This window comes from Pseudopipra pipra, chromosome 8 (genome assembly GCF_036250125.1).
Source record: "Pseudopipra pipra isolate bDixPip1 chromosome 8, bDixPip1.hap1, whole genome shotgun sequence".
NCBI lineage: Eukaryota > Metazoa > Chordata > Aves > Passeriformes > Pipridae > Pseudopipra > Pseudopipra pipra.
Window position 1 is genome coordinate 28,734,658 of NC_087556.1, and position 102,058 is coordinate 28,836,715.

Consider the following 102,058-nt stretch of genomic DNA (forward strand, 5'->3'; position numbering starts at 1 on the left):
TTCATTATCTTAGCACATACAAACAGCAGCCATGAAACAGCCTGAAAATACTGTAGAGGTGAACTCAGCTGCCGTCTCCAGGCAAGCAGCACTGCCAGCGACGACTTGGGGTATATTGTGGTCACCAGGGTTGTGCAGATGTGATTAACGTCCCTGTCACGCATCTCCCACCATCCCACCACACTGGGTCATCCAAGTGGTTCTGCCAGAAGGCAGCTTTGCTCCCCAGCATGCTGCCTGCCTGCTGCCAACCCCGACCTATGTCCTCAACTCCCTAAGCATAAGCCGAGCTGTTGAAACTTAGTATAAGCACAATTCACTTTGGCACAGAGCATCTAAAAAATGTGCCATAAACTCTAGACACAAACAACCTGTCTGTGAAGGTCACACAGAAGGGCAGAGGTGTTTCTGTCTCACCATCCTGGCTTTGGCAGCCAGCTCTTTTGGCAACCCTGGTCCAGGGGAATGGGAGCCACTTTGTTCCAAACCACTTTGTTCCAAACCACTGTTGAGCCCTCTTCACTTACTCATAAATTGAGTGTTTTCACTTGTCTTGGAGGCAGGACCTTTTCTGCCCTATGCACTCCTCTGGACACACACTATTACTGCCCTCTCTCTTTTTCTGGTGTGGACTGTATGAGTCTGTTGCCCTGCCTGCTGCCTGGACAGCATCCTACTGGTTCCTGGCTATGGTATAAACATGCTAACCCACATTTAGCAGTTAGAAAACTGTGCTTGGAGCATCATACTGTGCACTTCCCACAGCCTGTGTATATGATGTGCAAGCCAGCAGCATCATCTGCATCCGCCTTGCATCGTTATCTGGGCCCTTCAGATCCATCACTGCTCATTAGGTATCTTTCTTTAGCACAGCAGTGTCTACTTGGGCACCCACAAAATGTCAGGGACCCTTCTGGCTGATGCTGCCAGGGTGGTGGACACACACAGCAAACTAGTGCTCATCGGAGATGATTTTGGCAGACCACTAGCTGCTAGTACAGCCCCAGTTTGAGGCTGCTCTTGGGAGCAGAGAACAGGGAAACACAAACTCCTCATTACCAGATGCACTAAAGACTCAAACCTGTTTCTCTCCTCTGTCCCCTCTTATGTATGCCCTGTGTTTGAGTGAGTTTGGCTGCTTACTGATCCCTCACAATGCTTTGCATCCTTCACTCCTCCCAGTACTTATGCAGTGAGATTGCTGTTCTGGCCCAGAACAGCAGGGCAAGATGGAGCAGAAGAAACTCCCCTTCAAAGCTCGAGGTTCAAAACCAGACCAGTGTCTCCCACAGCACTTCATTGCCTAGGAAGCCTATTTCAGCTGTGCCTCATCAGCCTGGGATGCTCCAGCACCCAGCCTCCCATGAGTGGGGAGAGGTAGAGGAGATGAACTTCCCATCAGGCATCAGGACAAGGGAAAGAGCAGCAGCATGAGCATCTCCCAGTGATGCTCATTCTTTCACGTGCAGTGAAAGAAAATGCCACAAGTAGGTCAAAGAGTCTAGGCTCTGTTGTCACAGACTGTACCTCAGGCAAAACACAGCTGAAGGAAAAATCAGAAACCTCCCAACCCTATTAACTTGGATCCTAAGCAGAGTGAACAATGTTAGAGCAGAACTATCCATTTCCATGTGATGTCCCTGAATACAACAGTGATCAATTTAGAAAAGAATTTAATATTAAAAATTCAGCCACCTTAATCAGAAATAAGCCCTGATTCAACACAGATGTACAAAAAAATTGTTTTGAATTTTTAGGTCTACACCCCAACCCCAGAGAGCTAAACGCTGAATCGTCACCACTCTGAAATGCATGCTTGGAAAGTTCTGCAAAAGGTGAAATGTGCTGCGGTTTGTTTTGCTTCCAGACCGATCTAACTAACTGTTCAAACTTTCAAAGAAACTGTGTAGGAGTCTGACATTTAAAATAGTGGGGAACAAAAAAAGAACATGGGGGAGGAATTTGAATCTTCCTTGTGAATATGAAAAGAGATTTTTTTTGCCCCCCTCCCCAATGGAGAGTGTGTCTGGAGCACTGCTGGGATGGTGTTTGCTCCCAGCGGGCAGAATATTACTCAGTATATTTCCCAGCGGTGCAAGAGAGAAATGTGTGTAGATGGGGGTGCTGATGTTAGGTTTGCTTCACTGGGTAGTTTGGTGGGAGGAAATCAGTCAAGAGATTAGCTCTACCTGTGTCGTGAGATACTGCAGTTAACACTAGGAAATACTTGCAAGGATTTTATGGGCCATGTGAGATTCAAAGCTGGAAAATACTAAGTGTGCTACAGACTGGTTATCTGCCCAGGAGCCAGACAAATCTTGTACTCTCCTTAATCAATGTAACCAGGAATGTACCAGACTAAACCGGGATGCATTTTCAGTGTGTCATTCCCCCTCTGTGGTATGCAGAATTTCCATGCATGCACACATATACGGATATATAATAGAATCATATAGAATATATACTGCTCTGATATATGCAAGTGTTTTCCCTATCTGTTTATGTACCTCCTCTATATTTTCAGATACATTATGTATGCAAATCTGTTGTTTGGAAGCACAAGAAAAAATTTTCCAGTGCCTATGTTGAAGCCACGAAGACACGTCCCTGATGTCTTTTTACCTTGGTACAGGCTTTCACAGCACAAGACAGGACAAAACCTGTTTTTTCCTTGGAAAGCCATGACCAGGCAATACATATTCTTAGAGAAAGATTGTTTTCTTTTTCCCCCTACCATACTGGCACAGGTACACTCGCATAAGTGATCGGGACTTAGATGTATCAAAACTCCTGAGGTCTAAAGGTTTCACAAACGAATGGCAAAGTTCCCTGTAATCCTGCTGAGTGGGTGACCACGGGTTATTTGGTACTGCTGCGATCCCAGTGCCCTCACAGCTGCTAATGGAAGGTGCAGGTCCACGCTGAGTGCCAGAGTGATGCTGTTACAACCGACGAGAATTTAGCACTCAGAAATTGAAATAAATGCCTCGTTCAGGCTGAATGTGGTGGATGTTACTTAGACTCGAGGTAGTGAGATATGGAAACAAGCTATTAGGTTAAGTCCTGTCCCTTGTCAGCATTGTACGTGAACTGTTGTCCTGCACAAACATAGTCACACTGATTCTTCTCACTTATGTGATGCTTCTTACTGAAGTAAAAACAAACTCTGATGCTATTTCTTCCTCTGAGCTTCCCTCTGTATCCTGTCTCTTTTATTTCTAACAGAGGTTAGAAATGCAGGCTGTTTGGGATTGGGGCTTTCAGCACTAAAATTTATACTTAAACTATAAATAGTGCCATACCAGTGAGATGAGAGACAATGAATATGAAACAGAGATTAAAAAATACGTTTCCAGGGGTTTCAGTAGAAAATGCAATCCTAAGAGAGTATTAATTGATACAACTATCTGCAGAAATTATTTTTAATGAAGTTAATATTTGGATTTATTGGACAAATGTGGTTCAAAATCTCTCTTATTCAAATAATTTCAGTTTTAAGCTTTTTATTTCATACAAGAAACCTGTGAATCTCCTAGTTTCTCTTTCTTTTTTTTTAATATAAGATGAGCTAAGGTTGCTTAAAAAAATTAAAAGAAACTTAATATGCATGAAGTAAAATAAAATATATTGTGTAGAAAAAGACAATAACAGGCTCTCTTTTCATTCCTTTTTTGTTGAGGTTGTCTCCTGGAAAATATAACCTGTAAGGGTATATTTTATTAAAATTGTTTTTGTACTTACACCTTACATAATCCCATTACATTTTAAAATATTTCATACTGTCTTAGTGGCATATTTTCAGCTATCAAGAATGATAGTCATTCAGTTCTGCATGTTTTTAGTGTTGGGGTTTCTTACATCTGGTTTATAGTTAAAAAAAAGGTGTGAACTGATTTGCACCAAATTCCCTCATAACAGCAAGAGTTTATAATAAAAAGGATTGTGAAAGTGAGGGGGAATTAGGGAAGAATTAAAAATAGTGGTAGAATAATTCGTGTAATCACTCAGGATAGGATAAGCATGAAATGCAGCTATTATATGAATGATAATCTGAAGGAGGAAGTAACAGCTGAAAGACTGAAAGAATTTCAATTAAAATATACTAAGCTTAACTGATTGTGCAGATAAAGCCCACCGATACAGTAACGATGGGCACCACATACATGCCAATGGAGATTCCCAGAGCACATCGGTTTAATTAAAAATGAATTTCGATACAATTATCATTTCAGCCTGACAAACAACTGCAACAGAAAGTCCTATTTCATCTTACGAGCTCCCGACGCACGAAGCGTTTCGTTGTCAGGTTTTTACCAACCTCGGTTTTGTTTCAGACCTGGTAAGGGACAGCTGAAACGTGCCGCAATGAACATATCCTTGTGTTGATCCTTTGTTCTGGAATTTTATCTAAAGATATAATGAGAGGGAAGGCGGTGGCACCGCCGGAGACCCCCCGTTTGGCGCAGGAGCCGAGCGCGGTTCATCCCTTCGGTTGTGTTTCAGTGCCCTCTCGTGGCTCGCACGCCGCGGGAACACGGGGGACAGGCGGCCCCACGCGAGGACACCGCCACCCAGGGATGCCCCACGCAACACCCCCGCTGGGGAACCCCTGGCCCCCGACATCGCCTTCCCGTGCTTTAGGCCAAGCCAGCACCCTGAGGACCGTGCATGGGCATTGCCGCCTTGGAGCGTCCCCGTGGGGCCACACAGGCTGATGGGGGTGAGCCGTCACCCCACGCAGATCCGTGTGCCCCGGTCACACCCCTGTGGAGCCAGGGCCACCCACGCCGGACGGCACAAGCCCTCCCGGGAAGAAGCACAGACAATCACCGCGGTCGGTGAGGCTGCTCATCGTTGACCCCATTTCGGGACTGGGTCTGCTCTGTCCGGTCTCTCGCCGTGCGGTGATTCACGCTCTTGTCATGTACCTGGACATCAAAGGATGCTGCAGCCCGAGCGGTACCTGCCTGCGTGGGGTTTCTGTAACAGTCAGGGGTTATGGACTGTATGATGGCTACTTCAATACTTAATCGTGCATTTCAAAGTTCCCCTGTGATCTATACATACGTGCCATTTAAAACACCTTTCATGTCTGTTTTGTTCTTATAACAATTTTTTTTTTTCCCACCAGCTGCTTCTGTCTGCCCCTTCTTCTCTTCCTAAACCGAGCAGTGCTTCTCACAAACTTCAGCGCTCGGAGCTGGTGCAGAGGCTGCAGGCTCAGGAGCAGGCAGGCTGTGGGCAGCTGCCCAGGGAACATTCCACACTCCTCACTGTCTACAACTTTCTTTCTGAAAGTTGAAGGTTTCTTTTTCCCTCCTAGTCCCGAGTGTGCTGCCAGTCACACTGATTTGTACCAAACTGCAGAACATGCACTCTGATACAGAAAATCACGCCTAATTCTAAATCGAAGTCACTTATCTAAGACTGGTTAGGAGTCAAGCTGTGACCATTACATTCACATCACTTATGACACAAACTAGATTTAAACACATATCTCAAGAAGCATAAACCTGTGTCTTCTGACTTTACTACAGTTTTAGATGATGGTAGAAGTCAAAACCACCACCATAATTACCCATCTATTTCTCATTGTGTTTTCTGTAGTGCCCATCACTGTAAAACCTAGGATATGATGTTTGAAAGTTAAATAAATGTGAAACTTAGATCTTTGTTTCAGCTAGGCATTTTTTACAGCATCAGAGCTTGAGTGCAGGCTGTAAGCCTTGTCTGTGCACCATGTCTTTTATTGCTTCCTTGCTTGTACGGTGCAGTTTGGGAATTTTAAGACAGAAGAGGGTGTATAAATTGCACAGCTCTGTGCTGCATGTGCTGTACTGCAGATGGAACTGATCCCTGTTGTATTGTTGCTGAAAGAAGAAGAGCTGTAAATGAGAAGGGCTTTTGCTCAATGTTTGGTATAACCATTTCACCGAGCTGTGTGTTGCCCAGCCCCTGAAGCCTTGTGCTGAGAAAGAGCCAGCAGGTGGTGAGTATTGTGGGTTTTTAGAAAAATTTAACTGAGCAAGAGTCATCTTTCTTCTATTTTTTCAGGTCTCCATGAGACTATGTAGATATCACTTTTCATTTTGAGGGACACAACAAATCAAAGTCGTACCAGGTCTGAGTAGAGTTTTTCCTCTGTTTCTGGTGTCCTCCAAAGGTGTGGTAATTTCCCAGTAAGATGCTGTTCAATCACTGATTTTATGTTCTGCTGATACTGAACTGATGCTCCTAGTGTGGGGAGATTTCTGATAAAGGTGTTTTTGCAAAAAGGAAGAGGAGAGGTACTGGGATTCTCTATGCCTCTGTGGGTTCTTACTGGTTGGGAATTATAATGTGTCAGTGGAACTGAGGCAGGTTTAGAGACATCCTTAGGTGATGCCCTGACAGCAGCAGTGACTTGCAGGTAGTTGTACTTCTGCCTATTTTCCCAGCTTCTCCAACCATGTTAAAAAGAAATGTGTTTGGTCTTTGAAGAGGGTAGAGGGGAGCAGATGGGGCCACAGGAGCAAGTGAAGCTTCTAATGGCACCATCCAACCAGTCTGGTCAGACAGCTCTGCTGCATTATTAATATAACGCTGTGCACACACACTTCTCAGTCCTGTATTTTCTGAATTATAAAACAGGGGGAGATACCCTTCCAGGTACATACTAGGAGATCTTATCAGACTTCAGTATTTCAAACACCTCTAGTGTTTAGTCTGAAGTGGATGTGGCTGGAGAGAGAAGTTACTCCTCTGCTTGTGAATAAAATCCCAAAGGACCAAGGGCTAAAAGATGCTGAGCACCTATTTCAATAGGTCTTCCCACTGCAAACCAGTCAAACTTGTAGTTCATGCCACCCAGATGTTGGGTGCATGCCCAGTGGTGGAAAAAACTAAGGGACTTTGTGGCCACAGCCTGTTCCTATGATGGTGAGCTGAAGTGCAGCTCACTTTGCACAGATCAAGCCAGTGAGAGAGAGTTTCTCTACTTGCCCAGATCAAGGTGAATTCTGTGTTTCTATGACTTTGTTTTTCTGTGACTCCTGTCATATCTTTTTGCTCGCTGACATTTCCTTGAATGCAACTGTTATATACAGAACAAGAGGTGAATGCTCAGAAATGTTTTTGGGAGCCAGCTGCAAAGGCCAGGTTAATGGTTACTTGTGTGCTAACACAAACTCTGACCCACACAGTGCAGCCAGAGTGATGGAGCACATTGCTATCATCTGCTCACACAGCACAGGGTGGCTCAACACAGAGACGACCTGGAGTAGTGCTGTCTCCTCACTTCGCCTCATCTCTCATTAGCAGCAGCCTCTACAGCAAGAGACGCTTCTTTTGAAACTTAAAAAGTGAGCGTGAATGCTGTTCAAAAGCCTGCTTGTTAGAAGACTAGAGACGAATGGCAGCCTGAGCTGTAGAGATATAGAAGACTTAATATATATATATATATATATATGAATCATATATGCCAGCCTAGAAGCCAGGATGTATAGAAACTGACCTTTCTGTTTCATCACTGCAGAGTAAACAAATTGCATAATTTGCGCCATCCCGTGAGTACTTGTCCCCTCCATGCTGTCTCTCCCAATGTCACACGCTGCAGTTGCATTTGGCAGCTTCACTCCCTTCCTCTTCCTTCTATTCCTTCTGTCCTTCTCTTTCAGCCAGCGCAGCAGGACACCCTTTCTTCTATATTTCCTGTTTCTTCACCAAAAATATTCATTCAGGTGCAAGGATGAGCCCTGATCAGTTGGGCAGAGGCAGTGTAGATGGAAAAACACAGAAACACCTTGTGGGAGGACAGTCAAAACAGTCTCAGTTTTATTGTCTCTCTGTCTTAGATACAGAGGTTTACATGGCTGGATGCTTATCTGAAAAGTCAGAGTTCCTGCTGTTGGTGGAGGAAAATAAAGTTGTGTCCAAGGAGAGAGAGAAGAATATAAAGATCTACCACGCAAAAAATGCAAGAAAATGGAGCTCTCAGACCCAGGTTAATACATGTGCAAGTACTAAGATTTGAGATCAGACTCAATATGATCACATTTTCACAGTCTTTTTTGAGAATGTATCTGCTCCAGCTTGAAGAAAGTCCTCAAGAGTAGACATGGTTTTACATTTAGATTCCCCAACGCTGGACACTTTCAAGATTCAGCTGGACAGGGGCATATTGTCTAGACTATGCTTTTTCCAAACAAGGTTGAGATCCCCTTCTAACCTGGTATTTATGATTCTATGATTCTGTGATTTGCTAGCTAAATTCCACAAAAAGTTGATGTTCTCCAAGCTGAAGATCTACGTTCAGTTTGCCCTTGAGATAAGCAATCTCTGTCAGAAAATATATGTTCTTCACTCACAGAAGCAGACAATTATTCTACATGAAACTGATTCATAAAATAAGCTAAGAAAGCACCCTCCTGTGAGTACAGCAGCCTGCTAGAAGTCCTGAGTAAGCAGAGCTAGAATCTACTGCTTCATGGAGGATGGGAAAAAATTGCTTAATATCTTCAACCCAGTTGAAGACTTTTGAACACTTTTCATGTAAATATTTTTCAACAGTAAGTATAGAGAAACAGTGTGGTAAAGGAGCAAGGAAATTTAAGAGGAGCATGTGAAACTGGCAGTGCAGAAACCAATACCTATCATAAAATACCAACTCTGTGGCCTGATCTCCATCTGCTCTCTAGTGGGTTCCCACACAGAAAGACTTCAAAGTTCCCCTGTCTATAAATAAATTTGATCTCCTCTGGGCTGCACACGCATACCTCTCACATAATGACAACACACAGTCCATCTCAATGCATTTAGCCAGGAACCCTGACCCCTAAACATGTCTAAGAGTGGGCTCATGTGTTGCAGACATGCACCTCAGTGGTGTCTCTGAGCACCAGCCCCATGGTGCCTATTGTGGTTGAACTCTGAAGGGCCCAGGTAGGGCTCAGGATAACTGGCTTCATTTCAATGTAACACTGAGATGTAGTCATAAAATAGGAGTATGAGCTTTTCATTTGTTCTTGACTGCTCATTTCAGGCATTCACTGAGGGATAACTATCCTTATTCTTCCCACACATCCCAGAAGCTGATAGGCAGTTATTTATCCAGCCTTTTTCTCGTTGTTCCAAAAGACATTTTTTCATATGTTTCCAGATAAAGGTGAAACCATGGCCACAGAGAATTACAGATTATAGAAAGGTCAGGCTGCAGAAACACTCCCACCTGCATGCCCTGAATCCTATGCAAAGTATTTCCTAAACCGAAAGAGCAGGAGGAATGGTAAAGACTCACTGTAATGGAAATTTTGGACATGTACTTGGGGAAAAGCATCACTTGTGGGGGAATGATATCATAACTGGTAAAATCATTCTTGTCCCTTCCTTTATGCTGAGGTCCAACATTGCAGTGAGATCGATGCTGCAAGGGGTTGTGCCAAGAGGCTGTGATGTCTCCACTGTGCAAGGTCTCTGAGAACTAGCAAGAGGAGATTCCATCAGTGCTAGGGCAGGGGACAGATTGATGAAAATCATGTGAATTTTTGTGATATTTGCTGTTTTCTGACAGATTGGGTTGTTCAATGATTCAGCTGTATGTAAACCTCCACCTCCTCCCTGCTGTAACATCAAATTACCTTCACTTCTCCTCTCTCCCTTCCTGTGCTGCTCATTTGGATGGAGGTTAGGTGACCTGGCATCCTTTATTCATGAAAGGAGCCCTGTAATATATGTACATTTGTTCTATGTTCGTGGGGTTAATTTAGTTTTGGCAGAAAGTGCAGAGAAGCAGCCCTGAAGACAAAAATTCTACATTTTCCTCCTCAGGAACAGACGGTGTTGTCCATGCCACAGTGGTTGTCCTGCAGGATTGTCTCCTGCCTCATCTTGAACAGCACAGGAAATTTCAGATACTTGTATAATCCTTGGCCTTACTAAGATCAGGATAACGGTTCCAGCCCTCAGTTTACAGCTTCCGCTGCCTCCTCCTAGCTATAAATTTGGTTGGGAGAACCAAATTTTTCTCTGGGTAACCACAGAGAATCACTAGTTGGTGTCTGATGTTGTCCTGTTCTCGTTGCCCAGCTGTAACTCGGGGGCAGAAGACTTGCAGTACAATTTGTACTTCAGTACAAATTAAAAGGTGGTTTAAAATTGGATATCTATCCCTCTTATAGCAGAAACTCTCCCCAATTTAATTGTGAACCTTAAAACCAACAGAAAACTCCTGTTCATCCCACTTGAGTTATTATGCAACTTCTCAGAGAGAAACCATATTTGTCACTAGGGAATAATAAGTCTTCTTTATAGAGTAGCCCATGCATGAAATCCTCTGGGTAACTAACAAAATACAATCTGGCTTTTAAAAAAAAATAAAAAGAAAAGTCTGAGAAAACATCTCCATGTAGTCCAATAAATGCCAAGAAGGGTGAAATAGTTTCTTAATGTTTTTAGACCAAACGTGGTCAGCAGTAAATGAGAGTCAAATGGATTTTTAACAGACATTTTCTGGAGTTGCCTGGCTATCCTCCTCCAAACAGTTGGTAGCTGTGTGGGATGATCAGAAAAAGAAGAGAGAATACAGCTGAAAAGGTGATGATGTCTTGACCTTCAGCTCATCAGAGCACCCCTTCCGTCTCTCAGCAGCTTTCATCTAAAACTACTGAAAAAACCTAATATAGAGGTGTCTCCACTGAACACCAAGTGACATTAATTTTAGCCTCAGATGTGCAAAATTAGGAGAAAAGGCCTCCTGTTTAAAATATTTCCTGGTGAAGGCTTGAGGTCCCACCCCAGGGGAGGAAATTTTGGATTGTTCCTTCAGTTCATGTGAGCGGGGCAGTCTCTCTCCCCCGAAGGGGCTGAAGTCATGAGGGGATCTGAGGGGTGGCTGTGCCACCCTTGAAAATCTGCTAGTCCTCTGTGTCAAGGGTGGGTGTCACTGAGCATTAAGCAGGCACAGCATTGGTGAAAAAGTGTGAAAAAGGACAATAATATCCTTTTTACCCCTGCCTAGAATATGTGTGAAGATCCAGGGAAGAGACTGGGGACCAGAGCCAGGGTTGGTCTCCATGCCAGGGTTCTCATCCACACTTACTGTTTAAGGAGAATAAGAGCAAATTCAGGATGCTATTGAAAACCAGATGATAATTTATGCAGGTACAATATATCTTTTAATATCTTCCTTCCAACTACATTTCCTGCATGTTGCAGCTTTTATTTTAATTATTGCATTCCAAATGACTTGCCTTTCAGTCAGCAAGACTGAAAGATCTTGAAAGATCCCAGAAGTAATTTATGAGCAATTATCTGATTTTCATTTTTAGCAGTCTGTACTGTTCTGATTTCTGTCACCTTGGAATATTCTTCGCCACAGTCTAGATAATTTAACTAATAGGAGGGACACCCATTTAAAAGGGGGCTTTCTAATGACAGGCCCTGCTGAGCCTGCTGACACTGGTGCGGGTAGTTGGAACTATTATGGTGATTCTCAGCATTTTCATTAATCTCTTCTGCATTCTCAGGGGTTTCTGAGCTGAAACTTGCCAGGCAAGGTCTTAGCAAAGAAACAATTTTTATTCTCTTTCCTTAGGGTCTTTTTTCCTATTGTGAGAGCCTATTAAATAAGTTAAAAGTAATTCACAAAACTACAAATGAAGACGGTGACAACAGGCTGAAAACATATATATAAGGAGAGCAATAACTGTCTGCTGGAGCAGTGAATTCCCCCTCTCCCATACCCTCCACCTGAACTTCTGGGTCCAGCAGGGAAGGGCAGGGCAGCTTTTGGATGCGAGGCACTCCTTGCTCAGGACGATGGGTTTGCTGAGGATTGCTCTGCTGGTTCCACAGGGAGGTGATGGCCAACAGCAGGTCATTCCAGAGGTGTTCCATGGCCACATGTGGGGCTTTTTGATGCAGTCTGACAGCAACCATGCTCACCCCTGGGCTCTTCCCATGCAGAGGAGGGTGATGGAGTGGCAGTGTGTGGGAAGAGGAATGAAATGCGTGCAAAGAACCCTGTGAGGACTCATCAGCTGTGGGTCCCCCACCCTGCAGGACACAACACAGAGCCCTCCCCCTCTGATTGCCCAGGCACAGCTGAGGTGTCCTCCAACGTGAGTTGGAGAGTGAGACATGATAGACTGCCATGTGGGTCTGCACAGTTTTCTGTCCATTTTTCCTTCTCTGTCTGTCCACCAAGTCCCCAGTGAATTCAGGAAATTGTCCAGTTTGCCTGTGTTTGACCAACCCTGAGAGGACAGGGAGCTCACAGAAGAGCTGGTGGAACCAAAGCTCTTGTATTCCCAAAGCACAAGCTCTCCAAAGGGTTCCCTCTTGCCCACAGAGTGCCACAGAGGTTGCAGAACCCAAATATCTCTTGTCAGCATGTTACCAGCCGGGGAGAGGGTACCTACACCTCTTGCAAACCAAATTAGCCCCAGAGCAGAGATGCCCTGGCAAAATGAGCATTTCCTTACTCTGGTCACTAAGAGAAATCGTCTGTTTTCATCCCACTTGGGTCCAATTTGCCTGTTGAGAATGTTGATGATTCAGAAGACAAGAAAATCCGACCTTTTACCTTTACAGCATTGACTGCAGGAGGTCTCATTTTTGTGTAGAGCATTTGGGAGCTACCACAATCCAAATCTAAATGTCATTTTTGTGTTTATCTTGTCTTCCCTTTGATCTTTCCCACATTCTCATTCCTGATAGATTCAGTTAGCTTAGAAACAAATATTTATTGCAGCTATGCTCTTCCATAAATAGCAATTGTATACTTTTAGTCAGAACAACTTTTAAATTTATTTTTGTAAAGTGTGTATCTGGAAGCTAAAAGGAAGGAAATTACAAGCGTTTAGAAAGGCACAGGATGTGGGCATGTGCATATGTCCCATGTCTGCACTAGAGTGTGCAGAGCTGAGCACAAATATGACTGCTACTCTCAGCAAACATCAGAGTCTTTAGACATTTAAACATTCAGCATGCAGAGGAAGAAAAGGCATGGCAGCTACCAGCTAGCTGGGAGGTTTTGTTTTGTTTCTCTCTCTGTTCCTCTTGAATGCACATAGAGGGGATGGCTCAGAGGATTCAAACTTCCCTGCTTGCTTGTAGAGAAAAAAAATCATTCCTGCTTTGGGAACCCAACTTCTGTACCCAAGTGGGAAGTCACAGATATAGCACATCAGTAGGTGAGAAAAATGCTTTTCTTGCCCCCACCCTGACACATCAGAAGTGAAACCTAGGTCAAATCTTTTCATGTGTTGCTCATAGTTTCTTTAAAATAGTGTTTCCACTGATGCACACCAACATGATGAACATTTTTTCATGTATTATTAATGCATTTCTTTGTACCATGTTCCAAAAAAAAAAAAAAAGTTTTGATTTATTCCACACCTTAAACTCAATGTGATAAACTAGTGAGATGGCAGCGGGCTGTCTCTTTCTTTCTCCAATATTTGAAAACTGAACTTAAAAGTCTGGAATTATACTCAGATGCATTCCACTCTTGTAATATTAACATTTTTTTTATTACCTGAACTATTTTCCCTGTCTCCCTTGACTCCCACAGCAGGGACTCTCATATTATTTCCTGCAGTGTTCCACCCCCACTTTCAGAGACCTGGATTTGAGGAGCTGCCCTACCGTTTATCAAAGCCTTTCCCTTGGTCATCAGAGAGAGTCTTGTCTGGTTTGGGCTCTATGAAATTGTCTGCTTCTACTTTTTTCCTTGCTTTTTCTTCCTCTTCTTTGTATCGAGTTATCTGTTCACAGCTGAGTAATCTCAGTAGAACTGCGGGGATGGAGATCTTCTTGCCTCGCGTCAAAGATATAGAACCTTTTTCAGCTGAGCCAGGGATTGGCAATACGGACAGGTATTTATGAGTGCTCACACAAAGTAGGGATGAGGTGTCCGCTGTGGCAATTCCTGTGCAATATTGTATTGATCATATATACCTCTGACCTCCTTTTCTGCCCTCTAACCGTAGAGTTCACCTCCACCAAGACTAACTACTTTCAGCCTTCTTTACTGCTCAGTGTTTCTCAAGCAACAACCACCTTTCTGGGAAAAACAAAAGAAAAGAAAAGAAAACCCAAACAACACACACACAAATCAGAAACGAAAAGGAAAGTCTTTCTTTCTTTTCTTCAAGATGTAGGATTTTCTCCCCAAACAGAGGTGTAAAATATATAATATCCATTCTTAGATGAGCTGACATATTTAAAGCTCAATAGGTTGTAAAACAGGTTAAATCGTCAGTATATTTATCCAGCAGAGATTTGGGAAGCATTTGTTTGAGAAGAGAGAAAAAATAATTTTTAAGATAGAGGTAGGTTGTGAGATAATAAGTTTGAAATTGTCAGTGGTAGAGTGTAGATAAAAATCACAGATCATTTCTCAGTGAAACCACGACTACAAAATTTGTAGATAGACTCTATCATCAGGAAATATTTTAAGGATATGCTATTAGAGATCCAACTGCAGAGTGATGTGATATGACTCTAAGCAAATGTTTTGGTTGGACTTGCTTGGGGGTTAAATTCTTCATGAGGTTTCAGTTGTCCTGTTGGTGCTCTTTTTGTCACAGTGTAAAGCCTCTATCCTACCTGTGCTTTACTTCTGAAGGTCTTTAAAAACATTTCTCCCTGCAAGTCTTTCTGTTGTGCATTGAGTTCACATAGGTAGAAATTGCCAGTTGTTCCTAATCTCTGTCCATTTGTGTGATGGTCCTCTGAGCAGCAGCTTTTCAGAATAGAAATGAGTGTCTCCTTCCTGAGAGTTTGGAAATCATGTAGCCCAAATCAGCATCTGCAATAAAGATGCTGACACCAGTGTTGCGGATGGCTATTATTTATTTATGTTCTTATAACAGGGTAATGGAGGTCTCTCACCTAATATTAATAGAAATATCTTTTTACAGCAACTATATATATATATATATATATATGAGTGCAGATAATGAGAACATCATAAACTATACTAATCAGTTCCACGAATATTTGCTTAAGCTGAAATCTAAATCTACTTTCTCTGTATTTCTTTTTCAGTTATTTGAGGAAAAAAATACACCCCCCCCCCCAAAAACACCATTGCCACATTTTCCTCTGAAAAAAAAAAACCAGCAAGAGAGAAAAGATCCCTAGCCTAGGCACTTGTGGAGAAGCTAATCACTTTCTGTGGCTGCTCTAGCTGACAACTGTAATCACATAACATTGATGTTTGCTTGAGATCCTGAGATACATGCAGAAAGCAGATTTTGAATGCTAAAGAGAATGTAAGGAAACAAAATCTCATTCTAAGAGTAACATTTGACAATCTGCTAATCAGGAAGTGAAAAGGAAATCCATACAGGCTAGATACACCAAACCAAGATTTACCAGCCTTGCTTGATGCACCCTTACCAGAGGTTTGTAGGAGACTGTTTTGCTAATGGTTACAGAATACAAAAGCTGTAAGTTATGAATGCACATTTTGTAAACAGATAAAGTGGGCAAATCTACAGAATAAATTATACATACTTTTCTCCTGCTTCTTTAGCCTGCCAGCATAACTCTGCCCATACTGTGCTGAAAAAAGGGTTTTCACAGATTTGTGATGTTAACTGTTGAATCTATATTTATGAGTTGCCATGATGTTTCTGTAATAATAAGATTATTAATGTCCTTTTTACTTAGTATGAGGCACTAAGGCAATCAATGCATAAAACTCACCTGCCTGTAACAATAGCTGGTTCATTAGCCAGTGATTGGGTAAAGACTGGGGTGAACATTAAGGAGTATGCATTTATTTTTAGCAGGTACTCTATATTCTGTGCAAATCCAGCATGAGAAAGGGGAATAAAATTCTCATTGGCAAGGAATCCTTCCCAGAATGAAATCATTCAAACATTTTACACCTTTCCTTTCTAGTCCCATACCTTCAGGTGCTGGTGAAAAAACTTGAAAAGCACGGAGAAGAGTTTTTGGTGAAACTGGTCCTCCATTTTGAGTGTTGTCCCCTGTGTGGTTCTACCAAAAGCTGTGCCCACGTAATGTTTTGTCTTGTTCCCATTTTTGTTAATTAGCTCATGAGAACATCAAGTTGGGCTCTTTCAAAAGCCTCATGCTGTCTTCAAACATACCTTGCTCATGTTGAATTCTACTCTGTCCTTTGTATCTCTTTTTCTTTCAAGTGAGATTGGGATAGATGGGGAGGCAGTCCTTGATGTGACAGACAGAACCTGGATTTTTCATGCTTTTGAGAATCCTCAATTTTGGTGACACCCAGATCCTTCAGTGGACATTGAGTGTATGGTCAAAGAGGGCAACTTTAACACTCGAATCACACCTTGTCACTGTGAGGAATAGTTGCACACTGATGGCATGGTGCTGAATGTGTCGTTTTAGCTAGGACAGGTTATGAACATACTCAATTCTTGAACTTTATTTAATCAGATTGGAAGTCTGCTTGCTCAACCAAAGAGCTTGCAACAGCATGTGAAAGTGACAGCTGGGGAAAATGCCATCATTAGGAGTATTTCCATAGTGTCTGTGGCTCTCAATCAGTAGGTAGACATCCCAAAGCAACACACATAGCATTTTCAAATTAATATAAAGTGTATATGAGTGGCCTTTGTAAACTTGCTGCATATTCAGGGAAAGCTCAAGCTGAGGCTCTGGCCTGTATTTGGAATTGAGTGGTCCTTTCAGTTAAGTAAAAGCTCATTTTTCATGACAAGAATGCATTTATTAGGTGAACCAAAAACCCCACAAGTAGACAGTTTTAGGATTTCAAAGTGCCTTCATACAGGTTCTACGAAACAACTTGCAAAACATGCAGGAATTTATACAGAGATGTTTAATAAATCAAAGAGACACTTACAACAATGAACATCACTCAGTTTAGGTGATTAGTTCTTTACAGTCATTAGGATTGGAGACCAGAGTGTGTGGACTAGTCTCTTTTTATAGATGATTGATGGGATGAGAGAGATCAGAAACAATATTGTAGACAACAGATGAACAGAGAATATTAAAAAAGCAATGGGGGGAGGATTGAAGCCCTGCTGAAAGATTAAAGAATAGAAAGAAGTACAAATGAGCAAATCAATTATTGTGTGAAGATTTCTAGGATGTTGTTTAATTCATATTGGCCTGTTCTATATTTAGTTTCCTCACAGTTTCTTTTTTTATTGATGTTTCTTTTAGTTCCCTCTCTGGAATCTGATTCTAAGATGCATCATTGAATGATCCTTTGAGGGGAAATGTTACAAAATAAGACCCAATCTAGCAAACATTTTCTGACATGAGCTGTCTTACCTTAACTAAGCAAAATTCAATGATGCTGTTTCAGAGTACAGAAATCACTCAAAGAAGCAAAAAGTTTGCAAATATGGGGCATGGAGCAGGTACATCTGCTTGGGGAGGGAAGGGCAGAGAAGGAAAGGGAAGGGGTAATTTCAGACGTGCTTTTTCTTTCACCTGGAATTTATTTGAGCACCGAATATATGTGGCAGGTTGCTGGAAGGACAGACCCAAAGATGTACAGAGCAAAGTGGATGTATTTGCAGTGTCTGTCTGTCAGATTCCTTGCTGGATGCAATGTTAGGAACTGGGCAGCCCTCTCATGGGAACAGAAGCAGTTTCACGGGCCAGGGCAAATGGGTTTTCCAGTTCATTCTCCTCCCTGGAGCCTTCTCTTCCAAAGCATCCTGTACATGATGAGAAAGCTCCTTTCCTCAAGGTGATTTTTGCTTCATTTTTTTTGGGTCCCACTCAGTTAGGTGCACAAGTGAGAGCACTAGCTCAGGCAAGGACAATATGTGACAGGTTTCCTCTGGGAGCTGGAGATGGGAACTGAAGGCCTGCACTGAGCCCTTCCTTGAGCTGGTCCCAGCAAACAGGGCAACTCTGGGTCTGTGTGTGAGGAGTAGCAAGAAGAGGAGCACAGAAGAGAGGGACTAAGATGTATTGCTGTAGGCTGGATTGTGAGAGCTGTGCAGAGAGGTTGTTAGGGGAGAGGAGGAGAGAGGAGAGAAAGTCTGGGAATGTGTGTGAGAGAGGAGAAACCTCTGTGCTACTGGCAGGCACCATGGTAAAGTGAAAAGAGGAAATAAATACACATTTAAAAAATCATGTACTCCAAGAACAGACCACAGACTTTAGAACAGTGTAACTGTATTGCTTTGCTGACTTCAGGATGTCACTACAGAGCCAAGATTAGGCTGTTCAGGAATCAGTTCTACTTTGAAGCAGATTTCCATTAAGTTTAACAATAAATTATTCAGTTTTGCAATGCCTGGCTTAGGAATGATTATAACATCACTGTAATTACTTTTAATGTAAACACTGGTATATGCTGCCACCCATACCAGCACCTAAACATTGAAAATTTGCAGTGAAAGCTTAGGGGTCTGTCTAAACTTACTGTATGAAAAGTGCTGCTTTACACATAAAATATCAACTCTTTCCCAAAAAGTTCTTTTTAACAGCTGAAAGGATTCACTGATATCCTTTTAATTAAGCATTTCATAGAAGCATAGTAACTCTTACCTCTTTCCTTCTTTTTAGGAGGCTATGATGCATCACAGAAAGATTGTCAACAAGGATGTTCTTGTTACTACCAAGATTTAGGAGAGGAGGCAGTAGACTACTGTACCAGGAAACATTGTGATGGTAGGCTCATATAAAAGTTTCTCAACCTTAAAAATACTCAATTTTTGGTTTAGGACTCTGAAACAAGAAAAGGACACTGACTTTCTGGTGAGTTGATACAGCTGTTGGCTGTTAACAGGGGAAGTCTCAGTGGACACTGTCTGCATTTCCCTTTATGAACCCCAGTTTCTGATTTTTCGTTGTGCTGGGTCTGTCCATTCCCAGTCTGGCCCTCTGGAGACTGTGCTGGTGGGCACAGAAACCCACTGGGCTGGAAACATCTTTCTCCCATCACTTTCACTGGGCTTGGCTCTTGGTACCTTCCATCAGTGTATCTTTAAAACCTGCAAGGTTTGATTGCAATGAGAAGAACAGAGTGGAAAAGCGAAAAAAAGATATTTGAGAGCCACTTAGTTAAAAAGGGTCAGTTAAAGAGGATCAGAAGGAAGCAGGCAAATAGTGCTGAATGCAGTGAACAAGGGGGAGGAACAGCGGTTGAGGATTTCAAAGGAAGGTAAGGGGGAATTCAGTGGGAATAGGACACAAAATCCCTTAGGATCTGCTCACAATTCCAGTGACTAATTTACAAGCTATTAGTCCTGCAGTTATCAATCTGGAGCTCACGTTTAGTACTGCTGCTCAAGAGATAACATTCTTATCCCAGACAGTCTTATAAAAACTATAATCAATTTTACTTGTGGTTGCCACTGACACATGGAGAGAAGTGCAAACAGTGGTGTGCTGCTTCTGTTACAAGTTTCAGAAACTTAAATTAAAAAAAATACCTGTTTGACTCCAACTATGTGAAAAATGAGCCTGAATACTGGATCAGTGTCCATAGAAAAATAGCTTTACAGAAAGAAAATCCAGGTCAAAGTATAGATCTGAGATGGTGGAACAAAAAGAGGAATTGTAACCTGGGAAAGCTAGGCTTGAAATGTAATCAACATCTTTATGCTCAACTAAATTGACCCTGCTCATCACACTAGGCTAGCCAAGTTAAACACAAAGCCAAGATAAACATGACATAAGTACTACAGTTGTTATACATGTCATCACATCCATGTATGAGAAAAAGGAACTAAGGCAGGGTTTACAACAGTGTGCATCCTTTTGGCTGGCCCTTCAGATGAGTAACTGTCAATGTCTAGTGATGACCATTAGAAAATAAATGAAAATTTAAAAACTGCTGTATATTCTTATTCAGAGTGATGCACAAGGAAAATTAAACACTTAAAGAGAATAAAATATTTGTAAAGTTCTTACTCAAGATTTGTTGGCTCTATCAGAACAGCACAGCTGCACTCATAAGACTTGTACATCACTGCATCTAAAGTTATTTGTCTCTGTTATTTCAGTCATTAAGACAACTCATTGAACAGCATACTAAATTATTCTGCTGAAGAATTCCCAGATATTTAGTGTATGTATTACTGTATGACCTCCTGTTGAATTCCTTTACTGAAAACAAATCATGTCCCAATGAAAAATGTGTGACTCTTCTTTAAAGTAATAACACTACAGTGAGGGGGGAGGGATAATTAAAAAAAATTGCAATAATTACTTTTTAATTATGTATTTTGGAGGCATGTCTTGGGTTTGGGTGTTTTTTTTTTGGTTGTTTTTTCTGTTTGTTTGGGGGTTTTTTTAACCTAAATATTTCTTAATTTGTGCTTGCCTCTAAATGCATGCAAAATAGCATGGGGGTCATACTTCATTGTGGCTTTTCTTGTATGAGTTCCCTTGGATTAATGTTCCTGCTCTTTGTCTGGAGAATGACCAATGCAGCCTGTGGAGGAGACGTTTGGTAACTGGAGCAGAGAGACTATGTTAGCTCTACCTTTGCAGTCTAAAAATATCTCTGTTTTAGGATGGTTGGACAAAACTTGACTCTTGGGATTTATAACCTAGGCAGGTTAAGTGAGAGCTGTGCACATTAAATTCAGACTTTGAGGTAGGCCATCGCATCTTTCCTAAAATGATGTTACCCTACGGTCAGATTTTGTTTGTTTTTAATACTCTGTAAATTTACTACAGGGGCTTTGATGCATGTTTTTCAGCTTGAAAGCAAAACTGTCTTCCTTCATCCACCACTTTACAATTTTAATGCTTTTAGCAGGCAGCTGCAAGACACAGAAATGGGCTCAGAAAGTAGCACAGCTAACAAGAATATCTGGAGCTGTTACAGGAAAGATTTAAAAGAACACCCAAGAGGCCATAAGAGGACAGAAAACCTTTTGGCCAGGCATACATCAGTCTTTGACTGAGGACACGGACAAAGCTTGAAACCCTTCTTCAAGGGCTTGGTGGTGTTTATGTACCTTTACTGGGGGGAGAGTTTGGTACCAAATCAGTGTCAGAGAGAGAGAAGTTGCTGGTCCTGGCGTGGGATTGCCTCTCTCTCTAACTGGCTGAGCCTCTTGCACTGGCTTTGAGCTTGCATAAAGCCTTTGATAACACAGCTACTTCTGTGTCACAGCAGCGTGGGTGAGGGAAGAGTCCTCTTGCATGTCCAACAGAACGTTCTGCTGCCTGCACTTATTCTGTTTTTTGTTTGTTTGCGTGTCTTTAAATTTTTTACTATGCTTTTGATCTGAGCCCAAGAATTGAAACCATCACTGGGAATGTGCTGCTAGAGAGAATTATGAAACAAAATGCAACCGCAACACTTTAAATGTTGTTATAAGTGATGTCTAGACCTCATGCTGGCTTTCTGCACCAAGATGAATTTCACATAGTGAATACCCCTCCTCCCCTTTCCAGATTTTATATTAAGAGTCAGTTCCCTATACTCTCACTCAACTCTGGTCCTTCTGTATAAAGAGTAATAATAGGGCTTCTGATTTCTCATTTTCATTTGCAGTTTGAAAAGGGCTTGTATTTAAGAGAAGTGGAGAGAACGCTAAAAAGGAAACACAAACATATAGGGCTTTTGACTTACTAGGTTAATAATTAAAGAAAGCCATAGAATAGTAGCAGTGGAAAAGACTAAAGTCAAAGCATCCATGCATATTCCATCACATTGCTGTTGACTCTGAAGAAAGATGTCCTTACCTTTGTAAACCCTGGCTTATGCCAGCAAGTATTTCTATAACTTCTACTTTTATTAAAGTCACATAGTAGATGTTTTTATTTTGCTTTTATCTTAGAAATTTTCTCTCTTCACTCACAGCTGTGGTGATTTGTTTATTCTGGTGTTAATAACTAGAGCTGCAGTTAGCGTGTCTAACAGCGCAATAGTCCACACACACCAGACACATGTAGGTACATCCAGCACAGAATATTCATTTGTATTGGAGGATGGAGAAGAGTTATCAGCCAGAAAGGGCTTGAAATGCTTTCCAGGTTCAGAATTCAAGTGTTTTGTGCAGTGGCAGAATAATATCCAAGAGAAATATTTTTCTGTGGAAATTCCCATTTCAGGGGAAAAAAAAAAAAGAAAATGACAAAGTACTGTTTCTGCTGTTTATTCTGGCAACCAAAGCTTCTCAAGCATTATAGAGTATAATACTTAGTAGTAATTCCAAATGAATCATTTGAGACTACAGTCTTTTAGGTTATTCTTTCCCTTCTTTTATACTAGCCATCACAGCCAAGACAGGGCACCTCTTCTGCCTGGAGCTGGTCATTAATATAGGGAAAAATACTGAGCCAGAAGAGTTTACTATCTAAACAGACAGCACACAGTGAAACAAGTTACTACCCACACTCTTCTGATGGGAATGAAGGAATATTAAGAGTAAATTATTTATTCAAGGCAGTATCGACAGCTATGCACAAAATCCCCAGTCCACCACAGTTCTGATCAAGCACTTAAAATGTTTTTTTTATCTATTTATTCTCAATATAAAAGGATTTGATGGTTCTTATCTATTTTTTTTCTCTTCATTTATTGTTTGAAGACACCTAAACTGTCACAGAGAAGTTCTTCGTGTCTAATGTGCAAGCTGTGATCACTATGATGGGCTTGGAGATGTAGGGAAAGGGCCCATTACCAAAAAAAGAGAACATCTGCACCCAAATCCTGCACCAACATTGAAGCCTTTTGCCATGCACAGCAAGAGACTTTATGCATTCCCTTGCCCTGAAAGGGCTGACCATGTCCTGATGGACAAAGAAACCAAGATGATGTATACGGGCTCACAACTTTGAAGTATTAAAATGGCTCCAAAGTTTCTTTTCAGTTCCTGGAAGCTCCTTGCTGACAAAATATTTCCACATATAGGAAAGTGAAAGAAGGACTTTCACCTGTTTGAACTTTTTGTTTGAACTTTGGTCCCTCTCATAAGATCAGCAGAAGTTGCAGAGAGGTTTGCCTTTCCATTGGGTCTGACATGAGGGCCACTTTGCCACAAACAGAGGGCAGAATGAAATGGATCCGTCTGACATTCTCACTGGTCAAAATCCCCAGGGGAACAGAGACCAGCAACCTTGTTGCTTACATCTTAATTGTGTAGACTTGTGTGGCACAAAAAGATGTGAGTGTTGCATTAACTCTCTATACATGCTTAGATTTCACTCAGCAGCTTGAGAAGGTCAATTAAGTATTAAAAAGCACCCAGGATAACAGGGTAAGATCACTATGTGCCATGTAACATTTTTTTACTTATCATGAGCTGCGCACAAGGGCATATCTAAATAAAATGCATAGGAAATAGCATCACACAAATATGATCTACATTTTTTCATGATCAAAGAGGCTGAGAGAAAAAATAATTAAAAAGTAAAAGCCTTATGCAATGAGATTTAAAAGAAAACTTTGGAGGCTGACAAGACACATCTGGCACAACTTCAAAGTCCATCAAAGTACATATAATCAATGTTTGTCAATAGCAGTTTTGCATCCTTTAATTTATCTTTCATGGATATAAAGCATGATGTTATTAGGATCCAGTCCATACCTTAATTCTGTTTGAGATTTGATGAATCAGGGCTCTATTAAAATTCAGTGCAAATCAGCTTACTCAAGGACACATTACATAAAGTCGTGCGTTATCTAACTCCTTTTATCTTGTTGTCTTTCTAACTAGTTAAAGAATCTGAAATCTCATAAACTTAAATGTGTTGGCTGGCCACCAACACAATAAATCTCAAACACATATTGATTGCTTGTAGGCACCTTCTTAAGGTATGCACATGTGACGTAATCAGCAAACCTTAATTCTTTGTGTATTTTTTGATATATGAAATCTCCTTTAGGATTGTTCATGCTTCATAGTAAGGAATCATCAGAAACAAGGTTCTCTGGCATCAGAATTTCAGCACTCATCACAAAGTCTGTAATCAAGTGCTAGCAACTGATCTTTTTCACCAGAAAATCACATTCGGGATGGGAAACGGTGAAGTGCTTGGGATTTCACTGTTTTCTTCCTCATATTCCAACATGTGGGCACCCCTCCCATCCATTTTATTTACTGTACTATATTCAGGTCCTCCTGAGTAGACAAGCACATTCATTTTTCCCCTGGTGCAGTGTAATGTGCTCAGCATTAGCTTATTTAACTGTTTTATCACAACAGAGAAAACATTGATAGGGAATTCCTAGTGAATTGGGGCTGTGATGTAAAAACACTATTTCTTTTGCTTCCTTCCTTTTCAGGCTCTAAGCTGCCGGAGAGAAAGAATTGTCTTTTCATCTGTTCTTGTAAGTCATAGCACAAACAGTATCTGTTGAGCAAAAGTTTTTCAGCATTTCCACAATAGTGGATTATTCTTTCAGTAATACAGTAATTTCCTCAGTTGCTGCTGTTGCTACAAATGCTTCAGCCTCAGGAGACTGGGGTTTACTCAAGAATTTCAATTTTTATTTAAAAAAAATGATTACAGGTTCTCACATTAGTGGACAAATGCTGGACAACATGGTCTGTGTATGTCTGAAATTTAGAAAATAATAAAAAAGTACACTTTTATATTTTTTAAAATTGTATATTAGATCTCACTGTCTAGATCTATACTAGATCTCACTATTTTTCAGGTGGGAGAGAAGTTAAGTCTGATTAACACTTTTTTTTCCAACTGATAATAATAGTTGAAAGATTATTCTAAAACAAGGAAAATGTATCTTTTCGTTGTTAATTTCTACCATTCCCATCTGACACTTACTGATTTGAAACATTTGCCAGCAATCAATGCGGTGATTATCTGGACAGGACGCATTTATTTGATCAGGACAATCTGTTGAACATTAAACAATATTTGAAGCACGGTTAATTATTTGCACTGAATTAGCTCACCCTCAAGATTGTACCTTGTCTGAAAAAACTTAGGCAAGAAGAAGAAGCTAATTTCAAGAAAAAAACGAGCATAAGGATGGTTAACAGTGCTTTGGCCCTTCAGGTTCTCCCATTGGTCATTCTCCTTGGGACCACATGTTTGTGCGTGAGTATGTTTTTACACTGCTTTTCTTTCCATGTGCCAGCTCTGCTCCGTGCTGAGCCCTGGCCGGGCAGTTGCAGGGCAACTTAGTGGAGTATCCACATTTCAGGACACTGAGGTGCCCAAGTAAATGCAGCATAACAGGGAAGCCCTATGGTTTTTTGGAGCAGACGTCTACAGTGTCAAGGAATGGCTCATCTGGGTACAATCAGCTCAGTGGCCACCCCACTCCCAGGGGTGTGCAGTGGGGAGTGCAGTCACTCCCCCAGCCCTGGGCACTAAGAAATGCTCCAAAACCCTGGGCTGCAGCATGGGCAGCTCAGCTTAGAATCACAGAATGTTTTGGGTTGGAAGGGACCTTAAAGATCGTCTAGTTCCAACCCCCCCATACTGTGGGCAGGGACATCTTCCACTAGGTTAGGTTGCACAGAGCCACTTCCAGCCCAGCTTTGAATGTTTCTGTGTGTAGGGCATCCAGCATCTCCCTGGGTAACCTGCGCCAGTGTTTCACCACCCTCACCATAAAAATTTTCTTCCTTGTATCTAGTCTTCATGGTAAAGGGACTAAATATTAGATTATTGCCTTGGCAGTTTTGCAAACTCTTCTGTCAAAGGTGAAATTTCCCCCAGCCGTATGTTTTGAATGATTGAATTATCATTGCCACTAATGTGGGAGAAAGGCTAGTGGCAAAATATTCAACACAGCTAGACATGACCAGAGCTCTACTCAGGCAAAGCTTGATATACTTCCCCAAATCTATTCATCTCCTCTTAAAAGAAGACTGGAAGAATGACTTGTAACCAAAGGAAAGTTAAAAGTTGGTTTTTAAAAAATTGTTTTGTTCTTCCAAGCATGGGGATCAAGTAAATTTTCTCATGAAGGAATCTGAAGTTCTTTAAAACAACTACTTTCTTAGTGATATTTCCCATGTGTGCAGGTTCACATCTACTGAAATATGTTGCAAAAATTCAGATGTTAACAGGTTAAGATTGAGTTCTTTGGGGAAAACACATAGTGAGGGGCTTTAATGGGTTGTAGATCTTTTTGAAGAGATCGGTGAATTGGAGAGCAGTGATTTTAGTAACACAACAGAGTAATTATTAATTAGTGTCTACTCTGTCAGCACTTGGTCCAGCAGAACATGAAGCAGCTTACTGAGGGATCAGTTCTAGGGTAGTTCAGTGCCAGTTTTACAGACATTGTCAGAACCCAATCTAATATAAATAAGCTCATAATGAATTGGCTGTGTTAATTCATGCTCAGGGAAGAAGATGTACGGACAGTCTTAGACAACATGAAGTCTTGCACAGATTTTTCCTAACTAGTCCTAAGTGTTAGGTTGATTCATTAGTTTTTAACAATCCTAATCTAACTTTGCCCTAAATATTGCTGTAGAAAATGTAGTGTATATCTCCCCCCAACCCTGAAAATTCATTAACATTGCTAAAATGCATAAGCAATTCTGCTGTCACTGAAAAGCAGCACGACAGAATATTCAGCAGGCTAGTTTTTAATAAAACATGCTTTTTCTTCATAATTAATATAACAAGGTTTTCTGGCTTAGCACTTGGCATGGATCCCAGGAAAAAAAAAAAAAAGAGGGGAATGAGTTGCCATGATGTGACCATTGCATGACAAACAAGTTATGAGAGGATATTTTTGCTTTAATGATTTGTCCCAAAGAAAAAGTTGCACTGAAATAGTTTGAATGAAAAAATAATAGATTTTGCACTTTGCTGAAACCATGGAAAACAGTCTCAATTACTATTTCCATCTTATCCCAAAACTATCTATCTTCATCATTTTTATTTGAATCAGGCTTTAGGAGTTTTTATGCACACTGATTAACAAATATTATTGGTGAAATATAGCAGAAGTCAAACAAAGGTTTAAGCAGTAACTCATGTTGAGTCAGTCAAAACACTCAGACATTCAAGGATCTGGTGGGTTTGGAGCAGAACCCTAAGGCAAAAATTTCCATTCAGTTCTTTCATATTACCTGAGGATAAACTGATTTCACCTGTGCGAATCCAAATTATTTCCATAAAGGGCATAAAGCTGCATGGTGAGTGCAAGTGAGAACAAATTTAGTCCTTTATTTTAGCATATATGATGCAAGCACACCAAAGACTGTCTTCAGACATGGCAGGTCTTCTCTGATGGTTGTTTTTTCTCCTGTTTTTCCTTTCACTTCTGCTCAGCAAGACACTGTAGTAGAAATGTTCCTACTTGGGCTAGAGAAATCTGGAACAGGACAAGACCAAGCTGGATCCCCCAACGCTCCAGTGTAAATCAACAGGTGTTCAGATCAGGCTTTTTCCTTGTAACAGAGTTCTCCGCAAACTCAAACACCCCTGGCAGCAAGAAGGAAGACTTGCAAGGGACAGAGTAGAATTGTTTGAAACTTCAAAAAATTGTTGTTGGCTTAGTCTTGATGGAAAGTGTTTTGAAGTCACCAGCCATGCCCAGTGCAATAACCAAGAGCACTTAGCAGTGAAAACAGATGAAAGTATCACATTAAGACCAAACAATTGCCAAAAAACTTATCAATAGTGCCCATCTCTTACCTGGCCCATAGCAAGCAGGAAACTGTTACCAGCAGTGCAGGTCCTTCCTTGCCTCAGGTCCTTGGAGACCAACGTTTTAGGGTGTCCCAAAGTCAGCACTGTCTGATATCTTTTCCTACCCCCCAGTGGATCTAGTCCTGTAGAAAACTCCCACTTCTGCTCCCCTCACCCTCACTCCAGGACTGCATTTTCACACAAGGCCTCCACTGTGTTGAGAACCGATCACTGTGAAGAGAAGTGAATGCTGTCAGGCCCGTCTCGGTTTGTGGCCCATCAGGTGTGATACCCTTCTGCAGCACTCGCCTAAATTTGCCTGATGCAGCAGGAAAGCAACAAAGCCCTGGGAGCGCCCCCAGCTAATTTTGCACCGTGCTCTCAGAGAGGGAAGCGTTCAGCGCTGACCCCCGAAGGCAATCAGCTTATGCCCTGCAGCATGCAGGTTGATATCCCGTGTAACTAAAGGGACTTAATGACTTTGCATAAGCTTTAAGTCTAGCAGTATAACCTGCATTTCCAGCACTGGCTGCAGAAGCGTTTGATAGCGCAGCACACTCGTGTTAGTGTGACAGGCTGGCTCCTGCAGCCCCCTGACACAGATTTTGTAACTTCCCCTTTCTGTGGCATCCAAGGCTGACTCCATTTCTCACGCGGGAGCACGAGCACACCTCACCCACCAGTGAGCAGGTTTAAAAACAACCCGCTGCTACCAGACCACCTCTCACAGTGCAAAGATTCATTTGAAAACTTTGATCTCTTGGAAAACAGGAGCAGGTAACTCCTGAGCGGAGAACCAAGCTGGTTTCAGCAGCACCTCTGAGGGATCTTGCTTTTTTTCCTGTATCCCTGTGGTTTTTTGTATCAGGTGCTACCATGGGAAAGGTTCACAAATAATCAGCAAAATAAAGGCTTTAAATGTGAACCTCTCTGGGTACCCTGGGACCAGTTGATAAGGACACATCATTTACTCTGAGGCACACAATGCAGCTCAATGTGGAGGTAGGAGATGTCTTGTTAGCAGAGAGGTGAAGAAGTCAGAGGTTTTGGTGGAATCCTTTCAGAGAACGGTTTCCCAGGCTAAAACTACAACATATGTTGCATGTGTGCTCCAGATGATAGTATACCCTGCTTTCATTATACTGCAACCATGGCCTTGGCTGAGAAACACAATGTCATTGCTGGAAAGCCACTTTCCCTTGAAGTTCAAAGACAGTCACTACCCAAGATGGTTGCAGGCAAAAATCTGGCCGATTGTAAGAGCATCAGAACTGTCGATTCCCTCCTCCTTTGGCAAGCAGCCCAGACAAAGGTTCTTACTGAGAGCTGTCAGTGGGATCAAGGGGTTCACTACGAGAAGGCAGTAGTTGTGTTTGCCCTCGTGGCTCCTTCATGCCTGATGTCAGTTCTGGATGGAAGTTGAACAAATATACATCTTCATTCTCCAGTTCAACCCCATCCCACCTCCTTCTTGGCTACAAAGCTGTGACTGCACAAGTGAACAAATGAAAGTGTAATCTTTGTTCTTCTGCCATGGAGGCCACTTCATGACAAGTTGCAGGAGAATTTGCAGGATTTAATGCAATTAAGCAAATAGGCCAATTCCTACTAATGTAGTTTAATGTTTGAACTTCTGTAGTGCTTTGTTGCAAAGTGTGTGCATGTGTAGAGGTAGTTGTCACCTCTCTTCCTAGTCTGTCATGCCAGCTTGAGTAGCTACACTGTTTTCTCTGGAATTCTGTTTTGCACACATGTAAATTCACAACCTAACCCTGGGCTGTCATCTTTTTGCTCTCTTTCTCCACCTGCTTTTTTTTTTTTAGTTTTTCCTTTTTATTGTAATAAGAGGTAGCAGTGTACTCAAGACACAGCAAACAGTTTAACTGCAGAATGCCCTTGGCAGCTGTAAATAATTTCCCTTGAATTTGAGGTCAAAACTTCCTGGGTTTATTCACAAAGAATTACCAGAGATTAACTGGGCATTTTTGTCTGAGAAAGAAACATAGAATTCTGTCCTGAGATGAAGAAAGCTCATGGTTCTGGCATCTCTGTTTGAAATCTATTACATTTCATTAGTCTCTCTTTCTTGAGGAGTTGAAATGGAAAAATTGAGAACATCATATATCTGCAATATTTAATCTTAGTACAAAGTCTCTTTAGCAAAATTTTGATGGTTCCTTGGAAAAATTAAGTTTTAGTGAAGTGCTAATCATTACAATGATGACAGACAACAAAGATCAGGTGATATTAGGTTATTTTTAATTTCAGCCATTTTTTCACTATTTTTTCTTGAAGCCCCATAAATGTAATTGGTTTCACAGTCAGCAATGCACTGATACCCATATAAAATGTTTCTCCTTGCCTTTTTTTTCTCAGGGTTTCTTTTTTATGAGCCTAAAGTAATAAAATTTAAAATTGCTCTCTGCAAATTCTTCCAGCTTTGTCCCTCATCTCTGCAGACCTGCTACGAACAGGATCCAGTGAATTTATTCCATCTTGAGAGAGCACACAAAGTATCAGTGTCGAGCTGCAGCAAGGAGACTGTGGTGAAACCAGCTCCACAGTCTAATTTCTTGCCCTCCCTTCACTCCTTTTGTTTGAATCTTGCTACATGTTGGGCTTAGTGTTGCACCTCGTCAGAAGGACAAGATCCTCCTCTGCTGGCCATGAGCAATACGGCACTGCAGGCAGCAGGCCCTGCCTTCACTGCCCCTGCCTGCACCCCCTCCTGCAGCCCCCTCCTGCCCCCGCGCCGTGCACCTCTCTTAACAATCTCCTTCTGCATCCCATATCCAACACCTTGCATTGCAAATCCTACATCCCGCATCCCCTCATGGTGCAGAGGAAGGGGGTAGCTCCAGCAGACAGGAGGGAAGGAAATGGGCTCTGCACACCACCATGGCATGCTTTGTGCCAGGAGCCAAAAGGATAAAATTTGGCCCTGTGTTGGCTAGTGGGGGCAAAAATGCTTGAAAACCAGCATGGTCCGGTAAGTGGTCCACTGGACCTCAGGAAGGAGGAGAAAACTCTCCATGCTGAGAAGTCAGCTCTGCCCAAGGTTTTGTCCTCTGCTGCAGCTTGTGACAGGCACACAAGGAGGGAAAGCTGCAGCATTGTATTTAACTCTTTCACACTCCATGCTGGGTGCTCCAGGAGCTTTTGTTCCCAGTAACATTTGTGCTGTGTCAGCAGATAGAGACTTTCATCCAAAAGCAGGAACCAAAATCTTGGACTGAGCCACCCTAGAGTCCAAGCCACTGCCTGCTCTGACAGATGTTATCGGAAACCTGCACATTGTCTCGGGTACTGCAAGAGTTTAGGGTATCTGCCCTTTTGCAGTCAGCTGTGCTCGTGCTTGGACAGGAGGGGCAGGTGTGTCACCTGGAAAAGAAAGTAGTGTAGCAAAGGGCTATGTCTTTCATCTTTCTTATTTCCTTGGGGTGTGAGCATTGTGAGACTCTTATCTTATAAGATACATAATATATCTTATATATTAACTACTTATCTCTGCTCTTCAGCTGGGGAAACTGAGGCAAAGAAAAGTGTGATGTAGTCATGTCCTGCATTTCTCTCAGCCTGGGCTGAAATCCTCTGACATTCCCCTGGGGTGCCAAGGGCTGCCCCGACTGCAGGGACAAGCTCACTAAAGTCAAGCCCTTCAGATCCAAAGCCTTTCCAACCCCATCAGGCAAACAGCACAACAGGGCAGCACAGAGAGCTGGGGGAGGGAGATGAAATGTTTCTTGCTTTATCCTGCTTCCTTGTTCTTTGTTTCATCTATTCCTCCAAAAGAAAGGAGTACACTTGCAGGGTTTTTTTGGTCTGTTTATGGATGAACGCTACCACTAATTGTAAATGGAGCAATTAGACCTTTGCTTTATATAGTCTCCGTCGGGGTCTGGCAAAGGATCTGACGAACGCTGTACCTGCACTCAAGAAACATATACACCAAGGACAGAGCTTTTACAGCCTTCTCATTTACCATCATCTCTGCACTCATTCGGGGTGGGGGGGGGGGGGGCGATTGTGTGAGGATGTGTCCTTCCAGCTGCAAAGGATTTAGTTCTGTATGTGTGTGGCTCACTTAAATGCACCTGGGAAGGGGCTCAGCTGAGTGGTTCAGGGGACATTGCTCTCATTAAAGTCAGTGGGAAGGGGGGAGCTGGAGTGTCTGTTCTTCCTGCCTCAAACACAAGAGGGATACAAACGTGCCTGAAGCAAAAACTCATTTATATATTCCAGATAATATTCACAAATGTGAATTCTGAGCTTTTTTTTGTTCTGTTCCTTATTCATTGCTTTTGATTCATTTGTTCTTAGTCACAACCAGTGTTATCTGAGAATATCTTTCTTCTAGATATAATGTACAACTAAACAGGGCATATATTTACAGTTAATTGTATCTGTAGCAATGCATAGGTGCACATAACAATTGTGTATGTATGCTGTCTTTATTATGGCTGCTAAATTGTTTGGAAATATGTTTTCTTCAAAAAAATCATGTGAAGGATGAAGAATAGCAGCTCCAAATCTCCTTCTTTACACCACTGTTAGGATGTGTATCCTCTTTGCAGGCAGGTAATCCTGTCTGCAGCTGGGATTTAAAACAAGAAGGAAAGCAAATGGAAATCATCATGCTGGGGATACACTGACTCTGCACCAGGATGTATCTCCTTTCAGACAAACCTCACTCGCACTCTTGAAAGGCTGAGAGCTGTTTTCCGTCATCTTCTGTTCCCTTTTGTTGCTTGCCCTTGACGATGAGCCAAACCGGAAAGGCTGGAGCCCCGTGTCCAAGGTTTGACACATGGCATTTCCTAATGGAAAGCACCAGAAATATTCTCCTGCATCCAAAAATCCAAAAGTCTGTAGGCATCAGCCTGTAGACAGCCTTCCAGCTCAGGGGTCCAGATCCTGCTGGTTGCACCAGGCATAGGCTCCTGGGCTGTGCTGCAGTGCCTGACCTCCACTCAGGTCATGCCACGTACCCTGGCATGTCCCAGACTCCAGCTTTGTCAGCCAGCTGGAGTGTGGCCCCTGTCAGCATTTCAGAGAAGCTGGACAAACAGCCCATGTGCTATCACTTCAGAAGCTAAGAGGCAATTTAACTCGCTCAGGACAGGTTTGCCCTCAAACAGACCAGCCCAGCAGCTTGGGCTGTGTGCTTAGAAAGTCAGACATCCCACATTGATTGTTGGCATTTTGTTAATCTTTTGAAAGAGCTCTTAAAACCCAGTCCAGTTAGCTCTAAAGTGGGGAACAACCTTGTCTGGATGTCCAGCACTAGGGGCAAACAGAAACTTTGCACTGTAAGCAAAGCTCTGCATTGGCTTTTGTTTTTCTTCAGAAACTTTTGGGTTTTTTTCAGAAACAAAAACTTTTAGTTTTTTTACCCTTTATTATCTCATGCAGGCTTCCCAAGTTTCCCTCTGGGTCCACCAAATGCAAGGTAAGTGGTTTCAGTTTCTTCTTTATAACTTCTGAGTACAAAACTTAAAGAGCCTCCACTAGTGCCCAGTGCTGAATTTTTCTAATTTCATCCAGAGCCTTGCTGAGCTTAAAGTAAGGCCTGTGTAGAAAATATGTTTACCTTTGGACAAGTAATATGGTGAGCACTTTCAGACCTGCACAGGTGCTCTATGTGCAGGAGACAACGCTGCATTGTGTCCCCGCTAGGAGTGTGTCTGGCACACTGGAGCCCAAAATAGAGGTACAGCAGCAGTACCAATGAGCAGCTGATCATGGGGTTCTCCTAGATCACATCTGCAACTCTCAGTTCTGTTCCAAGCCAGGACTTTTCTGCAACTCTGTGCCTTCATGTGCTTTGGGGACCTGTGGGTGACACGGTGGGTGACGGACTGGAGGAGAAGTCATGGTGCTGGGATGCAAACCTCACAGAAGGATAAGCAAAGAGCCCAGCTGTGAATGAAAACCGAAGGTCAAATAAATGAAAGCTGACTTTCCCTTGCAGCTTACAACTAACTGTGGAACTTATTTCTGCAAGGCTCTGTCCAAAGTGCAGGAAGGTTCAAAAAGTGTTTACAAGCCCATGCAAGTAAAAAAATCATTAAAGGCTAATATTTAAAAATCATTAAATAGCATTAAGATGTTGATAAGGGAAAAGTTGTGATGATTGTTGTGTGAGGATGCGTAAATTGTGTAAGGATTTGTACATCCTTTTGCAGCCTATTTGGTCTACGTAGAAGAACTATGTTTTATAGATAAGTTTAGTATTTTTGCAGGTAAGCCCAGCTCCTCTTTTTCTTGATTACAGTGGATCTTACATCTGAGTTTATAATGTATACCTGATGATGTATTACATTAATTTTGTTCATTATTCTGCAAAAAAAGAGTGTGGGTTTTACTATGCACTCGTTATCCATCTGTATTCCTGTTCATTCCAGTGTCATTTTGGCTTTCAGATCAAACTTGGAAGTCCAGAAACCTTGTAGCTCATACAGCAGTGCTTCTTTCCCCATATCAAGGCTGCTGTTCTAACATGTGTGTAGAAAACAAATTTCCGAATCATTTGTGTGTCTGAGCTCAATATTTGACTTCTGCAAATATTTGGCCCTAGAGTCATACACTTGACTTCAGGGTTTGCACACCTGTTTACACACAAGTTTGCAGCCTTGTGCAAACTGTTTGATTCGCTTTTTAATGGTAGAGTATCCCTTTCACCATCTCTCAGTTCATTCCCTCTCTTGTGGTGTACAGTCCTTACATTTGTCCCTCCACTGTACCTACTCTCTCACACTCTCCATCCCCCTGCAAGTCTCCACTCCTTCAGCCATCATGGTCCACCTTCACCCATCATCTATCCCTCTGAGCGAAAAGGTGCTGCAAAACTCCTTTTAAGTAACAACCACAAAACTATTTGAAAGGCTTTTTGGCTTTGTTCTTAGCTGGTCTCCCTTCTTTCTGAAGCTGCAAATACTCCCAGCCACAGCCTGCTTAGAAGGGAGGAAATACCATGAGGTCTCATCTCTGCAGAAGTAAATGGGGAATATCTCATTATTTAAAATATAGTCAGGATTTCAGCCTCATAAAAATAACACTACAATAACCTCAGAGCTGGAGACAAAAAGTATTTAGAGAGGTGATAGGAAAAGTCATCCTGCTTAAATTAGGCCAGATTTCAGTCAGTCCCCAGAGGTTCAGAGAGCTTGAATAAATGGTGGGTACTTTCTGGTGCTCTTGATGTGTGTTGGCAATAGGCTTTAACTCTGCACATCACTCATCTTGACAACTGCAGTCCAACAAAGTTACCTCACAATTCAGGTCACCCGATGGCATCCTAATGCATCACTTTCCCACTTGGAACATTAGTCATGACTTGATCCAGTGAAGGTTTTGAAAACAGTGTGACTGCCGACGTTGAGATATCTGTTCTCTCAGTAACAGAGAGCTTGTGTAAGCTAATGAACAAGGGGATATTGATCAGAAATCCATTGCTTGATTGACAGCTCTTGGCAATATGAAAAACTGCAGATGAAAGCTTGAGCAGTTTAAAAGATCACCCAGACCTCAAAGCTGATTTGAAGCTTTAAAAGTCAATCTCTGTCTATCAATTATGGGGGGATTTTTTGTACTACACAGAGGAAAGTTATTCTTTGAAAATTTGCATGCAGGATGTCTAATTTAATTTCATGTAATAGTCACATTGCAGTGACAAATGTCAGATCACTGCTTTTTTAAAGCATGTTAAGGTTTTCCAGCACTTACAAAGAATGAGCACTCTGATTTAGTAATACGTTTAAATCAACCAGTGTATCAGACTTTGTGCTTTAATTATGTGCTCAGATAAAAAAAAGTGTTGTTTTTACTTTACTAAACCTATGGCTTGTTATGAATAATTAAAGAAATGGGAGCACTTCTTAAATAAGAGATGTGGAAGCCAAATAGTTATTTAATGTCAGAGCAGTGATAAATAAGAAGACATCTTTTAGTTTGGTGTCATATACCCAAGTTAGGGGTTTCTGGTCTTTGTTTTTCATTGCTTTGTGGAGCTGGAGAGGACACAGAGTAGCTGGGAGATGGGAAGCATCACTCATGTGACCTCTAGAAGCTCTGTACTAATGGTTTAAAAAAACTAATGGTTTAAAAACGAATGGTTTAAAAAACAGAGTAGATGATTCTACAGCGGCTTAGCAATTTGAGCTCATTTGAGGCACTTATTTTTCCTCTGTTGATTTAAGACAGTCCTCTCCAGCCTCTGTAAAGCACACTGGCATATTTGCAGTCTGCTTTTGGCAGCCATAGCTCCCCTCTTCATCCTTCATAACTTCTAGCAGGTATATTTTTCCATAAAAAGGGCTACCCCATCCTTCAGAATACTTCTTTAAAGCTTTCGTGGAATAAAAGTCAACATGCCCCACTAAGATTCTGAAAATAAACAGGAGAAACAAAATCAGACTCCTTCAGACACTTCCCTCAAACTCCAGTCGTTTGCAAAATCTCCTCTCCAACAAAGTGAACTTGCAGGCTGTATTTCAGGCAAAACTTCCTTTTTGTTTTTCTTTCTTAACTACAATACATTAAATTTAATTTTGTTCACTGTAGACAATGTCCTTATCTTCCAGCAAGATCCTTCTGTTCCTCAGCAAGGCATACACTTCTGCAACACTTGCACATAGTCAAGACTCAGCTCCTGTGGAAATAATGAGCTGAGGAAAAGGAGTCTTGACTTGACATAGCAATAAATGAGGTGAAACTTTCCCCCTTTTTTTTTTTTTTGGTGAGAAATGAGAGTTGGCATGTAGGAAAAAAAAAAAAAAAGAAGAAAAAAGACAGTTCTATTTTAATATGAAATATAAAACACCCATTGTACAAATGTGGAATTTCTTTCTTTTTTTCAGAAGCAAAGAAAGAATAAAGATAAAGGCTGCAAGTGAATGAATGAGGAGAGAAAACTAAGATAATGCAGTTGATAATCAGTTCAAGGCAGAGCATTATCCATGGGGCCATCGGTCCAGCCCTAGGGAAGAGCTTTTTAAAATGTCTCTGTACGTAGCTTAGCTTTGCTCATTACCATACCTTGTCTTTGAAACACTGGAGTGGCTTCCATCGACAACAGTTGTACCTGTGCAAGGAGCTGCCAGCCCACTTTAATCAAACAATCCCCCCAGCGCAGCTGGCAAAGCTGCAGGTCCCAGCAGGCTCCTGTGAGGACACTGGCTTCTGGTGGCTCTGGGCTGGTGGGCGAGGATGGGCTCCTCAGCACGTCTGCTGCACCAGGCCCTCGCTCCTTGAAGGGTGTTTTGTGGGCAAGGAGTCACACAGACGTGCAGGTGCATCAGGCTCTCCATGCCCCCCGCTGCCCTTGGAATGGGACTGTGTGTCCCCACACACAGCAGGCACCTCTGTGCAGGGGAGGGTCTTGCCTCATGCTGCAGCAACGATGTGCTGGTGATCAAAGCATCTGGACAAAGAAAACCCCTTCTTCTTGTAGAAATCTGAATCTCCTTCCCTCACTGCACTGGTACCAGCCTCAGCATCTTCTCTGGCTGTGCTGTCACATGAGGTGCTCCTTAAGCCTGTGCTTGCAGAGCCCAGGCCTGCATCCCATCTGGGGCATCCCAGGTGCCACCACAGGAGACAGCTGAGCAGCCAGGGACCCAGTGCCCTTCCGGAGGGTCAGGGAGGGCAGCACTGGGGCCAGTGGTGCTCAGGGTGCCCATGCTGGGCTCTAGGTGAGCTCTGCCTATGCCAAAGAAGAGCTGAATGGCACTTTTGGTTCTCAAGATGATGTAGTCTCTAGACCCACCAACATCCCAAATGAGCTGAAAGAGATAAGGACTGTCCATCTCAGGGAATAACTTCTTTTATACCTTGTCTCCTTCGAACAGTTTTGATTCCTCTGTTCTTTCACCCTCTTCTCACCCCTCCCTGCAGACAAGGATGATGACTTTGAATACTATGACTCCACGGAACAGGAGCAGGACCCCAGCCTCCAGCACCAGTCCTGGGAGCAAGTGAGCTTTATTGAGACATCTATAGGTGACTTCTATACCATGCCAGGTACCTCTGAGGGGTGGGCAGGGAGGCAAGGAAGGGGTAAAATCCCAACCCTGAGCTTGCAGTGTGAGTGTGGCAGGTCTTGGCTGCCAGCCTGCTCTTGAAATGCCTGCATCAAAGGGATGAGTTAGGAGGATCATTTGCAGTGTTCTTCTTTGTATTTCTCTTGTAAGGAGGCTGTGTTTTATCTCCAGGTTTCACAGGATGGATTGTGATCATGCAGAACATTTCTGATTGCTACTACAAAAAAGCACAGGCTTATTTGTCTATAGACACTGTAAGATGTAATTGCTGTTTTCATGGGATATATGTTCTGTATTTATGCTGGGAATCAAATGTAGAGCAGGTTTGTTTTTTTTTTTTCTTTTATCAGTTGCAGGGTTTTTTTCTTTTCTTTTTCTGTTTTGCCAAACTTCAGGAGAACAGGAAAGGATCCTCAAGATTGCTCAGGAAACACAAAAGGCAAGACAGGGAAGTTGCCTGTAACATTCCCTGAGTTATCCCCCCGTACAAAGAAAGCAGAGCTTATATTTGACCGGCCCCAGTATCAATTACTCCTGGCAGCCTGGACTGCAGTGGGGAGGTTGAGCATGGTGCAAGGAGCAGTGTGCAAGTGACTCTCAGCAGGCACCTGCTCCCTTGAAGCAATAGCCACCCAGGGGTATTGTAGAGTCTAACAGTGATGGATGGCTTTTCCACGGGAAATTCAGCACCGTGTTCCAAACAGAACAATGCCGAATACAGATACCTCCAGACTAAGCGCATGAAAGCAGACAGCCAGAGGCAATGCCAAAGAGGCAAATGTATCCCTGAGCAAAGAAAGGGGCTTGCCCCATTACAGCTCCATAACAGACATGGCAAAGGCAGCACAGGAGCTGCAGACCCAAAGCCATGAGCTGTTACAGCTTGCAATAAACTCTGCAGCAATTCACACCACTCCTGTGGCTGCTGAACTGATGCATAAGCACAGCACATGTTATACCAGATGCTGTGCCCAGGAAGGCAGCCTTCTGCAGTCAGAAAATGTGAGAAGAAAAAGCAGGTGATGAAGGCTGAGAAGCTGAAAGATCTTCATCCTTACCTCTGCAGACCCATGCCTCTCTGACCCCTGTAAGAACGGTGGTAGGTGTGCATCCAGTGGAAGGGACTTCAGCTGTACCTGTCCCAAGCCATATGGTGGGACCACATGTGAAAAAGGTAATGGCTCTTTGGCTAACCTACACTCTTTATTTTGGCAGTTAATGTTGCTGTTACAGCTTTATAAACCCACTGTTTGCTGGGCTGAAGGTTCTGACAGCCCACAGCAGTCATGTTCATAGATCTTATGCTTAGTGCCTTATCCAGACCAAAGTCTGTCTGAATAGCATCCAGTAAAATAGACTTCAGAAGTGCAGAGTCTACTTGTCTATACCCTGCCATGTAGGCAGTGGGGAGCTGCTTATTGGTACCACAGATATTTTGCCATAAATACCATGAACATGAAGAGAAATCGCAAGTCCACACCTGTTAAATGAAAGCTTCCTTGGGGTATCAGGAGAAAGCATCTTCCTGTGATCCCTGCAAGGGCACAGCTCCTGCGTACACACAAATGCTGATGAAGTACCTTGTGTCTCTGTTTTCCACAGTGGAGGACATGTGCCTGGACATGAACTGCCGCGTTGGTGACTGCCTGGTTCTATTAAGCCCGCCTTATTTTCGGTGCAGCTGTAAGCCTCCGTACAAGGGATCATTCTGCCAACGCTGTGAGCACTCAACAGGACAGTGAGAGAATTGTGTTAGGGACAGCACCGTGGCCAGTCTGCAGCAGGAAATCCCTTGCAGCCCACTGCAGAGGGTGGTGCTGCCCTAGTCATGCAACCTGAGTCTTCTGCAGCTCCCACCTGTGGGGCTGGCCAGTGATGAATTATGCTTGGTTTGCAGAGTGGTGGTTCAGTCACTGGTAGAACACCCAGTGCTGGGCATTTTGCAAGACTTCATAAGAACTCAAAGTCAACAGGCTAAATGGGAACTCTCTCCAGTTTCCATTGGGCATGCGAATGGCTGCATAGTGTTCAGCAGATTAACAAGGCTGTTCTGTGTTTTCCACATTGACAGCATCTAAGCAGTGCAGTCCCAACCCCTGCAAAAATGGAGGTACCTGCATACGGAACAGAAAGATATCAAAATTCACCTGTGAGTGCCCTGAACCTTTCAGAGGGAGATTCTGTGAGATCGGTATGTCACGGCTCCGGGGAAGGGGGTAGGGGAGAAGCCTCCAGACAGCCAGGGCTGGCTTCACCCTGCAGCCAGACTGACTGATGCTGTCACTGCTCCAAGTGCCTGGCTACACCTGGGCACTGACGTCCTTGGGGAGAGGGTAGGAGGAAGAGGCTGACTTGGCAAAGGGGCTTGAAACAGTTCCTGTACCGGTGTTTTCCAGATGTGCTTTGGCAAGGCACATAATGAGTGAGAGTGCATTTCCCAGAGGTTGCACATGTCACATGGAGAAGAAATATCAGGTTTTCCTTAAACACTTGAAATCTGATGTAGTGAAGATTAATGCCTGTGATTCCACAGGCTGAGGGAACTGCTTCTGATGGGTGGCCAAGGGTATGGGATTACCCCAGTTTGCTGCACAGAGAGCCTTCTGCCTCTGCAACATCACTGTGGGTACCACACCCCACACAGGTTTCCAAGGAAAAGGATCTTTTTCTTTCTCTTTTAAAAGTTGATTGCACTTCAAACTCCATCAAACCCCATGTACCACTAAATACTCCACATTGCAGGTGACTTTTCCTTCTCCTTACCTACAGGTTAGGTACACAGCCCTATAACCTTCCTTTTGGCACATAATTTGCCCTGGCATGATAGCAGCAGTGTACCCACTTCCGTGGGATCTGCCTAGTCCTACTTAGAACCAGTTCCTGCACAGGCCACTTGTGGAGAGATTCTGATTTGAAATTAAGATATCTCTTAACTGCTCAGTCTTTACCAAGCAAAGAGATTTTAGGCATTTGAAGTAAATCAAGCTAAAAGGTGGACAAATGCTGGGACATTGGTCTTATTTCTGGACTGTTTACAATAAGGAACATCATTACTTGGCCCAGTAGGTTCTTCTGATCCTCCATAAAATTAATGTAGGACAAAGAAGGCAAGGAAGAGAGACCACTTTGGGCAAGGAACAACACAAAAGTCATTTTCATATGAGTATTGTCTTCCTACAGGACCAGATGATTGTTATAAAGAGGACTCCTCTAACTACAGGGGAAGAGTGAATCAAGCAGTAGATGGTAGGACCTGCCTGAACTGGAATTCCCATCATATCTTGGACTTCCCTTTTAATGCCTTTATGGAGAATGCTGACTTTTATGGCATTGGTGATCATAATTTCTGCAGGTAATATTTTGAAGAAGTAGCTGTAGAGGTCTGTATCAAAGAGAGCACTGAGGGCAAACTGCTCATGAGTTTGACAAACTGATTATATTAGGATCTCATATCTTTCTAGACACTGCCTGTCTATAAAACACCAGAACGTTAGAGATGTCTTAGAATCATAGAATCATAGAATCGATTGGGTTGGAAAAGACCTCTGAGATCATCGACTCCAACCCTTGGTCCAAATCCAGTCCATTTACTAGATCATGGCACTCAGTGCCACGTCCAATCTGTGTTTAAAAATCTCCAGGGATGGTGAATCCACCACCTCTCTGGGCAGCCCATTCCAATGTCTTCTCTAACTATGCTGATGTGCGGCTTCCAGAAGCAGCCCTTTTTTCTTTGAACCAGTCCCACAGTTTTCTTATGGTTAAGACAGGTATGGGGATAGTAATATGGAAGAAGGCCCCCCTTTATCTCAAGCATCTTTGTCAAATCTTATGAAAGAGTATCTTTGGAAGTCCAGATCCTATGGGAGCATGAGGCTGCTCCCCTAAGCATCCTCAGCTCCTTCACTGGTTTCATGGAGATTTCCCCACTCCTGCTGGCTGATTCTCTCACCTATTCCCTTCAGGAATCCTGATGAAGATGAAAAACCCTGGTGCTATGTCAGAAAAAATAAGGAAATTGATTGGGAATTCTGTGATGTTTCACCCTGTTCAGGTAAAGAATTAAGAGTGAGCCACTCAGCAGTGTGTAGGTGGTCCAGAGCAGTGGGCACTGCTACTTAACTCCCCCAGTCTAATATTATCTCTGCATTATACATCTGCTGTCACTTCCAACACAGATGTAGAGCCAACAGACCCACCTGAATCAAATGAAATATTCGAAACATGTGGACAACCAGAAGTTCGTGGAACACTCAAGAGGATCTATGGTGGATCCAAGGCTACAGCTGGCAAACATCCCTGGATGGCATCTGTGCAGACAAAGACTCCAGATGGGAGTGAACATTTCTGTGGTGGAGTGCTAATTAAATCATGCTGGGTTCTTACTGCTGGGCACTGCTTTGAGTAGGTGCATGCCCTACAATTGGGGTAGATAAGTGTATAAAAATTAGAATGGTTAGTAAAGACAGCTTAGTATCCAAATCACTTGCAATCAAAATGATTACTGGCAATCAAATTGAAAGGAAAACGTGTATGTGAAAGAAATGGACACATACATAAAAATGCTTATATAGTTGAAAATGGTTCTTGTTGAATAAGAAATCTATGCCCCACTCCCCTAAAATGAGCTAAAATAGTCACATGAGAGGAGAAAAGGAGGAAAGTAACAAGATTTTGCAGTGTATAAAGGAAGAACTCCATGAAAAATTCAGAGGATATTGGGATACTAAAAGTGATATCACATATTACATCAGAATTAAGTTCTTCAAAACAGTCAAAACACGCATTTTGCTTTCAATTGTTACTGTGTCAGCTAGCTTTAAATATTTCTTTCAATATTTGCATTGAATTAGTTGGAAGCCACCTAGGAAATAGATAAATTACATTCTGGAGATCATTCCAACACAGATAATTTTAAATACGCCCAGACAACATCAAGCAATTGTACTCCCGTGGCTCCAGTGCACCACTACTCTGCCCTAAAATGCAAAGAAAAGCATGTATGTGCAGCTTTAAATCTCTTTATTTCAACAATTTATTGCAACAATTAAGAGCACATGTATTTTCCAACACCACTGCTTTCCTAACTAAGCCTTCCTATAATGATCTTAGGAAATCTTCTGGCCATACTCGACAAAAGGAAGCAATATCTTGACTTCCTGGTACTGAAAGTGCAGGTTTTCACCACAACTGATAGACAATGTCTGTATGTAATTTACTTTTTTTCTTTTTTTTTTTTTTCAGAAATGGGAAAGGAAATATCCAAGTAGCCCTTGGAAAGCAAAACCTCAAGAAGAAAGAGCATCATGAGCAAAGATTTGATGTGGAGAAAATCATTGTACATGACGAATACAGCGACAGAGGTGGCATCCCATACAATGATATTGGTAAATCCCTTTCACTGAATACTCATGTGTCTCATCTCCAACCTCAGTTGTTTGAAGCTGTTTGTCTCCAACTAAAATTCTCATTGAGACTATTCTCTGGAAATAAGTAGGATGAATTGTGATCTAGGCCCATTTGAATCTTTGAGATGTAAATTGTAACGGGCAGGCAGAAGTGACTCTGTAGGAGGAGCAGAACAACTGGGACAGGTCTGACATGGAGTGCAAATGGCACGTGGGGTACACACAGCTTTCCACGGGGGTGTGTCACGGGCTGGTAACGGTGGTCAGGTGTTAAATGTCACCCCAAATACTTTTTGCTGTTGTTTATCTCCCCTCCAGCACTACTTAAATTGAAGCCAGTTGATGGTTACTGTGCAGTGGAAACAAAATATGTGAAAACAGCCTGTCTCCCTAACTTCTTCTTTCCTGCTGGGACTGACTGCTTCATTTCTGGATGGGGCGAGACAGAGACAGGTATTTGTGGGCTACCTGGATTTTGGTGGGCACTTTGGTGCCAAGGTGGGCTGGTACTTTCAGTAGCGATTGCCAGAACCAAATGTGAACTTAGGCCCTAGTGAAACCATGTCATGGAATTCAAAAGCTAAAACAAGCCACAGAAATTACTCGTTAGCAGAAATCTCTGCTAAACCAACAAATCTTTCAGAGGCCTGAAAAAATTCCTGACGCATCTTTTTGCTTGCCAAATGACTCACTGTGTCATGGTTTCATCTGAAGCCAGCAACAGAAGCAAGAAGGTATCAAGAGAGGCTATTGTATAGCTTGTGTGTTTCAAGATTGGACGAGGAAATACTTTCACATGGTTTTCCAGCCCATTGTGTCAGATAAAGCTTTTCAGAAGCAGCATCTGGATCTTCAGATGTACTGAAAAATTAAAAAAAAACCAAAAAACAAAAAATCCAGAGCTTTTCAAGTTCAACCAGCTCTATCCAAAACCTTTCTTGCCTGCAGTAAATCCTAAAGGGAGAAATTACTGTTCTTAAAACAAAAGATAATGGCAATTTTCTAAAAAATGCATTTTCTCATGTTCTGATTGATGTGCTACTGTAAAGCAGCAGAAGGCAAACGTGTCACTGAGGCTGCAGTAGGTGTTCTAGTGCTTTGTGACTCTGATATGATACATAGGACCAAATTCTCCCTTCTGCTGTAACTCTCATTGAAGTCCACAAGAGACAAGTGTGTTCATTTGATCAGAATGCACCAACAGAATTTAATGGACATTTTTTAGAAGTTCCAAATAAAAAGTCTTTCTTAAAAAGGGTATAGGGAAATTTATTTCTTTTCCCCCAACAAAAAGTATCAAGTACCCTGTACGTGTTCAGACTAGATGGCTCCTTCTTTGAGCACAGCTATTATTAGCATTTCAGGAAATCACTGCAGAAATGGAATATTTCCTGAAACTCAAGCAGAACCAAACTTATAAACTACCTTTAATTATCTACAGATGTAGTGCTTTGAAACTCTGGCTACTGCCTTTAGATGTCAAGTTATGTCTTTAGATTCACTGTAATTAATCATTGCCCTTAAATATTGTATGATTTTCAGTTTTCATCTGTTTCATTAGCTTGCATGTTAAAACATCTAATGACACCAGTCTGAGAAGTGCTGAGCAGCTCAAAGTCCCATGGGGACCTGTGGGAGCTGCAGACAACCAGTACCTTGGAAAAGCAGGATTGCACGGGTAGAGCTGATTGGAGCTAAATTCTGAATACATGACTTTGCTTTTATTCAGGCAACAACTCGGTTTCCTGAGGGAAGCTTCCAGACCCCAAGTCTAACCCTCATCACTCCTGACAGACAGTTCTTTTCTTCCCAGGCTAGCACATGCATCCCCCCTGCTCTTCCCCATCCCATCTATATGGCAAGCAACCTCCTATTTTGAATAAAGACAAAACATGCAGTATTGGAAGGAAAGTGACTACTTTTTTGGTGCACATCCCATAGGTGAATCATCTGATCAGCTGTTAGATGCCAGGGTCAAGCTAATTTCACAGAGGAAATGCAATGAACGTGAACTACATAATAACTCACTGGATGAGAGCATGTTTTGTGCAGGAAAACTTCGAAAACCCGGAATTGACTCTTGTCAGGTTTGTTGCCTTTTCTGTATTAGAACACTAATTTTCTGTGTGAAGAGTCAGGCTGTGCACAGTAATAGCTTTGGCAGGGTGCTGCATGTGTGTCTGTTTCTCACATCAATGTACATCAACAGCCTTTCTTCAGTACACTTTCAGATGTACATCCCCAGAGCTGATATTGTCGCCGTCACCAACAGGCAGATCTATGGAAGCTAGATACCAGCCTGGAAAGTTTGGCTTCTGAGACACTTCATCATAATAATCTGAAAACTCACCTTTTTTTCCTCAAGTTCATTATGGGTTCTGCCATAAGCACCAATTTTAATCTGATTTTCACTATCAGAGCTAAGACTTGCAGGGAGTCAGTATTGATGTTTCTTCTCATTACAGCTGGCACAAATGGGAAGCAAGTTCATACTTATACCATTGAAAGGTAGGGAAGAGCTTGAACAACACTTCCTAAGGTGCAAACTACCACTGTAAAGCATATATTGCAATAGAAATCACAAATAAACGAAAAATTAGACCAACCAACCAACTCAGAATAAGTCTATTTGAGGGATATGAGACAGATTAAGGTTTCATTTATGCCAGAGATCACATCTTTATCGTTCTGAGTTCAGGCTCTGAATGCCTGGTACTTTCATGCCTGGGAAATTTCATGTGACCTTGTCAGATACATGTCACAGACTGGAACAAACAAAAACTTACATCCAAAAAGTCTGGTATCATTTGACCTAGTTCCAGAACTGCAAGTCTACTCAGGGACTAAGCAGCACCTGATGATAAATCCAGTAGGTAAATAACATCATTGTAGCTTCAAAATTTTATGATGAGAGAGAAGAATTCTGATATTGCTTCATGTTTTGAACATGTGCTTTCCTTCATCAGGGGGACTCTGGAGGCCCATTGACTTGTGTGGAAAACAGCTCCCACTACGTATATGGCCTTGTGAGCTGGGGTGATGGCTGTGGGTTAAAAAACAAGCCAGGAGTTTATACCCAGGTGACAACATTTCTCAGTTGGATTAAATCTACAATTCAGGCTGAGTCGAGGTTACGTCATTAGGAGAGAATGACAAACGGTAAGCTTGAGGTATTTACTATTTTTATCAATTCCCCAAATACCTCCTCTTTGACCAAAGATATTTCTGATATTTTCTCATGGCCTACACAAGGCATCCTTCACCACCTCTGTTGTGGGCTTTGAAATAAGCCCACATTTTGTAACAAAAGAGATCAGAAAGTAAAGCTGCTCCAGTTCTTCCTCAAATAAATCAGAGCCCCTAATATCAAACTTTCTAGTTCTGCTTTTCAAGCCATGAAAATTCTGCAGGCTCAGCTGCTGCCAGCCATTCTCTCTTTCCCTTATGCTCCAGTTGAAGATGTGTTTTTTCTACACTCATTGGACTCTTACACTCCAAAGCTATTCGTGTGTGCTCTTAAAATCAGTGCAGTTTTTCACAAACATAAAAATCACCGTGTTCATGAATGCAGCCACTGGACTTATCTGAGGAGAGAGGACTAGAGAGAATTATTTTTAAAAGTACTTCGGTATGCAAATAACCACAAATTCCACCAGTGACGCCTTCCAGATTGAAAAAAGAAAAAACAGTTTTCAATTATCCACTTTATTCCAGATTAAAGGATAATTACTTACTAGGCTTCAGATCTACAATGGTATATGTGCTTAACAATATCGGTGAGACCTAGTGAGAACTAAATGACATTAGAAAAATCTGGTTCAAAAGCTATTGGACAATATTGAGGTTTTCATAAGTTTTGCGTGTCAAAACTGTGTAATTTGTGCCCAATGATTCTGCACAGATGTATGAAAAACAAGGGATTGGTATTAAATCAGTATGTAAAGAACATACATGTTTGTGAAGAGCCAATTCCTTAAAATAGTAATGTCCATCTCATTTGAATTCCAGATTTTACAACCTTCTCTAAGCAGCTGCCTAATCTATCAATAGCTACCCCTATGGTGATAATTTCTAAAATAGTAATTTTGATTTTTTTGCTTTGGAAGGTTTGAAAAAGACTGAAGAACTAATTGTGATCTGAATACATCCTGCTAATCTAGAGCAAATTCCCTGATGTCTGCTAGAAGACCTGACCTTGGCTAGTCAGTGATAACTCTGCTCCCACTGGACTTTGACTCGTTCATATTTTTGTATTCTCTTAGGTCAATGGTGCCAATAATCCAGGAACATAAAATTCTCCAAAAATTATAAGTATGGAATAAGATTCACACAATTTATTCATTACAAATTATTTTGTATTCTACCATCCATGGTACAAAGCTGAGCCTGCCAGTCACCTAGTACTAATTTCATTTACAGCTTCAAATAAATAGCAGAATCTGTAATACATACAGTGATAAATCATAAACTATCCACACAAAATAAAATTATCACTTATAAATTGCAGCATTTGGGTTGCATTTTAAAACAAAAAGTTTTTAAATGCCATCTATTGTGTTTTCCAGAAAACTGGAAAACCTACAGGATTTTCAGGACAAGATGAAAATCTATTTATGTTATGTCATGTTTCCATTTACTTCTGATACAGCTGCATCTGCCTTCTCTTGAATTGTAGAATTTCTGAAGCATCAGGGTTGACTGCGACTTGCTGAGATCTTTCTGTCTCCAACTGGTCCTGTAAAATCATATCCAAACAGATTGTGAAACCAGCCAGTGGACAGAAGAGGTCTTTAACTATAATTCTATAAAAATATTTGCATATTAAAAATTGCCACAACTGGCAAATGAACAAAATCTAAATCACTGCTCTGCACTGAGCGAATTTCTACAGTGGAGAAGTGCAAAAAGTGGATCTGTTCATGTAAGTTAGATACCACACATACCAAAGGACTAAATGTGCTCCTAATTTCTAATTTGAGCCTAAATAAAAAGCAAACCAGAAAACACCTGAGTTCCACATGGACTACACACCTGTAGGTTTCCCTTGGACCATCAAATCATTATCATACCCAGAACTTAAGAAGATACTGCCTGTAGTTCCCTCTGCTTGCATTACTCAACCATAGTTTTCATTTATTTCTTGAGTAACTTTTCAGATGGAAATGCAAAGCATGGATATCCACTGTTTCTCTTGAGCACGATTATTGTTTGACTTGTTTCCAAAGTTAAAAATTAAATGAAACAAGTATTTGAAATGCAGCGCTTCTCTTTTATTGTAACTTAATGCTTTCTAACTCCAAGGGCTACAAGGTCCCCCTGTATGGACTTCTGCTCTCTAGTGCTGGGGCACTGCAGACTGGGAGTCATCCCTGTGGAGGTAGGGAGAAAGAAGCCTGGAAGATCCCAGTCTGTAATTTCTTTAATCTTGAGCTGGACAGAGGTGGAGGAGGGGAGCATTCCCTCTTTGCAAAAAGCCTCCCACAGCACACATTATGCTGTTAGGAATCTACACTCAGCCTGTCAATATGGTTGCCAGTGGAGATTACATGGCATCACATAATTATATTGCAACACATGGTGTCCTGCTTAAATTAGGAAAAGAGAAGGGGACTTGCACAGGGAGTTCCTTCCACCTCTACTTCTGCTTTCCACAGAGGTACCAGGACACTCGGAGCTCTGACAACATCCACAAGTCAAGGGAAACACATCCCATCACATAAGTAAATCCCATTCCATGGCATTTCCTAGTCCCTACAGTAATTTCTCAGCCATGACACTGCTGAATTCCCTTGAGAGGTTCCTTCAAATTAATATGTACACTAAGCCACAAAGCATCATGAGGGAAGTGTACACATCTTGTTCAAACAACAGAGAGAACTGTAGACTCCGGGGAACACTCAAAAGTATTAAGCAGGATGTGTGCCCATAAAGAACAGAGCTCTTGGGATTTGTGGGATTTACTCACAACTCCAGGTCTGTACCGAGCAGCAGCACCCTGCAATCCCATCTCCCGAAGGTAGGCCAGCTCAGCAGCTCTTCTTGCCATTTCCACCTTGTGAGAACCTGGGGGAGTCCAGCCAATGCCTCTGAGCCAGTTTAAGTCAGACTTGTATTTCACCTGAGAGAATGAAACATACCCCAGTGTGTATTCGTTTTGTTGGGCTCTAATCAAATCACATGCCCTAGGTATTCAAGAGAGAGCATATAAAGAACAACAGAGTTGGTAATAAACCGATTATTCATTTTTAGCAAGCAGACTGTAGTTTTTTCAAGAGCTCGATGTTGTTGATAGGTAAGGTCTGCAAAGCATACTGCCACAGACAGTCCCTAGCACATGGAAGGACCATGTCACTCAGCTGTACTTACATCACTCTGCAGCTTGTAGGCCTGCTTTGCATGTTTCACATTTAGCTGCTCAGGATCACAAGTGTAGTGGTGCAAAGGCTGCCTGTAGTTAAGGTTGCTTGCAAGCTGCTGGCTTCTTTTGGCATGGAGGAATCCTGGCTGGTTGAGGTGACTCTGGAACTGTCCTCTGTTTTGGGCATAATCACTCCTGTATTGGATGTCACTCTGGAGTTTCCCCACTCTGAGGACATGTCTGATTTTGGGATCATCATTTGCACTGAGGAACCCAATTTGCTGGCCTCTGTCTCTCAGGAAGGCTTCTCTGTATTTGTACTGCAGGAAGTGCAGAGGAAAATCTTGTCTCACATTCAGATTACCTTCAAATTCCATTACTGTCCCCTAGCTATCAATCATGCTTCCTGCAGTGCACAAAGACCAGGGGTTTGATATCAAACTATAACTCCTAATCTTACAAGATGCTTTAGAAGAATGACCTTTTTTGCTCATTTTTAAAACAGTGGAAAGACTTAGGGGGGGCAAAATGCTCAAAAGCAATCACTGTTGCACTCTTGGGCACACCCAATACACAGCTCAAGCAATGAAGCTCCTTCATCTTTAGCTTTCTTGCCTACTGTGATCTTCCATATTCAAAGATGACCCACTTTATTCTAGACCACGTTTTAACTATTCATAACCTAGTACCTATTTTATTTGACTACATCATAATATGGCTCCTTCCCAAGAAAAAGTCTTAGGACATGAAAGAGGGTAGCCTGGTATTGGACATTATTAACGGTAGCCTTTAGTTGGAAATCTTTACACTTAACCCTAACCAGCAAACAGTTTCACTGGATCACCAATTTTCCACACCAGAGCAAAGTTCACTTATGTCAGAATTCACCTATGGGATGGCATAGGAAGAGGGTTGGGAAGTGTTTGAAGCAGAACAATTCTTACATCACTGGCAATCTCTCTCGAAGCCTTTGCTGTCTGGAATGGGATGGCATCAATTCTAAAATCATAGCCAGATGCCCTTGTCTGTTCCCAAGATGTTTTATACAATTTCTGTGTTGAAAAGAAAAGAACAAAACAGTCATTTCCCCCTGCAGTTTCTTAAACACAGTCCCATAACTGCAATAATAAATGTTTTATCCTACTGGGCTTATTTGTATCAAGAGTCATCAGTGCCATCTCCAAGGTTTTGATCCAGTTCTATAGTACTTCAACTTCTTTTCTATTCACCATAATGATAAAATGCCTCATCTGAAAAGTGCCACCAGGGTTTCCTTTTGTACTTGAATGTGGTTGGTTTTGATGTGATTTAATTTCTATTAGAAACTGTGATGCATCAGTCACATCAATATTGCATTGATATTGCCCTTATTCTCTCTTTTGATGCATCCACTCGCAGTGTCTTGGGTTTCCTGGCATCATAATTTCAATACCAGTTATTTCAAGCTTTTCAAATGATCCCTGTCTCTATCCCCAGCCACATGTGGCTTCATTAACTCATACAGAATAACAGCCAGTTCTAACATATTTAATGTGACTTTGAGGATGTGTAGCACATTTACATCCTGAAGAGAAATTGCTCTAGATTTGGTTCCTCTTCCATTAGTAGCTTTCTTAAAATAGCTTCAGGTCTGCAGGTCCTGCTACACGGTCATGATATCTTAGCTGACACTTTCGTCTGTCCCTTTGTGATTTTATTCCTTTGCTTTCTGTAAATCTTTGATTCATCCTTTCTGGATTTTGTGACTATATGAAAACAAGCACAAAATCCACTCCACATCTAAAAAGATAACCTTCTGTTTCACTGGTGAAAGGAGTGCTAGGTGGTGTTAAATTTGAAGATACATTGAGATGCTAGAAATCCTGCAAGACAGCCTGGATAGAAGCAACGCAAGCATCACTGTACACCCCACTAACAGCCTGACCTTTCCTTTGTGTGCAGTCTTTGCACACAGTATTTGCCTTTTTACCCTCTCCTATATCACTTCAAAAACTGTGAGTTCTACTTGCTTCTTTCACCTATATAGCATCTATCACCAAACAAACTTCTTACAAACTAAGGTCATTCTGACCCTACAGGTAAAGACAACAGCTATTTAATCAGGGAACAGGACATCAGGAACAGACTGAGTTCCTCTGTATGAGATAATGGAAACAAATTCTCTTTACACCAACTCCACTCACAGATTCAGTTACATCCATATTGATGACAACTATGACTATGTTCAACACAGTGATGCAGCTTCAGAAAAGCAGATTATATAGTCAAGGAAAGAGGATTCTCCCTCCTTCCTCACCCAAACAAAAGCAAAAATATTTTAATTTGTAATTAACCATAACTATACTGAAGGTCTGAAATCCTTAATAATAGCTTACTGCCCTGGAAAGTTAAATGAATTCTCAAAAGAAAAATGAACAGACTTTTCCTGATTCCTCCAGCCCAAAACTACAAACGGGTTGGCTGTTCACAGCCTCTGGCTTTCTTTAGATTTGGTCAGGCTCAGAGAACCTGGCTTCTACATACATGAAGGTTTTTATTCCTGAGCAAGCTTACCAAGTGACCTCCTCAAAGGAAAAGGTTTACTTACATCACTGATTTGAAGTGCGTTCTGTCGGGCTCGGATAAAATCCAGATGATCAGGAGGCAGAGTGTACCTGTGCCTGTCTTCAGAGCCTCCAGCCTTGTACAATCTCTGTGGGGCCAAAATCATTGAATGAAACAGATACTGGAAGCAATGTCAAGATCACTTCTTTTATGCATTATAGTACAACAAAAGTTAAGATCACTTTTACATTAAAATGAAACCTACATCACTGCACTGGAGGTAGCTGTTTTTGGCATGAATCAAATTTGGAGAGTCAACCACGGCAGTGAACTTCAAACTTTCTGGCTTCTGACGGTACTTTATCTGAGAGGTGGAGGAGGAAACAAACACAAACAAAGGAAAAAAACACGAGATGCTTCTGTTAATGATATATGACAATTCTGAGTGTGTGATAACTGGAGTAAAACATAAAAGACACTTTCTTGAAGCTACTGTTCTGCTTAAGTCTCAGTTGCTCTTTCAGCTAGGGACTGGGGATGCCTCTGTATCATTCCTGTGGTGCCCAGGCACCAAACTTCTTTTTGTGTGTATGTGCAAGAAGGACTTCCCACTGAAAATTCACACGCAAAAAGCTTTTGAACACTACACTTTTGACAGCGCATAATTTTTCTCCATTAATACATGATACTGAGCAGGCAAATGCCCTTTCACTGTGGTTGTCAGTGCTGTAACTTTCTATATAACTTCCATAACCACCTGCTTAGAATTTCACAATGGAATTTACTGCATTTATTTATTGCTACATGTTTTGCTTATACTCTTGTGTTTCATTTGGAATGGAAAATATTCAGCAGGTGTCACACAGTGGACTTGCGTCTCCCGTACTGCTTCTTGGTAACTTACACCTTGTATAAACAGGCTCCCACATCAAAAGGAAATGATAAGCTACATTCGTAAGTGTCATGTAACGAGGAGTCTTGATGGTAAACAATTCCTACAGACTTGCTATCCCATGAAAGATTTATCAGTTACCTCGCTGATGAGCTCTCCAGCCTTCTTTACACTTTCTATCTGAGGAGATCTCAGAGCCATCCAACCAACTCCTTTCATGAAGTTCAGGTCTGATTTATAGCGAAGCTGTTAAAAATGAAAATTGTTAACTATCAGTTTTGTATCCACAGCTATTAAGGTTTTTTAAAAAACTCCCTGATTCATATTCACATTTTGAGGTTTTTCATTTGCCATGCACATATCAGATCGTAAAGCCAAACTGTTTGCATTTGTTCATTCCACCAGGAATTAAATAATGTATCATATGCAAGTTACAAGAGAAGGCCCCACGAGTGAATTAGTATGACTCAAAGCAGTAAGTAATAACCTGTTTGTACTGGGCGTAAAAGAACCTCTTTTGAAATAATTTTCTGAGGTGAGTTCAAGTCAGGAATACTAATTATTTTATCTGGTTCATGCTTCCTCATTAACCCCATTTCTAGGAGGACACATTACTCCTTCTCTACTCACATTAAAGGCTTGCTTTTACCTCCTAATCTAGTAAAGAAAATCAGGCAGACCCAATAAAAAGTGGAAGTCAGTAAAGTATCCACAATCCCAACAATCCTGACTTCACTTCAGAGTGATGGTGGCTCACTGTGCGACTTTAATCCAATCATCCATTTTTTCAGGTTTTTTCCCCCCTATATGTAAAAGGACATGACAACCAACTCACTCATGTATATTGTACATTACTTTACTAGATAGTGAGGGTATCAGACAAAATCATCTTCATATTTCACTGGATTCCTGACCTGGGGGCTCTAAAGGCAAAGAGCCAAGTGCTGAGGTTCTGACTTATCCTGTCCCTCTGAAGGCAAGCTCTGAAATATGTGTTGTTTGGGTCCAAGGACTAGTTTTCTGGAAATTGCCACTAGCATATCATGTGAGCCCCCACCACACATCAGTAAATAGTAAAAAATCTTGCCTTCCTGGATCTAACTACCTGCATGCCGTCTGTGAACCATTACAGGAGAAGGTAGGAATGAGAATTGGAAAAGCAAAGAACTACATTCAGCAATAGCTTTTGTACCATCCAAAGAGTATCCCAAAAATTCTGCCAATGAAAAATACATTTGGGATACTAGATAGTAGTACACTAAGTAAGAAAGAAGGTTACAATATCCCCAGTGCTTTGAAGGCGAATTGAGTATGGATGTGGCCCATGCTGAGATTTCGTCACTTTCGTCATTAAAGTTGTCTCAACTTACATTTTTGTGTGAGCAACTTCTGCAAACACATCTGGGGAACTGGCTATTTGATATGACCATTTTGGTTTGAAAAATTACCTTCTTAATATCTCTTCTTATGTATCTCAAATCAGCATTTAACCTCCTGCTCAAAGAGTTCTGCATGTAGAACAGTGACTGTCAAACCCCTGACTGGCTGTGATCCAAACAGCTGAGAGACAAGTGTGTTTATCCCTCAGCTCTAGAATAAGTAACATGGACCACTGTGATTTTCCATCAGGTTCATAACACAAGAACCTCTGATTCACATATATTCCATGTGTGGGGAGCAATAAGAAATCTTGCTCCTGCACATACATAAATTTACAGTCTTTCTAAAAACACCTCCCGATGTCAATATACAATTTGTGCCAGTCACTCAAAGCTTTGGTATATTTTTGCTAAATTCAATTTGCTGTTAACAGAAAGAAAGACTTTACCTCACTCTGTAGCATGTGGGCTTTTTTGGCCCACTTCATTTTCATGTCTTCTGGGAGTGCTGTAAATTCATGCAGTCTCTTCCTGTAATCTTGATCACTCACTAAGGCCTGGGCTTTCCTGGCATGGACAAGATTCACCATATCCATGGGTAGATGATACTGAGACCACACTTCTTGGGATCCCTTCTTATACTCTTGTTCACTCTGCAGTTTGGCAGCATGCAAGCAATGCAGCAACCTGGTGTCATCCAGAACACTTCTGGCACCGATGTGTTTTCCTCTCTCCATCACAAAGTCGTGTTTATATTTGTACTAAAAATAAAAAAAATAAGGCAAAAGTGAAAATGTGCCAAACTTCGACTGGATACTCTAGCTAACTAACTTAAGTTACTGAAACATCTATGTTTTCTGTAAAACCAGTCAAGGTATGTAGCACAAGAAAGCAACAGTTTGAATATCTCATTGATGTCAAATTTAAATACCACAGTAGTTGCAACATTAAAGTTAAGCACATCTCAATACATTTTCTGAATATGCCCAAAGCATTGATCATATTTAACCTCAAATCATGTACTTTTATTATCTGTCTGAGAATTTTATTCCCATCACTAGGGATGAGAACATAAGAGTAACAAAGAAAAGACCGAAGGAAAAAAATCTACACAAAAGCAAAACACTGTGCACTCTGTAGCCTTCAGATTTGCAAATACCACCCAGCTATTTTAAAGAGTAAATTCAGTTTTCATGGAAAGAGTAACAACCAGCAACCCCTCATTCTCATCTTAGCTGGGACTATGACTCTCTCTATGATCTTGCATTTATCCTCTCTGTGAAATAGTGATGATGATGATAATGCTTATTTATATAGCATCAACAGGGTGCTTAGAACTTTAAAGGGAAGGCCTGGGCCCTGAAGAGTTCATAATGTAGTTGAAATGGGATAATAACACTTATCTACCACACAAGAGAGTTGTGGGGATTAAATTACAGCAGCTAATGTTTATAAAGTGCTTCCAAGATGAAGGGCCAAATTCAGATTTGTTGTAAGTGGATGTAATTCTATTATGGACTTGTACCCTCTAGAGCAGATCTGAAGCTGTAACCAAAAGCACTCTGTAAAATATGGTTAAGTAAACATTATAAATAAGAGCTAGAAATGGTTGCTTAATAAAACAAACACATGTGAAATATACTCATATTTAATCACATTAGATATAAAATATGCCACTAAATACTACACAAAATGAGGATTTTTTTTTATTAAATTTAGCTTAATCATCAGCTTTTCATAGAATTTATTAAATTTCTCGTGAAGAAGAGGTGAACTCAGGGTTTCTAACAAATGGATATCACCATGTCTGAGTGTTTTGCAAACAACAATCCAAAAGATAGGATATTTTTGAAGATAAGATGATTTGTTTCCTCTATTTCAGAACTTAAGGATACATATTTACAGGAACTTCCACTGATTTCTACTTCCTAAATAGAGAGGTAACTCCTGATTTTCAGAGATTCAAAGAAGCCTCAGCTTTTTCTGACTTCATTTCAATTTGGAATAACTAAGCCAAAAGTCAGCTCAAAACAGAATGGACAGAGTTAGTGGGCACTTTATCATATGAGGAGTTGAAAGCCTGAAAAGGAACAGATTCCTTGTTTTTTCTGTTTGCAAATACTGTAATTCATTAGCTATTTCCCACTGGAAGATGTTTAACCTGGCTTGGTTCCCGATTAGCAGCGATTCTTCCTCTTCCTTTTTTTTCTAATTCACACAAAGAATCTCATTCATAAGTAATATATTCTGTCCCACACTTGTCTCACATGGTTATGGAGTTGCTTTAATTCAGTAAAATCTGCTTTAGACATTGTTTTACATGAAGTTAACAGAAATTAGGCAAGAAGGGAGGTTGAATCATTCAACTCACATCACTGGCAATTTCTCTGGAGGCCCTGGCAGTCTGGAACGGGAGTGCTTCCATTGTCAGCTTGTAGCCTTGAGCACGTAGATTATGCCAAGATTCTCTGTATTTTGCCTAAAGTAGGAAAGGCACATGTAGACTGCTGTTCCACTTTTAAATGCACAAAGGAACAAACAAAGGAACCCTCTTTCATTTGTTATTCTGTGTTACAGTCTCATTCTTTATAATCAAAGGATTTTTTTAAACTATCTTTGGGAAATCCTACTAACTCAGACAAAACATGTCTCGTTCTTTATGTAGATTTAAATTACTCACAACCGCATGTGTACTAATTGAGATAAATATCATTATAATCAAATCAGGGAAAGCATAGATAGAAAAGACCTAAAATGTTCTCTACATATCCATCTTCTTTGCCACTGCATAGTTCATATTCCATCCTAGATAAGTACAAGAAATACAGGACAAATTCTTACATCACTGAGGTTGGCTGCATTTATTCTTGCCCGTGTGAACTCAGGCAGACCCAGTGTTGGTGTATAGTGATGCTGAATGTCCTCTCCTGCTGCTTTATACAGGCGCTAGGAAAGAGATCAAAACCACAATTGCAGTTAATTTTCTCTGTTGTTTCAATAATATAACAGCAGTACTTAAGCTGTTAATGATTATGACAACTATAGTCAGCCATCATTAAAAACAGCTAAGATTTTACCATTGCAATTGCAAAGTTTTTCTTGGGCATAAAGATGTGGGGCTTTTGCTGGGCATAAAATCCAGTTACGTTAATTTTTATAAATATATTATGATGATGCCAACCCACTGCATTCTTATCCTTGCATTCTTATGTTCCCAGCAGGCCAAAAGTAGACCTAAGAATGTTAAGAGCATCATGAATGTGTGTTAAATAAAAGGGCAGCTGTTTCTGGTAGACTGGCTGTATTTTCTAGTTTGAATTTTTTCCTCATATATGATTTTGATAATTTTTCTATGAGTTTTCTCTTGTTTTTTTCAGAATTTAGAAAAGTGATTCTTTATTACGCAATCCTCAAAAGTGGACCACACTATGCAAATGAGCTCCCTCGAGTCCTGATTTTTGAGTCTGTTTCATGCAAAAAACTTGATAATGGGACTCTATTGCATGGATACTATTTAAGCTTTTTCAAAGAGATTGAACTGAAAATGTATTAAATGTCTGGAAATAATAAAATGTGATCTAACTGTGAAAAAGCACAGACAAGTAATGCTTGCTTTTGTTTGATGCATTTTGCTTTCAGAACAGGGTTGTCTCTTTCCCACTTCTCCATCCCCAGCTTGCTGCATTTTGAAAAGCATATTTTCTGATTCACGTTACGAGAGCCTACCTCATTAGCAATCATATTGCTGAATTTTGCATGAAGGAGGCCAGGAGAGTCTGTCACCGATGTGTACTTGAAGGAATGTGGCTGCTGACGATATTTACTCTGAGTTCACACACAAAGAAAAATGAACAGAATAACTAAATTGTCTTGTCAGACAAGGGACTTTTTCCAATACCAGTGGTCTAGTACTACTTCTTGTGCTTAAAACTCTAGTTTGTCTATTAATCCTCAGACTAATTTACTTTTTGCTATTCTGAATTTGGTGCATTCAAGTCTCACAGGGGAAATAAAAAGTAAATAAGGAATAAGGTGTAAAAAAAAAAAATAAATAATGCCGCTGTGCTAAATATGCTGAAAACAGTAATGAGGTTATTTCATCCCCTGGGGTCATTAACCTGGGCTAGTGGAATTACAGTAAAGGCAATCTAACCCAGAGAGAGACAGAAATGCATAAGCCCACTGAACTTTTTTGTAAGAAAATCAGGGTTTCACCTGGCCTGTGGTCCTATGTAAGAACCATTAACAAAACAACTGCAAGATCACTGCAAGCAGGGATCTGTTCACTAGAAGAAAACTCCTATTTTTTCTCATTTCACATCTATGTGAATATAGGCAAAAGATCCAGGATTTGAAACCAGGAGAGACTGTACAAAGAGAACATGACAGAGGAAATAAAAGAAAAACAATAACACACAAAAGCAGCAAGTGAAAAACAGAATAAGATTGTAAAGCAGGAGCAGAGCTGAGGACAGTGGAATATACTGGGTAGTCCACAACACAGTCTAATTTTGGAGAAACAATACAAGGCAGTTATTATAGATAGGCAGAGCCTCATGTTTAGTCAAAAAAGTGCGTTTTAATTCTAAAATAAATAACATAAAATAACTACCTCCTGGGTCTGAAACACAGGAGAAAAGATTTGCAAAAAAAGTTAGCAAAGTTTGCAAAGCCTTGAACTCCATCAGGTTCACCCATTTGCAGTTAGGACACAAATGGAATGATCAAAGTAAGGGGAGGGAATCTTGCATTATCCAGTGAGTCACTTTGCCAGCCCAGTTTAATAGAAAGACATCTGGCAAACTCTTGTTCATAGTGGAGAAATCAAAACCCTCTTTTGTTACCTCACTGATGAGTTCAGAAGCTTTCTTCTTTCCCTCAATCTCTAGAGCCCCTGGAGTAATACATCCGATTCCTCGCATAAAGTTCATGTCAGAGCGGTATAAATTCTAAGGAAAACCAAGCAGAAGTAATTACATGTTTTCATTTGAGATGCCCTATATTTATTCACCCAAAAATACACAATAACCATATTCAAACAAATCCATTAAAATTAGTATCTACCACAGAGAGTTCATATGCATTACCCTACGACATACGATGTATGTCGGTGTGCACACAGCTCTGACAGATCTACAGTAGAGATGCAAGATTCTGAGGACTATTGAGTCTCAGTAACATATAAATAGTATATATATATATATATATAGTATATACTCTATATAGTAGATATATAGTATAAAAATAATACTTCAACTCCTAGCTTCCATTTGTAACCTTTAAAAAACGTTTTCTAGGTACAGGAATCTTTTTCATATATAATATGTAAATCACACCTAGATATTATTTATTTATAAATATATCTATCAAATAAGAAAATATATTTAAATAAAAGCTATTAACTTTTAAATAAGAGAAACTACAGACAAAATAGCCTTGATTTTTTTAATGGTTCTGAATGGTCATAATATAAGTAATGAACACTAAGGAAAATTGCACTAAGCCACTGTACAATCTTTGTTAAAATATTTTCCAGACCAACAAATCTAGCAGTGACTCACTGTAAATATTAATTTTTCAAAAGTTTTAAATCCATTACTGATACATATATTAAAACAATGTTATTTGATTTGATAACAAGAAGGAGGGGGAGGATCATCTTATTTTCTGCTTCAAAAGATCTATAAAGACCAAATAACTAGTAAAGAGCAGATTTGCCTACTTGATGGATATGTGGAAACTGCTACTGCTTACTGAGGGCAGAACCAGCTTTAGTTAATGAGGTGTTTTGGTTCAGTCAACCACTTATAATGGAAATAGACTATGCCTTTATTTTATTTAGCTACCTAGGAGAATAGAACTACTTCCTATTCCATCCAGGTCTGTCCAGTGCTAATCCGTAGACTCAAAGGCACCATGATGCTGTGTATGGGAAATATCCTTCATGAATCAGAAAAAAAAGAGAGCACAAAGCTAGAGCGTGGTCCTCACCTCTTGTCAGCTATTAGCACCAGCTGGTAAGAGAGTAAATTCTGCAACTCTAAAATGTGTTGCTGCCAATTAGCATTTCATATTCAACTCAAAGACAGGCATGGATGGAAACCTTCCTCAGAATCTCTGATTATATGTGTTTTCACTCAAGTTAGGGCAGCTCAACTGGCAGCTGATATTTACACTTGTTTGAACATAGTCTGCCATCTTTAAGTCTGTTGGCTGAAAGTTTTAAACTGATATACAATAGCATGTTCTGCCCAAACAAGTTTTTAAGATACATCCCCTTCTGAGGTCTCTAGAGACAATATGATCTATGAAAAGGCCTTTGCTCATGGCTCTGCTTACTAATTCATAAGGCAATATCCAGCTAATTTTACTAAGACTACATAGGGAGTTAAGCTCATATTTCCTAGAATTTCAATGAATATGTGGGCCAGAGTTTGTAAGTCTCTTACAAATCATATTTTTAACAACAGGCATCTTTCTTGTGGAAGCACACATGAATTTCACCCAGATGAAAACCAAGTTGTAAAATACCAGTTGGTAAACAGTTTGCATTGTTAACAAGACCTTAAAAAGAGTATTTCGCCAACAGTGCAATCACTCTCACTTGCAAACACTCTTCTACGAATCATCAAAGACTACTACACTTTATCTCTCAGTATAGTGTGATCACACATGTTGTACAACTGCCCAATAAGGCAAATGTCTCGTTCCTACATGTAATCAAGGGGGAACAGCCATTGTTTATCTCTCAGCTGCTGCTCAAACACATGTTGTCAGCTGTTATGATTTGCAATAGAACTATCTTGCATCAGAACCAAGCGGGAAATATCACTTTTTGCAATTACCTCACTCTGTAGTTTGTAGGCATTCTTGGCACACCTCAGCCTCACATCATCAGTCAAAGAGGTGTACTGGTGTAGCAGCTGCCTGTATTCTTGTTCACTGACCAAAGACTGGGCCTTCTTGGCATGTACCAAGTTTATCATATCCAGTGGCAGGTGGAAGTGAGACTTCGTATCCTCAAAACCTTGCTTATATTTCACCTATTAAATTAAAAACAGACTACATAAATATCCCAGCATGATAAAGAGAATTCAGGTTTTGATCAGAAGAGATATTCTCCATATTTCCTCCATTTTCAAGTATAAATTATTCTTTTTAAAAGTAAGTTCCCTAACGTGTTTAACTATACTGTGAAAGATCAACAGTTATAATTAGAATATGTGGCAGCCTATTCTTCATCAAAAAAGTAGCCATCTACATTATGTTCAATTAAGCTGAGATTTTTTTTCTTTTTTTGTTAAAACTGGATACATCAAATCTATAGAATTAACCAAACTGGTAAATGAAATCTTAATTCATTTCTAGAAAGCACAACAAAAAGAGGAAGGTACTACCTGAAGATAACATACAAACAGCCTTATTTATATTAGAATTAGTACAAATCCTCACTCAAAATATTTGTTGATTTGGCCAGTTTCATTTCACAGTTTTAAATGTAATTTTTAGTGGTGGGGTTTTTTTTTCACTTATTGTCTCTGTCCAGGAAAAGAAAGGCATAGAAATCTTCAAAGAACTTTTTTCACATGACATTTCCCTATTAGATTATGCAAATTCAAGATGTTCAAACTGTTCATTGGAATAATGAACATACAGAGTTATTGATGATCATCAAACTGACTTAAAGTAACCTGATGGATAAATTTTTCAGACACTTACTGTTACCTGTGTGTCTAAGCATACCATCACACAAAAAAGACTGCCAGTACAAGACCAACACTCCTGAAAACCATGAACACACTCCCATATATCCTTCTGGATCAAGCCACAGTGTTCAAAATGCACTGAACAGTTGCAATTCTTATAGACAATGAACAAATTATGTGACTCTTAGTGTATCTCAAGACCAAGTAGAAACCATTCCCCAACCAAAAAAGTCCAATTTGATATTTCATAAATTCATTCATCCTTTGGTCTTTCCGGAAAACAGTAAATTGAAAATAAACACTGAAAAACTTTGTATCTCTACCAAATTTAATTTACTTCTGTACAAAGACCACTGCTAATTCCCAAATAGACCTACCTCTGAGTGGTAGTTTTACAGAGTAAAATATTCTGTGCTAGGAAACAGTGGCATGCAGCAGGGGGTAGTGCAAGAACACAGCCTTTTTTTATTGTCAAATTATTGTTACTCCAAATGACATAAAAGAATGGCAAGAATATCATGATTATATTAAAATATCTGGAAAGTGGAAGAGAAAGCCCTAAGTTTTAAATAAATAGCTAGTCCACAGCTAAATGCATCTTCCATGAGGAACTGCTTATAGTTAGGAAATCAATCAAAAAAATGCCCCCACCTCATTTCTCCTACTTACATCACTCTGCAGAGATGTTGCATGGACTGAATGAGCAATATGAATATCACCATCCAGGCCACATGACCCAGCCATCTGTCCTTTCATTTTCTGAAATGCCTCTTTATACTTGTGCTAAAAAGGAAATAAGAATACAAATGTGGATAGGAGTGAAGAGAAGCATTAGTCTGATTGTTGAAACCTGAATAAAAAAGCACTATGGACAATAAATTCTGATGATACTCATTGCAATAACAAATCTGAATCAACCTTTAGCAGATGCTTAGAAGACTTCACCTGACAGCTTCTGAACAATCCCTGTGACTGCCCAGTCACTACAGCAGGTAAACTGGTCAGCTTTGCTCATGGATGTTTGCTTTCACAAACCTTCCTTTGCTTAGTTACCAATAACACTTCATTATGGCTGCGCCTCCGAAAGCACAACTAACTAGTCCAAGGCCAGATGTCTCCCAGATGTAGAGTTGGCTGGACATGCTGCTTCCATCAAGAGTCACTCAACAGAGCAGATACAGTCTGGAGTGACTGACATATCCTACTGGACAACATCAGCAATAAGTTCACATACATCGCTTATGATTTCACCCGAAGCCTTTGCTGCCTGGAAGGGGATGGCATCTAGTTTCAGTTGATAACCACCATCTTTCATCTTTCCCCAGGACTCCTTGTAACGAATCTAGGAAGTATGGAACAGGAATAAAGCAGAGTTGCTGTTCAGAGGGTTGACAGTGCAGCATTATTGAGATCCTAGAAATGTTACTACATTAGTTTCATTCTATTCTAAACCAAAGGCTTGAAGTAAACAAAACTATCAGTGCACAACAGGAATTATCACATGACAAATGTCCATTATGAAAATATATTTGTTTGTTCATTCTTAATCTTTCTAATGTAGGAGAAGTTTGATAAGAAATTTGATTTCTCATATTACTTCAGAAATATTTAGACCATAGAATGATCAAATAGGAGGGATAGGAAAGAAATTTACTATGATTTCCTATGTAGGACAAACAGCAAAGCACTATCAACCTTCCTTTAAAATATTAAAACTTAGATTTATACCTCACTGATATTCATAGCATTTAATTTGGCCTGAAGGATTTCAGGAAGATCTGTCGTTGGTGTATACTGATGCTTTATACTCTCTGCATGCTCCTTGTACAGCCTCTGCAAATAGAGATGAATTTCAGTAGCAAATACTAACTACACATTCAATCATTACTTACACTAAAACATTAACAGATAGGTTAATGAAAAGCAAACACTACAGAAAAGTGACAGTAGCATTAATAAATACAGGCAGTTGTATCAGTCAAAATGTACTCAAAAAGCTTTGGGAGTCTGATACACCTATCAGCTAGAGTATGCTAGAGAGGAACTCCTTCTAGTTTTGAGCATGTAAGTCAAGGTATATGAAAATTCAGATATTTGAATATTAATTTGATAAGACTTCCAACATATGTGAGTAGGGAGAAGAAGAATAAACAGCAGTTATTGAGGATGTGCAGCCACGAGAGGCCCACCAATGCTCTGAAATTCCACAGAAATTTGGAGAGTTGAAGTTCCCCAAACACATCTCTCCAAAGATGTTTTTTTTTAGCAGATAAATGTGATGGTAATTATCTGTGTAATTACTCCAAATTTATTCCAAAGCTAGTTGCAAGGGGATGTTCAATAGGCAATGGCAAGAGATTTAAAAAACATCAAAAGGTGACTGATCCCATCATAAAACAGCTGTATGTCTCAGACCTCTAAGGCTATTTGTATCAACCTTTGAAGGAACAATATAGGGCTGGCCCAGGACTATCTAACTTTCAGATGTCTGCAGACAGGTGAGTTCTGTGCAATTAACTGGATCATTGCCTGCAATGACTATGCAGAGTTCTCATCTTTCATATTAATTTTAATTAAATGTAATTCATATTAATGTAAGAAGAAACTAGCTTAGTTTCTTCTTACATTGACACCATAACTTTCAGATGAGTACAGACAGACACCATTTTTTTGGCCTTAGATATGACCTCTGTCTCGACCACCTGACTTGCCTTTCCCAAGCTATTATTTCTGCAGGAGAGTTCGAGACTCTCTAGATTAGAATGAAGCATTTCACCCTGCTGCCACTTTCTTACAACTGGGCCCACTTGTATTGCAGCTCCTTAAGAGGAAAACTAATAAGAACTAGACATGTGAAGAAGTAGAGCACCAGACTGATTTTGACTGAGGCTCAGTGGAACAAAATGACTTATATTTATCCTGTCTGAGATGTAAGCCTTTTGGATCTTATTAATTAAACCAAAGGCACAGACACTATAAGTATTACAATAGCATATGTTTTACACAAAGTCTTTCATCTTCTCCTTCACTTTAAAAATATCTATTTTCACAATAAAACATCCTCTCATGTTTGAAACTTGTCTTTTTTGAGTGACTTTTGCTTATTATTCACTTCTGCATTATCCCAGTTAAGTCTACAATATTTTTAAATCGCTCTTCTATTAAAAATAAACATGTTTAAACACCAAACAGCCTCAATTCTTTCTTTAAGGTTTCCCCTCCTGGATTTCTCTCTCAGCAGGATGACAGCTTGAAATAATTTATTTTTTCTTCCTTGTCATGCTGCCTTACATTTTGTTTGTGAAGAATATGCAGAAACTAAAATTTGAAAGATTTGTTTGAAAAGGGGAAGAAACCCCAAATGTGTTCTTCCTCAATGAATCTCAAAAGGCCAGAAGTCTCTGAAGGTCAAAGGTCAGTCTTACTCCTAAGTTTTGCTTCTGAAAAAGAATTGGACAGAAAGCTATCTCTATTTGAAAATCCCATTCACTTCAGTGGGATGACTTCCCATTCCAAGTTAGAAACATGCTCTTTGTGGGATGCACCACACCAGAACACAAAAGTTTCATGGTTCCCAAGGATAATCTCAGAGAAAGAAAGAGAGAGAAAGCCAGTGCTTCAATCAGGTCGTTCAAAGAGGATACCACTCTTATAATCATAATGTATATACATTATAACTTACATCCACAGCCTGGTTATAACTAATTCTAGCCTGGATCATCTCAGGAGTGTCTTTAATACTGGTAAACTTCAAAGCATATGGATGCTGACGGTACTTCTTCTGTTGAGCAGAAAAAGATCAAAGCTGTGAATTTTGTGCTGCTCTTTCATGCTATTTGAAAGAGAAAAATCATAGGTTGCTGGAGATTAGAGTGAATTTGTGAACATAATTATTATTCCTCTTTCCTCATCTTTATGTCCTAGGTACTTTCAGATTAATATTTGTTTCAATTTAACAATAACCTTTTGCCAATTAATATTGAAGTATTTCTCTCTAAATATAAGGAAAACATTTCAAAATCAGATTCTGCCTACTCAAATACTCCAGAACCTAGGATTTTAAAATCTTATTAGGTTAGTTCAAATAGAGTATGACTGATTATATTTTTCATCCATACCTTCTTTAAGCAAGAAATTATGTACAGTTGAAGTGTGTTAATAATGTCAATTATTTAACTTACTGTTTGGTGATTCAGGTTTCCTTCTAAGACCTACATCAAATCTGTGCAGCCATTGGCACTGTACCTTATTGTTATGGCATATCTTCTAGATAATGATATTAATTTTGCTTGCTGTAAAGGACACATAGTAGCTTCTAAGACATCTTTTTTTATATACATAATTAAGATTAAGGCTGTTCGATGGCAAAATGACATTTTTTTCACATGACCAGGTCACTAACAGTTTCCCTTACTGCAGGAGTTTCCTTAAACACATCAATACTCTTATAACTTCTCCAAATAGCACATACTAAATATTCCAAATGCCTGTGATGAACTCATGGCATGTCATTTTCCTTTAAACTGAGCTGTCATCTACAGAAGTTTATTTGAGGCAACATCTTGACCCTTTGGTGACTCAAAATACTAATGTAAAACACATAAACACTTTTAAGGTATTATAAGCTTATAAGCAATGTTTTGGTTTCAGAAAGAAATCCCTTTAAAAGGAGCAGTAAGTATAACTGGGGACAAAAGTGGTTTATGCTTTGTCTTGATTAGATTTAGAGACAAAGCAGAGTTGACCAGAACATCTCTACATAAAATTCCTAGAAATTGTATTCTGGCAATTGCCTTCTAGCAGTTTTAGAAGTGTGTATGTAAGAAAGGACATGGCTCATAGCAACCCAACATTGTGTAGCACTCACAAAAAGGTCAAGATGAACAACTCAGCAGGTGAAATTTCTACTCAGCAGTTTTCACTACTATAACATCAAAATGGAATACATATCCAGATTCACTGTTACTATTCCAGCCAGCCTTACTGTACTAGCTTTAATGAAGCTGCCTTGCTTTACACTACCTGAGGATCTCGTTTATTTTGTGTAAAAAAATCATCCTTCTTCATTATAGATGATTACATGGGGGAAAAGTAGTGTTAGCAATCAGTCAGTTGTGAAAGAATGACTATTTTTCTGAGACAGGGCACCCATGGTTATGCTGTTCTTCTCACTGAGTGAATGGACAGATGATTCCTGCATCATGGGTATCTAAAAATCACAGGATTCAGTCTCCTATGGCAACAGATTTGGCCAGTAGGACTCCCTGCGAAATAACAGAATATTTTAACCATTTCCACCAAAACTTCACTTGAAGACCTCATGGGATGGGCACAAAGGATTCTAGACTTTGCCTTCTCCTGTAAGTTATAGGTTATAGGGAGAAATAAGAATGAAAACTACTTGGGCTGATAGGTTGCTACAGACAGAGATATCTATATGAATTTCAATAGCTGACATGAATATATATGGAAAAGGAGCAAGAAGGATCATGTATCTCTTACAAAAGAAGGTTCTGGGTCCAATGACTCCATCTTTTCATCATCTCTCCTGTTTTGCTTCATTAAAAAGGTAGGCTAGTGGGTAGCAATTGAGCACTGTTTGATTGCCATTATTATTCATAATATCATTTGTCACCTACGTTGTTTTTGCAAAGGCTATATGGACTCCTACTGCTATGTGTTTGGTATCTAGTTTCCCTCTAATTACCAGTCCTATCCCTGGTTTTGAGGCCTTTCATGTGGTACGCCTTTTTCTTTCCCCTTTGAGTGGAAATTATTTTAATTTTATACAGACATTTTGCAGGCATTATGCAGCAAATTCTGATACATGCTGTCATGAAATCTCACCTCACTAATGAGTTCTCCTGCCTTCTTAGCCTGTTCCACATTTAATGACCCAGTGGCTATCCATCCTGCTCCTTTCATCCAGTTCAAATCTGCTCTGTATCGGTTCTGACAAAGAAAAAAAAATCCTATTGTTGATGCTCATACACTTAAAATGCCATTAAAAGATTCAGACATCTCAGGAACAACAACCAAGTCAAATTAGTGCCTGGTTTGGTTTTGTTCACTATTGTTGTAAGGAAAGCAAAAAAAATACAGAATGAAATAAAAGTATCAGGACTCACCAACACTTGCAAGGTAATTTTTAGAAGTAGTCTACACCTTACTGTTGCTTGCAATTTTTACTCTAACTTCAGTTTTATGGTAAAGAGAGCATTGCTTAAAAGATAATTCAAGATTTGCAATTACAAGAAAATGATCCTTAGCATTTCCCAAACCCTACCACTTTGTTTTACTGGAGGGAAAGCGTTTTGTTTGGTTTGGTTTTCCGTGTGTCTTTAAGGAGGAAGAGTACAGGAGTACTTCTCACTTTCCTCACAAAATCTCTCCTACCAACAGTACTGAACTTCAAAAGCTTGACTATAAGTCAGGTTTCTCAAAGGTGTCAAAAGGGTTTTAGCAGCCATATCTCAACAAGACCTGTACACATTTCTATCTCAGTCTTGAAAAGTTCTGACTTAAAACCTCAGAATGGAAAATCTAACATAGTAACTGTTTACAGTATCACACAGTTCATCTGATGGTTACAGCTGAACATATTGTCTCTATATGGAATTTTATCACCAATTTTATCACTATACATTATTTAACTGCCCTGCACATTAGGAAAAAAATAAATGTACATCACATAAAAATCCTAGTGTGTTATTAACATTTGAAGTAGGTATTGAAGAAGCCATGTTCATAAACAGAATCGTAACTCTTCTCAAAGACGATCTCTTGAGAAAATAAGTGGTTAATGTTTACTGTTTTAATATTAACTGTTCAATAGCTGAAAAATTAGGTGCATGAACATGTCATGGTATTACAACCATAAATTTCTGAAGAAATTCAGCCCTAACTGGGTCTGAGAATGGGCTGAATGAAAGGGTATTGAAAGACATCAAGCTCTGGACTTACATCACTTTGCAATCCATAGGCCCACTTTGCCCACGCCACTTTCCTGTCAGTAGGCAGGACTGTGTAGTGATGGAGAGATGTCTTGTATCCTCTGTCTGTGGCCAAATTCTGAGCCTTTTTGGCATGGACAAGGTTAACCATATCCATGGAAACCTGGAACTTATTCTTTGTGTCCTCAAAGGCCTTCTTGTACTCCAGATCACTCTGCAACTTTGACATTTGCAGGGAATGAGCCATCTTCGAATCTTCCTCCACAGCTTTTACTCCAATGAGCTTACCCTTCATCTTCTCATACCCTTCCTTGTATTTAATCTGTGAAGAAAAATAGAGACTGAGAGTAAATTATCTAAGCTGCCAAACTGACAGCTCTACCAGTGTAAAACAATAGTCTGTCACCGTTATGACATGCTGGGTCCTCAATAAAGTAAGAAGATCATTTGCAAAGGAGAACTGGAATACCTTAGAAATTAGTGTTTATAAAGAATAAATGCTTTCTCAATAATAATATGTTCACAAAAAGCTGTAAGAAATCTTTTCTTTTTGGTTCTCTTTAGGAAAAACAACATTCTTCAAGCTCTGAGGTCAGAAGGCTCTTGCAGGAATTTTCTGGCCAGGCATAGACGTATTAAGTTATGATGTTTCACAGGAGATTTCTGCTTCATTTTGAGTTCTAAAATTCACCCTCTGGTCAAAATGAGAATAGGAAAACATAGTCAGCATGTGGGGAAAAGCTCTGAATTGCTCAGAGCAAGCCTTCTGACTAATTATGGAATGCCAATCACCCAGACAACTCCTCCATTGCTCCTTAGCGTGAATCGAGTGAGGGTGGCTCAGGGCACTGAGACATATGTGACAGATCCCCAACACTAGCAGCAACCAGGACTGTCAGCTGTCCTAAGAATAAAGAAGGATGATGGACTCCATACTCACATCACTTGCCAGATCCCTCTTTGCCTTTGCTGTCAAGAATGACAAAGCATCCAGACGAAGCACAAACCCTTTTTCCTTCTGCTTCTCCCAGCTACTTTTGTAGAGTTTCTAAAGGATGACAATAACACAGTCTCTTTATCACTATAAAGATATTCTATTTGTTCCATATTCACAGTGAAAGCTCTCAAGTAGCATGAGTCCCTTGTACATTCCATGCCCACCAACCATATGACTAGGGATCAGATCCTGGTGTCTCCACTTACATACTGTAACTGTGGATATTATGGTTACTGTAACCTCATTATCTCACTGGTTCCAGTGAAACTGTCAATGTGCCACTTCTCTGGAAGCATGTGAAAAATACACGGCTTCAAACTCTAAAAGTGGCAAGTCTTCAGAACAGCAGATGTGACTGGTATTTACTAAGAGCAAGTAATTAAATTTAGATATAAAGTTTTTACATCTAAAACACATGGACCTTCTCAGAGAAAGAACCTAACTTTTACCTACAGAACAAATATTTCAACAGCAGCTGTAACTATTCACAGGAGTGAAGGAATCCAAATCTCTCTTACACAGTACCTCACTGATATTGGCAGCATTTGCTTTGGCCAGTATGAAGACAGGGTCATCTTTGCTGATGGTGTACTGATGAAGAAACTGCTCTTTTCCCGACCTGTAGGCAACCTGTCCACAGAAAGCAAAGCATGGTCAGCAAGCAGCAGCCCACATTTAATGTTGAAGGAATACTGATTAAAACACCCCAAATATTCAGGGATTTTTTAGGGTTAATTTATTTGGTTATTCTTTAACATCTTGAATTTTTTTTTTGTAAAATATTAATTTAAAAGCTGACCTAAAGAGTCAGGTTGACCAAACTACTCATGGTTAAATTTCAGGGAAACTGGAAGAAGATACATAACTTAGCTGGCTATAAAGCTGGCAGTAATTTATACTCTGTATGAAATGTATGCAAGAGCATATTTCATCCAATGTTAAACTGCAGCTACTTTTTAAGTACAATGAAAGTCTTTAATAGGACACAGAAACAGAGAATTTTAGGCATGAAATGAAGAATACTAAGTAATTGAATCTGCAGAGAACATTTGTGACCTAAATGTAATCGCTAACATAATACTCCAGTGAGGACTAATGTTCCAACTTTGAATGAAAATATCAAGGACCTTTTATGATCCAAGTAGCAATCATCTCCATCTCCAATCACCTCCCAGGGCTACGACAACAGAGAAATGAATTGCTCTGTTTTAGCCCACAAAGCTGTTGGAGGAGCTGTTGAAAAACTATGAAAAGATGTCCCGTTTCACAGAGTATTACATTTCTTACATCTCACAGAAAAGAAAAAAAAAAATGTCCCTACTATAAACCTCTAAATCCATGGTTACTGTTCTGACTTCAAAACACGTGCAGAAAGGTAGCATGTCCGGTACACAAGAGATAAGTAACAGGAGTCAGGAAACCAGTGCTCTCTTCTTATTCAGTCTGGTGTCATGTTTGACACAACATTCATTCAAGAAAGTGCCAGGTTTTTATTGACACAGAGGAGTCAGAAAAGGAAAATAATAACAGCTGAAGAATGAGTGGTCTAACAGGGCTGATACAACTTTAAGTAGTCTGACAGGGCCCTCAGTGGAGGGAAACACAGAACCTGGGATGGATGTATATCAGTTCCTGTGCTAATGTCTACTGTCAGCTGGGAATACTGTGTTTTCCCTCCATCTTCCTTCCTTGCTTTATTACCCCATGGATAAACAATTTTTGTGCAGATGACATTAATGACTCTGGAATACTCAGGTATCCTGTCAAGAATACATTTCAGCCATACTTGAATCCAGTCTACACCACCCACAAGTTTGTCACCAAGACTGTCTGTAGAGATATCCCCTCCTTTTCTGGTCTGTAACATCATTTATGAGAAGCCTCTGTTTCCATTCCGATTGGTGTTTGGTTTTTGTCATTGTTGCTCTAGTTCAAAGAACTCCATGAGAGTATTAAATATAAACAATAAATATTAATATTATTAATAAATATTAGAAATAAATCTGAAGAAATTTTATACGTTGAAAGGCTTCGTGACTGGGTTCTCTTCCGTGATCACTTCGGTGTGTACCTATATCAGGAATGGCCACATTATGAGTAAACTACTTGCAAAGAGACAAATTCAGTTAAAGACTCACATCACTTTGAAGTTCCTGGCTTTTCTTGGCATGCTTGATCTGAGAACTGTCAGCCACACTGGTGAACTTCAGAGCATCAGCCTTCTGCCTGTACTTTTTCTGCAGCAAATTAAAGCAAGTTACATACAATTTTCTACACTACTTGCCCTCCCCCCAGAATGTAGCACTTTCAAAAAGTACATGACTGATAGAGCCAAAAGTACCCTGTAAATTCAGAACAGGTGTCAACAAAATAAGCTGCCAAATACTACCCAGTGCTGGCATTTTGAGGTGAGAAGGGTAGTACAAGAGCATGCCAAATGCATTGTTGCTGACACTCCAAGCATGGATACTCTTCGGTGCCAGATGTACTATCTACATATCTTGTAAGACCTAGGTTGCACACCAGCCAATAACTGGGGTTCACAAACTGGGTATGACTAAGTCAGGACCCAAGAGAGCTCATAAGCCACATAGTCTGTATTAGTATCTCATTTTCTTCCATGAGGCTTTCCAAGCATGTTCATGTGTGGTTCAAATCACTGAACATATGCTACTGAGATATTTTTAAATTATTAAGAAAAAAATTAAATTAGAGCAAGCAATTTCAGAGTCCTGAAAGTAATTTGAATTCAAAATCTTCCCCATCATGTCACAGTTCTTTTCAAAGCAGAGCTCAGCATAGACACTGCAGTCAAGCCTTTCTGTGGCCAACAGCTATGAGAGGCCTCCTTAAGGCTCAAGTCTTGGCTATGGGAAAAAACATTTTCCTATATTCTTCTTCTGGTACCAGCACTTATATAAAATCTGTTTGAATGGACAAATGTGTGTAGAGACTAAGAGTTTTAGTTTGGTAAGTGAGACTAACCTTACTTTTATTCCTTTTTAATTTTTGTTTTACATCTGAAACATACCAAAGGGAACAGAAAACTTCAACAGCCTTCATCAGGCTTTAGATCAAACCTGTTTGTAATCAATGTCTTTGCCTCAGCATTCTGCATCACTCGTGAGAGTGAGATAAGCATCTCTTTCTATCTTTGTCATAGTACAAGGAAATGCAGCACTATATTTCAAGATCACGGCATGATAGGGGAGACCAAGCAAACACTTTTTGTATAGTTTAGTCAAATTCTTATTCTAACCATGAAGTGGGGCATTTCATCTAGAAAGGGTTTAAATGCATTTTTTTTTCATTATTCAGCATTTCAGGAGAGAAATTCTTCTGTTTGAACTGATGGGTGAACAGATCAGTTTACACTGTGTCTCTGCTAGGGGAACACAAAACAGAAGTTAAAAAAGCATGCATCACCTCAAAGAGGTGCTCATAGCTTTATTTTAGGAACCTGGAAGGGAGGGAGGCAGATTAAAACCAGCATGTTTTGTCACATTGCATGGAACACAATGTAGTGACATTCTGCAAAGAAATGACAAAATGCCAGGCTTTGTATGGCAGTAGAGATCTCTCAAATAATATCCATCAGTCTCCAGTTTAAGTGACTGTCAGCCATCTCTTGGCCTTACACGGCACTGGAATGTAAAGGCAGATCATTATGGATTAATATTTGTGGAAGTGATTATTACTACTGCACCCCCCAGCAGCAGATGTCAGTCTGTCCCTAGCAAGGCACCAGATCTGAGAGTAACCACTCTTCTTTTGTTTCTAAGTTTGTTTTTTTCCCCTTGCAGAAGTAGTGAGAGGATGTCAGAGACCCAAGGTATCAGAATGTGATCCCCAGTAACTAACTGGCTTCTGTTTCTTCTTCCAGAACTAAGAGGTATTTCATCCTTCTTGTCAAACTTCCCCTAATTTATTCTTCTCTCTGTCCTCTATTTTTCCTGGCACTAGCGAGACAACTCAATAGCTAAGCAGCTGAGGAAGTATACTTCCATAAGGTTAATGGCAGTGCAAAACCATGAATTAATCAAGAGAATGTAACGAAAATCAGCAAAAGCTGAAGCTGCCACTGAAGTCACAGCCCTTACTTGCTAAAGAGTAAGGAAATTTTCAAGCACGGCTAACAAATATCTAATTTTTCAATATTACTCCTTAAAACCTCTGTGCTCTTCATGTAGCATGTGCCATAGGAAATTCAATGCTGTTCTGCTCCATGCGTGGGTGAGTGAAAAGAGGTGGAAGCACAGCTATGGGGACTTCTGCCTCACAAATTGATACAATAATCATGTAATGGAAAAACATAATTTTAATCTTTAACCGAAGAACTCCTAAACGATAGAATAACTAAATGATGTTCATCAGTTTTATCATCTATCAGATATTCCTTATTAGGAATTCCTTACCTATTCCGTGTATTGTAGTGGTATGAATGTGCATAAACCTTAGAACAGGCAGAATCCTGAGCATTTTGCTTACCTCACTGACCAAGTCTCCTGCCTTTTTGGCTTGTTGTATGTTAAGACTTCCTTCTGTGATACACCCAGCTCCTTTCATCCACATCAGATCTGCCCTATATTGAAGCTGTAGGGGAAAATTACATTTATTGGCACAATGAGAACTAACACGAAATGGAAAAATTCTATAAGCCCTCTTACTGCTTGTAACATTTAAGCTGAGTGTACATCATCTTACATCACTCTGGAGATCATAAGCCTTCTTTGCCCATTTGGTCTTCACATCCTCTGGAAGCACTGTGTACTCATGGAGTCTCTTTCTGTAATCTAAGTCACTAGCAAGTGCCTGAGCCTTCTTAGCATGTCTCAGGTTTATCATATCCATAGGCAGATGGAAATGGGCCTTACTCGCCTCAAAATCTTTTTTGTAGGCAATCTAGAAATAGAAGGAATGAAAATAAGTTGTTTGTATCAGTAAATTGCAAAGCTGTCTTAAATCACCACTCTTGTTTGGGTCCTTGCGCAAATTAAGGAAAAAAAACCCAAACACATGTAGAAATCAGCTCCTATAAGGGGCAAATCAGATGCCAGCATGAATTTTCTCTATCACATTACAGCCTACTTTTAAACATACCTTTCTTGACTTGAAAGTTCTATGTAGAAATGTTAATATTGTGGGTTTAATATGATTTCTTTTAATATTGATGTTTTAATGGGGTATTATTTTCCTGCCCCAAAATAAGGACACCATAACCCAAAATGTCCTATGAGAACAAATATACTGTGCAATCACTGCAGATTAACAGAGGGGGGAAGGAAACCAATTTTGTTAAATACTTCCAACAATTTCTTACAGTGAAAGCAGTAACAGTGGCAGACTGCATATTGCTGCTGAAAGATTCATAATTATGAAAAACATCTTTGGAGTAAGAGGAATAATTTACCTCACTAAACATCTTGGCCACCTGCAGAGAGTGCAAAAGCCTTGAATCTTTGGTTCCAATTGCTTTTCCTTTTGTTTTTTCATATTCTTCTTTATATTTAACCTGTGAAAAAAATAATTCAAGTCAAAGGACATTTCCTATTACTCGAGAGATAAGCAATATGTTTTTCAATAATGATTTGGATGGTAAAAATTTAGAAGGGCTTAATCTGATTCTCACTTTGACACTTCAGATTTCCTAGATTTTCTCAGAAATTCCAGAGGTACAAAGCTGGTCTCATTTAAGAGGTGTTTAACCTCATTCTTTAAGGCTCAGTCCTCTGAGGAGGATATGCTTAAAAACTTAAAGTCTTCTGATTAGCTAAATTATCTGATTCTTAAAGGCAAAGATAAGAGATCAATTCAAGCAAGGAATTCAAGATTTGATTTTCTTAATGAGGTGAGATTTCATAATCTCCATCACTGCTGAACACTTTCCAGCTGCAGAAAAAAGTTTCTGCCTTTTCTGCCTCTCCAAAGGGTAAGAACCATGATATAAGTTGTTTAGAAAGATTTTGTTTGGAAAGTTTTTTACATACATCTGTTTATGTTAAAGAAGCAGATTAAAGAAATATGCATTCCCTTTGCAGTGAATGATAACAGCAATTTTGAGGCTATAAACAATTCAAAACACTGAATTTTACTATGGGGCTATTGTGCAAATTTTGCTTTGCTCTGTACACTTGATTTAATAGAAAGTAATTTTCAGAGAGTGAAATTTGATAGCAGAATCTGAGAAAGTTTCCAACTGTTCATTAGCCAGTGAGAAAGACGGACAACCAAACGTAGGACTTAAAAATCCAGATGAAGCCAGCTAAGCTTTATTTCCCTGGGCTATAGAGACTTATATAAAGAATAATTCCTAGGTAACTAAATATAACATACATCACTGGCAAGATCCCTTGAAGCTTTGGCAGCAAGTAAAGGCAGAGAATCAAGTTTCATTTCAAAGCCCCGGCCCTTACTCTTCTCCCAGCCTTCTTTGTACTTAACCTGAGAAAGGAAAGACAGCAATATGTCACTAACACATAAACACACAAGATCTTCAAAGAAACATGAAAATTATTAAGAGCAAAATGGAAGTTTAAAAATGCTCAGTCCACAAACTGGAATATTCTTAAGTCACAGTTCATTATCATTTTGAGCTAATTAATTGTCCAGGATTGAGTCGAGAATTTTTTTTTCTTGGAGTTTACAGGCACTTTAAATTCCAGAACATGCACCAACAGTTCTCATTTTCAAACAGACACAGGGGAGAGAAGGTTTTTCAAAAGTGCCTCTGGTTTTGTCTTCTTATGCAAGTAGTGTAGACCTACAGGAGCTGATCTATAGGACAGAGCAGTTGGTGCTAAGAATCAAATGTCGCACTGCCCATTTCAGGAATTTTCATTCCCACTCCCCAAACTAGAACTAGTCAGGTCCCATGCACTGAATGTATATTTGTAGCATCAGTTCTTTATATGAGCTGCTGGAGAGCATCTTTCAGTTTGGCTGCATTCAGCTTGTGTGCTCTGAGACCACCCCACAATGTGAAGCACAGCTCAGTGGAGCAGCCCTTATGATCAGATTTTCTTCGAAATCACACTCATGAGCCACACAAACCACAAATGTAGATAAAATGCATGACAATCACGTGCTTAACTTCTGAAAGTCAGTGGAAGTTAAAGGAATATTTTTTAATCTCTTTTTCAAGATTGCACTTGAAATTCCAGTAGAGCAGGATCAAGTATGCCTTCATGCATAGTATGCATGCACCCAGTGAAGTCTCCAGGAAGCCCCAGTTTCTGGATTTGGCTTCTTGTATGTTTATATTTTACCAGTTTCTAACAATGAGCATGCATCCCAACATATCACAGCCACAAAGGGTGATGCTCCACAACTCTCCACCACTGCAACTTTTTATTTGCACCACTGCAAATAAAACTTAGGGGAAGAACACAAGATATGAAAATCTTCCAGTAAGGCGAACTCACAACCATGAAAAATTATGAAACTGGCTAAAAAATAAGTCACACCAGGAATGTTTGGAGATTTTTTTCTCATTTTCCACTTATTTATCTTATTGGGTTTTTTGCCCTCCAGAACTATCTACAAAAATGGAGGCTTGAAAAATGCTTTAAAAATAAAATAGAAGATCAATTTTTCCTGCAAGCACTTGATTTTAGCACTCAAGTCTCTCAGTGAATCACTATATATTGTCATGAATTATGAATGGTAGCAACAGTGGGCTTGATTCAAGTTTGCTGAAGTCATTGTTTCTTCTCACTGATTTCAGTGGGCTTTGAGTTATTAGAACTGTGAAAATGTTCTTCATGCAAACATCACCTCAGAAGCAGTTAATTTTTTGAATATTGATTTACTAAAGAAATTCAAATCATCTGGAAATGTCTTGAAAAAAAAAAGTCTAGTGGTTTCACTGTCCTTGAGATTGGATTCCTATCTATTCTGGGTACCATATTTCATGTTGTTTAGTATAAAGATGGATGATAAATGCTAAATGCTTTCAGAAACAGTATCATCATGTCTATATTTATATTCATTTCTATCTGTTAACAGCATCATGAATGCCAACATTTCCAAGTGGCTTGACCTACCTCACTGTATAACTCAGCGTTGGCTTTTGCTTTCACTAGCTGAGGTACATCCTGAGGCAGAGTGTAGTTTGTTTTGGTCTTCTCATACTCAGCTCGGTAGTTCAACTGCATATATTGAAAAGGTCAACAAGAATCTTAGTTATTTTTAACTCACTAAAAATACGACCATTAGACTGATTGATTGCTGTTAAATTTAAGGCCATTAGTGCCACACATTCTAGATACTCTCATAAGTATGGCTGATGTAAATATGAGGGCAATAAGGCAATTATAACTTCATAACTTCATAACTTCTAACCTAATTAGTAGGAAGCATAACATTATTCTATAAATGGAAGAGCTACTTATTATCTATAAGTACAAAAGATATTATTAAAAACCATGCATTAATAAATACACAGGAGATAAATTCCTAACAAAGCACACTAACACAAATCTTAAAAATGGAGACAAGCATTAGACCTACTGGTATGCTTGCTATATGGTTGGAAATGATTTCATTCAGTATGTACTCTTGTTTTTGCTATAAGTCTGCTGATGAACTATAAATGGTCTGAAATCAAATTATCTCATAATTCTAACAAATGATGGTGGCTAATGATGACAGAACTTACATCACTGAGCTGCTGCGCGTTTATTTTGGCTTGAGCAATTTGTGGAGTGTTGGCAACAGAGCTGTACTTCAGCTTGTCTATGCTTTGCCTGTAATTTACCTAATTTAAGATAAAATAAAATAAAAAAAGATTTAATAAAGGAAGAAATGGTCAGACTGGAAAATGAGAGATTGAATAGACAAAGTTTTGTTAAATAACACTCTGGATAAAACATTACTTAAACCGTAATAGACTGAGATGAGGAAAAATGTCAGGATCTTTTGGGTTAGATCTGAGCTAATGCTCTGAAAATTTCCTAGTCTGAGATCACAGTTTTTATCCCACCTTGAAAATGAAGTTCCTTATAACCCCTCCCCATCAAACCCACAAATTCTTAAAAAGATGCAGCACTAGCTGGTCCCCCAAAACACTGCTGTAAGACTGGCATTCTTAACCATGACTTAGTCCATTTTTATCTTTCTCAGACAAGGAATACTATAACTGTCTATTAAGAGGTCTGTCCAGTGTAATACTGCACAGAGCAAATGGACTTTCTTACCCTTTTTCTTTACTGAGTTGTACTGTAATAATTAATCACAGAATTTTTGTGTGTGGTGAAAGTTTTGTGTGGATATGAGAAAAGAAAAACATATGGTACCAAAGAAAAGTCATTTTAACATCAGCCATCAGGATTGGAGCCCACTACTTTCCTAACAAATTAACATGGTAGTAATAATAATAAGCTAAAGAAGCCCAAAATTATGCAAGATTAAAAAATCATAGCAAAGCTTTCTTTCAAACCTGTTGCTGCCAAAGAACTCAGTGCTATACTACAGAACACAATTATTATTCTCTGTAGGCCTTAATTAATATTCACTGTAGTTAATCATCACTTTGCAAACATTGCAAATCCCATTGCGTAGAACTCATTTCTCAAGAGCACTTTTTTTCCATTAAAGTGGAGTACATTTCTAGAGACTTTGAGTTACTGAAACTATTTTAATGAGAACCTTCTTATTTCAGGTATCCTCACATAAACTTGCTCATTCTGCCAGAATGACAAAAACTAGGAAGAAAGGGCTGAATTATCTCACAGGTCCAAAGTGATCAAGGTACTTAAAACAGTTCATTTGCTTCCTCAGAGACAGAGAGAATTTTAAATCCACAGAAAGGGATCATTTCTTTTTAACTGAAACTATGCATTTATTGCTACTTGTGATTGCTTAGTGTGTGAGAGAATTGTATTCCTAAAAGAGTTCAGAGTAACAAAGCTGGTTATCAGGGAGCAGACGAGTCCTGGGACTATTTCAGAATACTAGATGATGATCATGACAAGTGCAACTGAGTGTCTGTGGCCAATTGATTTCCATGTTTCAAACACAGATGCTGACATGAATCGTAGAGTCACAGGTAGTGCTGAAAGGTTTTGTACATTTTGGACATGAATTCATACTTTCTTTGAATTCTTTAAGAATGCAGCTCTCTCAGACACTAAGCAATCAAACCTTGAAATTTACTTTTTTAAGGTTTCACAAAGATAAAGCTGAAATTACTACTGAAGAGGCAATAGTTCACCTTACAGCTGCAGTATATCAAGTACTTCCTCAAAAACATGAGAGTTCTCAGTTCTGGCTATTCATGCTACCACCTCTTTCTTGGAAGAGGTATTTATGCCCAGATAAGTCTAATTTAATGTTAATGACCTCTCTAAGGCATATTGCTTCTGTTTTTTTCTGCAATTTCAATGGCAAGAAACAGGTTATGTACATCTTAGGTAGTCAGAAACACCTTGCACAGCTGCTGCTCTCTTCCTGTTGATTTTATACATGATACCTAGTGACTATGATCCTAACTAAGGCCCAGGTTAAGTTCCCAGTCATAGATGAGATCAATCAAGCTTTTAATGCTTGTGAGAGGTGAAAGTATGTTATGCTGTGGAGTCTGCCATCCTCCATTTATCTGTAGAACATATATAACCACAGCAGTACATGAATTTCCTCACCCCCTTCGATCAGGAACTCAACCCCAAGCACAGAGGGCATCTCTTTTGCATGGACTGCAGGCTTATGGACGTTTATGTGACCAGTTAGTTCCCCTTCAAAAGGGAACATGTATCTTCAGGGAATTTACAATGGATGAGATGGCTATTTCAGTCTCAGCATCCTTTCAGTGCTTGATGCTGTTGCTAAAGCTGTCCAGGATGGTGAGACGTTTTGCAGCACAGAGCAGGGACAGGACAGAAGTCACTCATTTCACATCACTGTACAATCTGTGCTGAACTGAAGCCAACAATAGGACATGGCAGCACTTCCTCCTCCTCTGAGACCCCTTGACACTGCAGCTTTTGCTTTAACTTTGTTATCACTAGCTGTTTGCTCCCATGATTAAATCATTGCTTGACACATACAATTTATCACAATCTCTCCTACAGAGAGACGATGAGCTGTGCAAGTCATAGGAAAAAAACCCAAACCAAACATGAAATTATTTACATCTTTCAAAGGGACCAACTTCCTTGTTGTCTGGTATGAAGGAGTGAGAGTAGCTGGGTAATTGTAGTCAACACCATCATGTTTGTAATCAGATTTATAGGCTATCTGAAACACAAGGAGAACAAAAAAAAAATCATTCTTTTTTTTTCAGCTGTCATTTGTTTGAATAATAATCAGTCAAGAGGAAAGGAGAAACAATAATATTAATATTAAATGCAGGAAACAAAGTAAGTTCAATGTCATGAGTGACAAAGAAAATGAAATTATTTGCATAGTTTAGCCACTAATTGATTCTTTTTCAGCTCCTCAATTAATCCAATGCCAACAGTGGGAGCATTAACTTAACTTCCACCTATGACACATCTCTTTTATCTTTCTGCTTAGTTCTCGAGCTTCTTACAGATTTGTAAATAATGTACTTGAAGGAATGGTATGTAATGAAATAGCTTCTTGACTAACCCAGTAAATTAAATTGGAATCCAGAAATCTTCATTAAAGACTGTTTTTTTAGCAAAGGTCTGACCCTGGGGGTGGTGACAAACAACTTTCAGCATCCTATTGATGTCAAAGAAAACCGAAGGATCTCAGTATGTTGCCAGATCACTGAAATTTCTTATTTTAACTTCTTCCACACAGTGAGCTATAAATCAGTACAAAAGGGTTTCCAGAATCTCCCCTCTTCCCAACATGTCTGTTCTTCAGATCCCCAGTAAAATATGATCTAAAGTTTTCTATCAACTTAATTCTGGAAAAAACGAAAGACAAGCAGGCACCAACCATCCAGGTGTGATTAAAAGAGACTTACATTGCTTGCCAATGTGCCAACTTTCATGGCATGTAGCATTCGCTTGTCCATGCCAACGCCTACATAACGACCTTTCATTTCATTCTGGTAGGTTTCTTTGTATTTAAGCTGTACCAAAAAAAAAAAAAAAAAGGCAAAAATACTCTGAGAAAATATGTTCAGTTGTACTATTCCATATTTCACAGTAGGGAGACAAATTATTTCAGCTGTGGTCTACTAGTGTTGCGTCAATACAGAAACTCATTAGTCCACAACTTTGGTACTTTAAAAAATTTTAAAAAACCCCTCTGTGAATTTCCTGTTTTACAAGATGTCATTTACATGTTCTTCATATCACTCAGATGCCACATAAAGAAGATACCTCTGCATTCAATTGCTGCATATTATTTGAACAGAAATAAATCCTAGGGAAAAGTTCCAGGGAGGCAATATTTGTACCTTAACAAATAAACAAAATTTGGCTGTTTTGGTGCATCTTTCACCAAGCCCAGAGTGAGGAATTTGACAAGAAACATTAATCACTCTACCATCTAAACTGTATGGCAAAAGATTTGCTCTTCTGGGATTTCAGAAAATGGTAGGAGGCAGTATGAAACAAAATCATATTTCATGATCATGAGATACAAGTTATATAATTATTAACGGTGATTACTTTAACACAGTAATTATGTTTCTCTCTGGCCTAACTTTCCAGTCAGGACATGGACACTCACAGTGAAAGAAATAATAATTATGACAGAAAACAGTAATAACTGACAGCTACTTCTCTAGATTAACAGTCCATTGTAAGCAATCTCTCATCTATATACCATAAAAGTTCTTTTCTTAATCCTATTTAAAATGAGTCCCAGTTATTCATCAGGAAACACTAGGATAGGTACTGTACAGACATGGATAAAAATCAGTTATAATCACATTTACAGTGCACGCTTCTCTGAAACACACACACACAGATGACTTGTGATTCCAGTAGCTTCCAGGTTAAGCAAGCCACACACGAGGTGCTGAAAACTTACATCACTGGTGAATTTTGAGACCTTGCTCACATTCTTGAATTGTGGAGTATCACAGTAGTTCATGCTGTAGCCTTTGTTGTTTTCAAGATCCTTCTTGTACTCCACCTTAGTAAAAAAAAATGCAAAAAGGGAAGATACAGTGAAACCTTAATCTGCTCTGTCAAGTTCCTTCACACAATTTTTATTAGCCAGACCAACTCTTGTGAGATTTTGATACACAGTTTTCATCAGATGAAAATTAATATGAGGAGAATTTTCATATACTCAGTTCTCGTTTTATAAGCAAAAGAAATGCAAACAATTCCATCCATTTGGACCTCTGCAAAGTGTATCAGACAGTGACATGAGGAAAATTATTAACAAAAACAATGACAAACAAAGGAATTTTAAGGTGAGCATGGAGCAAATGAAAAAAAAGAAAAAGCAGGAAGGATTGAACAGGGGAAAGTTTACCAGAAGAATCCTTCAGAGTAAGTTTAAATACAGAACAGGTTTGATATTTTCATCAAGTACCTTTGCTCCGAAGTAGGATATCGGGGGTGATATTAAAAGGGTTACTGTAAATGGGACTAAATTCAGCAATGTAGAATTTAATATATATGGGGAGTAGTCATAAAAATTTCAGCTACAAGAGCTCATCACTTGAAAAGGCTAAGAAAGAGAAAATTGTTCATGTGTAGGATGACCACAGAAAGAAGTCAAGGTGTAAAAGTAACACAGCCATGTGGAGACCTTTGAGCAGGCACTGGGAATTACATGTGCTATGTACCAGGTTCCAGCAAGACCTCATCAAGAACTTATGTACTCTTATAATCCTTCCTGTTTAAGGAATGTGTACTCAGCCTGTAACAGCTGCAGTGACAGACTGAGAGAGACAAAAAGAATTTAGCTTGCTTAGTCTAAGAAATCAAAGGCAGAGAGAAGAAAATTATATATTTGTAAACATCTCAAAAAGGTAGTCATGCAGGGAGAAGAACTTTTTAAACTAAAAGGCAATGTTAGCACAAAACACAGGAGTAATAAAGTGGACAGGAATAAATGTAGGCTAGGAATTAGAAGAGGAGGATAATATGATACTGTGTCAAAACAGCAGGAACCAGGAATCATTGGCCCAGGAGGCCCCTTCTAGTCCTAGTTCCAGGGGTTTTTCATTATTGAAGGTTTTATACTTTGACATCTCAAGAGTATAAGTTTTTAAAACTGCCATGGGGAAGTTCTAGAAACTCACATTTATTAATAGCTTTATAGCTGATATGACACTATAAATAAATTAATAATTCAGAATCTACTGAGAATTCTCTAGCAATCTTCCCTTGCCAAGCAGAAAAAGAATCAATTATCAGTAACTCACAGGTTTTCACATTATGGAAGAAAACAGAAATCTGCATTAACAGAATGGTATGAATTTTGGCTTTGTTCATGTTATTTTTTAATTAACAGAAAAACTTTTTTTTAAATACTCTAAGGTACACACACAAGTCATCCTAAAGCACTTGTGGTTATATTTAATAGCACATTAAGAGCACAATTCAGGTTTGGGTTTTTTTTTCAGATTTCTATTCTTCATGTGGTCAGAATTAGAAATACTCTCCTAGCGTTAGTTTCCCATGTTTTCATGCAGATCATTGGAAAGGCCAGGAAACAGCATCTGAAGATCTGTTCTTGAACTTTTCTCTCCAGTTGCTGTGCCACACACAGATGATTTTTGTTGCATACAGTGCAGTAAGAACAACATCTTTTTATATTTGTAGTCCTTACTCATCAGACACAAATGTTTGTATGAGCTGCTCTCGAACTTGTTAACAGATCGATTCCTTACCTCACTGACAAGCTTGTTAACACTTTGGGCTTGTTTAAGAACTAGGTTGTCTTCAGCCGTTAGGGAGTGAAAGTGAGCTGCACCTTTCATCTTGGAAAGATCTTTCTTGTATTTTATCTGAAAAGAAGTAGGGAAAATTATAAAATAGATGTCTACTTTCTCATTATTACTATTTAGACTCGCTTCATGAGTCAGGATAAGATTTTTCCTATTCTTGCTTTGATAAGTAAATGGAAATTGCTAAGTTGAATCACTGCAAGTACTTACTTCCTGAAATAACCCAAATATAACCCCACAGCCCTAAAATCCCTGTCAAGATATTTTACTAGAGAGCATTTTTTTTAATCCATTTTATAGGTAATTTGAACAACACTGCTTGTTGTTCATAGTTTGAATAGATAACTAGCAGGTTCTTGGCTATTGACTGGTTGGAGCTCGTCTGTTCTTCTATTACTGAAGTTAATTCTCAGTACTTCGATTTTAGACCTCTAGTCAGAGAACTGCAGATGGTCATCAGATGTTCTGCAAACTTTTCCTTTTGTAGAAACCAGCTTTTTAAAACAGCTGCACATTTTTGCACTCTTAGTGTTCTTAGGGGAATTGTATTTCTCTACCAAATAGAGATTGAAATAGACTTGTTAATTTAATTTAGACATCAGGTTATTGACTTAAATTGGGCTCGGATGGGTGAAAAGAGATAATACATATATTGGCCTTTTGCCAAACTTTGTCCAGCAAAACCCCTGTTGGGAATATATTTCAGTAGTTCTTGCATAGGGGGAGATGCTTTATGATCTACATCTTATGTTACTGCTTCAAAAATAGGATTCATAATTTACAAAATATCGAATTATTTTATGTGTGCTGAAGTGCAAAGTGTTTGGGGTTTTTATTTTCCAAGCCTGCACATAGCTTCTCCAGCTTTAAAGCAGTAAGGCAGCTTGATAAAAACTTTAGTGTGCAAATTTTACCTCCATGGACCAATCCTCCTCCTCACTCCAAGTATTACAAACTAATAAGGAAACTACTGATCATTAACATTTCGAAAACCTATGAAACCGCCATCTTTATCTGAAAAGGTTAAATATTCCATGTTTAAACAAAATAGGGATTGTCACAGAGGATTTAAAGTTTTTTATATTCTCTCAGTCATAAGCTCAGGTAACAGAACATGACTGATCCTTTCACTCTAGTTCACTGCTCACATCTGGTCCAGGCTAATGCAAGCTGAAAGACTCAACCATCTGTTAGCTCCCCAGAAAACAGACTGAGCTCATCAGCTCAGACAACCCCATGGGGGACAGGTGTCCACACTACAAAGGTTGTCATTCACAGGAACCCTTCAGAGCAGTCAGAAGGTAGTGACCTACAGACTGATCCGTTTTTTGCCACTGCCAGAAACAGACTCCTCAAACAGGCTCTTTAATGGATGGGCTGTATGCAAGAATCACACATCACCACCTTTTTGCCAAGTCTTTAGTTTACCACTCAAAACTAAAAATCCCCAGCCTAGAAATAAGTTCACTTAAGTGAAGTGACAGTGTCATACTCTATGGTTTCTTTTCCTCCCTATGACTTGCTTTGTGCTAGAGGCATGATACATCAAAATATCAAAACCAGTACAGTTCATTCATCCTCCATTTATTCACTACTGGGAATACCACAGCAGTCCACAGGATGATTAAGGCAGTTGAAGGTTTCATTAATAATACAGGTGCAGATTTGCCAGGAGGGTGAACCTAACAGTAGGGATCCCCATTAGTTGCTACATCCATCTCCTCCCTCATGCAAGTTGGAGCTGTGCCCCCTTCTATTAATGGATATTATTAATCTCCTGAGCCATTCAGTTCCCAGCAATGCAGTGAAATGTCATTTTTGTTTACTTCTCAAGTGTAATTTTAGCATTCCCCTCCCAGGCACTGCTCTGACAAACTGCTGTTTTTAATTGTTTATGAATTGTATTGATTCAGGTTTCATACTTACATCACTTGCCAATTCATTTGCTTTCTTGGCATTTTGATAAGCTGGAGTGATCATAGCAGGAAAGCTTCCTTTCCCTCTGCGTTCCTCAAATTCATCCATATATCCCTGAAGAAAATTCATACTGTTTACTCATCATACATGAGCAGGTGGGGCCATGGGTGATACTACAAAGCCCCGTAGACGTTGTTAGTAGGAAGGTTCATTGCTTCAATTATTTCTTTTTAAATGAAAAATATAATAAAATTACTAAATGTAAGAATAAAATTACCTGTTAAAATAATTACCCCTGTAAAATTAGTTGTGCTTCACTGCAAGAGAACTTTAGGTAGATATTAGCTGTGGTCAAGACAGTATTCAAGTATACAGTGATATACATCTTCTAATCTCACCTCATTTCTTACAGAGATGATATCTACTTGCCTCTCTCTGTGTCAACACGTTTCCCTCAAATATTATAAAAACACCTAATGGTTTGGGCAGACAGGAGATTTGCTTATACTTAACAAGTTTAACGTAGGGTCAACCTTCCTCTGTGGTGTTACAGAGGTTGCATGATCTTTCCATGGCCATTTTTCACATCATAACTGACCCAAAATAAAACTTCTCTGATGCAGTGACATATTTTGAAGAGGGATTAATTAATGAGGCATAAATACCTAGATATTAAACTGGCAAACTCCTTAGGGAGTTATAATGCCATTTGCTTGATTTAGAAAAAAACAATTGTTGTGAAATTAATGCGCTTAAATCTATCTATAGATAAATTTTTGGGTAAATGTTTGACAGTTTGAAAACCCTTTTGATAATTTAGTAACAAAATACTCGAGCTTTTTTCCAAATGGTAGTGCCCAATGGTCACTCCAAAGCTTTCTATGGCAAGATCTGGGGAGAATATGGTAAATACACAAACAAGTAAGATACACTGTAATATGTCTTCTCTGCAATATTTTGTAAGTCCTTTATAGTAAAGAGGCAGTTTAAGTGAAAATATCATATGTGGCATGTCAAGAATGTCAGAGAGAGCACGGATAGGAAAGATAAATATTTGGGATATCCATTTCGTGAATTCTCAGTGCAAAACAATCCATTGCAGGTCATTCTGTGCACCATCAATCACATGGTAAGACAAGTCATACCATAAGTTTGTGAATAACATAATGTAATTATAGCTATCTCGCCTAAATTATTCTATAAACAGGTATGGAAAATACAAAATATCCTTGAATAATCAGCTGAGTCAGTTTTCTAAAATACCATTCATGAGTTTGAATTCTTCAAACTAATCAGCCTTTTTCTTCTTTCTCAAATAAATTTTTATGTAATTTCTAATATTGTTCATATTACAAAACAGTATTTCCAATGTTAAGAAAATTATTCTAGCCGCTTCTAAGATTTTTAAGCACAAACAAAACTGGTGCTTAGCACACAGGAATTTTACAGGAAGGTTACTTAAATTGTCTCATGTTATATATATATATGTACCAAATGATCTCAGCAGCTAGAAATCTAATCCCTTTGCCCATCATAAGTCACAATTTACTCAGAAAGATCCATTAATTTCAGTGACTCTATGTTATTTGACTAATAATATCAGTATCCAATCTATGAAGATTAAAACTCAAATTGAATTTGAAGTCTGTGACTGAAGTTTCAAAGACACTTTCAAAGAAAAAAACTTAAATCAATTCTAAAGACAGAAGCATTCTAATGCTTGAAAATGTAATTAGTGCCTTCTCAAATTCATTTTATTTGTTTATTCTTATTAAAACTTGTAGTAGTTCAAAAGATAGAAACTAATTGAAGGCTTTATCACTACAATTCTAAACTCATATTCTTCAAGGATGGTTTGCTCTTCACAGATTACTAGACGTAGATTTGGACAGAAGGGAAGAAATGTAAAATCCCAAATATTTTAGGGTAATACAATCCCTGTTCCTTCATTTCTCTGAAGTATATGGATCTACTGAGGAGCTAGGACAAAAAACCCTAAGATTAACCATATAGTTTTCTTTATACAAGAACACTATTCAATTTCTTTCAAGTTCCCTTTAGCTGTATTCAGTTCTGTTTAGCTGTGCTATTTCCCTAACTTAATTGGAATAGAACTTTGCATGCATTTTGGGAGACCACAAAACCAAATATATTTCCTTAAAAATTAAACAAAAGTAAAACAAATGCCACAGAACAAAACAGAACTAAAGCCTATTTGGTTCCACAAATACAGAACTACAGCTTGTCAGGCTTATAATATCCCTTCTGTAGAAGAGCTGAAATCTAAGAGATTTAGTGCTGCTCACAGGTATTTAGAGCTGCTGGTAAGGCCCACCTCTTGGAATGACTCTACCACAAGGGTCAGGCAGAGACAGTGCATGCACCTTGTGGTTTCACCTTTTAAGAGCCAATGCCAAATATATTACACGTTAGGAGTATGGTGCTGTTGCACAACACCCTTTCCTTCGAGACCTTGTTTTCTCATACAGGAAAACAACATGAAAATAGGTCTCACTGTAGTTTCTAAATTCTGGAGCAATCAGCTGTAGTAATGATCAACATCAGCAGGGTTATCTCTTGGATGTTGCATACCTGGCCATACTGATCTACATTTTCTCTTGCAGAAGTAACATCTGTTCCAGCTATATGACTGGCTTTTCCCTTGATCTCTTTTTCGTATCTTTGATGATACTTTACCTAACAGGAAAAAAGGAAATGAATAATCTGCGTGAGTTTAGTCTGGTACACAGATGCTGCATAATAAATAACAATCAATGACATGCACATGTTGCCAATAAAGGATTGTCAAAATTCTCATTGCCACCAATCCACCCAAGTCAAATATGCTGCTTGAAGGTATAAAAACAAAACTAGTGATGTCCTTTTTAATAATGCACTAGGAACATAGGACTTGCCATTTCAACCCAGACCATTAGTTCAGTGTGTTCAGCACCACCTGCTTGTCAGTGGTTAATCCCTGATGCTCCAGCAGTTTAAAAAAATAGAACTGATTGTAATGTAGTTTCATGGTTACCACAGTGAACTTTTTTACCAGAGAGTCACCTGAACACCATCAATAAATGCATTTGTTTCTGAAAGATGCTGATCTCCACAGTACTCAAGGGAATTTTAAGCATCCTTCAAGTTTAGACCAAGATTTGCACTACCTTTGCTGATGTCAAAATAATGCCTGTACTTGATGCTGCCCTTTAATCACCATGTGTGTTTGCCGACAAAAAATGAACGGTTTTCCACAGATCAAAGGCAAATTTTTTAAGAGTCAGTTGCTTTTGCCTTCAGAATTACAGATCTCCTCTTATTTTCCTCAATGACTCTTAATAATGTTTTAAATTCACTTCCATTGGGTTAGCACAATATATTATCTTCTCCAACAAAAAGAGCCTTTCTTTCAGTTTCCAATAACAAAGCACAATTAACTGTATATTTTGAAGCAATACTGACGTCCTTTTACAATGTTTATGTGAGAGTACAGTGGTGTTTTGGTTTTGTTATGTTTGGAAAGGAAAAGAAAGCCAATAAAGATCAGTATACCAAAGAGTTTAAAAAAAAAACCATGAAAAAGTAAGGAGAGTAAAATGAGCAGAGTAGAAAGCTATAGTTTATAAATCTCTACCCGTGCCATGTGCTTGTGTGTGTATCTATGTCATGTGTTTGTGTAAAGGCAGTTTCTTAAGTTCATATTCAAGCCTCCTCCTGCAACAGCACAAAGGCAGGAATAGGAGAATGAACAGTAAGGATCCACTCAGAGCATAGAAATACATGCAAAGCAGAGCTCTGCAAACACAGCCCTCCCCCAATAAAAGGTCACCCAGAAATATTGTGACTGTGTAAAAGAGCTGCACTTCGGACTTCATAACTCATACTGAGTTGGGCAGAAGGAAATCAAAAAGAGCTCCAGCTGACTCGTTATTGTTGTTCTTCTCAGTTGTATGCAACAGGAGGCTGGGTAAAGGGGACATTTTTGCCCACAAAAATCCAGAGTGTTGATTCACAAGTGCCTCTTTTTGTGCATAAAACTCAGTTTTGTCCCTGCAAGAAGAGACAGTCACTGGAAAATCTGTGTGTGAAGTGCGCAGCTAACATAACTCCACAATGCTCATAGAATTTCTGTCAGTAAACGTTTTAATCCAAAATTTGTATGACAATTTACTGTTCTCTTCCCCAAAAGAGACTTTGCTTTGGACACTTACATCACTAGCTAGTTCATTTGCTCTCTTGGCTATTTGATAAGCTGGAGTGATCATAGCAGGAAAGCTGCCTTTTCCTTTCCGTTCTTCAAAGTCTTCTGTGTATTTCAACTGCAAAAATTCAAGATAGTTCAGGAGCAATTAGATCAAATGTATTTTGATTGCACACTTAGTCAATTTTCAAAGTTGCAAAGTCAGGTACTCCATGGCTGTCATCCACCAAAAGGAGGATGAACCATGAAGTCTGAATCTTTGCAACGTAGTCTTTAACTACATGATCACGTATCTTCTGCATGACCCCTTTGTCTCCTTCAGAGTATAGGATGAAGGACAGTTGTTTAAAAAAAATACTGAATGTGTCTGCAAGATGCCTGCTCTATTTATATTAGAGTCAGGCATCTTCTTTCTTTACTTTGCATGGCACCTAATTCTTGGGTATAGCACAAACTAGTTCTCTGCCTTCAGTTCTGACAGCCAGCTAATCCCTAAAATGGCCTAAAACTGAATATGGTCTTTGTAATTGGAAGTATTAAATACTTAACTGTAAAATGAGCTTGCCTTTAAAATCTTATTTTTTTATTTTTCTTTATGTTCATATTTTTCATCATATCATATCATGGCTAGGCTTCACGAACGAAGATTTGGGAAGGCACTACCCACGCTTGTTGCAAGTCATATTTTTAAGTGATCTATAAATATCCCAAGAATCACTTGGAGAGTCAGAAAGAGGTCAATCTGCTTTGCTTCACTTACATCACTTGAAAGCTGTGATCCAGCCTTGGCATGAAGTATATCTGGAGTGTCTACAACAGAGGTGAACTTTGAAACTCTCTCTTCGTGTCCACGCTTGTATTCTACCTGAAGAGAAAAACACATAAATCCATATTACAAACAATAAGCAGCAAATATATATTTCCTATCAGAAAGCTTCTAGAGAAAATGAGCAACAGCTGTCATGGCACTCCCCACTGTACAATCAAGCTATCACTTATATTTAAGGCCCAATTTCCTTATAGTTAATCCCAGAAGTAGACAGAAATGGACCCAAATAATCAAATTTTCCAATTATATGAGATTGATGTGAGCCATACATTGATCAAAATGTCATGAGAATAGTCAATAATGGCCCAAGATTATAGTGCAATGACAATGCCGACAGTGTTTGCAGAAAACAATGCAATACTTTACCAATACTTTAAAATTACTTCTGTAAGATTTATTTTTACTTGATCTTTTTCAGTTGAAAAGTTACTTTTATAACTAAGCAATTTTCTGTGCATATATTTAAGTATCTTTCATATAAAATAATTTTAATATTACAGTTATTTAACTTCAAATAATAAGGCAAGTGAAAAATTTCAAATGTAAATAATGAGATGAATAAAGCCATAACATGAAAACAAAGGTAATTAATTAAATTAACGTTTTAGAGTGAGTCAAAGTCTTTTTCAGATTGTGATAAACTACAGCAAAAGTCACTACATTTTTCAGGAAATACCTATATTGTCATTTATCCCATATAACTGTCTTCCCAGGCCAAGTAATTTGTCAAGGCTGTTTTCTGCATCATGTTAAAATTTTCTCATTATGTAGAATTAACAGGACAACAACTATTCATCATAGAATCTAATGTCTAAAGTGAATGGCCTGAACCCAGGATTGTCCAGCTTCAGAAGTCTAAAACATAATTAAAAACCCCTGTGACTCACATCGCTGCTTAGTTGGGTGGCTCTCTTAGCAACCTGATAACCTGGAGTGATCATAGCAGGAAAGCTGCCTTTGCCTCTCCTTGGCTCGTATTCTTCTGTATACTGAAACTAGAAAATGAATTTGTTTTCTCATTACAGAAGAACCCACCATAGTTTAATGTGATTCCTCTTTTAATGCCTGCTTCCTAGAGGTATGTATCACTTTATTTAAAAGAAAACAAATTTAAGAACTTACGCCTTATAAGTTTGTTAGGTAAAACTATTTCCTACACAGAACAGAAAACATTTCCCATTCATATCAATTATCCACTGTTAATTTGCTATGTTGACTGGGTCACTAACCCATTGTATGGACACAGACAATCAGTCGTAATTCAGAAGTGATTTTCATCAGTCATGGAAATACAGTCAATGGAAATTGAAGTTTTCCATCATGAGTTCTGCTCTACTGAGACAGCACCACTTGCTTGATCAGGTCACCTCGGTTTGGTCAGTAGTTGAAGTGCTTCTCAATTATGGGAATATATAAATGTATGATATCTAGAATGGGCAATAGAACTGTTATGTGACTTGAATCACTTCCATGGTTAAGTATGTTATTGACAGAAGTAAACATGTCAGTCTTTCCTACAGTAACATCATACCAAAGATTAGACACTCCAGTTGTATTTCATGCAAAGGCTGGAGGTGAATCTTACCAAAGGCTGACTTTGATGCATTTGTAAGTCTTCAGAATATGATAGACCATGAAAATAAAGCTATTCCAAACATCAGTCCACTTACATCACTCAGAGTTTTCTGTGCCTGTGTTATCTTGACCATCTCAGGATCTGGGATAGTTCCTGAGTACCATGATTTTCCTCCCTCATAGGCAGCATAGTAAGCATTCTACAAAACAAAAATTAAATAACTACCAATCTTCACCCTTGTTTTAATACTCAAACACCTGATCTGACAGGAAAAAAAAGAAACACACACAGTGCTGTGGAAGTGAAATTTACTCTCTGCAGATGTACAGCACAAGGCCTACATTTCAAATACCTTCAGAAAATGCCAAGGTAGGACTTGTATAACAAGAACTGACATCAAGATGACAGGATCTAAGATCCCAGAGTGAGACTCAAATAACAATCTCTGGGAATCAGATCACTTGCTGTGAAGCTCCAGTGCCAGTAGAAAGAAGATACATAGAGCACGGCTGTACATGCAGCAGTCCAAACAGTTAACTGTACAGATACACTCTTCCTCCTCCTCTCATTCTTGCGTCCTAAGCTATAGTTGAGCTGTGTTACTTTGAAAAGTTTAGCCAAATGAGAAGCAATGGGTTTTTTTAGCACTTAAATCCTGTGACTAAACCCCCTAACAGTGAGGACTGTCAGTGCCAATTCCAGGTCTCCTGCAGGCTAGTAGCTTGGAGACTTGAGGGATATTTCTTACCTGGGTAGCCAGTTGTTGGGCTTTATAGACACCTTCAATTTCTCTGGACCTTACATCCCATTGAAAGACTGATTTGAATTGTTCACTCTCTTCTCGATATTTTATCTGAAAAAAAAATAATTATTTGTTTTAGTAGCTTATTAGTACATAACAACACTCCTCCCCTTCAGAGAAGAACATGAAGGGAGACAAACAAGGTGAAGATTGCATTTAGCCCTAAGGTCAAAATTCTGCTTTCTAGTTCACACCCAGCTTCTACCTAAGATTTCTGCTAATATTAGAGAGTTCCTCTAAAGGAACAGTGTATTACACCTGAAATATGGCATGACAGTCTGAAAGAATAATTTGATAATTAGATGATACTTTTGGATTAGATAAAATATGAGAATAATTAAGACATTTTAAGCAGGACATGTCAATGTAGCATTAGATGAAAGAACTTTTACCAGATAAGCAATATTCTACTCTCCTTTTTCCCTGCACAGTGTCCACTAAGTATCCTAGCTCTGTATATGTAAATGACTACTATATTATTGGGTCATTATTTTCCTACTGCTACTTTTATCATGATAGCATATAGAAATCCAACTGAAATCACAGCTCTGGTATAGATCTCACTCTTCAGATGTAAAAACTCAAAGACTACAAAACTTAAACTGACTGGACAGAAATATTACTGACCATATGTACCATTATTCCCATTTATAAATTGAGCACAGAGGTGCAGAGAGCTAAATGATTCATCTGCTCACACAGAAATTCTGTGTTGAGGGAGTGAGTTTAATTTTTATCTCTGCATTCGAGTTGACATCTCAGCATAAGACTTAAGTGAGAACATCATGTTAGGATTGAAGAAACATCTTCTATTTTTTTTGCATCAAAAATAACCTTACATATAAAAAAACCCAACAAACTACAGCAGCAAGTGAAACCTTTTCCCAAGTTATCATTCTTTTATACATTAGTATGAAAAACTTTTCCTCCTCACAAAATCTCTACAGAAGCACTCCCTTTAAGTAGGTTCTGCAGAATCAGCTTCTTTACTTTACTCTTAGCAATTTTCTCTCTGGAACAGAACCTCATTATGTGATTGAAAAGGACAGAAGGTGCTTTAGGTGTATAGAACAAGGGAAAGTGATCTTTGAGCTATAATTTGTCCGCCTGGTATATTCACATGCACTGGAAGTATCAGTCTCATATCACTGCCTAAAACCAGAAATAGAACCTGCAGTAATCCCAGACTCATTCCTGACCGGATTCGTCACACACAGTTTAAAGTGTGATAGTCACTGCTGGAGTAGTTACGGCCCATGATATTGCAACAACTGATGCACAAGAATTGCTGTACAAAATGATAAAAGACATAACATCTGATGAAGGCTATTAATGTGCATCAACTTGGTATAGCTGACACAGAACATCAGAATGAATTTAATATGCTATAATCTAAGAAATACAACAATGATGGCTAATCACATTAAAACACATTGCTTTGACAATACAAAAAGACGTGATATCCAAGAAAATACTATCACATGGAGAAGTGAGATATCTATCGGGTTTTGGCCGTTCCCGTAATTTTAATTTCATTAAATCCTTAGAAATGCAAGTTTGAAACCGATGTGTTTGTAGGGAAACAGCGCAGATCCAGGGATGGCGTTCGGGAAGCCGGCGGGCCGCGAGCGCCCCTCGCGGTCGGCCGGGGCACAGCAGCCCCGGGAGGGTGGATGCGGCTGAAAGGGCGCGGGAAGCGCTTCCATCCCAACACCTCCAGCAAAACCGTGCAAAGATCCCCGGACTTCGTGTTTACGCGCCTCAGGTTTGCCAGAAATACTTCAAAAAGTATTTGTGAGAACTTTTGCCTGCGTGCCACCTGGGTATAATTCATTTATTGTTTCACATCAGTTTCTGAAGAGATCACAAAGCAAATAGGTCGTTCTTGTTTCCGAAGCCTGTGTAGCCCCCCTTAGTTGCTAAGTTTACAAAGCTCTGGGCAGTTTATGTGAGCAGCGATTCCATATAAGTTCTCAGATATGGCAGGTGAAAAGCTCCTATACATTTTTCCTTCTGAAAGCAGAAGCAAATTCAGATCTAACCTTTCTTTCTCATGAGTAATCACATTTAAAAAATTATGATTCAAACATAGCTGAAATCTTACTGCTCAAAAAGAACTCAGGGGGTAAGTAAAATCACATATTCATATTTATAAAGCAAGACACGTCATCAGAAAAATGTAGAACAAAGACTAACACATTTGACCGTCGAGATTCTTACCTCACTTACAATTTCTGACAGTTTTTTCGCATTCATATTTACTGGTGTGTCAAATACACTTGTGAATGCATTGTTTTTTGGATTATGCCTGAAAAAAATGGGAAGTGTAAAAGGATATTAGGAATGTACCAGGCAGCCCACAGAAAGGTTCTCTCTGAGCACTCAAGAACACAATACCAGCCTCCACCCCTCTATACATAACTTTTCCCCCACTTACACAGAGATCTCAGATTACATTCAAGTTATTATTGCATGGAGTAGGTGCCTAGAGCAAAATTAATTTTAATGATCGTCATATCAATGCTGTGTTTCTAATAACAAAAGAGAATAATAGAATAAAAAACAACTGTCATCTCTCCTTTTTCTGCCGACAAATTTGACAGGAATTGATCATTATAAAATAAAAACTTCCTAGAACAAACCAACTCAAAAATCTGCATTTTATATATTTTCTTTATGATTAGCTCAACCTTGTTAACTCTTAACCACTGATTTGGAAAGCACTGAATTTTATGGTTTGGTTTATTTTCTTCCCATAATACCAAAATGGAACTTAATTTGCCATCTTTTAACACACTGAACAAATGAGGAAGCTTTATGTACAGTAACAAGTGTTTCCCATCATTTGTGATCCATGAAAAACCAAAGATATGCACCAAGGCAGTAACAATACCTAATTTCACATCACACATGGAACCAGGCTGAGTCCAAATGGTGATGTTCTATTACATTAAAATGATTAGGGAAATTAAAACTTAAAAAAAAAAAAAAAAAAAACAAAAAAACAGAGAGAAAGAAAAGGAAACACACTTACGCTTGACAGTAAGGTTTTTTCTCATGGCTAACAAAGTTGTTTACTGTTAACATCATCTTGCATACTTCGCAGTGAAAACAGGCTTTATGCCATGTCTAGAAATACCACAAAACAGAAACCAAACAGACATGATTTGTATTTCATTATTATTCTGTTAAGTTTTAAATCTCGGGTTTGATCCTTATCATTCATTTAACTAATTTGAGGCGTTTTTCTTCAAATATATACGTATAATTAACTCATTTCAGTTCTGAAATCAGTTATGAGTAAAGAACTTTTGGAACCAAGAGATTTGCACTGTGTTTAAAGTGCTAATCTGTACATTTATTATAGTCCAAAATGATAAAGAAAGAGAACTGACCTGATCTATACAGTTAATCTTCTCAGCAGGGTAAACCCCATAGCCACATCTAGCACACGGCTGCACATTCATCTTGAAATCCACAGAGTGAAAAATATATAGGTTTATACAAAAGGTTCAAAGAGTATAAAAGTGACTTTTTGGCCTGTGCAAAGCACACTCTAGACACTCCAGTCAGGGCCTTTTGCTGTGGTCAATGGCTCCCATTAAAGCTCTGAATTGAAGTCTGCTGCTCCTTTTGCTGACCTTCTGTTTCAAAGTCAGCTGCAGGCTGGCTTTTAAAGCTGCCAGTTAGTAAGAGCGGTTATTTTGGCAACTGTGTCAGTGCGTAAGGGAGGGCAGCAATATCTTTCTCTAAATAGAAGAATGAACTCACAGAAACGAATCATGTCCATGTGAATATTAGAGCCTGATCATTTAGTATTTCAGTTTTGTTGTCATAAAGAGACATGGTCTCATGAAGAGAAAAGTATACACAGCAGCAGCAATTTATCATAGTTTCTCCTCATCCTCATATACAAGTGACCTCACGGAGGACTACTGCATACTGAGGAACAGCCTCATAATAAAAGGTACCATCAGAGATACAGGCCAGAGATGGGTTGGGAGCTTCCTGGACCTTTGGTGGATCTAGAAGAGGTGCAGCACCATTGTCCCAGATGAGTAATTAGTTTTTTCCCTTGGTGCCAGCTCAGTTCCCCTTTGTGTATTACAGGCAGCAGAGCAGGGCACACTCATTTCTCATATCTTTCTGTTTCATCAACCTGTCACTCCATCTCCAGCTGTAGGAGGATGCACAGTGAGACAGGCAGAGCCTGTTATCTCAAATAGTTCTAAACATGATGGGCACAAATCCAAACTTCTATCTACTACAGGAAAAACTTCAAAAAGGAACCATTTACTATTGCATAGAATGAACAAAGCAGCTGTTTAACGGTGTTCGCAATGAGTAGGCTGGCATAGATCAGAATGTAAAAATTCCTTCACCAAATAATGATAAGGAATTATTATGTCTGATATTACGATTCAAGCAAGCTATTAAGGTTGTGAAGGCTTCTCTGAGCAAAAGAAGCTATTAAATTCTACCAGCTACAAATGGTCAGGATTTGAGATTTATATCTCACCTAATCATAATACTTCCAGCTGCACGGCTCCATAACCCTGGGACACAGCTAAGAGTTATCTCAATCTGATTAAAAGTCTACTCGGTCATCCATACATCTGCACCACTTCCCATGCCTGCAGCAGTCCTGGGATATTGCTAAGCACTTTCCTTTTCTATAAATTACAAACAATTCCATCAAAATAATTTTTGGCTAAACCTTCCAGGTATGCTTACAGAGCCTCCTATTCATCTCTCCACAGAGATATGCAGTTTTGCTTAACTTATTATTACTCCTTTTACTGAATGCTGACAATGTCCTGGCACAATGTACTGTCAGCAACTGATGTGCTGAAAATAGAGTCTCTAATCTGAAGAGCAGTGGCACAAAGTCCTGAAAACACTTGAGGCCTTTCAAAGTGATATATCAGTATATAAACAGATGCATTTTTCATTTAAAAAAAATGCCTACACAACATAATTTCTTGTATTAAAATAACGGCTGATTTACCTCATGTTATTCCTTCTGGGATCAAGAGCGATTTTTGTTGACCAAGTTACATCACAACAATATTTATCCCACTCACACCTGTGAACAAAATTAGTTTGGAACTCTTCCAGTTCCCTTCTCACACAGCTTTGCATCTTGTCCCACATCGCCATTCTGTTTATGCAAGTGACCTATATTGGGGTCACAGTGGCCTGGCTGTCCCCTCCTTCTTTAGCACTTGGCACACTACCAATTGCTGCCTCTTTGTGTTCATGTACTCTAAGAGTCACTATATTGTATATTTTCTCGATAGTCCTGGTTGTCTTCACACTACCTGAATCCATGCTAGAGCCTTTATCTCACATTTTAGCAAGAATAAAAGATGCATGGCCTGCACAGGCAGTACATTGCTTAAGACCCCCTGAAATGCGTTTGGAGAGGTGCTGAAAGCAGGACATCCCTGAACCACACAAAACATAAAGTCTTGGCAACTACAGAACAAATAATTTATTCAGGAGCTACCTGAACAGTGATCATCCGGACAGAACTCCAGCGTGGATCATAAGTGTATAGACCCCATGTACACTGTGCACCCAGAGAGCTTATTAGTGGTCCCTGAAAGGAATGAGACCATGTGTCCCTTCCAAGAGGCCTCTCAGACAGCTAGAAGCCCTTTATTTCACAGATAAATAGTATTTCATTTCAAGTTATACAAAGACTGCTTCTTTTCATAGTGACAGATACTACCAGCTTGGCTGGAAGTCAGAAAATACATTTTCCAAGTTCTTCTGCTTCTCCCAAGTTACAGCATGTTCAAGAGGAGAAGCATGGTAAGCCACAATGTCCTACACAGCCGCTGTCTTTCCCAGCCACACTACTTCCCTCACATCCATTGTGCACAGTTTCTGCTGGAGTCTATTGAAGATTTCCCCATTTCTGAGCACCTCAAAACTGTCCTGTTGCCTGGTCTGTTCTTCGCCACCCTGGATTAACACTGAGTTGCTAACAGAAAAGAGAGTGTATTGAAAAATAAGCATTGTACATTACAAAGTAAGCACTGCATTTTGATCATGCAAGGAATTAAATCACAAAACCGGTGCAAGTTTGTTATCTTGACAAATCTTAGCAAGACATTTTCTCTTCAGTTAAAAGCTCATTGTGGCTTTTTTTCTCCTTTAGTAAGGCCCCATAAAGGCTTTTTGATATCAATGAAAATCTTAAAAGGCTTTACTTAACAGTAGAACCTTAATCAATGTGGTTTAAAAGTACTGTAGTCACACATAAAGTACAAGGAGACAGTACCTTGAAAGTGCAAATTAGTAGGAAGAAACATTGTTACCTCTCCAACCTCCTTAAATTCATTGAATTAACTGTACAGAAAACTTGGAGCACGTCTGCATCCTCAATCTGAATCTAAAAAGCACACATTAGTTACACAAAGTAACCTCGTGAGAGACATTCAAGTCAAGATCACCCCCTCTGTCCCTCCTGAATAGGAGCTGTGCCCTTTCAACCACATGAATAGCGGGAAGTCAGACACCACAGATTATGGCAACCCTATCCTCTCTCTGCTTGCAAAAAACCCCCCAAACTGGTGCTGGTTCACTACACAAACTGGGAGTGTTACACACTGTTAAAAGCTGCCTGTAAAATTTCGAACACTAGATCAGCCTCTTTATAATCTTTCCTGAATCCCATGATTGACTAGTTACCTGGGCTCACGGTCTTTTGCCTCATACAGTCTCTCCATGCTAATGAAATTTAGCATAGTAGCAAATCCAGCTTGCAAAAATATTGAAAGAAAGCTGGAAAAGATTTATCAAGACCAAAATCTCCTAAAACTCAAAGAAAAACTTCTAAGGAACCACCTTCCAAATGGTTTTTACATTTTTGCTGTTTTGGAAACCAATCAACAGCTGCTTAAAAGGACTAAATGACGAAAAGGATTTATGCTTACACTTTCCCTTTGTTGCCACTGTCAGGAAAACCTGAGAGTGTAGGGATTTTGCAAATGCTTCTAATAGAGCAAGACAAAGTAAAAGAGAAATTGAAAAAAGAACCAACAGGAGAAGAAGGCATCACTGTTACAGAGAAAGAACTGGTGAGGGTGTGCTACAATTTAAGCTGAAAGCTTGAAGAAATGTGTGTAAAGCATGTAAAGCATGCACAGCATAGCCCATGTGAGACTACCAGTGTCCAAATATGCCAATTTATTGTGTATCATAACATAAAAAAGACCCAAGTTTAAAACTCATAAAACATGACACGTGCAACAGATCACCTCTGCCTGATTACAGAGAAATCCCACCAAAACACATATACCAAACTGACTGAGATGCATTATTCTATGGAATTCCATAAAGTCATGGTGTGCCAAATCACACCACGCTGCCCCCATATTCCCCACGACACATCAAAACCATCCATCCTTTCTTGCAAAATATATAAAAACCTAACAACTGTCATTTAGGAGCGAGCACCTTGTGAGTCACTCAAATCCTCCATCCTAAAAGTATTCCCACACCTGTCTCCCAGGTCTCAGTGAAGCCCCATCCTTGTTTTCACAGACTTTGTGCAGAACACAGCACACAGTTATTATTCCAGACAGGTACTATTCAATTGCCTCAAGCCTTGTACCTGCCATCTACCTTTCGATTTCCCAAAGGCATACTCCACTGTCATCCTGCAGCTGCTTACGCAGTGGTTAAACACTTATTTTCTACAATGCATATAGCCAGTCAAAGACTTCATTATTAATGTTTTTAGGGAGTAGAGAGAGTCTCCAGGGATAAGAAAAGGAATGCTGATGGTATAGGTATCACATTGCTGGCTCTTCCCCCTGCCCAGTAATGCATATGGCCAGCTGTGCAACATTACACATGAGAAGTTTTTTCTTCCTGACCCTTCCCTAGGTGGCAATCACTCCACGCCCTGAAGCAAGAAACTTTCTCCTACTTCTACTGTCTTTTTAATTTCTCCCTTACTCCATACTGAAAACAAGCAAGATTTTGTGGGGAAAAAAAAAATCTAGCATCTTATATTGCATTAAAATTAACACTTATTGAAGAAAGGTATTGCAGCACATTGAGGAATCAA

The 102,058-nt window shown here is 39.5% G+C and overlaps 2 protein-coding genes across 11 annotated transcripts; one reads left to right on the forward strand and one right to left on the reverse strand.

Annotated features, from left to right (window-relative positions):
* Positions 1–24,824: 24,824 nt before the first annotated feature.
* On the forward strand, positions 24,825–57,707 carry HABP2 (hyaluronan binding protein 2). Of its 9 annotated transcripts, XM_064663365.1 has the most exons (15): positions 24,918–24,990; positions 32,962–32,998; positions 36,408–36,554; positions 37,444–37,569; positions 38,656–38,763; positions 39,192–39,308; positions 39,661–39,780; positions 40,770–40,941; positions 41,555–41,643; positions 41,768–41,993; positions 42,834–42,976; positions 43,316–43,450; positions 44,939–45,084; positions 45,964–46,156; positions 47,104–48,454. In XM_064663365.1, the coding sequence occupies exons 3-14, from the start codon at positions 36,470–36,472 to the stop codon at positions 46,138–46,140; spliced, it is 1,644 nt and encodes a 547-aa protein (XP_064519435.1). In that variant the 5' UTR covers positions 24,918–24,990; positions 32,962–32,998; positions 36,408–36,469; the 3' UTR covers positions 46,141–46,156; positions 47,104–48,454. The 9 variants fall into 9 exon arrangements, with proteins under 9 accessions (XP_064519433.1, XP_064519434.1, XP_064519432.1 ...); XM_064663363.1 differs by lacking the exons at positions 36,408–36,554; positions 47,104–48,454 and adding an exon at positions 57,548–57,707 and having other exon boundaries at positions 24,825–24,990; XM_064663364.1 differs by lacking the exons at positions 36,408–36,554; positions 47,104–48,454 and adding an exon at positions 53,197–53,218 and having other exon boundaries at positions 24,825–24,990.
* NRAP (nebulin related anchoring protein) lies at positions 47,310–97,630 on the reverse strand. 2 transcript variants are annotated; one of them, XM_064663359.1, is made up of 42 exons: positions 97,371–97,630; positions 97,010–97,104; positions 96,196–96,283; positions 93,922–94,026; positions 93,268–93,372; positions 92,485–92,592; positions 91,529–91,633; positions 90,779–90,886; positions 89,160–89,264; positions 86,577–86,681; positions 84,594–84,710; positions 82,775–82,879; positions 81,759–81,866; positions 80,954–81,058; positions 78,483–78,581; positions 77,869–77,973; positions 76,160–76,267; positions 75,237–75,338; positions 74,531–74,728; positions 74,315–74,419; positions 71,965–72,063; positions 70,352–70,456; positions 69,770–69,877; positions 68,840–69,151; positions 67,724–67,828; positions 65,559–65,657; positions 63,605–63,709; positions 63,111–63,218; positions 62,546–62,659; positions 61,016–61,213; positions 59,015–59,119; positions 57,897–57,995; positions 57,012–57,116; positions 56,542–56,649; positions 54,620–54,931; positions 52,933–53,037; positions 52,165–52,263; positions 51,943–52,047; positions 50,300–50,407; positions 49,364–49,675; positions 48,963–49,115; positions 47,310–47,732 (listed from the first exon to the last, which is right to left on the reverse strand). In XM_064663359.1, exons 1-42 carry the CDS (start codon positions 97,440–97,442, stop codon positions 47,631–47,633), a joined length of 5,214 nt encoding a protein of 1,737 aa, XP_064519429.1. In that variant the 5' UTR covers positions 97,443–97,630; the 3' UTR covers positions 47,310–47,630. The 2 variants fall into 2 exon arrangements, with proteins under 2 accessions (XP_064519429.1, XP_064519430.1); XM_064663360.1 differs by lacking the exon at positions 92,485–92,592.
* Between the last annotated feature and the right edge of the window lie 4,428 nt (positions 97,631–102,058).

Excerpts from the sequence above, each read along its gene's own strand:
- HABP2 (XM_064663363.1), top strand. The coding sequence starts at position 24,922 with ATGGTTAACAGTGCTTTGGCCCTTCAGGTTCTCCCATTGGTCATTCTC. Across the intron at positions 32,999-37,443 it reads CTGGGTCCACCAAATGCAAG|ACAAGGATGATGACTTTGAA; the intron begins GTAAGTGGTTTC and ends CCCTCCCTGCAG. Across the intron at positions 37,570-38,655 it reads TGACTTCTATACCATGCCAG|ACCCATGCCTCTCTGACCCC; the intron begins GTACCTCTGAGG and ends TTACCTCTGCAG.
- NRAP (XM_064663359.1), bottom strand. The coding sequence starts at position 97,442 with ATGAATGTGCAGCCGTGTGCTAGATGTGGCTATGGGGTTTACCCTGCT. Across the intron at positions 90,887-91,528 it reads GATCACAGCTTTCAAGTGAT|TTGAAATACACAGAAGACTT; the intron begins GTAAGTGAAGCA and ends GAATTTTTGCAG. Across the intron at positions 59,120-61,015 it reads CCTACAAACTACAGAGTGAG|AATTTATACCGCTCTGACAT; the intron begins GTAATTGCAAAA and ends GGTTTTCCTTAG.